The 144179-nt window shown below is 41.1% G+C and overlaps 3 protein-coding genes and 2 long non-coding RNA genes across 6 annotated transcripts; 4 read left to right on the top strand and 1 right to left on the bottom strand.

Annotated features, from left to right (window-relative positions):
• Positions 1 to 11080: 11080 nt before the first annotated feature.
• On the bottom strand, positions 11081 to 13469 carry LOC146302907 (uncharacterized). Its single transcript, XR_014758251.1, has 3 exons — positions 12221 to 13469; positions 12067 to 12128; positions 11081 to 11769 (listed from the first exon to the last, which is right to left on the bottom strand). It is a non-coding gene; the product is annotated as an uncharacterized LOC146302907 (long non-coding RNA).
• A 33951-nt stretch (positions 13470 to 47420) lies between these two features.
• Positions 47421 to 71174, top strand: nexmifb (neurite extension and migration factor b). The gene is made up of 3 exons (XM_084699200.1): positions 47421 to 47505; positions 63460 to 67633; positions 68184 to 71174. The coding sequence occupies exons 1-3, from the start codon at positions 47421 to 47423 to the stop codon at positions 68266 to 68268; spliced, it is 4344 nt and encodes a 1447-aa protein (XP_084555326.1). The 3' UTR covers positions 68269 to 71174.
• Positions 71175 to 72351: 1177 nt separating this feature from the next.
• On the top strand, positions 72352 to 78977 carry rlim (ring finger protein, LIM domain interacting). Of its 2 annotated transcripts, none has more exons than XM_084697400.1 (4): positions 72352 to 72489; positions 73460 to 73692; positions 74519 to 74626; positions 74819 to 78977. In XM_084697400.1, exons 2-4 carry the CDS (start codon positions 73524 to 73526, stop codon positions 76813 to 76815), a joined length of 2274 nt encoding a protein of 757 aa, XP_084553526.1. In that variant the 5' UTR covers positions 72352 to 72489; positions 73460 to 73523; the 3' UTR covers positions 76816 to 78977. The 2 variants fall into 2 exon arrangements, with proteins under 2 accessions (XP_084553526.1, XP_084553527.1); XM_084697401.1 differs by having other exon boundaries at positions 72359 to 72489; positions 73463 to 73692.
• A 109-nt stretch (positions 78978 to 79086) lies between these two features.
• On the top strand, positions 79087 to 129470 carry glod5 (glyoxalase domain containing 5). The gene is made up of 4 exons (XM_084697402.1): positions 79087 to 79207; positions 102246 to 102395; positions 125285 to 125440; positions 125547 to 129470. The coding sequence occupies exons 1-4, from the start codon at positions 79151 to 79153 to the stop codon at positions 125697 to 125699; spliced, it is 516 nt and encodes a 171-aa protein (XP_084553528.1). The 5' UTR covers positions 79087 to 79150; the 3' UTR covers positions 125700 to 129470.
• Positions 129471 to 134363: 4893 nt separating this feature from the next.
• On the top strand, positions 134364 to 142637 carry LOC146302903 (uncharacterized). The gene is made up of 3 exons (XR_014754885.1): positions 134364 to 134847; positions 142092 to 142190; positions 142354 to 142637. It is a non-coding gene; the product is annotated as an uncharacterized LOC146302903 (long non-coding RNA).
• Positions 142638 to 144179: the final 1542 nt, after the last annotated feature.

Raw genomic sequence — 144179 nt, 5'->3', positions numbered from 1 at the left:
GTGGTTGCTGAATATTGATCAAATATACCATTTACTTTCTCAAGTGGAGGTCCTAGATGATCAGGAAACTGTGTCTGCCTGCTCATTTTGGGGGTACACTTTTGAGTTTTATTTACCACTTGCAACACAGATGGTGAGAGTGTGTGAACGTGTGACTGTGATTGAAGTGTCTGTAATGACTTACTAATGGTGGTGGTCTCAACATAAGACACAAGTCCTTAAAGTGCTCATTTCAAATATGACTCAATTGATTAAATTTCTATGGTGTTAAACTCAGCAGGAAGAGGAACTTCTTCCTCCCCCTGAGCCTAGGGCCTCCACTTTAAGGCCAAGACAAAGACACAAGGTATAAGCAATGAACCACAGTAGTCAAATGGACACCTTCAACTTTCTCCAAGTGTGCCTTGCAAAGGGACAATGTTCTTCATTTGTTTCAGGTTGGAGCAGACAATGTGAGGGCCCTGTATAAAAGAACCCTGGAGCTCGATTATAAGAGGCTTTTAATTAAAAAAAAACAAGGCTGGAGGCAGAAGAACTGGAATATGAGAAGAGATAGTACATGACTGAATGAATGACACTAAACTTAGTTACACTGACATATCTTTTTCCAGTTCCTAGGGGAGGGAGAACACGTGAGGATGTATTTGTTAAACTTTTGTCTACATTTTGATCTTTTTATACCTTTTTGTGGCTTTTTTGTTGTGCCTTTTGAATCTTTTGTGGGGGTTTTCACCACTTCTCTCTTTCAATGTCCTATTTATTATTTTGGGAAAATGCTATAGAAGTGAATGAAACATCAAAATTCTATGAAAGTAGTGAAATTATCATTTAGGTATCACTTGTGAAGAGCTTTGTACAGATACCCATTGTTTGTTTTGGTTTGAAAGGTTTTGGTTGAAAGAAACCCCAATTTCTGATATGGAAATCATTACAAAATGGGTCAAAGCAACCCAAGGACAAAAGGGTTAAGGGGAGACACCCCAGTGAATAGGGATAACATATTATCTACATGAAACCTCCCAAGTTGATAACTAATAGCAGGTCAAATAATATTTTAATTACTAGTTTCCTGTAAATGTAGCGTTAGGCCTATGTTTAAATGAGCAAATGATTAAGTTGTAAAATATGATATTCTTTGCATACATTTCCAGACCGGAAATCAGAACATTGAGTGAAAAACCTTGTTTCATTTTGTCAACCTATTAGAGTCCAAAGGTTTTACAAAGGGCACTTTGGATATCTATTTTTCATAACTCCATTAATCAGAATATGGTGGCAACAGCCATTAAATAAAATCCGTTCAAAATTGCGCGGCAGACCGTGTTCTGGCTCAGGTTCTCCACATCACCCACGCTATAAAACTACCCATAGCGAAATAACGCATTCAGTCTGTGGGACTGAGTGCACAGCTTCAATGCGTTACATTGGCAACATACGGCTCAAGAAGCTGGCAATATACGTAATTCCCTCTGCTAAGAATCTATATCTTTCAGAAAGATACTCATCAGGGAATGCAAAAGGGTTTTGTCTGTCTCTAGTGTAGAGTAGATTTTATTTGGACATGGACATGACAATGTCATTGGACGAACCAGATGCATTGTTTACAGTGTGTTAGCATAAATGCTAGTTTACAACACCTGTCCACAGGAGGCTCTAAATGTTCTGGCTCTTAGGAACGCACCTCTCACTATCGGCGCACCAAGCTGCACAGGATCTACTATGAACAGTGACTACATTATCGTCAAGAATTAGTTAATGGGCGGGGTTTTCATACCGGTTGATCTCTGATCTCCAACTTATCCTGCTCCCGACCAGGTTAGCCGTTCAGCATATGTTACCATGGCGATCTACCCCGGTAACAAGTGTTCCACCGTCGTAGTACAGTAAACCCTGGGTTGAACCTGAAGTTACCTCGCTAACGCCAAATCTTGATTCGTAGTAAAGGCCCCTGGTAGGATCTTCCTGACAGGTAGGATGAGATCCACTGGAGTGCAGTGCCAATGATGCCCATCTCAGAAAGTCTGGCGAGCAGGATCTGGTGATTTACCGTTTCAAACTCTGCAGAAAGGTCCAGCAGAATGATGACGGATGACCTGGAAGCCGCTCTGGCAGACTGGAGGGCAGTGGTGACTGAAAGGAGGGCAGTCTCTGTGGAGTGGCCAGTCTTGAAGCCCGATTGATTGGGGTCAAGCAGGTTGTTCTGAAAGAGAAAGTTTGACAATTGGTTAGATACAGCACGTTCAATTGTTTTTGAAAAGAAGGGTAACAATGATACCGGTCTGTAGTTCAGGAGGACGGCAAGGATAAGGGAGTTTTTTTTTAAATAGAGGGCTAACTCTGGCCTGTTTGGAGGCAGAGGGGAAAGTGCCGGAAGTAAGAGAAGAGTTAAGGACATGAAGAAAAGTTATGATGGAGGGAGAGATGGTTTGAAAGAGAGGGAAGGGGACCGGATCAAGGGGACAGGAGGTGGGGCGATGAGAGAGAATAAGGTCAGAGATCTCTGCCTCGGACAGGGGAGAGAAAGAGTTTAGACATTTAGTAGAGTCAGTCATAGAGGGTGAGTGGGTAGGAAAGGTGGGTTCAGGGAACTGACTGGTAATGTCAGCAACTTTTTTCTCAAAGAAGGAGGAGAAGTCGTATGCTGTCAGGGTGGGGGGGGGGATAAGAAGGGTGGAGAAGGTGGAGAAAGGTTTGTGAGGGGTTGAGGCACAGAAGAATTATATTCCAAATTATTCCAAGTCTTTTATTTATTAAAGCTATTAGCAATAAGCCAGACTGCTGTTCGTTTTCTGGCTATTTTTTCGGAAGCTTCCCTTCTAATGCCGACTATAGCTAGTCTAGCTAGAGTCATTTGATGTGTGTAGAACGTATTTAGCATTCTACCAATGCTATATACAGGACACGTTAGCATTGCTAATAACTGTTAGCACAACATCATACTGTCCTCACAGCTTGTGGTTGCAATGAGCATACGGTCGGAACAGCACCTCTTTCCAGGTTCAGCTTCCTAGCAAATCCTGCTTGAAATTGTCCAAGGTTGTCAAAACTGTCTTTGGTGAAATGTTCAGAGCAAATGAATGATTGAGTGTCGAACATCGCCGGGATCTTCTCATAAACAACAGCAGCCATGCCTGTCGAATGTTTGGCTCCTTGGGAAGACTGTGAGTGTTAGCCTTCCCTGTACAGCCTGGAACACAGCATTTACGACCGTGGTCCATTTTCAATATCGTTATAATTCAAAACGTTCTTCTTTGTAATTCCTTATAAGTAGCCTACACAGAGCAGCGCGCAGCTAAACTAGTATCGGAGATAGACGCTACCTCAGGCTGGTCTGGATGTACATTTTGGGGTGTGACAAAGATACAGACCAGAGCCAAAAAGGGCGGTCCCCGGTCCTACGTCACACCGGTGGCTTTGTTGAGAAGCTAGCGTTTTACAGCCAATTTTTTTCTTTTTGAGATTTGCATAGGAAAGAGGTGTCAATGGACTTTGATATTCACTCTATGTTCATTTTACCCTACGAACTGTCGTTATTCAACTATGACAAGGTAAAATCGGTTTTGCAAACAATTGCCCCTTAAACAGTTCCAAAACCCTCCCCCACCCTGCTTTTGGTAAGACTGATCACACTTCCATTCTTCTCCTCCCAGCATATTAATTTGATTCACATGATGTCATTGTAGCTTTGCGCCGCCATCTTACCTACTGTGGAAGAAATTTAGATTTCCTGTGTCCTTACATTATTCACTAATCAAGAGAACTAGTCATTGGATACTAGTTAGTATGTTCTCATGTAAGCTTGCTATTAATAAGAGTAGATTATGTCTGTGTCAGGGTTAATAGATGTTCGAGATCAGGAGAAAGTACTGGCTAGATGTTCCTTGTCATGACTACAAGGAGAGCTCCAACTATGAACTCTCTAGTCTGAGTGGTCATGTGTTGGGAGCTGTGAATCTCTTTCTCTGAGACTGTTGTAACGTCATTACTGCCTGACTGTCACTATCCATGTTTGCATTCTTGTGCCCTATAAAAGATGGTCCTCCGGCCTTCAGAGCGGAGAGAGACATGATTGAGACGTAAGCCTGGCGTTGTGTTGTCATTTATTGTCTGGTTTTCTCTCCCAATCTGCAGATTGATAAATACTTATTAAAATCCAGAACTCAACTGAACTTAGTCACTCCAGTTATGAAGAGACGGACAAAACACTTTCTTCATCACTACCTACTCGGCTTTAGAAATGCCTTCAATATGTTGTGCAGTTGGCTGCAACAACAGCTGAAAGAGGAAAACCGGACTGGTATTTCATTCTATACCAAAAGACTAAAGGCCTAGGCTAATTCTCCTACTATTGTCAAATCAAATGTATTCGTATAGCCCTTTTTACACGCAAGCATGTCACAGAGGGCTTCACGTACGCCCATAGAACTGTTATCCATTGTTATAATGGATAGCATAATACTAGTTGGAGTCGAAGATCTTCTGTAAACCTTCTGTAGGGCTTGTTCCCTTCATGTTCTTCCAAACACATCTCAGGGCTCGACACATCTCATCCGCTTTTCCAAGACAAGTGGATTTTTTTTGTAGGGCAGGTGGAAGTGAAATGTATTTGCCCCACTGGACAAGTTATACCTTAAACATAATAAAATGCCATGTCACTTAACATTATGTGCAGTGCCACTCATTACGTCAATTTAACAGATTTTAAAGTTGATAGCTTTTTTCCTCTGTTTTTGGTGTAGCTCATCTCAGTGAATTCTGCTCCAAAAAGGTCGAGGAGGACAGCCTTTAACAGAGAACGTGATTCCCCATTGATCTGTCGCATCAGAATTCTGATTTCGATCACAAGTCTTTAAATTTGAGTGAGAATGCGTCGCCCACATAGTAGTAGGCGGCAGCCATGCCTTGGTCCCCCGGTTTTGACGTTAGCCTCAGACGTTAGTCAGACTCGGGCGCTCACTGGCAGCGTTCACAATGTTGTATTTTACTCCATTCTACACAACAAACGTCAGGGAGGACTGCTTTTGGTAGATATGAGCCTACCGAAGATAGCCAGAATATTGGATTTCTTTAACCGAGCCTGTTTCATTCGTCATTTGCCTGAGAAGGCGACCTCCGTAAGCCAGACTATTTTTGCCCGTTTCACTAGGTCAGGCTATTTAAAGGTGTCGGACAAGTCACTTTTGTGCATAGAACGTAAGTGCCTCAAAAAGTTAATGTCAAGCCCTGCATCTGGCCAACCTGAGAGCCCGTTCTAACGCCTTTAACTCTGGGCACCCTGATCAGTACAGAAAGGCCAGATATAACCTTCTGAAGGCCATCAAAGCAGCGAAAGGGCTTACAGGACCACAGTGGAGTCCAGGTACCATGGCTCTGACCCCAGGCGTAGTCTGCCACCATGTGGAGAGATTACAGAATACAAAGGGAGAGGCTACAGTGAGACCCAGTCCTCTGTCCTACTTCCAGATGAGCTAAATGCCTTCTACGCTCGCTTTCAGAGGGTTAGTGACCCCCCCTTCAGTGGATCTACCTGAAGGCCTAGCCAGTGGTGTGCCTACATTAACTGTAGCTGAGGTGAGGCATTGTATTGCGAAGATGTCAGGATTCTAAGAGACTGTTAGGACCCATCCTTCAGTCTTTTTACCCCATTGCCTTCTGGCAGGCAATGCCGAAGCATTTGGTCTCGCACATGCAGACTGGACCACAATTTCTTTCCAAGGGCCATCCGGCTTCTAAATGGACATTGATACACTTTCGACACTCACACTAGTCACTTTACACACTGTCACTTTCAGCTACTAGTTGCACAATCAGTAATATTGCACTAATTGTACCCTACTTGTCTCTAGGTTAGTTCAGGTTATTATGTGTATTACAGGTTTTACTATACTGTATTGTATATTATTTTGTATATTTAGGAGGTTTATTATATTATATTTTAGCTTATTATAGGTGTAACCTATGTTCTGAGTACTTGTATGTCATGTAATGCCAGATTGTTTTGTCCTAAGAATTTCAGTGCCCAGTCTGACGCAACTCAGTGTTGTTCTGTGCATCTGACAATAAAAGACTTAAACTTGAACTTAATGCCCGCGTTTTTCTTAAAAAAAAATGTATCCAACACACAAATGTGCCATTCCCTTCTATCCTACTCAAATTGATCTTGGCTAGTGTAGATGCACTAACATTTCTTCCTGATGAAAAAATTATCCAAAGACTCGAACCGCAAGACAGTTCTCGCAAGACTCTTGGCCAAAACGTTCTTCTCAAGAACGCAAGTACGTTATAGAGGGTTTTCACGCCGCATCATCGGACCGGAAGTCGCCATCTTGGAGGCACTCCGCATCACAACAAAGCACTGGCACTGAAGTATATCTCGAATGTAGTCAAGGAAAATGTTGAATTATTGCCGTGTTTCAGGTTGTACCAATAGGACAGATCGAGAAAAACATTAGGTATAGTATCGACTTCCAAAAGTAATTAAAAACCAGGGAGAGGAATGCCAGAGATTATCTGAGTAAAGGAGGCGCTTGTGGTTGGCGAAGCTCAACCAAGATCTACGAGGGAAAAATCTGGACAACATCCGTATTTGTTCGGCACATTTCTTGTCAGGTATTGTGAAATGTTTATTTCAGCGGCTCATAACAAATGTTCTATTGTAATGATAATATTTTTAATAGTAAATTGTAAAAACAATTACTGCTTTTATTGTTTTTACTGTGCTTATTTTACTTCAAAGCTGACATTGACATAATATAATTCATATCAAACTACTGCATGTGTATGGGTTTGGCGAGAAAGGTAGTTAAAGCTAACAATCGGTCTTCACGAATAGAGGGAGCTAGGTTAACTGGTAGGGATCTGCACCGCCAATAAATCCTAATTTCTCAAAATATCGACCCTTTTCTTGTGGTCCAAGTCCTTCCCTATTTGCCTTTGGAACTCTGGATTTGTTCGATGACCATTTTGGTCGTTTAGACATGGCTACAGTTGTACCAAAGAGTATAGAATATATGTTCTTTGGTTGTACTCCATTCAGTTGTTTACTCCAAGTGCCTCCAATATGGCCGCGCATCCGGGTTACCGTCCAGAACGTGACGTCGGTGAAAACCCTCTATTAGCATTCTTTGGATTTATAAACAGCCAGAGTCGGGAGAAGAACAAATCATTTCTGTTTTCTCTACTGAGCCGCAATAGTCCAGATGCACGGCCACGAGAAAATGTACAAATCGCTTTCTGAGACTACTCGTTACTCCCGAGTCATACTAAAGATTCAATTAAAATGCACGAATTGTTCACAAACGACACCTCACTAGCTGATCTGTTATCTCGAACACAGAGCCATAGAGAGAAAGAGTTGCGTCAACTCCATTGCCTTCAATTGGACTTTTTCCCAATATGGCCGCAGAAAAGTTCCAAACAAAACAGCCGTGTCATTGAGAAACAGCTGCATGACACCACTATTTGAAAGTAATACAAATTTGCACCATGTTTAATCTTTTATAAATCTTATCACAGTCGAATGGCAGTAGCAACATACAGTGAGGGAAAAAAGTTTTTGATCCCCTGCTGATTTTGTACGTTTTCCCACTGACAAAGAATTGATCAGTCTATAATTTTAATGGTAAATGTGTTTTTAAATGTATTTTTTATTTTATTTTATTCCCCTTAGTATTAGCTAGACTTTGCTCCTTTGTATAGTTAGTCCACATATTTAAGTTTCAATATTCCTATATGTTTAATGTATGCACCTCCCTGCCAAAGTAAATTCCTTGTTTGTGCAAACATTCATGGCGAATAAAATCCCTTCTGATTCTGATTTAAACAGTGAGAGACAGAATAACAACAACAAAAATCGAGAAAAAGCATACATTTATTTGCATTTTAATTAGTGAAATAAGTATTTGACCCTCTCTCAATCAGAAAGATTTCTGGCTCCCAGGTGTCTTTTATACATGTAAAACTGAGATTAGGAGCACACTCTTAAAGGGAGTGCTCCTAATCTCAGTTTGTAATCTCACCTGTCCACAGAATCAATATGGTTCCAAATTCTCTACCATGGCCAAGACGAAAGATCTGTACAGGGATGTCAGGGTCAAGATTGTAGACCTACACAAGGCACACATGGACGAGGCCATGTACCCTCAAATCTTGGATGTGAACCTCTCAGTCAGGGCATTGCAAATGGGTCGCAAATGGGTATTCCAGCATGACAATGACCCAAAACACACGGCCAAGGCAACAAAGGAGTGGCTCAAGAAGAAGCACATTAAGGTCCTTGAGTGGCCTAGCGGTCGAGTTGCCTAATGTCAGCCTCGAAACCTTAATGACTTGGAGAAGATCTGCAAAGAGGAGTGGGACAAAATCCCTCCTGAGACGTGTGCAAACCTGGTGGCCAACTACAGAAAACGTCTGACCTCTGTAGTAAGTCATGTTTTGCAGTGGGGGCAAATACTTATTTCACTCGTTAAAATGCAAATTAATATATACACATTTTGGCATGCATTTTCGTGGATTTTTTTTGTTATTCTGTCTCTCACTGTTCAAATAAACCTACCATTAAAATTATAGTCTGATCATTTCTTTGTCAGTGGGCAAACATACAAAATCAGCAGGGGATCAAAAAATGTTTTTCCCTCACTGTAGTTGTAGCATCTAAATTCATTCATTCAACTACATTCAACGTTGTTAGTACCGAGAGACGTATGCTAGCTAGTAATAACGTACTGCTACCAAAAACAATGGTTAAGAGGGAACTGTAGTCTAGTGAAACTAAATTAAACAATGTACATAGCCGGATATTTACAGAAAATAATATTTCTGCCCCTCCGTTTTCAAAAATAACGTTGTACACACAAGTACGTTTCCCAAAAAAATTCTGTTTACATGAACCAGCATAAATATGCCCCCGAGTGCCCTCATAACTATGCGAAATCTGTAGGCGGCAGTGTAATGTGAAGGATAAAGCCATGCAAACCAATCACAATTTTCAAAATCAACAATAACTACGAAATATAGCTGTGCAAGCAGCAATGCGAGTTCCTCCTCAAAATGGCAAAATATTATAAAAATGTACAATGTAGAAGCAAAACAACTTCTTGTTTGGCCAACAACAATAGGCTGAATGGGGATTTGAACTCATGAGCGTAAGGTTACAAGTCAGTCTCTATCTTCTCTGCTACACACCAACTTTTTTTTATGAATAGAGATTCATAAAACGAGATTTTATGAATAGAAAGGGCAGAGTATTACCTTTGGTCAGCTTTGGGACAAAGGTTAAGAAACTGTCAACATTTCAATGTCAAATTGCATGAAATCGCACATGGTACTACTTCAGAATGATGTCATCTCAAAGCCAATAAGGTTTGAAAAACCATCAGTCAAAATGATATTAGGTTTATTGACACAAAGATATTGAGGCAATTTAGACATTTACATAAATACAACCCTACATGCCTCCCACAATTGACACATTTTCCTCAAGATTGCTGAAAAACAGCAGATATTGTAACTCTTCTTGAGTTGATCTCTTTTCCAGAATCTCAGTCAATGCACAATTAACAATAGTCTTGTGGCCAACCGGGCTACGGCAGAGCTCATGCTCAGCTCCTTGTGAGAATAGCCTATGCCAGTACAGCAGCCGACTCTCTGTTCCTATTAAAATACACAACATGCTCAGGGTGACCAACAAGATTATATTAACTGAACAATAATATTACAAACATTTAACTGAACAAACACAACAACTGAAATCACTGGCACGGCTGTTGTAACCTCACTATTTTCCACAAGTCTTTGCCTATTTGATATACCGCACTGCATGCTGGGTACCCAAGGGGCGCTGACGCTGATTATCTAGCTGTGCTCCAACTGTGATTTGAGTATTAGCTTTGGTCATCTTTGGGACAAAGGTTAAGAAACAGTTGACATTTCAAGGTGAAATTGAACATGGTATATCAGAATGATGTCATCCTGTTTAACTAAACAGATACTCTAAATTATGACCAAAAGACTGCAGGCCTCTGCATGACCTGTGAAAGTGAAAAAAGGGTCCATGTCAGTGGTGAAAAATAAAGCTTTTCCCATCTACACTTGACAGTTTCAGTTTTGACTGAAATGCAGTGGCAATACTTGAAGTTAAATCAAAATGTATTGGAAACCCATGCAAAGTCACTCAAAACACAGGCTCTAGCAAGAGTATTTAGCACTAAACTGGTCCATATATACACATCTGACCAAAGACCTTGGGCCTGTACTACGAATCAAGATTTGGCATTAGCGAGGTAACTTCAGGTTCAACTCAGGGTTTTCTGTACTACGACGGTGGATTACTTGTTACCGGGGTAGATCGCCATGGTAACACATGCTGAACGGCTAACCTGGTCGGGAGCAGGTTAAGTTGGAGATCAGAGATCAACCGGTATAAAAACCCTGCCAATTAACTAATTCTTGACGATAATGTAGTCACCGTTTATAGTAGATCCTGTGCAGCTGGGTGCGCGGATAGTGAGAGGTGCGCTCAGAAGAAACAGAACATTTAGAGACTGACAAACCCTTTTGCATTCCCTCATGAGTTTCTCTCTGAAAGACAGGTTCTTAGCAGGGGAAATTACGTATATAGCCAGCTTCTTGAACCGTATGTTGCCAATGCGACACATTGAAGCTGTGCACTCACAGTCCCACAGACTGCATAGCGTTTTGTTATTTCGCTATGGGTACTTTTATAGTGTGGGAGATGCAGAGAACCTGAGCAATAACTCGGTCTGCTGCGCAATTTGCAACAGATTTTCTTTGGCTGGATTTTCTTTCTATGGCTGTTGCCACCATATTCTGATTAATGGAGTGATGTAAAAGAGATATCCAAAGTGCCCTTTTTTTTAAACTTTGGACTAATATGTTGACAAAATGAAACAAGGTTTTTCACTCAATGTTCTGATTTCCGTTTTGGAAATGTATGCAAATTATATCATATTTTACAACTTAATCATTTGCTCATTTATACATACATTTACAGGAAACTAGTAATTAAAACAATATTTGACCTACTATTAGTTATCAACTGGGCAGGTTTCATGTTGATATATTATCCCTATTCACTGGGGTGTCTCCCCTTAACCCATTCTGTTGTCCTTGGGTTGCTTTGAGCCATCATATAATTTCCATATCAGAAACGTGTTTTTGTTTTTCAACCAAAACCTTTCAAACTAAAAAGAACAATGGGTATCTGTACAAAGCTCTTCACAAGTGATATATAAATGATCATTTCACTACTTTCATTGAATTTTGATGTTTCATTCACTTTTATAGCATTTTTCAAAAATAATAAATAGCACATTGAAAGAGATGAGTGGTGAAACACCCCAGAAAAGTTTCAAAAGGCACAACAAAAAAAGCCACAAAAAGGTATAAAAAGACCAAAACGTTGAAAAAAGAAAAAACAAATACATCCTCATGTGTTCTCCCTTCCCAAGGAACACAGAAAAATACGTCACTGTAACTAAGTTTAGTGTCATTCATTCAGTCATGTGTTATCTCTTCTCATATTCCAGTTTTTCTGTCTCCAGCCTTGTTTTTTTTAAATTAAAAGCCTCTTATAATCAAGCTCCAGTTTTTTTTTATACAGGGCCCTCACATTGTCTGCTCCAAACTGAAACAAAAAGAACATTGTCCCTTTCCAAGGCACACTTGGACAAAGTTGAAGGTGTCCATTTGACTACTATAAGGTTCATTGCTTATATCTTGTGTCTTTGTCTTGGTCTTGAAGTGTAGGCCCTAGGCTCAGGGGGAGGAAGAAGTTCCTCTGAGTTTAACACCATAGCAATTTAATCAATTGAGTCATATTTGAAATGAGCACTTTAAGGACTTGTGTCTTATGTTGAGACCACCACCATTAGTAAGTCATTACAGACACTTCAATCACAGCCACATGTTCACCCCCAAAATGAGCAGGCAGACATAGTTTCCTGATCATTTAGGACCTCCACTTGATAAAGTAAATGGTATATTTGATCAATATTCAGCAACCACATATGGCATACATACTGGTGTATGACTATTAGTTTAACTTACCTCTGTATGGCACAGTGGGACGACAGTGGGTGGTGGCAGCAACACCGCTGTATTTCCTGTCACTGGAGAGAACAGTACTACATTTCACTCCTACAATATTCGTAAATAATTGTTGAATGAACATGGTCACATTACTTGATTACTTGAAACATACATATGCCTGGGCTTCCAACCTGCTGCCACCAGGGTCTGAAGAAATGCCCCCTTCCACTCCTTCCATCATGGGGTGACCCTGATAGCTGGAGGGCCAGCACCTCGGCAGCAGTGAAGTCCTGTGGAGGAGCCCCTCCCCCCCAGTTGCCAATTTTTTTTTTCTGTTGGCTGCAAGCAATTTCATTGTTCTATTGGCCTTTTTTGCTGTACAATATCCTACAAAATATCCAATTCAGGCAAATCAGCCTTGTACTTGATGGCCTTAAAATATGTGCAAGTATTGCCCGCTACTTACCGTTTTGAATTATGGTTTTATATTTATTTTTTAATTGCTCCCACGATCGTTTGCCACTGCAGGGTTGCAACTAAAATAATACAGCAACAAAAGTTTAACGTTGTGGATTGCACACATGTAATTATGGGCATATCTTCAATAAGTCATGTAGCTTATTTACAGCATTTACAGCGTCTGTAGTTTTCTGCCAGCTTGGCTGCAGTGACCTTTTTGAATATGACTGTATTATGTCTGTATTCCTGATATGCTTGTATTACAATATTTCACGCAGGAGGAGTAGACAAAGTTTGTAACATGGTCTACTCCTCCTGCTTGAAATATGAGGCTCTTGTTTTGTCCATGTTTGCGATTGGACATACGGTGCAAACACCGCCCCTTTATGTGAACGCGCACGTCTCCAGATTGAAAAGATCTGGGTTGAGTTAGAGAACTGATAACCGCCGTCGTAGTACAGCTGATCGTGATTGCAATTGTTAGGCTTCGGGTAGCCGGGTAACTGAAAGTAATCCAGAGCATGTTGATCTTGATTCGTAGTACAGGCCCCAGCTCGACCTTTGCCTGTAAACAGTGATTCTGACTGTCAGAGACCTTTAAATAGGCTGAACGAGTGAAACTAGCCTGGCTAACGTAGCTCGCTTTCTCAGGCAAATGAAGAATTAAATAGGCTTGTTTTGAAAGATCCTATATACTGGCTATCTTCAGCAGGCTCTTGTCTACAAAAAGCAGCCCTTCCTGATAGGGGTGGGCGATATGGCCAAAATCTCCTTTCATGGTATGAGTAATTTTATATCACGGTTACGGTATATATCACGGTATAGTAATTGATATAGTAAATTCAATTAAGAAATGGTACAAAATAACCATACTGTACTTCATCATCACACTTGATTATTTATTACAAACAAAAACAACTGCCTCACATGAGACAACACTTGAGTTAAAAACTAAAGACTCAAAAAAGTTAAGAGTACGAGCGTTCCGATTGGCTGATGCGCAGTCATGCCATCCGCGTGGTGACCTAGTACTCGCAGCGCAATACGGATCCGTAATGCCCTCAGACAAATGGGGGGGGGGGGGGGTTTAAATAATTCCTTTGTTAATAATTTGTTACATAGAACTTTATTATATTCAATATTCATCCAAAATGATTCACACCTTCACTAAATCAACCACAAACAAATAATTTCTGCATATGCAGGTAGCAAGGCTAGTGCTAAATAACTATTTAATTCGGCTCCATGACTCCGGGTAAGTAGCTAGCTCCCGAGACTTCTCACCAAAAGAACGAAGGGGAACCTTCGATTAAGACATGTTCGTAGGTACCTAGCGATAAGTAGCCTGAACTTTCCTAGATCTTTAGCTACAGCACTAATGCTGAATGCTTGCTGATATAGCTGTCTGTCTTCCTAGAACGGTGTATGTATGCATCGTTGCTAACGTGTGCTGACGTTGTGACTATTTATGTGAGAAATACGCGTAAGTGACAGAGACGGACGGAGAGCAGGGAAAGGATATGCTGCGTGTTTAACCTAAATAGTGTTAACTTTAAAAAAAGCGTAACGCAATATGTGGCGGCCGGTGTTGATTCTGTGACGCACCGCCACAAATTAGTCCATTTGTGGGAAACACTGAAAAGTATACCGCGGTTGAAACGGTATAGACAAATATCTCCCGGTAGACACATTTCTACTGTCATACCGCCCAGCCCTACTTCCTGACGTTTTAGGAGTTGAACTGAGTGAAAGACAATATTTTTTACACACTGCCAGTGAGCGAGCCGAGTCTGTCTATGAGGCTAAGTCAAAACAATGTACCGCCGGGACGCAGTCTCACTCCACTTGCAAGTTTTCAACAAATCACAAAAATAATCGGAGCATCTGGCTAAAAGCACAATTCCCACATCTCCTAAAAGCTGCCCTCCTCGACATTTTTGGTGTTGACCGAACTGTAAAATGGTTAACTTATGAACATGACGCGACAAAAACATGGATGCCTATGCGGTCTCCCTGGCGCATAGGCTTATTACAAAGACTTTCATGAGGCAAATCAAAATTCTGAGCCCACAGGTCTGTGGGGAAGCGCTTGTTCTCCTAAAAGCTGCCCTCCTCTACCTTTTTGATGAATTTGCCGAGATGCTACATGATTTACTAATTACACAGAGGGAAAAAAGCTAGACTTGCTACTTTTCGAGTTTGGTTTTCCGTCACTTCAAACTCATGATCTAAAGGTCTCAAAGTGCTCAAACCTTCACCATAATTCAAGAGTATTGTACTTTCACAATCCCAATCATTGATTCTAGCTTAAAATGTGTAAAAATAGGACTTACCGAACATGGCTGCCTACAAACCGGCTATCAGGTGATTCCAGTTGAAAACGACAATGGCCGCCGAAAAATAATTTATATTTATAACGGCGAGCTGCGATTGGAAGCGAAATGAAACAGGAGCTAAAGACCAAGGGTGGGGGCTTGGTCAGCACACCATTTCCAGAAAGGATGTGTGTGCGTCCCGACAAGCTCGCACATGTGTCAAGTAGGTTGACCACCTGTTCCTCTTTGCGCTGTATTGCACAGCATTTTCAATATGCGACGTGCGCGACAAGGGGTGAAAATGCTGTGCGACACAACGCAAAGCGGGACAGGTGGTCACCCTAGTGTCAAGGGGCAGGATGAGTCTGTGAGAATTTGGAGCATGTGCGCGCCGTGGAGCAATTCACTTGAATTCAATCATATATTGACATACCAAGGTGAAATTGTTTATGGTACTTCAGAGTGATGTCGTCTTGAACCCTATTAGGTTTTAAAAACAATCAGTAAAAATGATATTGGATTTATTAACACAAAGATATTGAGGCAATGTGGACATTTACATAAATAAACTTCTTTCAGCCATTTTGCTTAGCATTTCTTATTCAATTTGACCCTTTATGAAAACATGTATTCTACACATCTGGAACAAATTTCAAGGTGATTGGATCTATGGTTCATGAGGAGAAGGGTTTTGAAGGTTGTACCAAATTTGGACAATACAAGAACATTTATAAGTCTGACAATATGGGTCTTTTTTGTTCACCATGAGAAATAAGGCAGGTATACCAATTTTCAGGCATTTTGGAGTAATGGGGCGCTGGGGAAATCACGTAGACTTTGGGCGTGTTTTATAGCGCCACCTATGGGCACACATGGGCCACTAGCAGTCTGGGAGTAATGAGTGACCTGTTGTATCATTGGGCCAAATTGGAAAAAATCGGGTCCAGGACTTTTTGAGCTATTGGGCCATTTAGTGGAGAAATATAATAATAAATATAGCTGCAAGCAGCGATGCGGGTTCCTCCGCAAAATGGCAAAATATTATAAAAATGTACATTGCAGAAGGTCAAGAGTTGGACAACAAGAGAGCAAAACTACTACATGTTGGGCCAACTACAATAGGCTGAATGGGGATTTGAACTCATGAGCATAAGGTTACAAGGCAGCCTCTCTATCCTCTCTGCTACACACTAACTGTTAAGAATGTAAGAGTAGAAAGGGCAAAGTATTAGCTTTGGTCAGCTTTGGGACAAAGGTTAAGAAGCAGTTGACATTTCAAAGTGGAATTGCGTGAAATTGCGCATGGTATTTCATAATGATGTCATCATGTTTAACAAAACAGATATTCCAATTTAAGACAGGCTAAAAGACTGTGGCTGGATTCAAACCTAAAATCTTATACTTTGCAGGTCACTGTCCCTGTCCATTGAGTTATTCTCAGTGATGAATATTGTCATGTTCAGTTACTGTATAAAAAAGTAAGCCGTTTCTTCTGTAATAAGAGTTCTTAGATTCAGCCAAAGTTTAAACTACATTTTACATTTACATTTAGTCATTTAGCAGACGCTCTTATCCAGAGCGACTTACAGTAGGTACATTCCCCCCGAGGCAAGTAGGGTGAAGTGCCTTGCCCAAGGACACAACGTCATTTAGCACGGTGGGGAATCGATCCGGCAACCTTCCGATTACTAGCCTGACTCCCTCACCGCTCAGCCATCTGACTCCCTCACGACTACTCAAATTCAATCATATCTTGACATACCAAGGTGAAATTGTTGATGGTACTTCAGAGTGATGTCATTTTGAACCCAATAAGGTTTGAAAACCATCAGTAAAAATGATATTTGATTTATTGACACAAAAATATTGAGGCAATGTGGACATTTACATAAATACACCCATTTCAGACATTTTGTATTACATTTCTCATTCCATTTCACCCTATATAAAAATACACCTTCCCGCACACTATCTCAATCCATGTCGTTTACCTCCCTCCCAGCGCAAGTCACGCCAAAGCAGAAATGCTGTAGCAGACGCATAAGGTTTAGATGACGACCAAAAATTGCCTCTCACAGTCAAAACACATTTCTCAAAGATGGCTTGAAGACCGCTTTCCAGAACCACAGTCAACTTACGATCAAGATTAGCCTCATTGGCAAAAGGTTTAAGACACAGCCCATGATCAACTCCTTGCGAATAATGATGTACAATTGCCGACTCTCACTTCCCATTAAACCACACAACATGCACTCTCAGGGTGACCAACAAGATTATTTTAACTAACAAACAACAATATTAAGAAACATCTAACTGAACGAACGCAACAACTGAAAACCCTTGCATAGCTGTTGTAACCAAACTATTTTCCACAAGTTTTGGCGTTTTTTGACATGCCACACTGCATGCTGGGTACCCAAGAGCGCTGACGCTGATGATCTCGCTGTGCTCCGACTGCTGATATGACGAAATGCTAGTGATGCGCTAAGGTCTCGGAGTCTCCTGAAATGTAACGCGTCTTTCTGCCTTGAAGCTGCGTGCACATCATCATCAAGACCCCATGTATATGGCAAGATAACATCCAAGCTAACAATTTCTCCAAATCTGACTGCAGCTTTGTATACCATATGTACTGTGTCATGGTGGTTTGAGTTAAACAACTTGCTTAATTAATTAAATGGCTGTTAAATGTCAAATCCAACTATACATTTATAAAAGAGAGAGTTCCAATCAAATCTGAATTATTTTTAAACCTAGAGGTTTAAAAGACAACCTTTGCCTAAACTGACATGCACCAACTCAGAGAACTGAGTTTCAACATCCATTTACACATTTAGTCTCTATTTTTTACTCTACTCTTAAGGCATAACTATGTTTAACTTAATGTCTGCGCCTCTCTGTCACCAACTGTCTCTGGAGTGGGGGGTGGGGGCTTCACAGGGTTTCTACAGGTGTAAACAAGTTAAATTTAAGACTTTTTAAGACCTTTTAATACCCCTTCCAATTGAAATTAAAGACCAAGTTTACGATGGAAATACAGATAAAAAGTGGAAATATACAGTAATCTTCCCAAACACTGATGTCTGTTCAATATGAACAGTATGGTAAAATGACAACAATCGGTTGAGTTTAAACTGGTCACACGCAAAAACAAAAACTGAGTTTTCAGAAATCTCCACTTTGGCCAGAGTTTTTAGAAATGATCGTTTTCCGTGATAAAACCTCAGTTTTTGTGTAAATGAAAGGCCAAACCGCATGAAAATATATGCATTTTTCTTCCGTGTAAATGGGGCCAAAGATTTATGCAGAACAAATACTTGTTTGCAAGTTACTTTCAAGGACAATACATAAAAGGTATGAAGTTGTATATAATATAAGTTACAGTACAGCTTTCATATTGGAGATGTGAAACCATTTGATACCAAGTGTGGCTACATACATGTTTTAGGCGCAGGGATAGGTAGTATACATTAGGACCACAGCCATTTCTCTGCATAGGACATTAGCTAGCAAACTTAACTATTTACACCTTTTAGTTTATAATCCATGAATATTATAGAGATCCCACAAGTCGGCCCACATCTTCAGCTACCAATACGCATATTATTTTGTTCAGTCGTTGATGCAACTCTTTCTCTCTTTGGCTCTGCTCAAACACAACTTGCTACGGAGCAGGTTAGGTGTGCATTATGAGTTACCATGGTGATCTATCCTGGTAAGAAGTAAACCACTGTCATGACACTGAAAATCCAGAGTAAAATCTGAAGTTACGTCACTAACTCTAAATCCGTCTTCGTATTATAGCTTCGTAGAATGAGGAAAAGACAAAAAGCTTATTTCAGCGAGAGTTCTATTCCATAAAGGTGGTTTATTCAAGTCTTACCTAAGTAACCAAAGTAATTTATACCCATAGGCGATTTTACCACGGGTGCAGGGGGTGCAACCCTACTGTTGGGTTGAAAGAATAACATTTTCAAATCAATGTTAAAAAAAACAATTAAATGATTGAGTATTTTTAAGTTATGTCAAGAGTTGTATATTCTATCATGATTTGTTGTACTCTAATGAATAATTTTACATTTTAAGATGTACTATTAATTTTGAGCATGTCTTTGTAAGCAAAAAAAAAACCTACCCTTTGCGACCCCAGTTTTAAAACCTAGAATCGCCTATGTTTATACCTCTAAACTAGCCTGTTCCGCGTCAGGCTGAATTTAGCTGTGTTGCAAAGAATTTCAAACAGGTGGAAACAGAATCTCAAAAGACAGTTCCATTGAGTGAATTCCAGCGCTCAAAGCACTTTTGTTCTGTCCGTGTTCGGAAACGTGTGAGACTTTTTTCAAGACAATGTGACCCTCTATGAATAAATGTACGTGTTTATTTAATCTTTAATCTTTTTGGGGGGGCTAACTGTTCAAAATCCATTGGATAATTGACATAATTGGCGTAAACTAAGCAGTGCGTCTCAACAAGTTTCATCCAATGCCGTATCTGTTCTTCGACAACCCTGTGGATGAAGTCGCTCAGATTATACAAAGAGTGTTTATCCCACCAGCCTTGAGAAACATAAGTAATGCACTGTGCCTCCCTGACCATTATCTATGGAAGAAGTATAGGTTCAGCAGGCCCAGCATTGTTTTTCTCTATTTCTTTGTTCTTAAAAAAATATATAAATAGAAAAACACTTGTTAAGGATGTCAATAAACACAAATAGTAGCCTCGTGTCCTTAGTAGAAAGTAGTAGAAAGGAGGGTAGTAGACTATAATAGTATAAAGGAGGGTAGTAGACTATGCAGTCTATGTAGCTAGGTGTAACAGACGTGGTCACGCTCCGTCACAAGGTCTACGTGCCGATGTTCGCCACCCGAATGCCAGCGTCACTGTGTCCAATTCCGACCGCTGTAAACTACTATTGTCCAAACCCGAACGGGGTTTTTGCCACAATTTTCTTTTGCAATCACTAGCAAAGTGTAAGTAATATTATTTTAGGCATACCAAACAATTTACGTGTCAAATGTCATAAACATATATGGACGTTTACATGTCTAAATAATTTAGGAAAGTTACATTGATGAGAGAATGCCGAAAGACCACTCGGGCGATACTCGGGCGACGATCTCTACTCTGACATGAGAAGAGTTCAACAAAACATCCAGCAGGTGGTGGTAAACAGTCAAATTGAGATTTTATCGCATAGTTTGGAGATGTTGAAGCGTGATATCTTATTGTCCCCGGATATATTGACAGCATTATGGTCAGTTTGGTGACCCTGGATCAAGTTAATGTCCCCGGAAAAATAGCAGCGGCGAGTGTTTACTATGAGGATAAGTGTGGTCGGGTTTGGACAAGGGTAGCGCACGGCTAATTTACCGGCGCCAGCGTCTTTTTACCGGCTCTAGTAAAGGATAAGCTAAATCTTATTTTTTGTACAATATTTAGCTCAAAAGGTAAGAAGTTAAAGCTTAACGTGAAATCAGTAAATCAGCTGAAAACGTGATAATCATTTTTATCAATATTTGAAGTGGCATTTTACCAGAATGTTAAAAACCGGTCGGGATTGGACACAGTGACGTTAAAACAAATAAAAACGTAGTCCATTTAAGCTAAATTAAGCTAGCAAAATGTTACATGTTGACAATTAATAAAAAGAAAAACACCATTTAAAACAATGAAAGAAACTAAATTGACATACAGCATTTACTCATACAACTGAATACTGAGGTACAAAACACAGTTTTACCCATTTAAAGGCGATTAAAATAAATATATCACAGAGATAATGTTAGGGCAGCTTACCATTGAAACCCCACAGAGACTGTGAATAATTTCGGGGTTCATCGCTCAAGTCTGCAGGGCGCAGGAGAGCCCGCCCACAATACACATAACCAGGTCTCCGTGGCAACCACTTTCCCCTCTGCAACAAATCTCCGGAAATGAACTAATTTAAATAAAATAAAAGCAGTATAAAACGAGACAGTTAACATTATAAAGTTAAGTTGATGACTGATAATAATTTGTGTAAAATAAATATTGAAATCATTAAACAATGACAGCGATGGCAAGTGTGCCATCACTCTGCCAGGAACCTTGGGGTTACCATGGATCACAAGCTCTCCCTCACAGCCCACATTCAGATGCCCAATTGCTGGCATGGTTCTTTAGACTTTTTTGTTCCCCATGAGCAATAAGGTATGCATACCAATGTTCAGACATTTTGGCCAGATGGGGTCAAAATGCCATCCTTTTGAAAGTGACAACTTTGAGGCGTGGTCTGTAGGGCCACCTATGGTCTGGTCAGGCTCTCTTACAAGTTTAAGTAAAGTCTTTATTTTCATTGTGCCAAAGAAGAAGAAAAAATGACCAAGCTGTGTTTGGTTGATTAAACTTTATAGTACTGGAGAAGATCTTTCTGTTAGCAGTAGCATTAGCTGTGGCCAAAGAATGTCTTCTGAACAGTCCGCCCACCCTTCCCAGAAGCTTGCGCATTGGTTAGGGGCCTGGATGTCAGTGAGAATTTAGAGCACACGCACATAAGGGGAGTATGGTGTCAGATTTGTGTCAAAATTCATGAGCATATATATTCTTTCACACATGCAGATCTTAACTTTTCACTCGCAAGATATAAGTACTTGTGCACAAATTCAACTAATTGTTGGAGAGTTGTACAGGTAGCAGCGAGCAAGCGCCTGGCATGCTCTCATAGGTTAAATTCTGGCACGCTCTCGTAGGTTCATAGGTACACTGCTCGCCCATTTAAAATCTGCTTGCGCAGTGGAGTTTTGCACGTGAAGTTAATTTCTGCTCACACAAGTCTAAATTACTTTTGACAGTGTGTGGGTGGTTTTGACAATTTGGGGCGAAAAACTATGGAGGCACTGACCCTCTTATGATTGGCCGCTTTCAATGCAATCGCACCCACAGGGACATCCTTGTATCTTGATTGACAGCTTCCTTTACAGGAAGCCCGGAGTGATACTACCAGACCCCCACCCCTTGGCTTGAAGCAACGGCCCCGGTGGATGTACAGTAATATTCTAACTATAGGGCGCACCTGAATATAAGCCGCAGCAGTTAAATTGAATGATGTGTACATATGTAAGCCGCACTGGACTATAAGCCGCAGGTGTTTCAATGTTTAATTACCATATGTAAAGGTTTGTGCACAGAGGGGATTGTCGGGAAAGAGATGGCTGCTTGAGGAAGCTCCCATTTACAGTTTTTCACAATTGTTAACACACGTTTCTCAAAACAATAACGTCTTTCTCAAAACTGCACAAACAAAACTGAAAACCTCACACACAAAATGCTAAACCTGACACTCCCTTTGCAAGAGGACTCTTTGCCATCAAATATCTCACCTGTTCACAAAATGGAACTCGTGTCCTCATTTGGTACACACAGCCATATTTTCAAATGACACACACATACCACTCATAACAGTACACACAAAAAGCATTTGCTGCACACTACCAAGCATTCATAGCACACAGTAGTGCAAAAGTGAAAACACAATTCTCAAAATGGAACACACCATATGAATGACTCTGGAGAATGAGCCATTTCAACTTTTGTAAAATATCTCAGTGTAGGCCAAATCTTTTCATAGTCAAACATAAAACAGCACACATATGCAGAAAAACAGTTCAAAACATTTTTTGAACAGTACAGTACAGTCAGCGGGCCTGCTCAACCCATTGCAGCACACAAAGTGATGTTCCCACCACGCTCGGCAGGGACCTCAACAATGGTGCGCTGGCCAATGACATTTCTGCCTCGGCGCCTCCTCTTCACCAGGTTGAATCCAACCTCATCAATTAATATGTATTCATGTATTCATATAGATCATTAGCTGTGTCATGATCCTGGATCTGCTGGAACAGACAGCATGATCATGCAAGTTACTGTATAGTATGGACATAGATGTGTCAACACAGTGGGGTACAGTGAGACACATTACAGGTGCAATACATGCATGTGTCAGTGCTGAATGTATGGGACTTATAAACTCTTGCCGTAACTCCTTGATGTGTTCCGGTTGAATAGGACCCTGTACACTTGTTTCATCTGCATGGCATTCCTGCGGAGAACACTGTACAGTGTAGAGAGGGTAACGGTCTGGATGTTTCTGAATGTGGCATGGTCGTGGTTCTCTTTCAGTCCTGCAAAATACAAATACAGTGAGCACACTGTATTCTATTGATATGCAATATTTCAGTACACAAGGCAAATATAATTCATACCTGTTCTCCATTCTAAAGTGTCTAATGATGGCAGCAACTGTGAAGCAGCTGAGATTTGATTGGACCCTCTGGCCAGCCTCCCTCATGCTCAAACCATGGTTAAGCACATGGTCAACCACGGCGGCCCGGATCTCATTAGAGATCACCGTTCTCCTTCTTCTTTCTCCTTCTGCTTCTCCTCTTCCTCGTCCTCTTCCTCCTCTCACGGTTACCCCTCTCCTTCTCTGGTTGTTGATATGTTCTAAGTTCCCCTTTGTTCACCAAACAAAACAGAGGCTCAAGGCCCTTTTTATGCTGCAGTCCTGATCGCAAATTGCTCACCAGACCTGAGTGTTTAGAGACTTGAATAGTTGTGTGTTGTAGGTTGATGCTTTGAGACTTTACTTGAGAAGTGTGTGCAACAACTGAACATTGTGTGTAGTGTTTTGACAACAAGGTGATGTGTAATTGACATCAGTGTGTAAACAGGGAAAGTCAGAGTCTAATGCAGATAAGGGAGTGTAAAGTAGTGATAAATTGGGTCGAGCAATTGGTACATGACGTTAAGGTTGTGAAAATTGTGCCAAAGTTGAGCTTTTTGTGTGTTAACAATTGTGAAAAACTGTATTAACATTTCAACAAACAAGTTGCATATTTGCATAACGCATCACACGTTTCACGTATCACAAAGCATTTTAGACACAAACGTTTCAACTTTCAAACTTAAACGGAGCGCTCCCAGCGCACATACCGGCAGTGATCTACAGCAGTGGTTTTCAACCAGTGGTCCTTGAGGGAGTGCTAGGGATTCCCCAGCAAAATTAGACCGGCTCGTCCAGTCGTTTTTATTCTATTAACTCCAGTCAACATATCCAAAACGATCTCCCCCAATAATTTTAGTTCGATTCTCGAACCTGGCTCATACTACGAACATTTTCCTTTAATAATTTTTCCTGATTTTTGCAATTTGAAACCAATCCGAAATGGGTAAACTAGCACCCTGTTTATTTGCTTAAGTCAAGAAAATTTGCCTGCAAATGTGCTCGCAGCTACGAACAGGGCATGAGCACAAAAGGGAACATTATCAGCCGATCGCTGATTTACCTGAGCTAAAAGGGCACAAGGAGAAAGTTCTTGATAATCTACAGTTGCCTGCCTTTGCTGTAGCTTGTGATAGGGATGGGCGGATCGATCCTAAAGTATCGATATTTTTGATACTGGCATTATATCAAAAGGATCGATTCTCAATTAGAAATATCGATCCTACCTGGGATTTCTTTTCAACAAGTGATTTTAGAATATTTTTGTAATAGTAGTAGGCCGTATAGTATAGAAATGTACTTAAATAAGAACGTCAATGGGAACTATTTTTTCTTCTGCTGTGTCTGTGCTTATCATGAGTTCATCAGCGGCAGCGCGCCGCACTATCTCACTTTCACTCAGTGGGCCCTATCTTGCACCCAGCGCAATTGACTTTGTCAACGACGCAAGTATCATTGCTAGTTTGCACTCCACGCAAAGTTGACTTTTCCCTTCACAGACGCACGTTGGTAAATTAGGGAATGACTTTGCGCTCCCTGGGCGGTTCAGCAAAAAAAGGAGGCGTGTTCCGGCACAAACATTCCCTGGTGCTATTTTGCCGTTTCAGAAAAACAATTCCACCGCTGACCAGGAAAAACGTAGTCTAAAGTCCATGGCGTGTTATTCAGATGCTATTTTAAGGGCGCAAGCTTGGTCCGTGCGCACTGCTGGCGAGGCCAGGGTCTTCTTTCTGCGAAGCTACGTTACATTGTTTTGATTTATGGCGTGTTACATTTCTTCAATGATTATAATTTTTTTTTCATGAGAAATCTCTATGTATGTAAAATTGATTTGTAACAATTGTGGCAATTTCCTCCCACGCCTGTTTAACCAAAGCTAATTTGGGTGTGTTTCTTCTCCCATCTCCATCAGAATCAGAATTTGGTTTATTCGGTATTATGTAAAAATATATATAAATTCTTTTTTTTCCCTTTTTTTTTTATCAGCAACAATAAGCGACGCCGAGGGGCCCACAAATCAATTTTGCTTAAGGCCCAATGAAGGCTTAAATTAAGTTAAAAAGTACAATAGTTAAACGAATTCTAAGAACTAAACATATGAAAAATACAATAAAAAAAATACAATATATATAAAAATAAGAATTTGAATGAGCGGGCAATGAATCTGTTACGGCCCTAACTAGAACGTCGGTCTCCTCGGCTGTGAACCGCTCCTGGCGTGCGCCTGGCAAATCCGCCATTTTAATAGCAATCCGCGATGGAACAAGCGCTGCTCTTAAAGGGAATGTGAGATGACGCTTTGATTGGTTTGTGGCAAGTTATGCCCAGACCACACCCATTAGTAATCTATCTACTTCGGACCAACCCATTTTAGATTTGCGGCAGACGCAAAGTCATTTATCCCGCCGGCAAAATAGCAACCGCGGCGGAGTCCCACCCACAACATTACTTGCGCTTTGCGTTTTGATACTTGCGTTTCAGATCGTTAAAATAGGGCCCAGTGAAAGCACACTCAGCGCAGATTTTAGTGCATTGCTGCAGTCATGACTGAAAGAAAAAGAAGCATAATCTGGAGTTCTTTCACTCCAGTACGCCAAACAGTACGCCATTGTGACAAAACCACAAACATGACAAAGCATCTAAAAGTTAAACACCTTAAAGAGCATGACGAAGTACAGTTGACTCGACTAGAGGAGGCAACAGAGACAGTAATGTCTATTGCGGTTTATTTAATATTAATAACGATGGCTTTCAAAATGCATTATAAAATTATTAAAACATAAATAAATCATAGCAGTATTGGTATCAACGATACTGGTCTTGAAAGTACTTGGTATCGGATCAAAAATAAAATTATTGGTATCGCCCATCCTTAGCTTGTGATGGGGGAAACAAAGCTTTCTAAAGCAACAAGCTATTTTACCAAATTTTGTCTTAAAAGTATTGCTTTTTCAAAGCGTGCGATACAACTTCTCCATAGGGACATCTGCTGGTCAGTTTATGGTATGGCGACTGTATTGAGCGATGGAAGGAATCAAGTGACATCAAGTCTTCGAGATGTCCATCTCACAATCGTCATTGACAACTTGATAAATAAAGGTTATGTGACAAATGTGTCGATGTGTAAGTGTCAAAAATATGCTATCATATATCTTGTTGTATTATAAACAATGTAACATCTTTGCTACTTGACGTTCATAACATTTATTTTTAGGTTCTTATAGGCTAGTATTAATTACAATGCCAGCTAAGATGAGTATGGCCTTGTGGTTAGAGCGCTGCCTCTCAGTCTGAAACACTGAGATCTCAACCTCGCATTCAATTTTTGTGGAAGTATATGCTAAATGAACTCATTACTATATGCAGGCTAGCTGGGGAGTCAGATGGCTGAGTGGTGAGGGAGTCGGGCTAGTAATCAGAAGGTTGTTGGATCAATTCCCCGCCATATGACCTTGTGTAAGGGCAAGGCACTTCACCCTACTTGCTTTGGGGGGAATGTCCCTGTACTTACTGTAAGTCGCTCTGGATAAGAGCGTCTGCGAAATGTAGTGGTTAAGGTTTTGGAACATGCTTTTGCAAACGGTGATAAAACTAGAGAAAGATGTAGGCTATGTGCTTGTGTACACCTACTATCACATCTCACAATTGTATCTATCTCTGTCTATCTATCTCTAGCAATCTATCTGTATCTCTGGCTCTGTCATTGAATGTATTCTATAGCGTCCGTTAATAGGCATACGTCTCCTCTCTATAACCTACGAATATTAATGATATCTGATCATCTTTTAAGCGTTTGAATAAAACGCTGATCATGTCGTTTTTGCCCATTTGAAGCCACGCTTGACACGTTTGTGTCGGTACCAATTGTTTCAAAAGGGGTCTGGAGGGTCTCGTATTGGGAACAACTACATAAAACCAGGATCGGGACAGACCAATGAAATTGCCAGGGCGGGCTTTATACAATGATGGACAGATGATCAACAGTAACGTAATCAACAACGTCACGAAAGAGCCCTTGGGTTGAATTTGTTTTCAACAAACAACATATTACGTTGCTCTGATTGGTTGTAGGTCTATCCAATTGAGCGAAGAGGCATTCGGTTGAAACACGCCCCGTAGTCACAGCCCAACGGAGAGTTTTCAGACTCATATTCTGACTAGAATTATGAGTATGACAACGTCAGGCTAGGGATTGTTTGAAAGTGCCGAAACTTTTTGACATAAAGTTCAGGCTGTGGCATTGAATCCAGCGACGCACCACACAAGCTTGAGTTTAAACGTTACATACATTCTTTAATGGGACATAACTTACTGCAGGCTACATGCAAGTCTTGATTTGCTTAAATGTACATGTATGAAGCTGCTAGTAGTAGTACACCACGGCAAAATACGATACTCGCTGTGCAACAGCACATCAATCCTGTCGTCGTTGCTAACTTGTGGTGACGTAGCTAGCACTGAGTACCCTTCGTTGACTAAAGCAGAGCCTGTTTAAGGAGAGCCTTGCCACTCCCTATTAAGCCCCATTGTACCGAATTTGGTTGCAGTTCCACCAGAGTTCCGCTGGGGGTGATCGCGAGCGAGTGCATGTTGAATGGGAGTCTATGGAGCTAAACGGCTAAATTTGTCTCTTTTGCCTGATTGTCGTTGAGAAATCTGAGATTTGATTGTAGTTTTTGCATTTTCAACATGGATTATAGGTCGAAAGTTGAATGAACGAGTACTTATGTCCTTTTGATTTCTTACAGGGTGAGTCGTTGTTGCCTATAACACGCTAGCATTCTGCTAATGAATGCTGATTGGTTAGTGAAGGACTGATACGACCAGAGCTCTTGCTTGATGGCATCCGAAGCGGAGTCAGAATGTCAGAGCATTAGCAACATTAGCAACAATATTAGCAAGCCAAAACTCTTTCTAGCATGTGTATTGACAGGAAGAGCTTAACCTGTCAGCTGTGTTGTCGATGCCCTGAGAGAAAAAAGTAAGTGACCAAAGCTTGCCGTAAAGCAATTTAGAACAGCAAGGCGACTTTAAGAAAATCTAACAACCAGCAGTGTGTATTTTTTTTGCCTCCCCTTTCGAATTCAGAATTCAAATTACTAGACAAAAAATTATATCCTGAGAAAAGTGGATTTTGAGGGGTATAGCTCCATAGACCTCCATTCATTCTGCACTCGCTCGTTAGCACCATCACATGGAACCAGTTCAGAACCCAGAAGTTTCCCGAGAGTGGCAGTTCTCTCTATATTAGACATTCTCTGACTAAAGGCACTGGCTGTTTATCAATCCACGTTTTTTTCCGTTCTTGTGTTCTTGCGAACTCGTTTGACATCATCTTTCATTGCCCAAGTACGGTTCCAATCCAAAGAACACAAATTACCAAGAATGCCAAAAATACCCGGAAATGTTCTTGATCCGCCCCTTTTATCGAGGATGCATCGGATGGTGACTTGACCAGCGAGAACGCTTCTGATTCCCCAGAAGTCATTGCAAGATGTCAAGCGAGGCGGACAAACCTCACAACTGTAATTTTTTACTTTTCATATTTCAGCTAAACGGTACGTGTAAATCAGCATCTGAATTAAAATGTGACGCGAAATAAGCAGTGTAGTCGCTGAAAATGTTCTTATTTATTGATGTAACGCCTAATTTGTAAATTTACTCCGACTTTTCGATAACCTAGCTAGCATCTCAGTGCAGACACTAGTTAACATTAGGTACTGTAAGTTAGCAAGAAGCAACAGAAAACGTAAAATTAGAGGTAGCTTTGTCATCAAGTTTTTGTAGTTAGTCAGTGTTATCATAATACTGCGAGTCCAGGAAAACCCTACCCATCTCAATTCATTCTCCGTCCTTGCGTCCTTGCAAGACCATTCTCGCAAGGATGCTTGCAAGAACGTTCTTCAAAAGAATGTACTTACGTTCTAAGTGTTCTTCGGATTGATAAACAGTCACTTTTTGCCACAAAGACGTTGTAACCTCCTAAACCGTGCAACGGAACGTAAATAAAAATACAAGCAACGCAATCGAGACCAAGATGAACATTTTGACACAGGCGTTGTCTATGTAGTCCAAATATTGCCTGATCCTTAGGGGGGCGAAAATAAACAATATTAATAATATATATGTGAGAGAATAATGGTTGTGCTCACCGAAGGCGTGTGCACACCCAATTATAGCCGAATATAAGTGATATTGTGGCATGTTAAGGCTCCATCATAGATTGTTAACGTCTTATGGAGCAAAGACGAAGATTAATAAATCTTGTCTGATAACCACAATATTGTAATTGTTATGTAACGTTAAGCCAGTTAAAACCACAATGATGGCATTAACAATAACTGTAAGCTAGTAATAGTAAAGCAGCACTCATTATCATTATAGTAGTAACATATGTATAGGCTTATTTAATTTAGCTTGCTTTGCCGATCAAGCTAGAACAACGACGGAGCCAGAAATTCAAGTTTACAGTTTCTTTAATCCGACACAATACTAAAGCAGTCATAGGCTACTAAAACACGAAGCAAAAAGAACAATGTATATTTGGTGAGTCTGAGTCGTATGTGGAATGTATCTCCATCTAGAATGAATAGGCCAATATATCTAAAAACCAAGTGAAAGGTATATCTGCTTCTTGATCGGACTTGTACCCCATTGTGTCCACAGACTTATATATTAATCAATTGTATGAACCTGCAGAGCTGGAGACCCCGGAGGCCCCGGAGAACCGGAGAGCTGCAGTTTCAGGACCGCAGTTTCAGGACCGCAGTTCTAGGACCCTGGCAGCGCCACCTAGCGAATTGAAAGGCAGTGTCACTAGATCGCAACAATATATTTGAATGGTTTGCGAGGCAAGAAACAAGGAAAACTCTGGCATATGTGATGATGTTTGATGACACAATTATATAGAAAGGTATAATATTTGAAAGTATTTTCTAATAATATAGAAAGGTATAATATTTGAAAACATGTTCGAATAATAAATATTGGATAATTAAAGCAATCAAAATCACATAGAATTTGAAACAAATGTACATATTTCATAGATGTCAAGATCCAGTGTACTTTGTGATGATGTTTGATGACACAATTATATAGAAAGGTATAATATTTGAAAGTATTTTCTAATAATATAGAAAGGTATAATATTTGAAAACATGTTCGAATAATAAATATTGGATAATTAAAGCAATCAAAATCACATAGAATTTGAAACAAATGTACATATTTCATAGATGTCAAGATCCAGTGTACTTTGATATAATGAACTAAGCAAATTAAGGAAGATAAAATAGTTGAAAGAAAATGTGGAAAATATATAAATGTGATAAAATGAAGTAGGCCTAAGCAAATTAAGGAAGATAAAATAGCCTAAAGAAAATAAGGAAAATATATCAATGTGGACAGATGTGTGATGCCTGGAGTGGCCTTAAAGGTTTTCTGGGACTACAGAGAACCAATGTACACCCTGCAACATGAGCCTTAAGGATTGTGGCACCTTTGCAGATACTTGTTGCTTTGATGGGCTTAACTTCGTCAAAGAGCCAAAGTCAACCAAGCATTATGTCCTGATAACATCAGTAATTACAAGCTCCTGGAGACCTGTTACAAACAACTGGCCCTGTCCTCTGTGAACTGTTCAACTGGTCCTTGGAGGAACACACAGTTCCAGCTCTTTGGAAGACCTCTGCCTTGTTCCAAAAAAGAGCAGACCCAGACTTCCCAATTACTTCCAACATGTAGCTCTTACATCAGTGGGGATGAAGAGTTTTGAATGTCTGATACTTTTGTAACTACAAGAGACAATCCAGAACCTGGCAGATCAACTCCAGTTTCCCTACATGAAGTTTTGAAGTCTCAATGATGCTGCCCTTACTTTCCTGCATCATGCACTCCCATCTGGAAAAACTAAAAGCACATGCTAGGCTTGTGTTTGTGGAATATCTCTAGTGCCTTTAACAGAATGTAACCACATCTGTTGGGAATACAACTACTAAACATGAGTAAATCCTTGATTCATACTGCAGATTATTAAATTACACACACACACAGGGTTCTGTCAAAATACTTATGCAATGTACGTATTCTGTGATTTGTTTGATTATTTTATTCTATGCTCTATTATACCTAAATATCAACGTTATCTGAGGAAATACAAGTTTAACTCTAATCTGTTATACTTTAATTTATTTAATATAATAAAAAAGGATCCACCGCTTGATCCTCTACGGTGGATGCGCTGCATGAGGATGCTTCCTTTGGTGTGGATGGGCATTATGGAACGCCGAGTTAGTCAAAATTTAATCAATAAATCAATAGGTAAATAAATAGATAAATACATACATAAATAAATATGGCTATGGAATAAATTCTGAAATTAAAAAAAGATGGCAATAAATATATAAATATAGCATTATATAATTACATAGCTGAATCCATTTACCGACATCAATAAATAAATAAATTTATTTATTTCAAAATGACGTTTTTGTAAAGACAACATTTATTTATTTCATGGGACTTTTACACGCCACATTTATTTCCACACTACATTTATTTCTGTGCTGTATTTATTTCAAATCTCACATGCAAACGAGAGGGGCGTGGTTATCGTCAGACCAACGCAGCAGATAGCTATGCTACCTGTATGGGGGTGACAGTGGAATCGCACTGCCGAACGGCATGGCTTGTCAGGATATATTATTTTGGCACAGATAGTAGATTTTGTAGAGGTACTTGGGCGGATAAGTGCTCTACAGAACATAGATATTTAAGTCTTAAATAGTTTGAGACTTATCGAGCACTGTTCGTGTGCAAGATGTACAGGTAGTGGGGGGTGATAAGTGCCAGGTAATGTTAGCTAACACAGCTAGCAACAAAGAAGACAATCACTGCCACCACCGCTACATCGCTCTGCTATTATGTGGATAACTAGGTCGATAAGGCACCTGATTATAACGATCTAGCCTCACCATTATGCCATGCATTACCATTTAGTGAGACGAGACCTGAAGTGAAGCCAGACCATTCCAGACATTACCCATACCTTTGGATTTACAGTAGGCTACTGCTTCAAATTGAAGTCAAGTTTCTTAACGCTTTGTTATTATTGGCAATTTAAAGTTGCAACTAACCAAGACGTGTCAAGACCAAGACCCATTCAACACGGTACACAATAACCAAACCCAAATATTAGGTACAGGTTTATGGAATTATTCAATATTAAATCAAACCACTACCACTGGACTCGTTTTAATGACCATTCAGTGACAAAATGGGTTTGGCTGTTCACATGTGCCAATACAGCACAACACTACTAGCTCTACAGTAGCTAGTTCTAGCTGAAATGGCCACACTGATGTCGTCCTTTTATTATTTTGTCAGCTAGCTAGCCGGATAGCCAGCCACTTGGCCTACAGTTGCCAACTTCGAGACCGGTGATAGCCAACATACCACCTAGGAAGACATAGTGTTGGCAGTGATTGTTAGCTTTGCAGACGAGTTCCACGTCACACGAGCGAAAGCCATGTTTATAAAGGTAACTTCAGCGCAACCTCATAGCTATCAAAGATCAAGTCCCCACACGTAGGCTACTAAGTCACCGCCATCACTCCCATACAAAGGCAGAGACGACACAGACATTATGGGCAAAGCTTGTCTACATTGTATGCTTTTCGGTAGTGCGATGCCACTGTCACCCCCATACAGGTAGCATAGCTATCTGCTGCGTTGGTCTGACGATAACCACGCCCCTCTCGTTTGCATGTGAGATGTGAAATAAAATACAGCACTGAAATAAATGTGGAGTGGAAATAAATGTGGTGTGGAAATACATGTGGAAAAAAATGTGGTGCGTAAAAGTCTCAAAAAATAAATAAATGTGGCATTAGGAAATAAAAGTCCCATGAATTAAATACGTGTTGTCTTTACAAAAACGTCATTTTTAAATAAATAAACGTATTTATTTATTGATGTCGGTAAATGGATTCAGCTATATAATTATATAATGTTATATTTATATATTTATTATAGTGCTGTCAGTTTAACACGTTATTAACGGCGTTAACGCAAACCCAAATTAACGGCGTCAATTTTCTTATCGCGCGATTAACGCTCTTTTTGGCCATGCAGACTTTGTAGTTTATTTCACATGCTGTTGCAACAATTACCGACTTTAGAAAAACTACAACACCACACCGGATCTAGCTAGACCGGAAACAAAACAACAGGCGCGCCACAAACACAGCCGGCTAAAGAGAAACAAACACTTGTTTGGCTTGCGAGCCGGCTAAAGAGTAGTAGCAGAGCCCGTTTACGGATATTAGACATTCTCTTGTAGTAGGCTAACGTTACGTTTTGAGTGGATGGCGAGTGCGAGATGCCGAAATGGATGCCAATAAGATTCTGAATGGAGAGTTTACTTTTAAAAAGTTGCCAAATGGTTCCATTGACAAGACCAGTGATCTGTGTGTTTTGTCGTTGTAAACTGAGCTATCATTGCAGCACGTCCAGTCTGAAATACCACTTGATGGCCAAGCACACAGCTGATGCGAATTCTCCGACCCCTCGTCAAAGCCAGGCGATTGCAATGTTGTTTTCAATAAAAAAAATATTGGCACGAAGCAATCCGAACCACTTTTCCATGTTGATAAGAGCATTACAATTGAGAAAAAAAAGAATGTGACAAAAAGAAATCAAGGGACATTGAGAATAGATTAAAATGTGCGATTAATTGTGATTAATCGCGAGTTAACTATGACATTAATGCGATTAATCGCGATTAAATATTTTAATCGTTTGACAGCACTAATTTATTACCATCTTTTTTTTATTTCAGAGTTTATTTCATAGCCGTATTTATTAATGTATGTATTTATCTATTCATTTACCTATTTATTGATTGATTTAATTTTGACTAACTCGGCGTTCCATAGGGCATGCTAGATGATGTTTTGTATTGGACGGACATGACTCAAAACATTGACCACATCAGTGGATCAGGGGCCCGTTCGTCGTAAGGGTTGAAGCTAAGCTAATCCATTGTCCCTTTAGCCCATTAACATTAGCGAGCTAACTGAGAACCACAAATATCGGTTCGTCGACGGCTGATCCGCATCCAAATCATGTGGTTAATTTCAATCAGGCTAAACTTATCAGGGCAAGTGCATGAGCACGTCCTACTTCAAAAGGCAGGAAAGGTCGATCACCAAAACCGTGATTTTCTAACGGTGTGATGGCGGAAAAGACGAAAGAGAGAGCGGTGATATTCTCGCCATCTGAGCAAACTATTATAATGAGTCTCTACGAAGACAATAGGCATATTACCATGGCTAAGTCAAACACTGCCACCGCTGCCAGAGCAAGACAGGCATCTTGGCAAAAAAATTGCAGATAAACTAAATGCGTATTTTGGTAAAATGGCTCATCTTTAGTGCCTTATTACCCCGATCAATCAGATCACATTTCTTTAAATGTGCCTGCTGGCAGTAGGCTTAATGGAAATTAATCATCGAATGAGATCTTGCTAGCGAAAATTATGATATCAACTTTTTCAGAATAAGTATAAAAACAAGGCCAAAGAGTATAATTGATATGAATTCATACACTTATGAGGATATATGTAGGCCTACTGAAAGCGCATGTACTAGGGTGATATCAGGTAAAATGGGCCACTTTTTGGTAAATCGTTTGGGACAATAATATAATACCATATATGCCTTTTGCATGTATTTTTATGATTACTAATGACTGTTTTTGATCATTTTTGTTGAAATGATATAATAAAATATAATTATTTAGGCCCTACAGTTCTTGAAACATCAGCTGTGCCAACTTTTTTGGCACAAGCAGTTTCAGGTCAAATGGACCTGCTGTTCAGGTAAAATGGGCCAGTGAAACTGCAAAGGGAAATTGTAATTTATCATCAATTTTAATTTAAAAACACAGTTACTTATACAGCCACAAAAGATTTAAACTGCATTAAACAAACATATTCATATGTGCCATAATTGAAAAAAAAAGATCCTGAAGCCCAGACTCGTCACAGTTCCATATATATGTGACGGTGTGCCCTCAATACCCAGCTTGACCAAAAGGCTCTCCAGTCCAGCAGCCCGTGCTGCAGACAGGACCTCTGCCTTGCACATCCCAAGCTCTGTGTTGTGCTATAGAAAGTTCCTAAACCAATAATATCCGGCCCTCCCTGCTGTCTTGGAGAAACCAGATATGTTGTTCTTGGCTGCAAAATCAAAGGCCACTTGCCGGACATCACGTTTTGTGAAGGGAAACCCCCTCTGCGCCAATGTGTTGAGGGTGGCAGCAAACTCCCTTTCTGCCTCCTGTGGAAGGTAGGGCTTCTGCCCTGACACATGTTCACTGCCAGTCACCTTTCCACTGATGCGTCTTTGCAGTGTTGATTGCGGCACACCCCATGCTCTTGATAAGGGGTGCACACTCACTGTAATTCCTCCCTCCATGTATTCATCTAAGGCCCCCTTCATCCTCTCCTCTTTCCACAGATTGTAATTGTTTGGCCTTCCTTTCCATCCCTGTTTTATCTTTGTATCCTTTTCTCTCTGGTCCTTGCTCCTACTCTCTTTTCTCTCTCTTTCCTTCTCCCTTTCTCCTCTCCTCTCGCTTCCTTCTCCTTCGCCATACTCACTGTAGATAAAATATCTACTACCATTATTACTGTTGGGGGGGTCATGGTGTGACACACACACACACACCCTCACACACAGACACACTCCAACACATGTGTATGTGTGTTTGTGAGTGACACAGATGATGGCCCATTTTATCTGAAACCATGTTGCCCATTTTACCTCAGTGGGTTAAGGTAAATTGGACCACCAAGAAAAACATAACTTTTTCAAAAAATATGTTCATATACCAAACTAACAACATTATTTGTGATTGATGCCATCAAGACAGATATGCATAGTTTTTGTATGTGCATGTTTAAAAAAAGATTTATCATCCTTATAATAGTTTAATTAGATTTGGTATGCCAGGCTACTTACCATGCAGCTTTCTGGTGCAGTCTTGTTTGAATTATTAGCCCGCCCACCATAGCAACCATAAAGCAATAAAATCCCCTGTTACTTGTCAGGGCTGGGACCCCCAAACCTTAAATGGCCCATTTTACCTGATATCATCCTATATATGTGTATATGCATGTAGGCCTATGTGTAAATCCCTCTTTGATTTCATTGACTGGGGCATGGCCAGGAATATGAATTGATTCATCGGCTGGTTAAGTGCCAAGTACACTTTTCTTACACCAACGCATGCTGTGGCTTTGCCAATGTTTTCTGCATTGCCTATACTGTATAAAAATGTACCTGACACGAAAAACCTCAAGGCTATGCAGAGAGTCTTGCTGCGGCGTGTGATATTTGCAATGTACGGCCCGAGAAGGTCTTGCAAATAAATGAGTCCTTGTCGGCTGAATCGATATCGCTCAAACAAGAACTCATCCGTGTGAAATTAAGGATCTTGGCGATCGTGAAGAACTTTATTGGTATGGAAAGTTAATCAAACTATATCTCCTTGGTCAGCTGGGTCTCTCAAAAAGGGAGCTGCCAATTATTTTCCGGGGGTGTGGCAAGCTTATCCAGCTACACTTACGTTAGCCTGCTCTCGAGCAGGTTAGTGCTAATTGATATGTTACTATGGTGATTTATCTAAACTTGCTTCCACGAACCAAAAATAGGGGCGTGTTTTATCTCAGCCTGAAAATTACCTCGCTAAACTGCTTAGCGAGCTACGACGAATACCCCCCTGATCATCTTTCATATACCTGTAAATACTGCACATGCATGTGCATGCTACATTTTGTATGTGTCTGACACCATACAGTTCTGGAAAAGTAAAGTTATATTCTATTCTATTTGCTATGGCTTTTGCAGTCACTCAATCTTAACCACAAATGTGTAACGTTAGAGAGGCAAGACACAAGGTTGACTCTCAGGGCAGATTCAAGATATACATTGTTTATTTTGAATAATTGTCAAACAATGACAATCACCCCTCCATATCACTCCATACCCTCCATATCACTCCACCTAGACCTCCATATCGACCTCCATACAACTTCATCCTTCAATGAGAGATAGAAGCAAGAAAAACTAATATAAAAAACATTATGGATATTTGACTTTTCCTGACCTTTCAATATTCAAACCCCATATTGTGAAGTCGGTAAGAGCACTACTTACTAGTTGAATGGTCTCCTTTCAGTGCGCAATTGTTTAGATATCCCCCTATCAAACTCCTCCACTTCACTGAAATAGAACAGACAACATTACTTCTAGGTAAGTGTAGCCGGTGTGAATCGGTGAAACTCACTCCTCAGGTTGTAATGGGCCACCCGCGTCAACGAATAGCTAGCTTTTCTTTGGCGTAGCTGGTAGTGGTGGCGCTTGGGAAGTCAGAGATGGCGTGTTCGACCCTCGGTGGACAAGGTCCGGAAAAGCCTGACGGAACTCGCAAGATCACGTCCGTTGCATACCCGTCACATAAGCATAAATATCAGTTACCCTAACAAAGTAGTGTACATTAATTAGCATTACTTAAGTGGTTGATAATAAAGGTATTAATAGTTAAGCAATAAGGTACTCGAGGCAGTACTTTATCGCCAATAAAGTACGTGTTCAAGGGTGTTGTTAGGCCCGACGCGCAGCGGAGCAAAACCCTGGAACACATACTTTATTGGCGATAAAGTATTGCCTCGAGTACCTTATTGCTTTTATAATACGGTTGCCAGCGAATTATGAGTAGTAAATAAATAGTAAGCTGCCTTTCAGCACAAAATAGTTAGTGTAAAGGGCCCTATTATCGTCCACTCTAAATCTCCAACGTTCGGGGCCCCATTATCGTCCACAACCGTTTCTTCCGTTAATTTCTTAAAGAAGATATGCAGCAGCAACGAAAGAAAGTAACTCATCGATATGTACACATCTTATATTGCTGCACACCAAATTACAGCTTCTTACTTTGAGATTTGAGTATGTAAATACGCTCTCAAACCGTATGTGTAGCATCTGCCTTCCGCAGCGTCAAACTGACATTTATCCATTGAAAGTGGTTGGGTGGACGATAATGGGACCCCCTGGCTAACTGCTAAAATCAGGAAAGTAACATTTCTAGGCATATCCTGATTGGATTTCAAAACCGGAATGTTATAATATTAGGTGTGTATCTATATATTAAAGTACAAAGCTGTGACATAACGTTTTTAATTTCTAATATAACGACATTTTGGTAACATTTCTAACGAGCGTCGAGAGCTAGGTGGACGATAATGGGACCCCTTACGCTATAGCCAACAAACATTGTGTATTGCATTTCAGTAGCAGGGAGAAAATGGCTGTTGCTATGCAACGGACAAACAGCATTGTGAACTTCACGTTTGTTAACCTAGCTAGATCTTGCACCATCTCATTCATTCTTAATGCTCATTTTATAAAAGTTGCCTTTAAAATACCAACGACAATGGGACACTTTCAATAAAATAATATTTAATTTAAACATTAGGCCTAAACATTCTAAATCAATCATAAATGTTTCGTAGGCACTGGGTATATGCTAGCCTACATATGCTATAAACTAGTTACAAGTGACTTGGGACTCGATAGACTAACATTAGGCTTTTGTCAAGGTTTATGTTGATTTGGATATCTCCATTAATAGTGCATCCGTGGAAAACGTCGTTTTAAGAAGCCAAGACCAGGTCATGTAATTGCGTGGCTACGAAGCTAAAATTAAAGAAGTGGATATCTACTAGTTACTAGTAGTTACTGTAGCAACTAATGGCTAGACCTGAGCTTCCGTCCAACGTTTCAGTAGCTAGACCAGCTAGTTAACACTGATAGCACGGTACAATCCAATATTATTGCTCAAAAATTAACCGAATGTTGTTAGTTTAGCTTGTTAACCAATAAACGGCTGCACACCAGTACTAGTAGACAGTCGTTTTTCTTCGGAAACCTTTTAGTTATTTTGAGTGCGCACTAATATGGAACGCTCCCTTTTTAAGGCAAATGTAAAAAGGCGTACAGTTCTTTATGCTCAATAAAGCACACCCCGTGACTCACTCTCAACCAATCAGAATGCTTGATTTAAACCACCCGTATTATAATAGATTATAAAGTTGTATGGCATTGTGCAAAAAATGTACATTCTCTACTTAACTCTGATGATAAACTGGTCCAGAGATGAAGACCTTTTCCTGCAGGGACAGATTCCTCAGCATCAGGGCCGCGTTTGTGCAATGGGCAGGAGGGGCCACTAGGGGGCCCCGGCACGGGAGATATATATTTTTTTTTTCATGCATTTACCCACCCGTAGTGAGGTCCACGTTCTCTTAGCGTCACGTATCGTTGCTGGTATCAAAGCATGCAAGACAACAATGGCTTCGCATGAAGGTGATGTCAAACGATGTTGACCTGATTCGCCAAATTGACTTCAACGATTTGATTCGTGACTTTGCCTTCAAAAAAAGTAGACGAGTGGAGTCCCACACTGATTATCTAGCCTATGTTCTTTTCAGTAGGTGGCCACAGCCTGATAAATTATTCAATCGAGTTGTTTGTTTATATTTGTTCGTTGGGCTGTGTGTGTGCACGCTAGACTGCATGTTCCAATGTATTTTGACATTGTGGCTGGCTAGGGGTGGGTGTTACAATGTATTACAATCAGTGGCGATTTCTTTAAGACTGCAAGGGAAGCTCAGCTTCCCCTGCAATAAAAAAAATAAAATAAAGGTCAAATATTTGCTATTGTGTTAACATTTTAAATGCGTTAGAACACATTCATATTGAAGACGAGTTCTTTCTGAATCAGCTACATATATTAGCAGCTCGACTGACTGATTTCCTTCTCATACATTCCCGTAGTGTCACAGTGCATTTCCCTGTTGAAGCTCAGCTTCCATGGACTTCAATGGGGCTGCTCTATTTTTGTCTGTCATAATTTAATTACCAATCCCTCTCTCTCTCTAATATATATTGATCATAGTAATAAAAAAAATATATTTAAAAATATTTTGCGTGTTGGGGGGGGGCCTCTGGTCGGCTTCTGCCCCAGGCCCCAGATGTCCTTAACCTGGCCCTGCTCAGCATTCTCAGGCCGTAGCCTATATGATGGCCTACAACAATTAAATGGTACTTTTTTAAGACAGTAGGCTGCAGATTTCGTTTAGCTGACAGATCGAATCCACTTGCTTTTAACCTATCATTTTTTTGAAGTTTTATTAATGTGCTGGCTTTATCATAAGACACCTACACAGAGATGGGCAGTATTTCAATTACTTGTATTTGAAATACACATTTCAAGACTTTTGAGTATTTTGTCATTTGTATTTGATAGGGCCGATAAAAAATCTAATGTAATTTGTAACAAAATACTTTAGAGTGGAGTAATTTTGCCTCAGTGTGTGTGTGTGTGAGGGAGAGTCTGGGTGACTCGTCAGGTGGAGGGTCCTCCCTCCAGGTGCAGTAGTGGACCTTATCAAGGACTTATGCAACACTGCTATTGTGTTAGCATCCCTGTGGAGGGGCAGGTAGTGTGGATTACACATACACACACACACACACACACACACACACACACACACTCCCCTATGCCTATGGGAAAACACACATGGATTTGTCAAAGTGTCACAAAAGCTTGAGAGAGAATTTTGAATTTTCAACAACTCTTTATTCAACTCTTTGAAAAACCACACAAGAACATTATCAGATCATTTTGAGAAAATATTGAATGAATAAATATATCAACGTTAGTACGTTTATGGGCTGTAAAGTCCCATTAATAAAAAATAATATATACACATAAACTATGTGTATGTATTGATTATGTAACATAATCAATCAAGTTGTTGTCTTTTAATAGCTTGGCTTAGTTACACTGACATTCTGTGACTGTTCTTTCTTTTTGTGGGGATCACCAGAGCTCCTATATTTGTAATTACTATATTTTTAATACAAAATACATGTATTGTATTTTGTTAAATTTTCTGGCACCAGAATTTTTTTATTTTTTTTTATACATTTATTTGAGGGGTATTTTGTATCAAAATACATTCTGATATTATTTTTGCCCATCCCTGCACCTACAGTAGTTGGGCTTGCCAAAATCGCCAAAATGGTTTCAATAAAACAAAACAAATTGTCTAATAGTTCGTATTTCATTAAATTATCATAAGTGAACAGATAATTGTACCTGAATTGTTTTGGACGTTTAACTAGCTAACTTAAATATGTGGAACAATACTTGATTTACATAAGCTACGTCGCGCTACTGTTTCAATAAACAAATAAACAGAGTAACAATTTACAGTTTGTTTTTAAGGAAGCTATGTGTGTAGAGCTAGCTATCTAGTGCTATACTGAATGTTATCTCTAGCTAATCAAGTAGTTTGTTTGAGTTGAAAACCACTCCAGTGTCTTGAAATGATTTCGACAGCAAAGTTGAAGTTAGCTAGCTAACGTTGTACAATTCAAGACACCATAATTGTTTAATACATAACCATACGCAATTCACATTAGCTACTTACACTCTGATACTAGTCCATCTTGCTCTGAGCCGTAATCCTACAATATTCACTACTGCAGGAAAATATTATCTTGTTCCGGTCCATGTTTATCCCATTCGCTATATGGCGCTGTCAGATAAAACGAGGGTTTTAGAACTGCGGTCCTGAAACTGCGGTCCTGAAACTGCGGCTCTCCGGCTCTACAGGTACCCCCTACTCATATTAATAGACACAGCTACTTCTGTCTTCCAAGATGGCGTCCCCATTCATTTCTATAAAAAGTGCTCTCGCATGCCTTGCTTGCCTCACTGCGCCACTGAGCATTTTTCATAGAAATGAATGGGGACGCCATCTTGGAAGAGAAAATGAGCTGTGTCTACATAAGTCTATGGATACTACACAAACTACACGTACACGTCTATTAGCTAATGTTAGCTATATACATGTTCCAACCAAATTTCAGAGTAATTAATCTATCCATATCACTAAGGCCTACATGTAAATCTTCAGGCATCAGAGTAATTCCATTTCAATTTCAGAGTAAGATTCAACTATTTCTCAGATTTGTGTACTAAACATTGTCAAGAGTCTTCATATGAACTTGTGATTTAATCAGAGCATTGCTTTATGATTAGAGGATGTGTAAAGCAATATTTTAGCGTTAGCAAAAATGTATATTTGCCTTCGCACATGTACCATTTGCAGTGCCCTCCTCTTGTGTGGAACAGATAAAGTCCCTAGGTTAATGTGGCATTGATTTATGGACACATGAAATATATGCAACAGGTGTAAATTAGTAAAAATGCAAATAAATCTGCCATATTGTATTACATTCATTTTTGCTAAATATCAAACTGAAAGACTTGTATCCCACACACACATACCACGTTTTCCTACCCAGTCAATTGGAGCTATGGTTACAGAGGAGTACATATATTTTTTGTTTTGGACAGAACTTTACTGCGCCATCTATGGTCTTACGTGGGCCATGTTTGGTGTGGTAGTTACTAGTGCACTGTAGTTTTAATATGCCAAATTTCACAACTTTTAGTAGTTACTTAAGTTTTTAGGTTAGGGGCTGCCATAGTAGGGTGGGCCATACTCAGTTTTTTGTTTTTTTTTAATTAAGAGGGGTGTTCAAATAATGTATTTAGGTGTATATAACACAAATCTGAATGTTTTTTACAATTCTGAAAACCCTAACCTATATCAATTTGCAGCGAAATATTGCATTTTTCTGCTAATATTCCAGAATGACCGATTTTTCATTTGTGTACCATCTAGCTACCAGAAATAGTAATAATAGGGTAGTTTGAAGAGGTTTATTAAGTGATAAATTAACTCGTTGTATTTGATTTAGACCTTTACATTTTGAAAATCTGACCTATGGTTTAGAAAAAGTTGAATTTTCTCATGTGAAATGGGGATCCAGGAAATGTGTTGATATTTCACGTCACACGCGCATTGTTGTGTCTGGTCAATTTGTCCAGACACAACCAAGTGATCATCTTCAAAGCAATCAAAAGTTAAAACCCAATTGGGTCACAAAATAGCAACAGCAATACCAGCATCTTTTGTGCTGGAGATTTCAGTCTGTCGTTTTGTTCTGTTAGGGAAGGGAGTGAGAATTTAATTGATCAAGACTACAGTGTTGAGTTAAAAACTAGTGGAAGAAATGGCTAAAGTCAGAAAAAGGAAGACATCAAGTTCTCATTTGAGTACTCTTGTTGGCAAAGGACGGTAGCTGTTGGTGTCTGAACTGCCAACTGTAAGAGATGTCCTGAAGTATGGCATCTACTTGAGGGAGCAAAGTGAAGCTGACAGGAGGAACTATCCGATAGACCAGCTGGTGGCGGACATCTACCCTGGTCTGATTTTGCAGTGGAGCAAAGCTAATGCTCTTTTCAAACCACCTGTTATTAATGAAAAGGTGACCATCATGTCCAAGCTGAAGGAGGTCTGGAATCAGGCAGTGAAGTTCTCTCTTGGGAAGGGGAAACTTGATGCCAAAGAGAGGTTTGTGGTCAAGTTAGACAAATTATTTGATATTTTGACATGCAAGTGTCTGATTACCAGTTGTGAAGGGGAAGGCTGTGAGGGCTGTGGGATCCAAGCCCACATTAACTGTGTCTGCAGCAGAGAAAAAAAGATTCCTGTGAAAGATCTTGCATATATAAAAGGTCAGAAAGAGAAGGTTGGAAGTAAAGGACCCCACCAAATGGGGGCCCCTGATCTCTCAGAGCATAAGAGACAGGTGAGACATTGGAAAGGCAGGAGATGGAAAAGAAGGCAGAGAAAAGGAGAAGGTGCAAGGAGGAAAATGCTGCAGCAGCAGAGAAGGCAGCCAGGGAAGATGTTGAGAGATATGTGGCAAATGGTGATCAGGATATGGGATTGAAGATGGCTAATGCTGAAGATGAGTTTGTCCCTGACATTGAGCTCTTCCCTGAAACTGAGCCTGTAGCAAAGGTACAAAAAAACTATGATGGGATTCCAATCACTGCCCTTGCTAGTGTAAGGTATGGCATAGGGCTGAGGCCAACTGCAGCTATAGCAACCGCTGCCCTGATTGATTGAATCATCACAGAAGACAACACAAGTAAAGTGATTGATAAGAACAAGGTCAAAAGAGCACAGGAGAAGAAGATGCGAGAGCTGGGTGAAAGGTTTGAGGAGAAATGCAGGGAGGAGGGAGGGATCTCCTGACTAATGTAATGATGGAAGCTGAGGGCAGTGACCAATCCTTTCCTGCAAAAATCAAGGAAGAACATTATAGTGTTGCTAGTGAGCCTGGCAGTACCTACCTGTTCCACTTTACACCGGAAAAAGCAACTAAACAGGAGTCACATGCTGAGCAGATTGCTAAGGTCCTGTTTGGGTGGCTAAAAGAAAGGGGGTTTGACAAGACCTTGTTGGCCATTGGAGGAGACTCAACAAATGTCAACACTGGTGTACATGCTGGAGTAATGAGGAAGCTGGAGCTGCACCTTGGAAGAAAACTGGTCTGGTTAGTGTGCAACCTCCACACTGGTGAACTACCCCTGCGCCGTCTCATTATTGATCTTGATGGCCCTACAATGTCTGACAACAAATTTTCCGGAAAGCTCCTTGATTCTGCTACAGACTTGGAAATGAATCCAAACTTCACCCACATCTCTGTTGGCCCTCCACTGATCAAGTTGCCAGACAAGGTCATTCAAGATCTCTCAACTGATCAACACTATGGCTATAAGATTGTCTGTGCAGTCAGAGATGGAGTGCTACCTGCCAAGTTGGCTCTGTTGGAGATTGGACCAGTGAACCACAGCCGATGGCTCACCACACTGCCCTACAAAGCCAAAAGACCGTAACTCGCCGACGTGTAAAACTGAGAAAAACGACTTCAAAGTTTTTGCACTTTCAAAGTAGTTGTCCTGCCAAATGCATTTTAGGTAGGACACTGGAAATCTATCAGTTTGATGTTTTAGTGATTACACATTATCTAAACTAGACATTTTTGAAATTGTTGATCTTAAACTGCACTTTTTACCCATATTTTGAAGTTACAGTAGTATACCATAGTCTATCGTAAGTGGTCATGCCAAGGCAAAATACAGTAACTTCCGTTTCTTCGCTCACTTAGTTGCTTATCACGATATTAACTCTGTATTTTACAAGCCAATGTAACATACACGTGGATACCTGTCACAAGACTCACAAGACAAGAGTGTTTTTGATTTAACTGCCAGGGTAAGATACTTACAAACGAGTAGGCTAAGCTAATGCTAGACGTGTTTATTGTTGCTAGGTTACGTATTAGTTCAATTGAAACCGTAACTCTATTTGAGCGTTTTTGAGTGCCGCAAAACAAAGGCAAAGAACCGTAACTGATGTTACGGCATTCTGCATTGGATTTCTAAAGCCAAAGCAGGCTTTTGGAAGGTACGGTGAAGACAACAACCTTATTTTCTCTGAAAAACAGACAAGTTCATTTAAGATATTTGGCCACATGATAAAGCAGACCTTGAAGTTACGGTCTTTTGCCTTTGCACGGCAGCACAGCAAACAGACTTCTTAGGCTCTGGGTGTCAAAGCACAGGCTGAAAGGAAATAACTTAAAGAATCTGCAATTTATTGTTGAATTCATCATTGGAGTGTACTATCCATGTTGGTTCAATGTGAAGGTCAAGAACTCCTGGACTGCCTCAAGTCTCAGAGGAAGGAGGTGCTGGATCTCGTTATGCCAACAGTGAGAAGATCTGCTTGGTATGCCCACAGTGAAGCCATACTCCAAACAATGCTGTGCTCAGAGGATCAGAGGGAGAGGATTGAGACGGTGGAGAGAAGAGGGGAGAGGGGGACCCAGACACTCAGCTGGGGGACTCCTCTGTCAGAACCAGAAGGACACCTGACATCCATTGTGATGCTTCAAATATTGGTGACTTAATCACCTGGTCAGAAGGTGTGTCAGAGCCACCGCTTACCTGCTCCCCAAGCACCTCGCTGGTGAAGAACTTCATCAACACCCCAATAGAGGTGCTCAAATGGCCTTGCCACACGCAAAGTCTTGAAAGGGTTGTTAAAATGGTGACTGAGGCTTCTGCTAAGTACTTTTCACAAGAAAAGAGGGATGGAGCGATCAGGGCTCAGGAGACCAGCAGGAGGCTGATGTCCAAGAATGAATCAAAGAAGGACTTGTGTAACTTGGCAAAGTTCAGGAAGTCAGTTGTTCCTTGTAATGATATCCAGTAATATTCATGCAGTTCACTAACTAATAAATATGTACATTTGTTTTGGCTCTGTAAATCTGAATGGTTTCCCTTATATCTTTCAATATCTTATAAAAGTGATTCGGAAGGGTAATTTTGGCAATAAAAAAAATAAAGAATGATGTAGCTTAAAGTCATCCTATCAAAAAATTTTTTTTGAATATATATATATATATATTCAAATGAATTCCCCATCGAAAAATACATACTTTAGACACCCCTCATAGTAGAATTTCCTTAAGATTCATGTTAGCACCTGAGTATGGCCCGCCCTTCTGCCATAGACTCCCATGGAACAGGCCAAATAACAATGAGGCCTACCATTACAATAGGGCTCCTCCTACCAGAGGAATCCTAATATTACCTACAGTTAGGAATACCAACAAACACAATATGCTTCCTCCTGACGGAAGAATTCATTTTTGGTTGCATTTAAACTTTTGAACACACACTTTGGATGGCTGTGATCAAAACATTCAAATTCCATTTTGGTACTCAACTGTCATCTGAAGTAGGTTAGTTCTCTAAAAGCTTCAGGAAAGGAGCCTTTGGAGATTCTGTATTTTGTGTCTGTCTCTCTTTCTGCATCTCCCACTGTCTCTCTCTAATTACAATAAACAAATATGTAAGATTTCCATAGGTTACCAAGTCTAATATACATGTTAATTGAAGCTTTAAATAGAAGAATGTGGCAAAAGTTGCCATAGTGCCTATGTGTACTTAGTTGGCTGGCAGAGTTCAAATTTACCTTGGGTTTTCTACTGTTCTACAATTTGTTTTACAATTAGAAATATTTTCACACAGACTCTGGGGAGATCTTTGATATCTCTATCAGTTTTCTAAACTGACTTGTTTACCTGTGTGTGATGTTTGTGTGGCAGTGTGCTTTTGGGTGGGTGTGGGGTACAAGTGTATGTGTGTGTGTGTTTAAAACCTAAACCAACCTAAATACTTCCCTCTACTTCTCCCCCCCCCCTCTCTTTTCTTCCTTGTACCCTCCAGGTGGGGCAGTAGGAAGGAGTGATGTGTAGGAGCTGTGTTGAGTCTCATTCATGGATGTGTTAGCAGACCCTAGTTGCCTGGTGGCTGTAAGAACTCCACACCCAACAGCAGCATATACAGATGCAGTGTCCACAGGTGAGAACGAAATACTAATTATTTTAGTTTGGAATTGATCCATTTCAGAGATGCACTTAATTCAGTAAACCTGGTGCCCGAGATTGATTGTACAGATTTGAATCTTAAAATGAAGTTCACCAACATACTCTCCTTTAGAATGTGTATGAATGTAACCAAAGTGAAGTATAGAAAGTCGGTATCCAAGTAGCTTGCCAGTCGGCAAGTCCGTATCCAAGTAGATTGCCACTTCTAAATGGCTGGCCCAACATACCATCCAAGTGAAGATCACTCGCCACCGTTTCATGCGAGCACAACCTTGTTTTACCTGAATTGGTCCGAAGTAATCGACACCCACATGTGTAAAGGGTGGGAGATCTAGAGAGACGCGGTCTGCTGGAGAACAGACATTTTCTGTCTCCAACCTTTGTTTTCATGCAACTGCCGAAAACTGCAGAGTAGTCACTCACAAGCAGTGTTTGGGGTAACACGTTATGTAATATAACGCGTTACATACTATTGGATATAACGCATTACTTTTTGACATTGAGTAGTATTATTACAGTTACTTACTTAAGTAACTTACTTGTCCAAGTTACAGCATTAATTCAACAAATGACTTAAATAGCCTTATAAATACAGATTGTTGCCTAAAGGACAATCCCTGGGCGTAGTAGCCTGACAGTTTGCCTTTGATTCACGCTGCAGGCAAACACATCAGCAATCTTTGCCGCAGAACGTGTTACGTTTTCGGCGTGGAAATATTCCCACTATTTCGCTTTCATTGAAGATATTGGAAGAAAAATTCAAGTTAAATGCAAACTGTGCCCCAACAAAAGTAATATTTACGATTACAGGTAAGCACAATATATAAATGGATCGACCCAACCCAACCTGTTGTGTTTACCTCTTTTGGGGGGGTCCAAGTCTTAATTACGGGGGTCAAACCCCCCCATAATTCGCACATTGAGTAAAAGTAATATAATAAGTCATATAATAAGTAATAATATTACTTTGTACAGAAAGTAATAATGTCACCTAATCACACTACTTTTACTGAACAGTAATAAGTAATAACTAATAACTTTTTTGAGTAACTTCCCCCAACACTGCTCACAAGGTAGCTAAAAACCTCTGTTGTAACCTGGAGGGCATATGACTTCTCCCTGAGTGTCCAATCTGCTGATGGATATGTCTAAAGCCTAATTTATACTTATGTCGCTGACACTTTTGAAATGGTCGCCGACGAAAAAAAAAGTGTAGCTCAGGCTGCTGCATTTATACTTTGGCAAATAGTCGCCTGTGCTCAAGGTTCGCGTTTTACCATTACATTGTTAACGCTTTGTAGCCTAGGTGATCGATTGGAGAAAATGGCTGTAGCTAATTTCTCCTGGTAGGCGACACTTTCCAGCGACGGTTAAAAGTGTCGACCATGACGCCATTTCTGTCGGCGACCTTTTCAAAAGTGTCTGCGACCTAAGTATAAATTGGGCATAAGAATCAGTTCGGCGATGTCAGAGTCTTTGCGCAGGATTCTTTTGGGTACTGTTCCATTGGAATAGCAATCTTACGTAACTGTCCTCCCACCATCAAGAAGCCTTGGTCCACAATAGGATCCAGTGTACAGATAGAACTGTTCTTTTTGAGTGCTCTCCCATTCTCCGAGAGCAATATCCTGTTTAAAGTGCTGTTTAAGTTTGAATCAAATGATGGACTTTTCTGCATCATTTATATCCTCCACAGACAGGCCTTTTGCTCCATATGTCATTTTAAAATGATCAGTGTTCTCTTTTGTGGATACTGAAGGTGGCGGATCTGATCCTGTCTTTGTAAGAGTTTTCCTCTGGTTTTGTAGTAGGAGTCGTCTTCTCAGTTTCAATATCCAGGCAACAGCTTTCTTCAGTCTGCACCATGATGAGTAGTGTTCAGTTAGTTGGCAAAGTGGAGTCTTTACTTCCATGATTCTGCAATTCACAAATAAGTGTTTTCTTATCTCCTGATCAACCGAATGGATTTTTTCAGAGGTTTAAGGATCTCTGTCCACTCAGTTTCCTTTTTCTAGGAAATCAGGACACTTTGATTCCAGGAACGGATTAATGTGCAACACATGTGAAGTTTGTCAGCTGGGTTTTCTTTCGAGCTCACGTGCCACCACTGTTTCTATTAAGAAAGATCATGGATCACTGCAACCCTGTTGGCCACATAGGTTTGGATTTTTTGGGTTTAGTTCTGGATGTACTTCAGCACACGTGCTGTCTGTCCAGAAAGTGTAGTCTCCAAGTTGAATGGCCAGGAATTGAACCTGCAACCTTCTGATTACCAGCCCGATTCCCTAACCGCTCGACCACCTGACTCAATCATCAACAATGAAGTTGTGTTTGATTATCTAAGTTTCATCTTCATCATACCTTGCGTTGTTGTTGTCAGTGTATTGCTTGTTTTTGTGTTTTGTAGGGCTGTCCCCGACTAAGATTTTCTTTGGTCGACCAAGACTCGACTAAAACGTCTGAAAATCGACTAATCGAAATTTGAAACGCTTTTTCTTCGCAATCTGAATCAATGGCTGCTGGACATTGCAGATTCAGCTGCTAATAGCCTACTAATAATAAGACTCGTATCACCAGTCCTGTTTTAACTGAATGCCAATTATATTTAGAATCTCTTACAATGTACTACAAATTAAAAATATTGTTTGTTTAAAACCTGTTTTCGGTCCTGTATCACCCACGATACAGAAATGCTGCTCCCCCCTCCCTCAGTTACGACGCACTTAATTCTAACAAATATTTTGTTAGACTGCCACACAAGTTATACATCATTGGAAAGCTACGATTCGTGTGCTTCCATTGAAATAAACCAATTCAAGATCAGCTAGCAACAGCAAGTACCGTCAACGTCTTTGTCCGGTGACCATTCCTTCAATACAGCCAGAGAAAAAAGATACTAGTCACCTACCATTACTTCGGAATGTTCCAGGTATGCACCAGACCCCCACCCCTCGCCCCTCGGCTTGAAGCAACGGCCCCGGTGGATGTAGGTGATATTGCATTTACGGTTAGGTTCCTGTGTCTTCCGGTCGTTTTTATTCTATTAACTCCAGTTAACATTTACTAAACTATCTCCCCCAATCATTTTAGTTTGATTCTCAAACCTGGCTCATATTACTAGCTTTTTTTTTCAGATTTTTGCTAAGTTTGTAACCAATCTGAAATGGGTGAACTAGCACCCCATTTATTTGCCTACGTCAATAAAAGTTGCCTGCAAATGTGCTCGCGGATACTAACAAAGCACGAGAACAAAAGTTCACATTGGCCGATAGCCGATTTACATTGAGCTGAATGAGCCATAGACATATATTGAATGAGCACAGGGAAAAATGGCTTGAGTTGCCTGCCTTGTTGTAGCAACTTTAGCAAATCGTTGTCACACATACATGAAATGTTGTTAATATAGTTTATTCACATTATTTTAAAACATTTGATTTTTAATAAAAACGTTCATGACATGATGGCAAATATATTGTGTTAAGCGTGAGCATAGATTGTTGACATGTCTATCTGGAGCAAAGACAAAGATTAATACTTAAACTGTTAGACACAATAGGAAATGATATATATTTAAATAATATTAGTCTTGCCTTCAGAAGCTTTTGTTAAACACACCCATTATTCTTTTTTTGATTGTGTCATCAATCCAGACTGCTTTTGTGGGACAATGAAGGTCCTCAGTGACTATGTTTCACCTCCACTTACATCTGATGGAAACGTCTTGTAGCCTATATGGTTCAATGAATATGCCCCTTTCAAAGGCAAATGTTCAATAAAGTATATTTTAGACACACTTCTCGAGCTTTCATTTATTACATTATTAACACGTCTTGTTAGATCACGTTATATCCATTAATAGACGTTTGGTTTTGTAGGATGAACATATAAAACACAGGCCCCATTTCTACACTGATGTTAAATTGAAGGCAGTGTGAATTTCGTGGCATTTCGTTTGAATATAAAGTTGACAGTAAGTTATGGTAAGTCTGCATTAAGGAAGATTTCGGTTACCAAAATAACTTTTAGGTTTTCTTTGCCTGGCGAGAACAACGACGGAGCTGTTTGTGTTAACAGTTTATTTCATCCGATACAATGCGTTGGAAATCATACTCATATCACAAAGAAAAAAAGTAACATATGTGATGAGTTCCATCTAGAATAGCCCTATAGCCTATTTCTAAAAAACAAGTGAAAGGAATACAATAGTGACAGAATACATTTCCGTTAAGTTTGCATCATGTGTCTGATTCTTATTGGACTTGTACCCCATCCTACCCATAGATTCTGCAACTGCAATGCCTAAGCTCACACGCTCGTAACCATATAAATCTATGCTTGCGACTGGTTGTCGCAAAGTATGACATGTACAGCTAGTTGCAAGCGTGCACAAGGTCTCGGAGCTAGGGAAAAAAAGAGCCACTGTTTAAAGCTAGACCGGAAGACACGGAAGTGGAAAGATGGCCGCGTACAGTCTCACGCTCTCGCTTGCCTCACTGCGCCACTGAGCACTTTTCATGGAAATGAATGGGGACGCCATCTTGGAAGACAAAAGTAGCTTACTCTAGTTATATTAATACATCAAAACCTCATCTGCTTACATTCCCAAAGGTCCAAAGTATCTAACCATGTCGAGTAGTTGTCCAAACAATGAATTATATCCACACATAGCCACGATCTTGTTGCTTCATTCTTCCTTCGCCAATTGTTTGTATTTCTGTCTGTCACGCAGTCGCTCATAGGAGGAGACGTGGGTCAAGTACAAACGCGGGGGTAGTCTTAAAATGGCCACTACACTCTGCCCTTTTGTTTGACCCAATAGGAGCTTCCCTGCCCTGTTGACAGCCCTCTAAAGCCAACTAGGTCTGTGCGTCCTGACCCCCCACCCCCACACACACACACTCCTTCTAAACAAATATCTGAAACTGGCTTCAACTGGCTCTGATATGAGCTTGTTAGCCTTGTAGCTTAGCGCTAGCTGTAAATGGCGATACACCATTTGCCAGGTCCCTGTGGAGCCTTCAAAATAAAAGTATATTGCGCAATAATAGTCTATTACGCAATAATCTTTGTGCGCCAATCCTGGGAATCAGATAAAGCACTTCAATGTGTTCATGCTTCAGTTTTTGTGTTTCAGTAATACTAATGAAGGATTTAGCTATTATATATGATAGTTCTAAGTACCACCTTTCATTAGAGATAACAATTATACCTTTTTATCCTAAGAATTTGACCTTGGTTACAAAGGGTCATTCTGGAGTCTCCAAAAGGCCCTTTTAGAAAACGCCTGGATGTACATTTATAAAAACATGTATATGCATATATTGTGGTATTATGTTTGACTTTTGATTTTAATTGGGTAAGGATTCAACCTGTGGTCCAATTCTGTTTTCCAGTTAATACCTACCACCTCTAGACCTCTTCAGGGGTCTCATTTATAAAGCTTGCGTACGCACAAAACGGGGCTGAAAATGTGCGTACGCCACTTTCCACGCAATGGTTGTGATTTATAAAAAACAAACTTGACGGGAGAATGTGCGGTCCTCCACGCAAACACTCCCGTAGGCCTACGCACATTTTGGAAACAGTTGGAATTGGCGACGCAGATGACCATACTGTAGTCAGACTGCAGAAAGTAAATGCGGGAAGAACGATTACTCGCAATATTTATATATTTTGTTTTCCTCACACAAGTTTTTTTTCCATTAAATGTCATCATTATAATGACAATGTAATCCAGCAGTATTATTTGAGCTTGTACTGAGTGTTATAATTGTTCCATAAACACCTTGTACAATCCATGCATTCATTAGGTGCTTTGCATTGACCAATTTTGATAAAAAATGGGCGTGTTCAGGGCAGGGTACAATGCTGATTCATGTCTACACACTTGTGGGTAATCTGTGATTTATAAAGGGAACATTGCGTACAGGTGTGCGTACGCACGGTTTTATAAATCAGAATTTTTGTGTGCGTACGACATTTTAGGCTTTTGGGCGTACGTAGACTTTTAGTAAGAATCCTATGCACAGTTTTTTAAATGAGACCCCAGGCCTCTGTTTTCAAAACAAAATCTAGGCGGAAATAGAAACTTTCACTTTCCTTGTGTTCAAGCTTCTATTACTCAAAACCAGTAGGACTGACAGGGGTCCTGACAACAGGGGAAATAACTTCGGAGTGTCAGCTTTCAAAAGACACCATTTACATGCATGTACTCCAAATGGTTCAAGATTATACTGTTTAGGCGTTTTTAGGCACATTTAACAGGATGCAAATCATCAGAGCACGCTTATCACTGCCTGAACTTGCAGCATGCAAACTTACGTAGAAGCTGAGTGGGGAACGGTGCAACAGAGAAAGATTTTGTTATCTTGGCCGGAGAAAATAATGTCATTCGATTTGGATGTGTTTCTTATAATAGGCATATTCCTTTTTCAACCCAGCGCGTTAGCATGAGTGAAGTAGGCCTGAGCCAATTTATGTTTTTCAGGTGGTAGGCTACATCATATTCGACGTTGAACTATGAAAAATAAGCCGTTGTTGGCAGAGTTTGCATTCAATGTTTTTCGAGTCACCTGGTACATTGTAAATGTAAATGTACTTTAATGAAATGCTGCCATTCCACAGATTTCTTTGCCATTTTGACTAATAACACCGACAAAGTAAGCTATGGCAGAGTTTGTAGTTCTGCATCCAATTATGCTCGTGCCGTATACCAAAACAAAATAAAAATACCAAAACAAAGCGGAGATTAACGGAAGGGAAAACAGTAACACCTTTTCTTTTAAATTATATATTTTTGAGTTGGTTTATTTGTGTTAAATAATATAATCTAAAATTTCTGTAGAACATTTCGTTAATTCAGCAATGATGACACAAGGGGGAATCAGTTCTCATACTGCCATACGGCAGCTTGACAAAAAAAAAATCTTAGTTGACCAAGAGCATATCGACCAGAAAATCGACGAGTCGACTAATCGACTGGGGACAGCCATTATGTTTTGGCCTGTAGAGGTCCTCGCTCAGCTGCAAGTATTTTATTAAGTTCACCTGGGCCTCGTTCTGCTTGGTCAGGGGTAGGCAACCCTGGTCCTAGAGAGCCGCTGTCCTGCATGTGTAATAGAAAATTACTATTCTTTAAGATGTCTATAATATTCTTTGGCCTAGAACAATTATTGCTGAGGTTTTAACTTCTGTAAAAATGGTATAACCTTTTGGCCTAAGACAGTATTGCTTAAGTTTCCGTTTGCTGACAAACGTCTAACAATTTGACTGTTTGACCCTGGTTGTTTTGCCCATACTCCAGGGGTGTTTTTGCTGACAAGTTCTGCTTCTGTCGTCTCAAGCTCTGTTTTTTAATATTGAGCATCTGTATTCAGTTCTGCAACCTATTTCCCTTTTTAACTTTCTGTTATTGAAGAATTCCTCTTTTGATAGACATGAACTATTGAACTAATGATGTAACTGTCTGGAATTACTGTATAAAAGAGTGTTCAGATCATGACACCTTTAGAGAGCCCTTCTACTCCAGACATCATTTATGATACTGTTTTGGAATTGCTCCTCCTTGATTTCAAGAATAAACAGATAAAGAAAAATTCTTCTGACTTCAGACATTCAATCATAGAAAATTCCACCACACATGTTTTAGATGTTTCCCTGCTCCAGCACAGCTGATTCAAATGAATGGGTCGTTATCAAGCTCTGTGGAAGCCGGGTAATGACCATTCATTTGAATCAGGTGTGCTGGTGCAGGGAAACATCGAAAACATGCAGGACAGCGGCTCTCTAGGACCAGGGTTGCCTACCCCTGTGCTAGGTGTATTTAAGGGACTCTGTCTCATGCCTTGCTTGATGTTCAGGTGTTCTGAAGCAGGTTGACTACGTAAGTCTTCTAAAGTCATTCTGTTTTTTTGTTGCCTGTGGAATATTTTTGTTGAACGTCCTTTTGAGACTGGTTTTGTTTGGAGTGTTACTTTTTGCTATTCTTTGCCAACCTATGGACTATTGCTCGAACCGATTAAAAGATATTCAGCATCTCCAGTTCTGTGTGCATCTTACTGTTGGTTTCACCATCCTCCAGTGGCTCAAGGAGTGTGAGTCGGACCTTCACACGGGAGACCCAAGTTTGAGTCCCGGCTCTGACAGTTGTCATCTACGGTTTGTCATAGAGCGAAGTTGGCAATACTGGGAGATGACACAGCGCTGAAGAGATGAACCTTCATTCGATACACGTCCAAGAGTTTGCTGGTGCCACCACAGGAATCTCAACAGGTCCCTGTGCTTGTCATGGCCTTGTACTTAGTAGAACATTGCTTGAATATCACCCATAATAGCAATTTGTTCTGGGCGGAACCTGAGCAGGACATTGATGAGGGTGTTTGCCTGGTCAGGGCATTAGAGGAGTTATCCATTAAGATAAGTTCTTTTGGCACTTTCTCTGCATACCCTTTGTTTATTATGTCAACCATGAAGTCTGTACTCCAAAGCGTAGATCTTTCCTCAACTTCTTAAGCAGGTTCATGGCCCGCTGCTCTGCCAATATCGTGGTTGTCTGGTCACATCTTTGTTACGAAGAGGTAGGGGTGACTGGTAGTGACCGTCTTGAAAGATTGCAGAGCTTGATTACAATTTCCTTGTAACTTTTATCCTCACCTGACATTTCACTCATTTCTTGTCATACTTCTTTTCAGAGAAGTTGTATTGCCCGATGAGGAGTTCCCCCAGATTGGCAATTGTTATTTGGTGGGCCATTAGTGCTGGATGTTTGGACCCTTCAGTAGTGATGTAGAAATTGAGAGGACCATTGACCACCCATCCTAATAATGTCTTGACCGCATATGGTCCATTCCCCATGCAAAGATTTCATTTCCTGAGGAACATTTATTCCCATTAGTTCGATGTCTGCAATCAATTTCACTTAACTGAATCATGTTGAGGTGCGGCCACCTTTCAGATCATTTTGTGTAGATGTAGGGGGTTTAATACTGGCCAAACAACCAAAACTATTCCTCTATGGTTTAAAGGAAGAGAGGACACTGAACAATGTATTAACATGAACCAAATTATGCCAAGACCAATGGAACTTGCAGTTATTTGTCTATAATTTAATGGTAGGTTTATTTATTTTAAGTGAGCGACAGAATAACAACAAAAACTCATGTCAAAACTTATGAATTTATTAGCATTTTAATAAGTGAAATAAGTATTTGACCCCTCTGAAAAACATGACTTAGTACTTGGTGGGCAAAACCCTGGTTGGCAATCACAGAGGTCAGACGTTTCTTGTCGTTGGCCACCACGTTTGCACACATCTCAGGAGGGATTTTGTCCTACTCCTCTTTACAGATCTTCAAGTCAGTAAGGTTGAGGCTGACATTTGGCAACTCAACCTTATGCTGGGGACACACTACAGGATAATCGGGCCGATTTCGCCCCTTCTGACAATCCTAGGTAACGTCCCTATTATCTTGATGGTTCTACAGATTATTTTATCAAATGTTCCCTTGGTGTGAGGTGTGTCAAGAGTGACTGAATCTGCTCTGAAGGACGTCGGTGACGCCCCGATTGCGAATCCTAAATATTCAACATGTCGAATACTTGCGAACAGAAATCCTGATGTGTGGGGGGAACCCCGAGGACAAACGCAGAGTTTATCACGTGAAACGAAACAATATCCAATCAGAAAGCAAACTGAGAGAAGACGGAAGCATAACAAACGGAGTCACGGCGCAGCACAAAGTTAAATGTTAAAAAAAAGTTAATTTTTTTTCCGTGATTTCTGTGAAAATCATTCCAAACACTATCATTGCAATTTCTTCCTGCATATCGTCCGCCATGCTTATTCTTAAATCTCGACAGTTTTTGCAAGATTTCTTGTGTTAAGAGTTGGAACACTGGTTGGAAATCTGTTTGTGTGTGGTGCGCTGTCTTTGTCAAATCATGGCACACCACACACTGTAGGAGCAAAACGGCTAAATCTAGGATTTCTTGTCTTCATGTTTGTGGTCTCTCACAGTTTGAAGATCTTATAAGATCAAAAAAATATTTTAGTGTGTCCCCAGCATTAGGCTCCCTCCACAGATTTTTTATGGGATTAAGGTCTGGAGACTGGCTAGGCCACTTGAAGACCTTAATGTGCAGGAGGGAAGATCTTTCTGAGAGAAGGAGGTTGTCATCCAAGATTTGAAGGTACATGGCCCCGTCTATCGTCTCTTTGATGCCGTGAAGTTGACTGTCACCCAAACACCCCTAAAGCATAATGTTTCCACCTCCGTGTTTGATGGTGGGGATGGTGTTCTTCAGGTCATAGGCAGCATTCTTCCTCCTCCAAACACGAGTTGAGTTGTTGCCAAAGAGCTTGATTTTGGTCTCATCTGACCACAACACTTTCCCTTCCTGTAGACCACATGTGTCAAACTCCGGTCCTCGAGGGCCGCTGTCCTGCATGTTTTAGATGTTTCCCTGCTCAAACACACCTGATTCAATTAAATGGGTTGTTATAACAACCATTCATAAGAATCAGGTGAGCTGGATAAGGGAAACATCTAAAACATACAGGACAGCGGCCCTCGAGGACCGGAGTTTGACACCCCTGCTGTAGACCTTTAGTAGGCTGAGGTACGTGGTGCCCTCTAGACCAGTGGTTCCCAACCCTGGTCCTCAGGGCACCCTGTCCTGCCTGTTTTTAGATGTTTCCCTGCTCCAACACACCTGATTCAAATGAATGGGTTGTTATCCAGCAGGACAGGGTGCCCTGAGGACCAGGATTGGGAACCACTGCTCAAGACCTCCAACCCAGTGTTTTTTCTGCCCCATTGTTCACAGGAGAATCTCAGTTCTAAGTACCAGGATCTAGGAATGCATAGGTTAAGATTAACTTATTTAACTTTTCCACCTTGATTCGGATTGGCACATCGCCAGCGTGCAATCCTTACTGGCGCCAGTTCTGTCACCGGCCGATACTGTTTGATAGTCCAAGTTTGAGGTCTCCATACTTTCGATGTATAATACCTCAATTGTTTTACTTGAGGTACTTGCAGCTAATCGATTCTTTAACATAACACAAAACACCACCAACTTTAGCATGTTTTCGATCATTTCTATAAATACTGAAACCAGGCACAGTTATGGCTGCATAGGATGAATTTTCATGTAACCATGATTCTGACATCGCTAAATAATCGATATTTGACTTGTGTAAAAGATGCTAAACTTGTTCACATTTAGAGATAATACTTCTAATGTTTATATGACCACCTAAGAGTCCTTTGGGTTTGCTCCTAGCATCCCAAATAAGTTTAGAGTCATTGACAGTTTTAAAGATATTCCATTTACGTTGCTTGATTATAGCTCTATTTATGCGCCTGTTAACTAATGTTGGGCTAGAACAGTGAACTGCGGGTTTATCAGTTTCATCGCATGACCCCACCGCTCCGGGAATGGCGTTGAGTAGCGAAAGTGGAGCTGCTTCAGTTATCTGACCAGCGAAAGTGGAGCTGCTTCAGTTATCTGACCATTGTCGCTCCCTGGATCACTTGCTGCGTTGACAGCCGTCTTATCTCCGGGACCACTCAACCAGCTTGGGCCTCCAGCGATGACAGTCACTGCCTACCCAGGATCAGGATTCCTCTCTTGACTCCATGGCTCGATCAGTAAGCAGACTGTAGCCACCCGACCACTGTCCTCGTTCCCCATGGCTCTTTGAGAAATGGTGTGGCCTTCGTTCCCCATGACAGTCCAGGGGTCAGGTCCGAAGCTCATGCGAACAAAACGCCGATCCGTCTGTTGGGAGGCCCGGTTAACCGGGCGGAGACTCTGCAGCGCGCTGCCCTATTTACGGATCCTCACGGGTCGGCGGCAGGGAGGTGGGTACCCGGCCTACAGTATAGCAGCAGCCATCGATAGGAGTAATCCACGGAGCCTCGAATGTCGTATCCGGCGTAATCACTGGAGAGACCAAACAGCGGATGGCGAGTGTTGTACATGGAGGGGGAGGCCAGGTGAGCTTTCAGCCGGCATAATACTCTACCTCTCTTTCCTCGTCTTCTGCAACGGCTATTGCGTGGCAACCGACCAGGAAGATGCCATAGGTGAGAGGGTACAAACACCAGAACAGGTGGCGGTGGCTTTGTCTGTTTGAGACCTTCCATTTTCTAAATTAATAAAAATAGCAAATTAAATCAAACATTAATCTAAGTACATGGCCTCCTATGTAGCTTCCTAAAATAAATTGACATTTCGGGCATAAAAAGAAAATATTCAGTTGAGCTGCCACAAAAATAGTCTTGTGTCTTAGGGTCAAAATGACTTGAAAATACTGTTAGGGGCTGTAGCTGTCACGGGTGGGTGCAAGAGGAGGACCCAAATGCAGGGAGGGTCCTCCCCAACTCAGGGAGAGAGACAGGCAGGTTTCCAAAAACCAAAATGTACTTATTGTCTCAAAAACATGAGGAACAAGGAGGGGTATACTCACACTCCAGGCAAAAGCAAGGAACCGACAAAGGCTAATCAAGGAGAGGGACCATATATACACACTTAAGGACCAAACTACGCACAGGTGAAACAAACTACAACAAACTGAAAACCTGACAGGCACTCAACAAGACACAGGTGCAGGAAATCAGACACAGGGAAACACTACTAGGGCAAGGAAAAACAAGAACTTAGGTTGGGGTACAGCCAATGGCGTGACAGTGATGTCCATCCATATTAGGAAGGTCAAAGGAAAGAGATCAGATTAAGATTAACTCTTTTTTGTCTATTATTCATTTGAATCAGTGTATATTTTGAATATGAATGTTGGAAAGAGCAGTAATGGACAGTAATCAGTCTTTCAATGGCCTTGTCTTGCTTGAGGCCTCCAATGCAAATGTATCCATTGGGCACTTTAGTTACAGAAACACTATTTGTATATTGGCTGTATATTGTCTTATTTGTATTCATAGGTCTATAGCTTTACCTGTGAGGGACACTAGAGAGTTAACAAAACAGCTAATGTTATGTATGACTATTTAGTTGTCATTAGTGTTGCTTTTGTCAATGAAAATTATGACTAAATATAGTCGTCAACTAACCTTTTTCAAGTGACAAAAACGGGACAAGACGCAAAGTAAATGCTGGTGATGTGATGATGACTATAATTAAATGTATAATGCAATATCGTTGACGAATAAAAACAAGACGAAATGTTGTTTACAAAATAAAAACGAGACAAAATGTTACAACGTTATTTTGTCTCGTTTAGTCGCGTTATTATTGTTACCTAACGCTAACTCTTGAGGCTGTGCTTAATGTGTCTCATTTTAACGTTAGCTTTAGACGTTAGCTTTAAACATTAGCCACTGGAGCTGAAACCGACTGAGAGTCTGAGACAAACGTGTGTGACTAAGGTGTGTGTGTTTGTTTGTGAGAGTGTAAAGTGGGTTACCATGTGTGACTAGTGTGTTCAGCTACTGTTTGTGTGCGTGTGTATTTGTTTGTATGAGAGAGTGTAAAGTGGTTTCTTAGTTCCTACCTGACTGACTGGATGTGTACTAAGCATCCCTTGTTGGCCAAATACTGTAGCTAGTTTTGTCATTCACCTCACACTGAAATTAATTTGGCATCAACAACATGACTTTGAATACCTCATTCGAAAGTCTAGACCAATAGGCCTTCCTTAAACAAATGGTTTTGGCATTAACATGCCTCTCGAGACTACTGCTTAGACTACCTTTGTTTTGATTAAAAAGAGACTAAAATACAATTTTCATTGACTTAAACTAGACTAAATTTAATCAGTTGTCGTCAACTAAAACTAGACAAAAATAGTCATCGACAAGTCAACTAAAATAAGACTAAAATGCTCAGACTTTTAGTCGACTGAAACTTGACTAGACTAAAAAGAGTATGAACGTGACTAAAACTAATTAAAAATAAAATGACAGCTTTACACAAAGACTACACTAAAACTAAAATTGAAACAGACCGTCAAAAACAACACTAGTTTGCATCTACACTTAGCTTGCCACATGGATGTGACATTGTGGAAAATGTCCTGTTGTGTTCAAAGGAGGAACCCTAAATATCTTAACGATGTACAGAGTCAGAGCCCATACCCTGGCAATGGAGAAAGGTTGCTGTAGAAAGACATGGTTGGCTAAAGAACAAAGGAAATGTAAACACTGTGGGTCAGATGAAATTGAAAAGGAACAGAATGTTCTCCTACAATGCCCAAAGTGCGAAAATACTAGAAAATGTTACTTCCCACAATTTGCTTCTAAAATTACAGGGTTTCATAAATAGTTTTGGGCGAAAATGTAGCAACAGTGGAGCTGGCATTGGATTTTGTTTTTGCCTTGCATAGCTTGAGAGAGACAAAGCCTCATGTTGTACCTGGTTGTTAAGGTCCCTTGTAGTAATGATAACTCGTGTTGTATACCATTTCTAATATGCTTGTTATATCTGTGTATATCTTAATAATTTTCTTCATATTCATATTTTTTTTTTCTTGTTGTAATTAATGGTTGTTATTACTATTATTTCTCTGTATTATAACAAATGTAAATTATACATATGTGTTCAATCATATATGGCTTTGGCGACAATGCTCACTCATTCATGCCAATAAAGAGAGAGAGAGAGAGAGAGAGAGAGAGAGAGAGAGAGAGAGAGAGAGAGAGAGAGAGAGAGAGAGAGAGAGAGAGAGAGAGAGAGAGAGAGAGAGAGAGAGAGAGAGAGAGAGAGAGAGAGAGAGAGAGAGAGAGAGAGAGAGAGAGAGAGAGAGAAAAGAGGAAGAGAACATTTTAAAAACAGACAAAGATGAAGAAGGAGAATGAGAGACAGAAGCCAGGCTTTTATTTCTCCTGAGGGTTTCTTCATTAAATATGGCAGTCGTGATGCTTTGTGCTATGTGCTGTTTGTGGGCGTTCTGCCTCCCAGCTTGCCGTGTCTTCAGGCCGGCATCTCACTCTGGGACCTGCTCTATGAAACTTAATTACCTCTTTAAATCACTCTCTAATTTCATCTTCATATTCAAAGATTTACTCACTCAAACACTGGAGCTTCAGCAATATTAAGTGTAACTGGAGTAACTACATTTTACTGTCTTGTTTGCTCAAGTGTATCGCTCTTTCCTCAGAGTCAGCAGTCCAGCACGTCCATGCTACTGCAAAAACAATGAATGGTCAATCACACCCATTTTTTTGTTCAATATACAGTATATTGCTTATATATTCATATATTATCAGTTATTTTACTTTCCCTTGTAGTGGTATTAGAAATAGTATATTTACATTGTGCCCGTGGCAGCCTGTATGTGGAGGTATGTGGAGATGTTATTGCTTAGATTGTTTCCAGCATATGGAGCTGTCGTGTCCCATGTGTATGTACCTGCTTGTGTGCCTGTCATCTTATTATACAATGTAAACATAGCCCCCTGCCTGATGTCACACTGCTACCAGATTCTGTTGGGGGTTTTTTTTTCTCATCAGACGAATCTCTTGAACTGATTAAGCTGTTCTTGTGATCTATCTTAACCCTTGTGCTGCCTTCGGGTCACATGACCAAAAGGTTCATAACGAACCATCGTTGTGTTTACCCAATTTTACCCAATACAAAAGCAAGTAAAAATTATTTTCTTTTAACCTTCGCAATGTGGGGGGTCTGAGACAGCCTAACGGTTAAAAGAAAATGCTTTTTGTATGCAGTACAGTTGTCGCAAACGAAGGTGGGTCACAATGACTGATGGGTCAGAATGACCCGAGGAGAACACAAGGGTTAAGAAAATCACACAAATTGCCAAATTAGATTTTGTCATCAATTAAATGTTTTGCAAATGGCGTGGGACCCAGTCAGAAGGTTAGTTTAGTGTATCAGGATAAATGTAACAAGAACAAATAAGTCAAAATAGGACTATAATCATGGTCTTCTCTCTTTCCTATCTCCTCAGGAGAATGTGAGAATAGCAGTATTCTGAGGCTGTGTGGATCCATCGATGCTGCCCTCCCTCCTTCCATCCCTCCAGCCTCTCCTCCTCTGCCTGCTGCAAACAGTTTACAGAGGACCATACAGACCTTACCCAGCTTGACCCCATCCCACTACCCCCATGTCAATGAAGATCCAAACCCTTTTGGCCACGACACTCCTATATCCCACCCTCTTACATCTGTGAATCCTTGGGCAGCACCTGGAGATCCCCACCGGACAACTCAGCCACTGGTCCTCCCTCGCTCTCTGCCCTTGGCCCTCCCTCTACCTTTGCCCCCAGCCACCATGATGACACCGGAGGATTGTCTTCTCCAACCCAGCCGCACTTGTCTTGGCTGTTTCATAGAGACCCGGGATGCTGCTAGTTCAGACCCATCCAACCTTCCTATCCATGACGTGGCCCATGACACCGGCTCCGATCCGGAGACCTCTGAACTCAACGTGCGGCTAAGCGAGGTGGTTCAAGAAGACTTTGGAGACACCTGCCCCATCTCCGACATCAGTATCCAATGCTTGAGCCATGACGGGGAGACAGTGAGTCACTATGGTGACCAGCTCCTCTCTGACCACCTGCTCAGCTACCGCCTGCCAAAAGATCCCACAAGGGGAGTGAAGAGGGGGGAGGAGAGGGAGGAGAAGAGCCCTGAGGACAGCGATGACCCAGAGGATGAGGCCTCTGCTAAGAATTTGTATGAAGGACTGCTGCTGGACAAGGTGAGCGGGGAGGAGGTCCTTCTGGCTAACGCGGGGCAAGACTGGGGCTATTTTGAGTCCTTCATTAGCGAGAGCAAGATGGAACTGCTGGACCTGTGCTCTAAAAACGAGCTGTCAGTTAACCTTTTTTCAGAGGAAGATGTGGACAACCTTTTTGATGATGAGGACGATGACTCAACATTGAGCAGTGATGTATGCTCTCTGAAAATACGCTATGAGTCCTTTCAGGACAACATGAGAGAAAAGACCAATGTGCTGCAAGAAGAGACACAGTTCAACTTTTTCCCCAGTGTCTTGGCTAACTGTGCCAAAAAGGAGGAGGGGGGAGGGGGCATGCTGAGAAGAAGGGGATCAGCAGAGGATCTTCAGTTCAAAGCCGAAGAACTCTGTCTGGGACAGGAGGAGGAGGGCAAATCCAGAAGGGAAGGGAGTGGTGAAAGCCCTCTGAATGGGTCCCAGGGTTCCCCCATGTCTAGTCCTAAGATCAACTACCTAATAGACTTCAGCAACACAGAGGACTCAGGGGATTACAGTGATGACAGCTCATGCACTGGCTCCTCCTCCGAAACCCCACAGGATGCCAGGCAGAAGAAGGACCGCCCCCCAAAAAAACTAAACTATGGCTTGCGTTCTAAGAGGAAGGTGCGCTACAGTGACGACTATCTGTACGACATGGACTCAATCGAGAGCGAGAGGAACTCTGAGAAGAAGGAGAAGACCCTTATAGGCCAGAAGGAGGAGGAGGATGTTGACTGGTGCCCTAAGAAACGAAGGAAATCCTCTCGGAAGGAGCCTCCTGTGGTCATCAAGTACATTATTATCAACCGCTTTAAAGGGGAGAGATACATGTCAGTAAAGCTTGGAAAGCTGGATCCGGCAGACACTACTGTCAGCCTAAGCACAGAGGCCGTGGTCAAATACCAGACACTGTCACCACTCAAGGATTTCTGGCAGGAGAGGTGGAGGGAGAGAGAAGAGCAGTTGAGGCTGGTAGCCAGGGATAAACAACAACGTGGCATTCATCTGAACAGCCGTCGTCACCGCCCCTTTGGTTGTAGTCACCCCAAGAGGAAATACAAGATTGCTAACCGGCTTAGGGTGCAGAGGATCCATGTTTTGGAACAATCAGATTCAGCCTTGGATCTTTCTGTCTCAGATGTTGGAGTCACTGTCAAAGAGGATTTACGGCAGTCAGCGTTGGGAGCAGGTACTATAGCAGTTACTGGAATATTACATCCCAGCACCATCATGTCTCCTGCCATGACCAAGAGCCGCTCGCAGGAACGAGAGGAAAGGGAGAGCAAGAGGCTGGGGGGAGGACACAAAACAATAAAGATCAGGAAATTCAAAAGTGAAGCCAGGCTAAGGAGCAAGATAATCAAGGAGGGAATGGAGAGCGAGGGGGAGGGTTTGGGGAGTGTGACAAATGAAGTGGATACATGCTTGGCGACAGTTCTGATTGAGATGCCGGCTGCCAGAGCTGGAGTGTTAGGAGAGACAGACCTCAGCTCTGCTACACTCCACCCACACTTTTCTGACAATCACACTGACACAGCCCAAGAGAAAGTCCCCTTCATCCCTACCAGCTGCTCCCCTGAAAAAAAACCCTCCTCCACCTCTGATGGTGTGGAAACTGCTGTCCCTGTCATCCCTGGGGGTTATCTTCAGACTCTTCTAGATGCCACTGACTCCTCGGTAGGAGCAGGCATCTCCTACTTCTCCCAACAGCAGCCGACCAGGCAGCCCTTTCCTCTGGGCCTTTCGATAGAGGAGAAGCAGTTTGCCTCTTCTCTCCAGCTGGCCCAGAGCTGTGTCCTCTCCCCTCCCTCAGAGTCTGAGCTCCAGCAATCCCCCCAGAACTGCCCCAGATTCCCCCCTATTTGGCACCCCCAGCTCTGCCCCAGCCAGGGTTTCACCTCAGACACCCAAGACACCCCCCTCCTTCCTGGCGGCTTCCCTACTGGCCTGCCGCTTAACAACAGCCTGCCTGTGTCTGGCTACAGCCAATTGGGCACGGACCCCAACAGGCTGCTGTATGAGAAGAAATACTTGTCTGAGCCTAGTGGCCTGCAGGTGTGCCAGCAAGCCAGTGAGGGCCAGCAGGGTCTCCAGTACCAGAGAGCCACTCTCTGCACAGACAATGGCCGGCTCATCAGCTATGACTCAGTAGGCTCTCTCTCTGCAGCTTCCTCCAGCAACTATAGCTCTCTCAGCATCAAGTCATGCGAACGAGAAGGGGGTGAGGAGGATGTCCGTGATGGCTTCCTGTCACACTGCAGCCCTAAGGTGCTGATCCAGCAAAGTGTGGATGCCCTCACCCCTCTCAGGGAGTCCTCGGACCTGCTAGATATCTCCAACTTTACTCCTGACAAGTTTCGACATTCATCCCTGTCAGAGCTCTCGCCTCCCGAGACCCCCAACCTCTCTCCTCAGGTGGTGGGGCGAGAGATTAAGATAATGGATAAAGCAGCAGAGTACCAGGATGTGGGTGAGCTGGGCATGGAAAATAGCAGGGAGAGAAAATGGAACTGTGAAGCAATGCAGCAGCAGCTGGAGCAACACTCTGTAAGGGGGTACTCTATGGAGGGAGGCCAGTACCAGGATTCATTTAGAGGTGAGGAAGGGTTAGGCTTGGATAAAAAGGATGTGAACAATGATGACTTTGATAAGCAAACGGAGGAGAAGATGTGTGGTGTGAAAAGCACAAGGTTGAAGAGGAAAGGCAGCTATAAACAAACAACTGACGGCCCCAAGAAAAGCAGAGGCCCGAGAACCATGAAAGCAGAGAAGGTGAAGGCCCCAAGACAGAACTCACGCTCAACAAAAAAAATTAAGGCAATGTTGGAGGGGAAGGCGACCAAGAGCCAGGCCCCCCTGGCAGACAGCAGCAGCACCAGGGACTGGTCTGGCACCGGCTGGTCTGAGAGCAACAGCCTAGTAGGGGATGACCAGAGGGAGTTTGAGGAGCCCTCCAACATCCTGTCCAACATTGTCTCTGGCATGGCGGAGGTCCAGAGGTTTATGATGGCCTCTATTGAGCCACTGTGGGACCCTGTGTCTGAGGCCTGCATTTCTCCTGAGGCCAACAGCCTCAACCTAAAGACTCTAAAGATTCTGTCAGGAACTGAGCCTGAGTTAAAGAAGAAAGGCAGCACTGGGGCAGGGAGGGGAAAAAAGGCAGGTTGCAAGGGGGGTAAGAACCAAACCAAATTCAATCTGTCTCATCCCCTCTTTCCCCAACTGGCCCTTGGTTGCCATATGTTTGACAAACCCAATTTTATCAATCCAGGGCCGGCACACAAAAAGTTGTACCGCCACAAGACCAGCGCCAAGTTTCCACGGATTGACACTATGAAGGGAAAGCGAGTGGAGAGAGACCCTAATAAGGACATAGCACTGATGGCCTCTTTTGAGAAACTGAGGTAATATTTTGTTAAAGGCTGCTGTTGTACCCCTGCCCTCCTTTTATTTCACTTTACCCCTCACCTTGTCTCCCCCCTTCCCCCCCACCCCTCAAAGCATACCGACCCATGCTGACACTATGCCAGAGCTGCATGACAAACATGCCACCCCCTACCTTACTACTCCCACTTTCTCCAACTCCTCTCTCTTAAGAGGACAATACTATTTGCATGAGTTACTTCTTGTAATTTGCAAACTACCTATTGAGTGATTGTGTCAAGCTTGACTGAGATTTTAAAAACTACCATGGCTGCATTTTTCTTGCTTTTGTTGTTTCTGCTCAGTTTTTTCTCTCTTTCTAGTTGTTTCTATTTTGTTTTTAGTCTGAAAAAAGCCTTGAAAACAGTTAAGTCGCATTTTTGGGGGGTGTACTATGTTTTTGTATTTTCTCAGTGAAACTTGCTGCCCTGAATTCTGTGTTTATTCACTTCCTCCCTGAAGATGTAGCTTTACACAAATGCATTGAGTGACATACAAGCACCCCACCTCCTATCTGTTTTTTGTATGCAGAATATGGATGTCCTGCTGTCCATCATGCACTGCCTGGCTCATTTCAAGAGGGAAAACTACAGATCCCATAAGTACCCTCTTCTGAGCCCATATAAGCCCAAGACATCTTAGAAATAAGATGGGACATTTTTGTATTGATGATGACATATCAAACTTAAACATGTTGTCTTAATTTTCTTATCAATGTTGGAATGACTTAATTTTTTGTTACTTTTGATTATTTTATTTTTTTTGGAATTTCAGAGGAACTGGTGTCCTAGAATTACATTTCTACGCCTTGCAAATTCACAAATGCTCCACTCTCTCAGAGTATTTTTCTCAATGTTGTTGTACAGGGACATGCACTATTTGCAAAAAGATAATTTAAAATCTTAAAAATCAATGTGCCAAAAGCAAATATGCTATGTAAATTACCTCTTAAATGTGTGAATATTATTAGCTGTTCCTCTTCTTTTTTTTACCATTTGATGATTTGCTGCTTGGTTTGGCAGCATTGTAAAAGAGAACTGCCTTTCCAGGAAATCCTTATTTGGGACTCGTCTTTTTCTTCATCATTTACTTCTTCCTCTTCTCTGATGGAAGGTACCTACAGCTGGCAGTGAAACACCACCTATCTCTAAACCAAAACAGAAAGATACTTCCAATCCTCTTCTTATCCCCCTTCTTTGTTTACTGAATTCAAGTTACTTCAACATCACCTGACTTTGAGAAGCAAAAGAAGAAGATATCTTTGAAGGCGACTGTAGAGGAGGATTAAAAGAGAGATGTTTAAAAGTTTTTTTTTTTTTTAACAGAGGGTATCCTATCTGAGGGTAAGCAAGGTCATGATTTGTCATTGGCGGTTATATGCATAGTGGAAGTAAGATGTAATTTTTTGTTCGAAATTCCTAACAATTTAATAGTTGCAGAGGTATTGTAGCATTACAATACTTTAATATTTATTTTATATTTATTTTATATTTATCGTCAAAGACCCAAAACACCTAAACAATCCCAATGATATAGATTATTGTACTTCAAAAAGGTGTCACAAATAAGTAATCATCACACATTTTGCTGAGTGTCCACTGGATTATCCAGTAATAGTGTAAAGACATTATATGAAGACAATGACAGTGACCTGTCTACAGGTACGTATTCCTGGTTATGTTACTTATACACTTTCTATGCAAGACCTCCTATAAAGGGCCTCTTTTACTCTCTGTAGTTTAATTACAGCCAATAGACTTGTTTCCTCACTGCCTTTATGCTTCCTTGAAAATCAAAAGAACATGCAGAAAAAAGTGTAGGTTCACATCTAATCAGTGGGATACTATTATACTTGTATTATAACTACAGTAACATGCTCATGTAGCAAGTTCCTACAAGGAAGGTGTTTAAACTGAACCTAATAAAGAAATATTTACTAAACATATTTATTATTTATTGGATTTGATTCAGCTGAAAGGGAAATACCTACATAGAGTTTGGTTTTAATTGAATAACCAATCAGATTAGGACCCAGGAAGTATTGTCAGCCTAAAAACCACCATTCGATCCCTCTAACTATTCCATTCCAGTGTATGATGGATTCAGTAGTGTGTGTTGACGAAAGTTGTAATTATTATTGATTACTAGAACTAATTTGAAAAATACATAACTAATTCAGTACACATCTTTGAGTCAACCATCTCTATACATGTGTCTGTTCATGAGGGTGTATTTAATGGTAATGACAACAACAGATAATTATGAGGTATGAAATAATCAGTTTTCATTCCAATGCATCAGTGTTGAACAAATGAACACACAAATGCATGTAAATTCATCTTGTCTGTTAGTTGTGAGGGCTAATCTAGTCTGTCATACAGTACAGAACCATTTAACAGAGCTTGTCTTTGAGCAATGCCAGCATTCTGAAGCTTCATTTTAAAATGCCTTGTATAAAGGTGGTAAGTAAAAGTATGATTCACAATGTATTTTTCTGTTCTCTCCCTCTCTCACTACTTCCGCTATATTCTTTCTCACACTTCATCTCTAAATCTCCTCCTGTCCCACTACCTCTCTCCTCATCATCACTTACTGTATGCCCTTCTCTTCGGTTCGGCGATGTAGGGATAAGATCTGGACAGACTGCTAAAAGGAACTCCACATGGACCGTTTGTCAGCCTTCTTTCATTTCTGCCAAGTGTCAAATGGAATGTAGTATCTTGAGTTCCGAAGATGTGTTCCTTCTATCTTTCTTTCTATCTTTCCATCTATCTATTCATCTATATCTAACAACAACAAAAAAATTCTCTCTCTCATTCTTTCTTTTAAGATGTGCCACTGTTGAGCTGCCTCATCTTAATGGTGCTAAAAAAGCTGACAATTATAATTTTTTCCCAGAGATGACAAAAAACAAATGCAAACTAGGTTATAGGAACCATGACCCTCTTTATGAATGTATATTATAGAATTATGTTTGATGTGTTCACTTCACGATTATTTGACATTGAATGGGATTACGTTTGGCTCTTTTCATTAAAAGAATAATGAGCTTTATATATACTGTCTAGAGTTGTAGCCAGAGGGAATATTAATGAAACTCTTGACACTACAAAATCTTGTATATTTTTTGTGTGCCAATTTGTAACATATTTTGTAAGTGTATATTTTTCTTAGAAAGTGCTGTGCAGTATTTGTGTGTGTGAGTAACCTTTTATGCGCCTCTCTAGGCCAATGGAAAGGATGTTCATTGACAAGCTTCTGGTTTTAAAAACCGAAATATGAAAGTAAATATAGAAATACATAATTTTTGTTGGGAGTTTTGTAATAAGACCATGATCTTGTTGTGAGAGTGTTGTGTTACTGTGCAAAACACAAATAAGCAAAGAAAAATTTAAAATCTGGAGAAGAAAAAAAACATAACAATTTGTGAACAATTTGCTGTTTTATAGATTTTCTTGTAAATTATTTGAGTATTATTTTGTTTTTTGTTGTAACTGTTGCAAAGGTTTTCAATATTTGTGATCAAGCCTGTACGGTGATAATGTAATATTGGTACTTGCTGAGTTTTGTAATAATGTTTATGGAGTAAATATACACATTAAAATAAGATTTTGAATGCTGCTTTCTGAAGAGAGTTGTTTTTCACCCTCAGTGTCTTGAAACAGTTTTTTTCTTGCTCTGTTCTCAAATTAATCAGTTTAAACCAGTATGTTACAGTTCTCGTCTAGTGAGACAAGTAATGCATTGTACCAGTAGAAGTAGCTTTTTTTGAGGATAGACAGAAATGTTGAAATAAAATGGATCTGGCCGCTTTCCGTTTTCTTTTTCAGCACCATGGACAGCCCCTGCACTAAATTGGCCTGATTTATTTGAAGTAGGCAAGGTGGGGATTGTGTCAATAAAGACATGTCCATTCTTTTACCTACGTTACCACAGCACGGCACTGTCTGTGCGGCACGTTATCGTCCGCACTATGAGCGCAGGCATAGCATACAAATAACTCCTCATGCTCAAACAATTTCCGGAAAATAACCTTACAAAAGTAGCGTAAAAAAGGTATTTATAGTCGTCAATAGCATTTCCGGTTTTGTAGATTCGCCTTCAAATTACGAACAAGGTCTAACATGGGTCAGAACAGCGGAACCTTTTTTTTTTAATGTTTTACCTTTTACACAATATAGCCAATTTCACCTGTTTTTTAACACGGAAGTTCGGAGCAAGTTGTGTATAAATTAAATGACCAATCTTCCTGGTTATTGGTAGTCTATAGGCTAGTAGGAACAAGCTGTACTTGTAGAATAAACTCAAAGCACATCTAATATGGATGGTGGATATTGGAACATGTATCAAATATGCAATGTATAAAAATTAAAGCTACAGTGGGGTTAGAAGAACTGATGTCCACTAACCCTTAATTAGAGAGGCTCTTGTACGGGGTTTAAATGGTTTCAGAAAGTGAAAGGAATCAGAGAGTGGAATAAAGTGCTAACCTCATTATTTTAATTTAAACATGAGCTTATCTTTATTTAGGCTGTTATTTTAATACATGTGGAACATTAAAAGAGTTTAATTAACTCATTTTGTAGTTGTGACTTTATACATGTGATGTTCCGCCGGTATGGGGAAGATAATCTAGTTTAATCTCTTGACCTTTATTGTGAAATGTTTTTAAATAACTCAACCGGAAATGAGAGTCCTTATTGATACTTGCTCCTCCCTGCTCCGTACAGAGATGGAGAAAATGGAATCCTAAGATCGTAGCAAACTATTCATGCGAATTTGTAATAATTAAATGCGAATCATTTAAAACGAATAAAACGGTATCTACACCAGAGAGGTAATTTGAAGCTATGTGCTTCTTTCGGTTTGTTGAACTGTATCTTGAGTAAAACATATATTTTTGGCTAACCTGTTACTAGCTAGCTAGCCTAGAGTAGCGGTCATTAAGTGCAAGCTAGCTAGCGAGATAAATGCAGGACCTAGCTGTCAACCAGCTAGCAAACTGCTAGCTTGCGATGACGTAGATGCTTCGTATTTTGCTAGCCTGGCTAGCTTGCTAGATAACTTCCTGTCTAAATCTCCGTTATAGGTTAAACTATACATATTTTGTCCAACACTTTCGTCATCGTGACTAATGGCATATTGTAGCTGCAGTAGTTAACGCCGCAAAACAGAAATAATTCCAGCATTTAACAATCTAGCTAAACCACAGGGTGACGGTTTTCGCTTGAAGCTTGCTATTTTAGCTACCATGGCTAGTTAGCCTTCTAGCTAGCTAGGTTGTTTGTCTACCTCCATCTTTTCCGAGTTTTGCATCAAGCTAAGGTTAGTAGCTAGCTTGTGATTTAGCTAGCTTGAAATAATAACTAGACACATGTAGCCATTTTGTTTTTGTTTTATTCCAGTTTAACTCTGATGGATTTTTAAACCATGGATTCATGTTATTACATTAACATACTCTCACACACTCTGTGATTTAGCTAAACGTAACGGCACAATTAACTAGGAGTAAGCTTTTTTTCTGGGTGCTACACAAGTTAGCTAGCTAACTAGCAAGCCAACTACCGTTAGTTGGGTAGCCTCGTTGCTGTATTTTGAAACCCTCATCCAGACAGGGAACGTAGACCACCTTTAATGAAAGAATTAGTAGCAGATTTTAGGATTTCCATTCATGTTGTGGTATATTCATTTGGTCCAATGCTGAAAGTAACGTGGACGTGTATATGGTTTTGCTGACCTTTCATCTAATTGTCTGTACCATTAGATGGCTAAAGATGCAGGTGGGCACTTCTATTCTTCCCTTTCAGCAGTTACATCTGGATCCTGGTGGAGTGTGTAAGGCCTATTTGTCACCCTCCCTTCTCTACGCCAATGGAAGGTTCAGACAGCTCTGAGCAAGGAGGCAGCGACCAGTCAGAGTCGCAGCGCCGGAGGCAGTTGGATAGGCTGGACAGAGAAGAAGCCTTCTACCAGTTTGTGAACAACCTGAGTGAGGAAGATTATAGACTCATGAGAGACAACAACCTACTGGGGACCCCAGGTATACACACATAATTAATCCCCTTGTCAACAAGCCTTGTTTTATTTCAACGCATAGACCAAACAAACTCCTTTTAACCCATCCTTTTGTTCTCAGCCGAACAATATAATCTTGACCCTGATACATTAGATGAAGGTCTGTTAGATAAGACAGTTATCATCTGGATAATAGGCAACAATATCATAAGCTTAATCATGTTAAAAGTCAGTTTATTGTAATTTGTCGATCCGTCCTTGGATGCTAGCCTACATTTAGTTGCCTTCCTCATAATTTTGAAGTTTTATTCTTATAAACAAAAACCCTGGCAGATTGCTGAATAGGACCCATTTGTTTGTGTCCCTGGCTTGTGGGAAGGGGAGTGTAAGTTTGGAGTATCTTTAGTGGAACACGAGTGTTCTGGTCCTGTCTGGCGAGAGGGACTGAGTGTTTTTTGGTACTGTTTAGCTGTCGCAGTGTTCGAAGGAAACCTGCAGCCACTGTACTTAGGCCCTTACTGGACAGGCAGCAGTTTGTCATATTTTGGTGGATTCTTCAAATGCACTTTTCTTGGACCAAGTGGAAAATAAGTGTTTGAGATGCTTTCATGTTTCATCCCCAGGGTTTGGAATGTTGGTCTGCCATAATATTTTATAAAGCCTAATCTACCTCACACACATTGAGTTGTAATTTGTTTGTTTGGACCTCTTTCCCTCCCTAACTCCTCCCCTACCAGCTTCATTTTTGTGGTCATGCTGTATGAATCTTTTGAGTTTTTGTCCTCAGGAAGAGAAGGCCTGGAGCTGCATCCGCCTTGGTTCTGTGTACTTAGTTGTGTTGTACTTCCCAGGTGAAATCACAGAGGAGGAGCTGCTGAGTAGGCTTCAGCAGATCAAGGATGGTCCAGAGCAGCTTGACAGCAACAGTACTAGTCTTGAGAGTGGAGAAAGCACAGGAGGTAAGTCAATCTGTTATCTCCTTCAATAATCCATTCATATTTATATTGTATTCTGTCAATTATATGCTGAAAATGACTACATCATGACACAAGTCTTATGTTATGAACATGATTATACATAATACATGAAGGTAGGAATACATTTTAGAATTGTAGAACTATGGAATATTTTTCACCTATTCTCTTTACTAGATCCGCCCGAAGCTTCTGAGGATTCATCCAATGGCGACACCCTCCTAGACTGGCTAAACACAGTCCGAAGGACGGGAAACACCACGCGAAGTGGTCACCGTGGCAACCAGTCATGGCGGGCAGTCAGCCGAACCAACCCGAACAGCGGGGACTTCCGTTTCAGTCTAGAGATCAACGTGAACCGCAACCTTGCAGAACAGCAAGCCAGAGCCGAAGCTGGTGAGGCCCAGGAGACTGTAGAGATGCCTGGAGTTGTAGTTGAGACCGAGCCCACCGAGACGCCAATGGAAACTGAGGAACCTGTGTTGGAGCCTGTGTTGGAGCCTGTGTTGGAGCCTGTGTTGGAGCCTGTGTTGGAGCCTGTGTTGGAGCCTGTGTTGGAGCCTGTGTTGGAGCCTGTGTTGGAGCCTGTGTTGGAGCCTGTGTTGGAGCCTGTGTTGGAGCCTGTGTTGGAGCCTGTGTTGGAGCCTGTGTTGGAACCTGTGTTGGAGCATGTGGTGGAGGAGCTGACAGTGACAGTGGAGCCTGAGCCAGAGCTGGGGGCTATACCAGTGCCTGAGACGGAGGCAGATGCTGGTTTTGTACCTGTCCCGCTGGTGGAAGAAGCCCCTTATGTAGTACCAGAGGTTGTAATAGCTGCATCAGTGCCCTCCAGCCCACCTGCAAGCCCGCTGGTTGTAACCCCACTTTCCCTCCCACCATCACCTCCTGTCCAGGCCCCAGCCCCTTCCAACCTTAACACAGAGGAGCCCCTTCGCCGGGGCCAGAGGAGAGCCCGCAGCCGCAGCCCTGAGCAGCGTAGGACCAGGGCTCGCACGGCCAGGAGTCGCTCCCCCCTCACCCTGGAGCTGGACTCCCACCCCCGGCAAGCCCCTAACACTCACAGCCCCGAAACCTTTCCTGTATCCCCTCCGGAGGGGAGCTCCAGGACTCGACAGCATGTGCTGTCCAGGCAGAGCACAGCCGAATACGACGCTCAGCCAGCTCGGGCCGGACTTGGAGCTGGAACAGGAGCCCCAGAGATAACCAGTCCCCCACCACCAGAGGGAGAGGCCACAGGCGGGGAAGCAGGGGCAACTAACAGGCGGCCCCCCACCATCATGCTGGATCTTCAGGTGCGCCGGGTGCGTCCAGGAGAGTACCGTCAGAGGGACAGTATTGCCAACCGCACTCGGTCTCGCTCCCAGAACTCCAACAATACATTTCTGTACGAGAGCGAGCGTGGAGGGTTCCGGAGAACCTTCTCACGGTCCGAACGTGCCGGTGTACGGACATATGTCAGCACCATCCGCATCCCCATACGGCGGATCTCAGATGCAGGTCTGGGCGAAGCCACCTCTATGGCGCTCCAGTCAATGATCCGTCAGATCATGACGGGTTTCGGAGAGCTCAGTTACTTCATGGACTCTGACTCGGATTCCTCAGATTCAAACCGTGGTGCCAACCCACCGGCGGACCTTGCAGAGGCCCTTGGTAACCCGGACGCTGCTGTAGCTGCTGCTGCTGCAGCTGCAGCTGCTGTGGTGGCAGAGCCTGCTGTGGTGGCAAGCATACCTGTTGGCCTCGGGACCCCTGAGGCAAGGACAGAAGAGAGGGATGGAGAAGAGGGGCTGGGGTCTGGGTCCTCAGCCAGAGGTGTGGGCGGAGGCAGCCGGGCCCGGCCCCGGGCTCCCATTAGTCTGGAGGAGCCCAGCTCCCTCCCTTTCCTCCGCCTTGCCCACTTCTTTCTTCTGAATGACGACGATGAGGACCAGCCGCGGGGGCTGACCAAAGAGCAGATTGACAACCTGTCCACTCGCAACTTTGGTGAGAGTGACGCGCTCAAGACCTGCAGTGTGTGTATCACAGAATACACTGAAGGAAACAAGCTGAGGAAGCTGCCCTGCTCACACGAATACCATGTCCATTGCATTGACCGGTGGCTATCAGAGAACTCCACCTGTCCAATTTGTCGCAGGGCAGTCCTGGTATCCACCAATCGGGAAAGTGTGGTGTAGCAGCAGGGAAGCCAGGAGGGGTCATTCACAGTCAGGGTCAGTGCTCCTCCCAACCCAGCCTCTTACACGCCAACAAAGATCTGAGGGTATATCTTAGGAGTAAGCAGTGGGGCGACAGTACATTTCCTCTGATTGGCTAGTTGGTATTGTTTCCATTTTGTTTTGGTCATGGTCCAATCCCCTCAGAAGTCCACCAGTGCCTGGGGGAAGGCTAGGTCTGGGGAGGTTGCTTTGGAGCCTAACCAGTCTCACAGGAGACTAGATCATTCATAGCAACAGCAGCAGTCCTCTTTTAGTTAAACCACAGTGTCTGATACCTCAGGCTCTAAGATGTTTTAGATTTTCTCAAAATTTCTAATGTTGATGTTTTATTATCCCAACCCCACCTCCTCCCAAGCCATCAGTGATAAATATCCTTTATACCAGGATGTGGGTGGACAGGTAAGGCTTTGGTGTATAAATCAACTCTCCTATCGACTGGCAACTCCTGATTGTGACAGCATAATCATGTTGAAAGGCTGGTGCTGAATAGAATATAAGACAAGAGAAGGGGAGAAATGGGAATGCTACGGATCCTCTGGCCTTTTCTCTATTTACTTGAGACAAAAGAAACTGCTATTAATATTTGAGTGGCACAGATTGTCAAGTGTTGAAGATTACAGAATGATTTTTAAGTTAAAGGTATGTACAATGTTGTACAGTCTTTAGAGAAAACATTTGAGTAGGCTAATAGAATTATGTTTGGAATGCTGACATTTATTTTTTGAATCCCACCACATCCTCATGGCCGTTAATTCATCAAGAGTGATTGTTTTACACCTGAGATCTCAAACCGTTTCAGACACAGTGGTGTTTGTGTAGTCACCATCAAATGTTGCTTTGATCCCAACAGAGCAGTCAAGTTTTTCTCTTGTGACCCCTGAACAATAAATACAAACATTTTAGAATTTTCACTGAGCAGATCAAAACTCAGATTTTAAAAGATTTAACATCTGACTGATAAAAAAGAAAAGAAAACAGGCAGTCATCTGGTGTTAAATGTTTACAGGACCTGACCTAAACCCCTAGATGTGGACAGTTCATCTGCCCTTTCCTAGCAGATGAATTGGATGTCAGTGCAATATACACAAATGGGGAAACATTTGAAAAGTCATTCAAAAAACATTATGAACATGTAATATTATTTCTAAAATATTGTGTACTGTTAAAAAGTTTCACTTATATGAAAGGTTACCTATTTAAAATGTTATACTTTGCTCTAGCTTCATTTTTATTTGTCTGTACATTTGAGGCACAGCTCCATGGTTCTGAATTATGAGCTCTGGGCAATAAGGGGGATATCTTATTTCATTGTGCCACCTCTTTATAAGGTTTCTCATGTTGGCACAAGTGAACTTCTTCCCCCTGTAAGATTTTTTGTGTGGAAAGTTCAAGTCTCTTATTGTTAAATAGCAATTATAAATGATTTTTTTTCTTCTTTTTTTGGGGGGGGGGGGCCATGCCCTTGTTCTATGGCATAATGTAGTATGTGGACTGGATATCATTCCCATTCATAACAGCTTTTTTTCTGAATTAAACAGTTTATTCCTCTGCAAATTGCATTGTAGGCATGCATCATATAGCCTCAATGTGTGTTCTTTTAGTAAGTCTTTATGTTGGGGATGTCAAAACCGACCCTGTATTTTAACAGGGCTGGTTGTCAAATGTTCCGTAGGAGCTCTTTCCGATAATGAATGAATATACTCATTTGTACTTCATATGCCTTGGGGAAATGGGTCTTTGATCAATTATTTATAATGATGTCAACGTCTGTGTCCAAAGTAGGTAGCCCAAGTAGGTAGCATTAGTTTTAGAATTGTATACCTCGAGCTCAATATCTTTAAGTCTACTGGACGAGTTAATGTGCCCTGCCTACCAGAGAGGGAAATAGGTAGTTGCTGCAGATGTGGGGTTTGAGTGTTTAATCAGTGTTATTGGTTACTGATTCATGATGGGATTTAATATCTACGATATCGACGAGCTACATTATCTATATTACTAGCGCCTTGTTAAGTCAGTGATAACTCAACCTGCTCTCTGCCTAACATGGGCGAATATGTCAGACTTGGCCTCGAAGAGCCCATTTTATTTGTACGTTATAATAAAGTTATGTTAAATATCAACTGAGATATTTTATTTAGAATCAAAAGTCCGACAGTAAAGCACACGAGTCAACGGAGGTAAAAGACAAGACTGAAGAAGGAAAAACGCGCACACCAGTAGAATAAATCGTCTAAGCATTACGGTAATGGGTGCGTAGAGGAGGTAGGTTAAAGAAGGAAGTTAACATTTGCAAATGGCTTTTAGGATACTTGTCTGTCATTTGTCACGGTTTCCAGCAGTTAACTGCAAGGTAATTGTCATAATTCCGAATCTTATTTCAGTTTTTAATTGTTTGCCCGTTAACATCTTGAAAGTCCACAAAGCCAGCAAAACGAACCGGACATAGCCAACCGAGATACCACAATACCATTACATAGTGTTGCCAAAATTGTTTACATTGCTTCGTTACTAGCTACAGTAGGCCTACCGAATAAAGGCTCTTGCACATTGTGCGAAAGTTTCTTATGCTTTTTTTCGCAATCGTCAGCCTCAACATTCGGTGCCTCTGAATTGTCAAAAAAAAAAAACTGAAAATGCTGGCTATGGATACAAGGCAATCGAACCCGATCCGAACTTTTTTTTGACGGACGAAAGTTTCGGAGGCACTGTTTAATCACGTGAGGTCGTATTTACTTTTTAACGTGCGAACATTTCGCAGTCTGCAAAGGCCTTAAGGGTGAAAGCGGTCCGTGTAGGCCTACTTGGCAGCCAATGGATTTTTGTTTTGAAATGAGAAAACCAAGACTACCATTTAGAAATAGGAAAACGGAAAACGACCCGTTTTTTGTTTTGATAATAGAAAACGAAAAACGACCCCTTATCTGATTTTCTTTGATGTTCTCATAAATGGAAAGCGGGAATTCAGTGTGTGGAAATCTTTTTCAATTTTGCGTAGATTATTTTATTGTGACCCGGAAGTTGCTCCCAGGAGCTTTACAGTCACATTAGAGAATAGGTACCCGACTTCATGCGGCGCTGCCGCTTGCTGACTTGAAACAGTGAATTCTGGTTAGACTTTTTGTCCGACCTGAGACGGCGCCGAGGATACGTCACTGTGACGTCGCCATCAAAGTACCGTGAGATCTATACGAGAACTGCCGGCTGTGTAGCCAAGCGCATTTTCTCAAGAGCAACTGCACGGGTTCAAGTGACGACACAGCTATTTCATGATTGGCCAGACTCACACATGACAGCTTTGACGTGTGTTTTGTAATATTCGGAAACCTTCAGTTTCGCCAACGCTCAAAAAAGTTTATTTAATTAATGTGTGAAGAAAGGGTTATAGTCAGCCTCTTCACTAACGGAAAGACTAAGTTTAATTATATTAACAGTAAAGTAAGCAAAACAGCACTTGATCGGCCATGACTGACATCAACGCAGCAAACCACGAGAAGCTGGAATGTCCGACTTTGCAGAGCCGTTTTCAACTCCTCCCCGACTGCAAGTGGCTACTCTCGCCGGTCGTTTTATGCAGCCGCAGTCCATGTCGAACTCACCTAATGTTTAATATAGAGGCTGTGTCTACTACCTCGCACTTGTGCACTTCGAGCACTGACTTTCAGTGCTTAGGGCGCTTCACTCACAAAACCAGCAGAATTCAGTGCACTGAAAGTACCCGGATGGCGCACTGCAAACGGTCCAAAAAAACAGTGTACAACGATGGACACTACTCGCCCTAAACGGGCGCCATCTTGGCTATGTAGCGGAAGAGGAGGAGTCCTTTCGGCAACTTTTTCCACTTGGGGTGGAGAAGCGCGTTCATTTTGACAGGTTTCGCGGGTGTCGCGAGCAGATTTGCGTCCGTCACTTCCGTCAAGTATTTAACTTAAGTGTTCCATTTCAGACAGCACTTATCAGTGACGAAGTGCACTGAATATGTAAGTGCACTGTATTGCAATGTACTTCGTAAAGTGTGCGGTAGTAGACACAGCTAGTGAGAACTGCCACTCTTGGGAAACTTCCGGGTTCTGAACTGGTTGAAGTTCCATGTGAGGGCGCTAACGAGCGAGTGCAGAATGAATGGAGGTCTATGGAGCAGTACCCCTCAAAATCCACTTTTCTGAGGATATAATTTTTTGTCTAGTAATTTGAATTCTGAATTCGAAAGGGGAAAAAATACACACTGCTGGCTGTTAGATGGCCATAACCAATCGCAAGCGTTCGCCTTAGCCAACTCCTTCACCACTACTGTAACGGAGCTAGCTGCCATAGCTGGAAAATCAAAATGTTCTCGAACCCCGTGGAGAGGAGGGCCACAACATCATGGCCACCAACAAAACTCAGCAAGGAATGTTCTTGCACCGGCTTTAACCTATGGATATTCGGCAGCGTTGCCACAACCGCAGAATAGTTTCGCTTGCATCTTTCTCCGCCGCCATTACTGAACTACTCAAACTAGTGCACAACATTAACGTCATTGTTCTCTGCCACTCCCTCTGTTCTTTGATTGGACTTCCGAAATCCAAATTGAGCGGAAGTACGTAGGAGGGCAGAGCCAGGCTATACAGAACGGAAAAAAACGTGGATTGATAAACAGCCGGTGACTTGACCAGCGAGAACGCTTCTGATTTCCCAGAAGTCCTTGCGGACTTGTAAGACCATTCTCGCAAGGACGCTTGCAAGAACGTTCTTCAAAAGAATGTACTTGCGTTCTCAGCGTTTTTCGGATTGATAAACAGCCATCGACTAATGCTGGGGGAACACCACAGGATAATCGGGTCGATTTCGGCCCTTCCGACAATCCTAGGTAACATATGTCCCGATTATCTTGATGGTTCCGCAGATTATATCAGATGTTCCCTTGGTGTGAGGTGTGTTAAGAGTGACCACACAATATAGGAGCAAAACGGCTAAATCTAGGATTTTTTGTCCTCATGTTTGTAGTCTCTCACAGTTTGAAAATCTTGTAAGATTAAAAAAAACGTATAGTGTGTCCCCAGCATTATATTGAATGAGCACGGGGAGAAATGGCTTGAGTTGCCTGCCCTGTTGTAGCAAGTTTAGCAAATGGTTGTCACACATACATGAAATATTGTTAATATAGTTTATTCACGTTATTTTAAAACAGATTTGATTTTTTGTAAAAACGTTAATGACATGATGGCAAATATATTATGTTTAGTGTGAGCATAGATTGTTGACATGTCTATCTGGAGCAAAGACGAAGATTAATACTTTAACTGATAACCACAATAGGAAATGATATATATTTAAATAATATTAGTCTTGCCTTCAGAAGCTTTTGTTAAACACCCATTATTCTTTTTTTGATCGTGTCATCAAGCCAGACTGCTTTTGTGGGACAATGAAGGTCCTCAGTGACTCTGTTTCACCCCCAATTATATCTGATGGAAACGTCTTGTAGCCTATATAGTTCTGTTAATATGCCCCTTTCAAAGGCAAATCTTCAATAAAGTATATTTTAGACACAATTCTCAAGCTTTTATTTATTACATTATTACCAAGTCTTGTTCGATCACGATATATTCATTAATAGGCGTTTGGTTTTGTAGGATGAACATCTAAAACACAGTCCGCATTTCTACACTGATGTTAAATTGAAGGCAGTGTGGCATTTCGTTTGAATATAAAGTTGACAGTAAGCTATGGTCAGTTTGCATCATGGAAGATTTCTGTTACCAAAATAACTATTAAGCTTTCTTAGCCTGGCAAGAACAACGACGGAACTGTTCATGTAAACAATTTATTGCATCCGATACAATGCGTTGGAAATCATACTCATATCACAAAGAAAAAAAGCAACATATGTGATGAGTTCCATCTAGAATAGCCCTATATTTAGCCCTATAGCCTATTTCTAAAAACCAAGTGAAAGGAATACTATACAGTGACAGCATACATTTCCATAAAGTTTGCATCATGTGTCTGATTCTTATCGGACTTGTACCTCATTCTGCCACTGCAATGCCTTAGCTCACGCTGGCGACCATGTAAGCAGAGCCTGTTTAAGGAGAGCCTTGCCACTCCATATTAAGCCCCATTGTACCGAATTTGGCTGCAGTTCCACCAGAATTCCACTGGGGGTGGTCGCGAGCGAGTGCATATTGAATGGGAGTCTATGGAGCTAAACGGCTACATTTGTCTCTTTCGCCTGATTGTCGTTGAGAAATCTCCGATTTGATTGTAGTTTTTGCATGTTTAACATGGATTATAGCTCGAAAGTTGAATGAACGAGTACTTATGTCCTTTTGATTTCTTACAGGGTGAGTCGTTGTTGCCCGTAACACGCTAGCATTCTGCTAATGAATGCTGATTGGTTAGTGAAGGACTGATATGACCAGAGCTCCCACTTGATGGCATCCGAAGCGGAATCAGAATGTCAGAGCATTAGCAACATTAGCAACAACATTAGCAAGCCAAAACTTGTTCTAGCATGTGTATTGACAGGGAGAGCCTAACCTGTCAGCTGTGTTGTCGATGCCCTGAGAGAAAAAAGTAAGTGACCAGAGCTTGCCGTAAAGCAGTAGCTCTGGTCGTACGATGTGTATGACGTCAATGACATTTTCAAAAGCTTTTTAGAACAGAAAGGTGACTTTAAAACAATCTAACAGCCAGCAGTGTGTATTTTTTTGCCTCCCCTTTCAAATTCAGAATTCAAATTACTAGACAAAAAATTATATACTGAGTAAAGTGGATTTTGAGGGGCACCGCTCCATAGACCTCCATTCATTCTGCACTCGCTCGTTAGCGCCCTCACATGGAACTTCAACCAGTTCAGAATCCGGAAGTTTCCAGAGAGTGGCAGTTCTCTCTATATTAGACATTCTCTGATGTAAGTCTATGCTCGCGACTGGTTGTCGCAAAGTATGACTTGTACAGCTAGTTGCAAGCGTGCACAAGTAGGAAAAAAGCGAGCCACTGTTTAACGCTAAACCGGAAGAGTCGGAAGTGGAAAGATGGCGCAGTCCAGTTTCGCGCTCTCGCTTGCCTCACTGCGCCACTGAGCACTTTTCATAGAAATGAATGGGGACGCCCTCTTGGAAGACAGAAGTAGCTGTGTCTATTAATATATAAGTCTATGGAGATAACGCATGATGACTACCGGGGAAAACAACCATGCTTCGGTGACAGCTCGTGAAATAGTATGATATATATCAAGACTTTGAATGAATGTTTGGGACCTTTTAAGATGAACTGGTTGAAAACATATCTATCACAACTAGATCACGTAGTTTGACATACCTACTATTTTAAAAAGTAGGAGGGCTTGATTTTTTTTTGTAATGTGATTTTGAGATGACCAAAATTCCTGTTAAATTATAAAACTTTCATAAACAAATTCTCTAATATTGGAAAATGATATTCACCCATAACTTTTCTCCCCATCATGGATCCACCTTATGGAACAATAGGGTCATTGTAATCAATAGGAATGCATTGTTAAAATATGATTGGTATGAAAAGGGCATTGTGTTTGTAAATGATGTTATAGATGATAATGGTAACCTTTTGGAATATAAAGCTTTCTTAGACAAATATAATTTAAACTGTACTTATAGAGAATACAACAAGATCTGTAAAGCAATACACCATTATTAGAGATCAAAGCACATTGTTATATGCAAAAATAAGACCCTTACCAATTTTAGTTGTTAATGATTGTACTCTATTTGACAGTAAATTTAATAATAAATATTAATGGTGGGCCGTTATCGGCGTTAACGTGAGACTCTTATCGGGCGATCAAAAAAATATTGCTGTTAATCCATTCTCAAAGTTGGGTTGGGAGCTGGGTCTATACTACGCAAGCTATGATGACTTTCACCTTGATATTTTAGCGCGGATGTATACCTAGCCAAATTGCACTGTAAAAAAATTCTCTAAGTTTGAAACAGCACAGGAAATCCGAGTTTGATGCAAAGAGTTTTATTAGAATCCAAAAAGGCAGGGTGATTCCAAAAAAACGTGAGTGTGATTCTGTGGAACCAGACTGAAGAAATCCTCTCCAAACACTGTCTTTTATATCAAAACCTTATCAGTTCTGTAAGTTTACTATTGGTACAATATTTGTTTTGCCACAATTCATTTTACTTCTGATTGGATCTCTCTCTCTGAGAGATTCAGATTGCAGGTGCATAGAGAATTCATCTATTTTTTGTAGACCTACCCTGACCTTGACGGCCAGTTACACTGAGCTCCGGCCTCATTTACTGCTGGGTCTTGTAGTTTTTCTTATGATAGGAACTTGCTCACATAGATTTATCTCACACCCATCCACAGTCATCCAGATTAACACTTTGGGCTTAATTTTCCTTCTATATCTTGGGGGAAATACTTAACAGTCAACAACTTTGCATCAGGCTTTTTCAATAGTGTTACATGTAAAGGTATAAGATATAACATATAAAGATATAAAGTGTATAAGTATAAAAGTGATTAAATGGCATTCTTCATTATATAATCCATACTCATTCTTCATCTTCATAATTACAACAGTGTGATATTATTCCACTTCAAAAGGGAATATGATGCTATGGAATTTAATATTGTAGGCTACATTATGATTTATTTCTTTGACAGACTGCAAATCATCAATTAACTAAACAAGTGAAAGTTTTATTTCACATATTAAACTAAGTCTCTGACAATAGATAAAATAACATCAGGCCTGGACCTTGCCTTAAACCTGTCGTTCTTTCCTGCTGTGTGTTCTCTGAATGTAAAAATGGGTAAACTATTACTGGCAGTCACAAGCTGCTGTAAACACTGTCATAACGCCACACTAAATTGAACTCATACTTCCTACTTTAAGGACCTACTTTTTTCAATGACTATCTCTCTTCTTTGTCGTACACAACAGGGATTTGTTTCTCGGAGAATAGCTTCCTATTCTTGCTAGGGGTACCGGTAAGGCTAGCCACTGACTGTAGCCATAGCTGAATCCGAGGGGGAGATAGACGTCTCCACACAAATACTATGTAGCCTTTTCAGGTGACTACCTAAATTAGCCGTGCTGCCTGTGTACTTTATAGCGTAACTCTTCCTCTGCCATGATAACAGTCGCCCAAACACGCCTTCAACTCGCACTAAACTTGGCCAAGAGAAGCGGCCATTGACAACAGTGGAGAATGAGAGCGCGCTTAAGAAACTTTCTAAATATAAATTAATGGTCACAAATCATTTGTCAAATGTCTAAATACTAAAGGTGTTCACATACACATAATTCTATATAAATACATTGATTATACAGATGCAAAGATGTTGGAAACGATGCATCGCGATTTCATCCAACATTGTATCCGGTGCACACTTCTTTGATCCGGGCCATCGCATCGTGAGCTTTTATGCCGATGCACCGATGCGAATCGGTGAATCTTCCCATCCCTAGTGTGTATGCCTTGTGTATGAAATTACCACATCAAACGTGACGTGCTAAAGGCTCCGTCACACCATAACGTTCTGGTTAACGTTCTCTGAAAGTTCTAATTGTTCAATTTCGAGCGTTCTAGGGTGAGGTGGACACATCTGGCGTGTGACTAACGTGTGACTGGGTGGCAACGACGTGTGACGAAAGCAAACAATGAAAACAACGTTTGCTTTCGCAAACGATGAATAACAACCAAGTAACGCTAGGGTAACGATTGACTAACGATAGCCAAGCGTGTGTTACGTTAGTCAAACGTTCCACAAACATTCTTCAGCGTTATCCAGCATTTTAAATTAAACGTTGAAGAATGCTGGTCTCCATGAGAACTTTTGTGCATGTTAAAAACTTTTTTTTTGGACCAGCGTTCTCCGACGATCACCAACGGTTACCAAAGATTACCAGCGTCACCAGCGTCCACACAACACTCTTCTGGCGCTATACCAGCACTATAACAGCGACCATGGACAATTGTTATGGTGTGACGGGGCCTTATCATGGAAGCCGCCGGGTTTACTTCAGGGAAAATGTAATTTTAATAAGCTTCCCAATGGAAACCTCGACAAAACTAAGGTTGTTTGCACCTTGTGCGATGCAGAATTAGTTTACGAGTTCTTCCAGTCTCAAATACCACCTAAACGCAAAGCATCCCTTAGCTAATGCGGAAGATGCTGGGCCAAGCACTGTAGCGCAGGGGAACAGAGTCGTCGTCAAACTACTATGTTTGAGTGCAACCGAGGCAAGCCCGTCAGCGCAGGTCTATCAGCCAAGCTAACTAATCTCCTCACTCTCCTGTTTGAGAAACCTGTTCTCAAAGACTTACTTTTAGTCATTATTTGGGTAGCACACATATTCTGAATGCCTTCGGCGGAATTCAAATGAGCCATTTTAATCTGGATTAATCTAGATTACATCCAAGATTACAGTGAGATTAATCTAGATTAAAAAAATGTATCTATGCCCACCACTAATAAATATATCAGTGACGCTTTGAAATCTTAATTATTTTTTGATTATAACAGAGGATGAATTGTGTGGACAGGTTCCGAATATGGTTGCATTGTTCATAGAAAAAAAATAATTTTAAATGAATTAAATGTCCCATTTCCCCAAAAGTCGAAGGGAAATTTGATGTAGACCCTTGTGTATTTTGTGAGGTCACAGGGGCGCCGCCAGGAATTTTGGGCCCCATGACAAAAAAATCTAATTGGGCCCCCTCTGCGCAGCTGTTGTCACCACATCTCTAGGACCTAACTGTCCCATTAAAAGCTTTACGTAACTCTAATTAAAGGCTTGTAACTGTCTTGCTTCTTGTAGTTCAATACTAGTACTAGCACAATATTTACTGCTGATGATTTGTGCATGCAAGTCTTCATGTGTACATCATCATCTCTGGTGGCCAGTGCCCTCACAAAAGCCTCACCCTTTTTCCAACAACGCGTTTTGGGTGCTGGTTTGGAGCCGGTGCTTAATCTCGAACCAGTTCTTTCTATTTCGACATCCTGAGAACTGGCTCCGTTTGCAAGTAGCACCCTTTCAAAGCTGGGCTAGAGTGGGAACCAAGTATGAACTGCTTGCATCAGGGGCAGGGTTACAGTGACCAACAAGACAAACAGAATCCTTTGACCGCCATTGCTGTACGTTTTTACAATTCATATTTCAGCTAAACGGTACATTTAAATCAGCATCTGAATTCAAATGTGACGAGAAGTGGGCAGTGTAGTTGCTGAAAATGTTGCTTATTTTATTGATGAAACGATTAATTTGTAAATTTGCTCCAACTTTTCGATAACCTAGCTAGCATCGCAGTGCAGTGCAGACACTAGTTTCTGTATTTTATCATGATCCTATCAAAATGAGTGAAATGACAAACACAAATGTTATGAGCTATTGAGCCTATATTTAACATACATGTAATATACAAGCACTATACAGCAAAAGTTTATAAGATGTTAAGCTGATAAGGCCGGTGTTGTCATTGTTGCTGCTGCGAGTCCAGGGTATCGCGCAATAGCCAAGAAAACACGCATCTCAACCTCGCGTTCTTAGGGTTCCCCAGTTCACTTTGGTGGAAAGGGGGTCCCTGTCCCTGTCAGTCAAATCTGCTGGCCACAAACCTGGGTCAACATCCTTTTTATGACAAATTTCTTCTTCCACCATGCATCTCTCTGTCTCTCATCTGTCATGACATAAGCACCACTCAGCTGTATTAGTAGCTTTTCGTTTTTCTGCTGTTTTCTTTGAGAGCCGTCTGTGGTGGAGATAAGGATGTGGGGCAGGCTCTTGGCCATCATGGGCAATGTCAATCATCCCCTCCGCCATGTACTGGCAGGACAGTCCAGCAGCCGCCGTAGCGTGTGGCTCAACACGTTCTCGGACTGATCAGCCTATTGGGAGGTCCTGTGCATAGCCTTATCATGTTGTCTGTAATTGTAATTATTGTTAATATGGGAGCTGTGAGAGACACCTGAATTTCCCCACAGGGTTAATAAAGTATATATCTATCTCTATCTATCTCTCATCCTCACTGTAACTTTATGTCCCTTTTTCCTGTGCTTCCACACTTCTTCCTCCTTCTAGCTCTACCTGAGAAGGCCCTGTCTCTGTAAGATGTACACAATGCATGTAATATAGACATATATACTGTGATATATACAGTATATATAAAAATATGCCATGCTAACACTACAGAACATTGACCCAAATTACACACAGTTCTGTGTCACCACCACCTGATTACATACATTAGATCCGATAGATTTTTTGGTGTGTTTGTGTGTGTGCGAGCTTCTCAAATAAATTGCCCTTCATGATGGGAATAATGTATGTATCTATAGATGTCATTTAACAGCCATAATTCAATCGAAATGAACGTATCAAACTGGATTATTTTAATATTGTCTGTCACTTACATGCAGGCTGAGGTTAACTACTCACCGTTTCCAACTGTCCAGTACAGACAGTAGGTCGTTTTTTTCCACATAATGATCATTATGTGAGATAATAAGTAGCTGAATTTGTAATTCTGAATTTTGTCAAATAAATATTTGTTTTTTGTTATGGTAAAAAGAGCAAGAGAGACAGAGAAATCCCCATAGACTTCCTGGAATGATGCTAACTGGCATGTCATTAACACAATGTTACTCACCTTCTTCACTGGGACAGGGAGGGGTACAGTTAACGGGAGACTGGGGTGCTGCTGACTTATCTGTTGTTAAGTCTGCTAAAAGGGGCAGGGAGTTGGGACAGTGATTTACTATGAATATCTTGCTAAACGTTTCCCTGCACTGATTAATGTTGATGAAATTTGGCTAACACTAGTCTGTAGCTAGCTAGCGCTTATTTCACTATGGAAATTAAGCCAACAGGTTAATACCACTCACAGACTATTGGCTACCCACCTTTCTTGGTGAAAAACTGGGTTGCTATGGAAGCAAATCGTGACCAAAATTCAAATGAAAATGCATTTCCAGAAATAAAAATAAATACAATTAGTAATCAATCATCCTATTTGCATTTTAATTTTCTTCTTTAAGACTGCTACTTCTTTCACTTAATTACAATGAAAACGAAAAAGACATTTGAAATGTAATTTTCAAAATATGCCCCAGCAAACAGATACCAAAATTCAATTTGAAATGTAAAATTCGAAAATGAAAATGCATTTCTGGAAATGCATTTGAATTTGGTGCAGCAGAGTGACGTCAGTAGCCTCTCTTTTTCAGCTCCCTGCTGACCGAGCTACCCATCTTGTTCGGAAGGGGGCGGTGTGCACATGCGCATTGCATTACAAGACAAAGGCTACTGACGTCACTCTGCTGCGCCGCTCAGAATGCATTTTCGTTTTCGAATTATGGGCAGTTCTTTGCGGGCAGAACACAAAAACGAAAATGCATTTCTGGAAATGCATTTGAATTTGAATTGTGGTCACAATTTTGCAGCCATGTTCTTGATCATGAAAATGCATTTCTGGAAATGCATTTGAATTGTGGTCACGATTTTGCAGCCACATTCTTGATTTCGAATTTTACATTTCAAATTGAATTTTGGTATCTATTTGCTGGGGCATATTTTGAAAATTAAATTTCAAATGTCTTTTTCGTTTTCATTTTAATTAAGTGAAAGAATGAGCAGTCTTAAAGAAGAAGATTAAAATACAAATAGGATGATTGATTACTAATTTTATTTATGAGTCAAATAATGCTAGCCTGACGTTGTCATACTCATAATTCTAGTCAGAATATGAGTCTGAGAACTCTCCGTTGGGCTTTGACTACGGGCGTGTTTCAAACGAGCCTGGTAAACAAATGCCTCTTCGCTCAATTGGATAGACCTACAACCAATCAGAGCAACGTAGTATGTTGTTTGTTCAAAACGAATTCAACTTAAGCGCTCTTTTGTGACGTGGGTGATTACGTTACTGTTGATCATCTGTCCATCATCGTATAAAGCCCGCCCTGGCAATTTCATTGGTACGCCCAGATTCTGGTTTTCTGTAGTTGTTTCCCAATACGAGACCCTCCAGACCCAACTTCCTGACCAAATTTTTTTGTGGGCGGGGAGAAGTTGGGCTGGCAGCCAGGCTAAAATAATGCATCCTCATTCTTAAAATGAAAAAGTATTTCTGGAAATGGATTTTCATTTTAATTTTGCTCACGATTTGCTTCCATAGGTTACAGGTTGAAAACCTCTCCTTTGTCTTTCCTCTCTTTTTTTTTCTTTTTGTCCCATAATTTTTTCTAATTTTAATGCTCTTATCAACATGGAAAAGTGGATCGGATTGCTTGGTGCAAATGTTTTTTTATTGTATTTATTGAAAACAACTTTGCAACCGCCTGGCTTTGACGAGGTGGCGGAGAATTCGCATCAGCTGTGTGCTTGGCCATCAATTGGTATGTCAGACTGGACGTGCTGCGACGGTTGCTCAGTTCACAACGACAAAACACACCGATCACTTTGGTAAGGTCAATGGAACCATTTGGCAACTTTCCATTCAGAATCTTATTGGCATCCATTTCAGTGTCTTGCGCTAGCCATCCACTCAAAACGTAACGTTAGCCTACTACTCTTTAGTCGGCTCATAGAGTTAATATTACTAGAGGAAGCAACTTTTGTCTTCCAAGATGGCGTCCCCATTAATTTTTATGAAAAGTGCTCAGTGGCGCAGTGAGGCAATCGAGAGCGCAAAACCGGACCGCTCCGTTGCAACGTTCCCCACTCAGCTTCTACGTAAGTTCGCATGCTGCAAGTTTTCAGGCAGTGATAAGCGTGCTCTGATGATTTGCATGTTAAACAAACAATATTTTTAATTTGTAGTAGCCTACATTGTAAGAGATACTAAATACCATCAGCATTCGGTTACAACAGGACTGGTGATACGAGTCTTATTATTAGTAGGCTATTAGCGGCTGAATCTGTATATTTGGAACATTCCGTAAGTAATGGTAGGTAAGTAGTAACTTTTTTCTCTGGCTGTATTGAAGAAATGGTCACCGGACAAAGACGTTGACGGTACTTGCTGTTGCTAGTTGATCTTGAATTGGTTTATTTCAATGGAAGCACATGAATCGTAGCTTTCCAATGATGTATAACATGTGTAGCAGTCAAAACTAATATTTGTTAGAATTAAGTGCGTCGTAACTGAGGGAGGGGGGAGCAGCATTTCTGTATCGCGGGCGATACAGGACCGAAAACAGGTTTTAAACAAACAATATTTTTAATTTGTAGTAGTAGTACATTGTAAGAGATACTAAATACCATTGGCATTCGGTTACAACAGGACTGGTGATAGGAGTCTTATTATTAGTAGGCTATTAGCGGCTGAATCTGCAATGTCCTGCAGCCATTGAGTCAGATTGCAAAAATGTTTTTTTAATTTTTTTTAAGCGTTTCAAAGTTCGATTAGTCGATTTTCAGACGTTTTAGTCGAGTCTTGGTCGACCAAAGAAAATCTTAGTCGGGGACAGCCCTACACGTTATACATTGCGGCAACCTATCGTGAGCATAGATTTATATACTCTCCAGCGTGTGCGCTAAGGCATTGCAGTGGCAGAATGGGGTAAGAAGTCCGATAAGAATCAGAGACATGATGCAAACTTCACGGAAATGTATGCTGTTACTGTATAGTATTCCTTTCACCTGGTTTTTTGAAATAGGCTATAGGGCTAAATATAGGGCTATTATAGATGGAACTCATCACATATGTTCAGGGCTCTCAAGTTTTGAAGACAGGTAAGAGGTACATTCCCCCCCCTTTTTACCTGACATCTTTGAAAGGCAGCAATGATTAATGCGTCCATGGCCATGATATAATTATAAAATATGACATTATTTTACAGGTGACCTATAACATTGACTATGCAAAACACTTAAATGTATTTAGTGCTAATACAATTATTACGCCTATTTGGAAAGAGATGTTTATAATGTGACAAGTTGTCAGTCATCGTGTGATAACAAAAATATGACTAGGCCAATTTCATGTTACAGAAGTGGTATTGCAAGCTCTGTCAGAGGTATCGGGTCAGAGGTATCGGGCCTATGTTGGTCCCGCACTTGGTACGAACCTGCCACCTTTAACATCCCAAGTACCACCACTACCAACTACGCCAACAAAAAGCTAGTAATCCATCGATGTGGGTGGCCTGTTACATACCTGAGGAGTGAGTTTCACCAATACACACCAGCTACATCTATGAACTACTTGGTCTGAGCAGGTGTTGTCAGTAAACAGGCTGTAAAACTGTTGGTTAAGTTACAGACAATGATGCTAATTATCTGGGAAACATTTTCTAACAGCAGTCAAGTTGTCATTGTTGTCAAACAAGTTGTGAATTTGTTGTACCATTAAAACAGGAGATCATGACTTAGCCCACTCTGTGCTCAAAGTGGTGCTCAAGCTCCAGTGGTTTGCTGTAGGTGAACAAAACTTTCAGAAGACACTCGGTGCGTTCGACATTGACTGCGGCTGCATGAAATGACCGGCGAGAGTAGCATCTTGCAGTCGGGGAGGAGTTGAAAACGGCTCTGTGAAGTCGGACGTTTCAGCTTCTCGTGGTTTGCTGCGTTGACGTTAGTCACGGCCGATTTAGCGCTGTTTACTCACTTTACTTTATTTATAATTAAAACGTAGTATTTCCGTTAGTGAAGAGCCGTAGTCAGCTCTCAAGCCCCAAAAAGTGTGTGCGGCGTGCATGTTGTTTTGTTTCCGGTCTAGCTAGATCCAGTGTGGTGTTGTGGTTTTTGTAACGTCATTAGTTGTTGCAACAGCATATGAAAAAAATTACAAAGTTTGCTAGGCCAAAAAGAATGTTAATCTTGCGATAAAAAAATTGACTGTAAAGATGGGTTTGCATTAACGCCGTTAATAACGCGTTTAACTGACGGCACTAGTTTTAACCTATTTAATCGTCCTAACTTTTCCCCCCTGTTCGGTGAGTCCGAAATTTTGCATTGAGGCTCGATTACTCTGCGATTTATTTTATCGTGACTGTCAAGCTTGTGGGAGCTTGTGACCCGGAAGCTTCAAGAATTCATGCAAAATTGAGAAAGAAGATGTCCACACATACTTTTTATTCCCGATTTCCATATAGGAGCACATCAAAGATTTGTTTGTTCCGTTTTTGTTTTCCTATTTCTAAATGGTAGTAGGGAAACAGCTTATGTACCGATTTCTCATTTCAAAACGAAAATCTGTTGGCCGCCAAGTAGCCTATACCAGTGTTTTTCAAAGTCTGGGTTGGGGGGATGAAAATTGGGTCGGCAAATATGTTTTCATAATTATTTTGTCATAGGCAGTGCTCGAAGTGGGCCGATACTCACTGGTACGCAGTACCGGCACTTCTACATTTGACTCTTAAGCGTACCTGGCACTTTTGCTTAGGTACCACTACCTCTCGCATTAAGCCGGCCCGGTACTCTACCACTAACAGAGAAAGCGTCAGAGAGATGACAATGACCCTATCACTACGTGACTTACCTCAGATCTTGACAAATCAGGTAAACACAAGCAGTCGGCCCACCCTATCAGAAGTTCGCTTCTCCACGGACGCTAGTTCTAGTGGGGCAGATAACTGTAACAATCGTTCAAAAGTGGATACAAGCACCAAATGCATCCCTCTGGGGTCATTAATTAAATAAAGAACGTTAGCCACTTACATTTCCAAGATGGACGCCAATGTTGCTGCTTGACAGACATATTCTGCCACAGAATTGTACCCATGGGACATATTTTTTTATTTTTACCATTAAATCCTCTATTATTTGCCCTGGGAAGATCAATAATGTACAAAATTGTAAGGATTGAGGGTCTTTTTGTGCCATCTAGTAAATAACATGGAAAAAGACAGAACAATTATTTAATATAAAGAATGTTTAATTGACAGAATGTATCATGTTATTGAGGTTAGATCTTTTTCGTTTTTCTAGGACATCTAAAATGTTTGAAAGTTCATTGCAGTTCCTTCTAGTCCAGACACCTACAGCTGCACAGAGCTGTACAGGTAAGACCAAACTGGTAACATTTGCATCTTCCTTTGCATTCTACCTTGCATCCACATTCAGTCAGCTGCTGGCAACACTCTGCTATTGGTGATAGCTCTGTCCAGAGGACCTGCCATTCATCATCTTTCTTGGTCCATCCCCACTCACAAGGACTCACTGGTTCTGGTTGACATTTTGTTGCCTGACTCCAAATGCAGGCTGCCTGGTAGGCGGCACGCTTTACATGCCGGAGCAATGCTGCTTTAGTCGGAGGAATGGCTTCGTATGACCGTTGTTTTCTAGCAAACAAGTCTGGCATCATCCACACCTGCTGCTTCACTGGATTTGTCATACATCATGACCACAAACCTTTCCAAAGTCTTCAGCTCACTGTCATCTATTCTTGGCAGATATTGGCTTAGTTTGGTGAAGACTGCAGAGGCTTCATCAAATGCAGCCCACGTTTGCCAAGCAGTCTTTTTCCCTTTGCCACGGAAGGCTGAAACAACATCACAGCCTGTAAAGGCATGGAAGAAAAGGATTCCTCTGCTCCTCTCTCTTCCTATACACTGACCGAGGTTATGTACAGGGATCCACCTCATGTTAATTCCTTGACCAGAAATCAATCCATAATTGTTTTAGACCTGCTGCTTGAAGAACTGGCAAAGCACTGACTGCTATAACAAGGATGTCTGTATCGCTGGCTTTGACCATGATGTTTTTGCTGCCATTTTTGACTGCATGCTTGGCATGGACAAAGATCCTGGTGTCCGCTTCCTCATGTGGGCATGAACTGACTTCATCTAGGTTGATGGACTGATTGCTGACAGCCTACTCCTCTTTGGTCACTATAAGCACATTTGGTGTCAATGTTTGTGCAACCTTGTCAGCAAAGAAGTGGAACAACTCGTTTTTATTGTCGTCGTTTCTAAGAAAGTTCCGCCAATTAGTTGGTATTTTGCCATTGCTGGTCACTTTCCTTCTGGCTCCGTGTCCTCTCTTAGACCTGGTCTCTGCTTTCAGACTTGATTACTAGTACACGTCAAAGACTATGTCTGTTCTCTCATATTTCACAGCGTATGCCTGTACCTTTGGGAGAAACTCAAATGATGCATAGTCGTCAAATGTCTTTGAGCTCCGTGGGGGCAAACTGTTGATGAGTGCAGAGCCATCAATGATAATGGTTTCTACTTCTGGTTTGGTATCATATATTTTGATAAGAGACTCAAGTATGGATGCCAACTGAGCTTTTTGAACAGTGTGCAGCCTCCCACCATCACTCAAGGCAGCAGGGAATTGCTGATTATCATGTTTAAAATACTCTTTGAGATCACATTCTCTGCTCTTAAAATGAGATAAAAAGCTTGGAGAAAAGCTGGCAGTCCTCCTTCAGCACTTTCTCTTTTGAGCAATTGACTGAGGGTTAGCCATGATGGAAGAAGTTTGTAGTTATTCTTGATAGGCTCATAAAGCCTGGGATCTTTTTCCTATAACCCTTTCATGAACTCTTTGAAACAGGCTCTACCTCTCTCAAAGTGGGTATGAATTAACACAGCGACACTTGGGTTGGCAATATCCTTTGTGTCAAGTGAAAACAGATCATGGCTCTCCTCAGCAAAAGGATTCCCCAGATCCTCGAGAACACTGGTTAGCTTATTCACTCTATCAAGGAACGATATCTGAGCATGTTCTGTCTGTTCATGGCGACTGGTGTGCTTTGCACCCTCCCTGGCACTGGATGACGCTTCATATTGAAGAACCAAGCGGCTGACCTCAGGTCCAGCTACCATCCACCTCCTGAGTGCTGATGGATCTTCAGTGATACCTATGGCTCCCCCACTTGCCTTGATGACAGCATTGGGCTGTTCATGGGCTTGGTCAATAGCAATTGAGAAGTCTCGGGCTGATTTGTGCACAACTAATTTTCCACTCTGAAACTCCTGTGCTTTCTCAGGGTGCCTATGTTTTAGAGTCTCCATGTCTCTGAGGTGGATAGGAAGCCATTGTGCATAATTTACATTGTTGTTGGCAAAGAAATATGGTATTAGCTCTGCCAGAGACTGACAATACAGACTGATGATCGGATTAGCAGGAGAATCACAAGTTGCATTGACAACACCAAATGCCAGAATTGAAATTGGGGGCTTTGTCGTTTTCGATTCTCACACCAAGCTTCAAAGTCAAGCATGTCTTCATTTTGAGTGATCTCATTGGAGTGGTTATGGTAAGCTGCCTTCATGAGCTTGTATAGGCTGCATGCTGTAATTTGGTGCATTTGCCGTGTTCTAGTGATGCTTGAGGCTGTCAGAAAGGATTCAGCTGTACCAGAAGATGCGATCCCAGCCTCCACCAGAGCTCCTGTCCAACCACTGTCCTGAAGTAGAGTTCCAATTGATTTCAGTGCTGCCATCTCTATGTGCAGACCCCCAAACATGATGACAAACTTGTCTTCACCATACTTCTCAGGCCAGTGCCACTGTACCTGCTTGGCTACTGCATATATTGGTTGGTCAGCAGCAAGAACAGGTACCTGGCCTGGGTTCAGGAATGCTACAATGTCCTTGATTTTGTCCATCACATGTTTGACTGTAGCAACAGAGTGAGCCTGATCACAAAGAAGAGGTAACAGTGATGTGATGCTGACCTCAAATGCAGAGCTCCTCTTCTTTGAAGCATGGTGTGCAGACCAAGTCACTTCTATAGGCCCCTCAGTCACAGTGATCTTCTCCAGCCACTCATACTCCAGAGCGATCTGTGATGTTATTACACTGGCACCTGGCAAATCTTGTTCTGGGACTCTCTTCACTTTGTATTTCCCAAAACTCAGTTGTTCGCGTTTTTCACCTTGGTCATCTGATGTTGGATGCTGAAAAACCGATATGCTGGTGCCATGGAAAGACGTGGTGGCTGTTGTTGCGGTGGGATTGTGATCTATGTTATCCATGGCAGCTGTAGTGAACAATCCATTTCTCAAAACAGATGGACAGACTACACCATCTTCAACATATCTACTTACTGCTGCCTCTCCGAGCTGTGCCGATATTTCCAGCACTCTGTTGTATGAGATGCTGACACCATGCTCATGTAACAGTGCCACCAATGCCTTTTTCCTGGTCTTTGCATAGACGGACATCCCCATGTAAATAGGAAACGGAGTCTCGTGGGCTTTCAGGTGCCTATGTTTTGATGCCCCTTCCCTATACCTTGCATAGCAGTTGTATTGCAGGAGTTGGGAAATAGCAAGGTCGGTCTTTGATGGACCAAATGACAGCTGTGATTTGATGTCAGCACCATGTTCAATCATGCCTACAAACTGAAGGAGACTGGATGGAACTGCCTCTTCAATGCAACCCTCATGGAATTTCCCATCAAAACTTGCCTTATGATTGAGCATCTGTGTTCTTAAGATCTTAGCTGCTTTACCAAGGATCATGGCATCATCGTACTCACAGGCTTGGGATATAGCTGATCAGACATCACTTTTGAAGGCGAGGAGTACATTTTTTCCTCTTATGAGCCTCCAGCTCCGGTACTTCGGCCAGCAATTGGTCTTTAAGTCTGGTGGCATTTACAGGTTTTTCCACACCCAGCTGTTCTAGCCGTTGCTGATACAGGTTAACTAGATCTGCAAGCCGGAAGACAGACAGATCCTCGGAGCAAGATTTGGTCTCCACTATATAAATGACCAGCTCAGAAAATGCCTGTGGGTACGCATTCTGTTCACGTGTCTGTTCACGTGCTTGTCTCTTGATGGTTCTGAGGGATGCTCTTTCTCTATTGTAGAGATTAGTCAAACATGTGATGTGGTATTTCAGCTCTTGGGCAATGGCATCTCCATCACTCAGTGCTGCCAGAAGTTTTCCATCATTAAGTGCTTTGGCACATTCATTTAGTCTCTGGTTAAGTTGCATTGTCATTACTTGTCTAAGCTCGGATGCTGGAGCTTCTGTATTACAGAGAAAGCAAGCTAGGGTAGACTTCTGACCTTCATGAGCTCTGCGCATCTTTGTTTGGCAATCACCTTGATTACTATTCTGTGCTCTCCTTTTTTTGGCCCTTTCAAGCTTTGTGTTGTTGAAAAGGAGGCGGCAGCTCTGATGATACATGGCCTTATTCCGTCTTAATGTTCCATCTATCCCACCACCCTCATCCAGCCGCGCAGGATCGAGAATGATTGGCAGGTCATTGATCTCATAAAAGAGGGGGATATTCATTGAAATCATGCTGTAGCCGTCCTGATCAGATGAATATCGTGTTGGCGGGGCTTTGAGAACTTCTTGTGTCTCCTTTTGACATAAACAACATTTGCTCCAGTCGGTTTGCCACTTAGCTGGTGTTGGTGAAGATTTTGCCATCTTGCTTGGCAGGCTAGCCTATTTCTGCTATACATGCCTATAACATAAAACAACTAGTGCTGTCAAACGATTAAAATATTTAATCGCGATTAATCACAATTAATTGCACATTATCTATTCTAAATGTCCCTTGATTTATTTTTGTCCTTTGATTTATTTTTTTATTTTTGTTCGTTCTGGAAAAGTGGTTCGGATTGCTTTGTGCAAATATTTTTTTTTATTGAAAACAACATTACAATCGCCTGGCTTTGTAGCCTGGCTGCCAGCCCAACTTCTCCCCGCCCACAAAAAACTTTTTAAAAGTAACATTTCCATTCAGAATCTTATTGGCATCCATTTCGGCGTCTCGCGCTCGCCATCCACTCAAAACGTAACGTTAGCCTACTACCAGAGAATGTCTAATATCCGTAAACGGGCTCTGCTACTACTCTTTAGCTGGCTCGCAAGCCAACAAGTGTGTGTGGCGTGCCTGTTGTTTTGTTTCCGGTCTAGCAAGATCCGGTCTGGTGTTTTAGTTTTTCTAACGTCGGTAGTTGTTGCAACAGCATGTGAAAAAAACTACAAAGTTTGCTAGGCCAAAAAGAGCGTTAATCTTGCGATAAAAAAATTGACGCCGTTAATTTGGGTTTGCGTTAACGCTGTTAATAACGTGTTACACATTGCGTAGGCCTGTATACTCAAGATAAAACTGGCACAAGTGATGTTGATATAGAGATTGGCAAACCCTAAATCTATTATTTCTATCTATTAATTATGATTATTATCATCTATTAATCAAACAGCGTATTACACATGTATAAAGTAGTACAAGTAACTACTAAGTGCAAACAAATGAGTCACATAGTCATTTTACAGCCAATACACTGGCTACAGTGACCTTTTTCAATCTTCATGTCATGTTAAAACATTAGCATGTTCAGCTAATGCTAGTAATCAATCAGCTGTCTAATTAACTCCAAAATTGATAAACAAATGTTATCTGTCAATAAGATTACACACTTAAATGACATATTTTCATATATAGAGGGTATGCTTTCAAAGTCTTGGGAATTTACATAAATTAACATAAATAATATATCTTACCACAAATATGCTCTGTTCAGCAACAGTTGCCACCAGCAAAATCTGATCTTAAAGAGACAGTCCCACTTTAAGAGACAGTACATCAATTTGTGTTATTCCAATTTGGAGTAACAAGACACAGGTAGAAAACTGGTAGATTCTGTTTTCAATTATTCTTTCTTCAAAATAAAATGTCACCTAAAATCCCTTAAAAAAATTGGTCTATCAATATTATGATTTCCATTCCACAGTATTATACCTCACAATTAGACTTATCTTTAGATGTATAAAGTTTATGGTGTTGTATAAAGTTTTTTGGTGTTGTGTATGGTATCATTGTAATCCTTGACCATCAAAACATAGAGGTAGACATTACCACTTTCCATTTATTGTGTTTGGCTGAAGAGATATGACGCAAAATACAGAATTCGGTTATGGAGGAAGGCAAAATGGCGGCCATGAATGCCACAAAGCATTCAATTATGTTGTCTATGGTATCAGTGCATTCCTTGACCATCAAAACATATGGGTTGACATCATCGTATATGTGCTCTGATGTTTTTTTCAGGAGATATCATGGAAAACGCATACTTTGGTAATGGCGGTAAATAAAATGGCCGCCACGGCCGACATGAGTTTTTTTGCGTTGGCTAACGTTCTTTATTGGAAGAGCAGTACCCATAAAGTAATTGTGCGAATTTTGGCGCTTGTATCCACATTTCAACGATTCTTCATCAAAAAATGTTGTTATTTGCCCCACGATTTGAAAAAGCTGTCTGATGCCTGCGTAAGTGCGTAACAGATTTCTCTGCTGAAAACCTAGAAACTAAAAAAGTGTGTTGAGTTTTGGAGTTTGTAAGTCATTCTTAGCCTGGCTTCAGAAAGGTACTAAAAGAATGCGTGTGCCAGAGCCCCACACGTCAACAGAGACCAGAAACATCGGGTACGAATCATGAGCTTCAAACTTGTTTAAATAAATACATACATATGCATGGCCACGGGAACTAGGGGTGCTGAGGGTGCTGCGGCACCCCCTGACAGCACGAGAATTTAAAATGATATGACTTGAAAATCCATCACCGCAGCACAGCCCCGCAGTAGCGGACTGGCCACCGGGAGCACCGGGAGAATAATAATAATGATGGAAAACCAGGCTAAGAAACGTAAGGGTGGGGCTCAAAAATTGAGACAAAAAGACATCACCTTCACTAGACAAGGTTTTACCAATGAAAAAACGGCTATGTTTATTTTACATAGAGCTCAAAAACTATTTTGCGCTCAAATAAAGGCCCAAAAATGTTGCTTGCATGCTGCGCACGCTCGCATTAAGTGTGGAAGAAAGTAAGACTTTATTTATATAGCACATTTCATACAAGAATTGTATCTCAAAGTGCTTTACATAAAATCAATAAAAACAAAAATACAAGTGATAAGTCATAATTAAAATAGCAACAATAATATAACTAATGAAAGTAGTAAAACCCTTCTGAGATAACATTACTTAAATTCTTCGGTAAAAAGGTAGGTTTTAAGCTGTCTTTTAAAAATGTCTAGCGTGTTTGCTTCCCTAATATTTATGGGTAATTTGTTCCATAGTTTTGGGGCGTAATTAGCAAAGGCCGAATGACCAATCTTCTCATGACTGCTTCTGGTGACCTCTAATAGGCCTGCATTTGATGATCGCAGTGTTCGAGCTGGTGTGTAGTTTATATAAGTACCTATCATTCTTTCCAAACTACCATCACATCGAACACAGACTGTGCATGCATTAGCAGGGCAGCTGTGGTGGCGTATATTATTACTGATCACAATTTGAACTAATTATTCTGTTAAACTTGAACAAATAAAACATAACGGTAGGGAGATTGTAAATTTGCAAACACCCCTTTTTATATAATTTGGGTTGTGATGGTTTGTCATTTTGAAAATGTGGGTTGGTGAAAAAAAAAGTTTGAAAACCACTGGCCTTCACCATTTGAGTTTGAATATTTGTACACCAATTACAGACCCTCATCTTAGGAAAGTGGGTCCGTTCCAAAAACTCCAGTCCGGTGAAAGTGAGCCACCTGGACCACCTGGTTTTAACTGTGAAGAGCGTCTCCAAAACCATAAACTTTTATTCTTCTGTTCTTGGTATGGAGGTCATCACTTTCAAGGTAGGTTGAACTCACTCACGAAAATATTTACTAGCCTACGTGAAATAGTGTGCCCTCCGGAGTTGAACTTTAGAAACTATTACAGATTGCACAGTTTTTTATTGATTTTTTGGTACCGTTAAATATTCGAAAAAGAAGTGCATTATGACAACGTAAAAGAATCCTGCTTTCTCACAGTTTAAAAACCTACAGCAACTAAAAAGAAAGACACTGGAACCGAAAGTAAAGAAGGTATGAATGGAAGCAATAAAGCAGCTATCTGAAAAGGTGGAGAGTAGTAAGCTACTCTCTGCAGAACAGTTGAGGTTAACGCACCCAGAGATCAAAGACTGCAATACTCAGAAAACTCTGATATTAAAGAGGCGGTGAAATAAAGGAAATAAAGAAGCAGAATAAAGAGATTTGAAGCCAGAAATATTTGGTATAAGGATAAAAATAAAGGAAATAAAGAAGCAGAATAAAGAGATTTGAAGCCAGAAATATTTGGTATAAGGATAAAAATAGAACAGGTGTGAAAAGTTTCTTCCTCTTCTTGGCATAAAGAGCAAAGTGTGCAGACTTTTTGGTTAAATTTACTTAAATATTTATTACAAGGGTAGTAACGATGAATAATTAATGTGAACTTCTATGATTTTATTATTAAATAAAAATTAGTTTGGTACTGTGTATACATTTCGATAGTCAATATTCAGGTAAAATGCTAACCATCTTCCAAGAGCTTTAATATTTGAGTAGTTACTAGCAGAGACAGCAATTCTCAAAAATATATTTGTCCAAAAATATGAACGCCTTTTATAGACAGTTGAGGCAGGGTCAGCCCAAGGCATAAGCGAACTAAGCGGCTGCTTAAGGTCCCTGTGGCCACCAGAGGGCCCCCCAAGAGCACATTAAATTACAGTTTAATGTAATTTATTTTTAAAGCGACTCAGAGGGGCCCCCAAATCAATTCTGCTTGGGGCCCCATAAAGGCTTGGGCCGACCCTGAGTTGAGAAACTGTAAAATTTGAATTGCAGTTGATTTTGTAAGATTTCACCAAAACAACAAGTTAGAAGGGATATTATTTGTAAGATTTATGTATTTTTTGCTCTATCTATTCCATAGGAATACAGATCTCTACTATTGTTATTGAAATCTGAAATAAAAACAATGCCCTTATAAAACCAATCAGGGAAGAAAACGGATTTGCGAGCTGATTAAATATATTGATTGTTCCAAATTATATGAGAAATTATGTTTAATCATCAGTTTCCATGACTCAAGAGCTTGCTTTTGAAAGTTTGAGAGCTAAAGTGGGAGTCTAAAATGGGAGGTTGATAGCTAAAGTGGGAGTCTTTAAAATAGCTGGAAAGCAGAAACTGTAAATTACCACATCTTCTAAAGATTAGATTTGGAATTCAAAACCAAACCGAACTGTCCTTTAGACATTTTTTTTGACAATTTATTTTAAAGATCTGGTCCAAGAAGTCCAAAACATTCAAACCGCACTTTGAATATGGCTTTATTTAGGATTTTCTGCTGATATTTTCCACCTATTTTTCCATATAAATAAAAAATTGAGAATCAATAACTTTGCAGGTGATATAATCAACATAAATCTGTGGGACAAATCCCGATCTGTCATTCGATCTTGCAACCTTCAGATTACTACTCCGATTCCATAACCACTCAGCCATCTGACTCCCAATTTACCACAAACAAATGTAAAAATTCTGCAGCTTATAGAAATAAGTAGGGAGAAATGGGACATCCTTGTCAAATACCCCTCTTAACATAAATCTACTAGAAGTACCGTTGGCAAGAGAGCTATTTATGTCGTCATATAAAGTTTTAACGATACCAATAAAATTGTGACCAAACCCAAAAGACTATTTTCTACATTTTCACCTGTGGTGGTTTGTTGTTGTACTAAGTGCGTCATCAGGTTCTGCATTCCTTTTTGATTTGACAATTGTCAAATAAAATCTTCTGACACCGCCAAAATGTAATTGCTTAAGTGTTTCTACGTATTCTTATTATTGGGGCTTGCCTTCGGCGAGCACAAACCATTGTTCTTTCACATATATATTTATTATTATGATTTCTTTTTCCACCCCTTAAACTCAGTAAATATATGGACTACATACACAACCTAGGTGTCAAAAGTTTCGTCTTGGTAGCAATTGATTTGCTTATATTTGTATTTACGGTTCGTTGCACGGTTTAAGTAAAAAATACGTTTTTGTGGTGAAAAGTGAAGCTAACGGTGGCTAACTTGATAGCCACAGTCACTGACGTCACTAACGTCAGGAAAACTCACGTGACTATCTCTAGCAGAACATCAATTAAACAGCTAGTTAACTTCTTGGAGATGGCTAGGCTAACTGCTTTACTGCAAGGCAGCTGCAGAAACGCCACAAGCAAAGAGGCCTGGGTGATAACTATTTGCTTATTTTACTTTGTGATGTGACACACAATTGTAATGTGTAATGAACAATATAAGCTAATATTATTAAGGAAGTACATCTACTTTCGGAAACAGTAGTCTACTATTTCACTGACGCATTAGCATCATGACATTAGCCTCTGTTGCCAGGGCAACACATACTCCAGCGGTCTATAATGCATCTGTTTTCAATCGTTAAAATGAACATTCCTCACAAATACATTTTCGTTGTAGGATTTAATAAGACATTAGATTACAAGTAAACGATTTGTGGGTGAAATTATCATTGCCTGTGGTTTCAAACCAGTGTAGCTCACTGCAACGCTGTAGCCTAGTCTAGTAGCTAAAAAAAAATCTCTACAGGCACAGCTGTTTACAGGAAGTCAAATGGCGGCACATGTTCGGCACTACCCTTACTTACTTTACTTTACTTACTTAAATCAAAAGTCTTTCAATGGGTGAAACTATCTGACTAGTGACTACTAACCTGAACTCCATTGCCACAGCCTAAACTTTGTCAATCTGTTCATGAAAATAATTTATTTCAGCCTAGACCGTACAACAGAAGTAACATTAAATCGAATTTACGATTCATGATTCAATGCAATCGCTACCAAGACAGTCGAGTAGTAGTAGTAGTAGTAGTAGCCTACAATTTACCGGGGCACCTTCTCCACACAGCAGGGCTATATCGCATTTTGCCTTGTTACTGACAATGATCGCTACCACTGACATGTTTATAAATTAGTGATTTGTTTGCTACGTGAGAGCCCCGTCAGCCTCCATTGACGATTGCGGCAGCAACAACAGTGTTGTCCACGAGTGTTGACACTCGTCGACAAGTGTTGTCGATCTGCGTCCGGTGAGTATTTTCTTAATTTTGTACCAGGGTCAATTCTACATCCAAATGGACAGCAGTGTTTTAAAGATATGGCGATTGCGAAGACAGCCAGCGGGTCAGCATATTTTTGTAAAACTTGGAAAATGAGTGAGATTGCGTCTTGTTTTGACGTTAGCCTCAGAGTCACAGACTCTGCTCGCCGCAGTACTGTCTTCAATGCCACAGCTATGGCTAAACTTTATTAACTACTAACTAACCGAGAGCGAGGTCATGCCGGGAAATATCAAACTGAGGCTTGGCTTTGCCATATCAACCTCGCTATCGCTCGGTCGATACGGCAAAGCCAAGGTTTGATATTTCCCGGCAAAGCAACAGCAACCTACATTAAAATCTCACCACCTGGCTGTCTTCACAAAAGTCATATCGTCATAACACTCCCCTTTCTGTTTTTTTGTGTAAAATCGAACAATAAAATTAGCTACAAAAATACTACTATGACGCTTTCTAGCATGGCTGCCGCCAAAAAGTCGTCTCACGGGCGACCCGCACTCGCTCAAATTACAAAGACTTTCACAACCTAAATCAAAAATCAGAGTTTGCAGTTCCACTTGAAATTGCTTTCTCTACAAAGCCAAATGGTTGTGATTTTTTGGGGGTGGTATTTTTCACTCGTAATCCAAGCTCCAATTTGCGAGCTAGAAAGTCTCTATCACGTTGTATCCATGTGTCGTTGCTAACGTGTGTTGACGTGGTGACGTAGCTGGCACAGATTACTCTTCGTTGACAAAAGGCACTTTGTCGCCACAAAAACGTTGTAACCTCCTAAACTGTGCAACGGAACGTAAATCCCAATACAACGCAATCGAGACCAAGACGAACATTTTGACACAGGCGTTGTCTATGTAGTCCAAATATTGACTCATCCTTAGGGGGGCAAAAATAATAAATAAATATATATGTGAGATAACAATGGTTTGTGCGACCGAACGGTCGAGGTTAGTAAGTAGTTAATTACATGGCATTTTTAGCTTCTTTCTGTTCCGGGGGAAACAACTCTAAAATAGGTTATATTTATACGAATAAGGATGAAAACAACCAGTCCCCCGTTGTCTCCAACGAGTAAACTATAATAATAACAATATACAACAACAGAACTATTACAGTAATAATATACAATAACAGGTTTACTTTATTTGTAACATCTAAATGGGCAGTAAGAACATAAGATAAAATTACAATTAAAAAGTTACATGTGATACACACATAGGCAAACAGTGGTGCCAATCCATGTAGATTTGTAAGTTAGTAGTAAAACTTTGAAATCAGCTCTGGCTTGTAAAGAGATAAGAGTAGAGGTTATATGATCAAACTTTCTTGTTTTTGTCAATAGTCTGGCAGGAGCATTTTGTACCCGCTGTAAATTTTTCAAGTAGGTAATTGGGAGGCCAGAGAACAACACATTGCAGTAGTCCAATTGGGACGTAACAAAAGCATGTATTAGTTTTTCAGCATCATCCTTTGAGAGGAATTTTCGTATTTTGGCAATATTACGTAGATGGAAAAATGCAGTTCTGGTGATTTGTTTAATATGGTACTCAAACAAAAGGTCTGGGTCCAATGTGACTCCTAAATTTTTTACCAGCTGGCTTTGAGATACTTTGACGCCATCTAAGCTTAAGGTCAGATTAGATAAGTTATTTCTGTATTTTTTAGGGACGAAAATTTGAACCTCGGTTTTATCTGAATTAAGAAGGAAATTTGCTGCCATCCAAGTTCTCAACCCGGAAACACATTTTTCCATAGCATGTGGAAATTCTCCAGGCTTTATGGACATGTATAGCTGAGTATCATCTGCATAACAGTGAAAATTTACCCCAGAGCTTCTAATTATGTTTCCTAAAGGGAACATATAGAGTGAAAATAACAGAGGGCCTAGAACCGAACCCTGTTGTACTCCGTATTTTACAGTGGAGCTCCCGGATGAGCAACCATCATAGTGGACATATTGTGATCTATCAGATAGATACGATCTAAACCACTGAAGTGAAGTACCAGAAATCCCAACATAGTTCTCCATATGTTCTAGGAGAATTTCATGATCCACAGTGTCAAATGCTGCACTTAGGTCTAGAAGAACCAGAACAGAGATAGAGCCCGCGTCAGAGGCTAATAATAGATCATTGACTACCTTAGCTAATGCAGTTTCAGTGCTGTGGTGAAAACGAAATCCAGACTGGAGAGGTTCATAAAGCTGTTTTGAGGAGAGATGCTAAGTGAGCTGTTTTGCCACAGCTTTTTCAAAAATTTTGGAGAGAAATTACACATTTGAAATTGGCCTGTAGTTGCTAAGACAACCTGGATCAAGGTTTGTTTTTTTAAGAAGGGGCTTAATAATAGCTTGTTTGAAATCGTCAGGGACTTGTCCAGTTACAATAGATTCATTAATAATACTAAGCATGGGTGGTCCAATAATAGGGAGAAGTTCCCTACAAAGTTTGGCAGGGAGAGGATCGAGAAGGCAGCTGATGGATTTCGAGGAATCTACCAGCTCGATGAACGCTTCCATAGAAATAGCGTTAAAGTGAGTGAGAGCCTCAACATGCAGCATGCTGGGTATAGAGTCAAATTCAGTGTTGATGGCCACTCCTCCAGGACTAGTCTCTAGTTTGTCCCTTATTGCATAGTTTTGGTCAAAAAAATCATTGGGAGAGAGATCTGAACTAACACAGAGTGTACTTTTCTTAGTGAGTTTTGCAACAGTATCAAATAGGAACTTTGTGTTGTGTTTGTTCTTACTAATCAATTTAGAGAAATATTCTGATCTGGACCTGATGAGGACTTGCTTGTACTCCATTTGGCTGTCCTTCCAGGCCAGGCGGAAAACCTCCAATTTAGTGGTACGCCACTTATGCTCTAATTTTCGAGTGGACCTCTTGAGAGTGCGGCTTTCCTCTGAATACCATGGAGCCATTTTCTTGTCTTTTCTTTTCCTTGGTTTGAGTGGGGCAACAGAATCTAGGGATAGCTGAAGAACCAAATTCAGATCCCTTGTTTTAGCATTTAATTATTTATTTGGGACGTCCAGTGCTTCTAGTGCAGCGGGTAGAATATTAGCCAGTTCCATAGCTGTGTTTGGGGTTATGCAGCGGCTAGTAGAAATATTCTGGGTGCCTCCAAGGCTCTGGCAGAGATCCATTTTAAAGGTAACCAGGCAGTGGTCTGATAACATAGGATTGTGGGGGTGGACAATGATGTCACTAATCTTGATTCCCCGTGTGAGAACTAAATCCAATGTATGCGAGTGAAGATGGGTAGGTTTAGAAACCACCTGAGAATCCATTAGAGCAGTAAAGGCCTTACTTAGAGGATCTTTTGGGTCATCCACATGAATGTTAAAATCACCCATAATTAAGACATTATCAGTATATGTCACAAGATCAGCACTAAAATCTGCAAATTCCTCTAGGAAGAGGGAATACGGGCCGGGGGGCCGGTATAGAGTAATTAAACAAAATGAGGGAGGGGGGGCAATATTAGAAGAATTAGTCCTTTTTAAAGTAGTTGGTGGTTTCATGCAAATGATCTCAAATGACTTAAAGGTATTTACAGATTTTAGGCTAAGGTTGAAGCTAGCTTTATACATCATAGCAACACCGCCACCTTTCTTTGAGACACGAGGGATGTGTGAGTACGCAAAATCCGGAGGCGATGCTTCATTCAGGGAGGAATATTCTTCAGGTTTTAACCATTTATACGATGATGGACAGATGATCAACAGTAACGTAATCAACAACGTCACGAAAGAGCGCTTGGGTTTCATTCGTCTTCAACAAACAACATATTACGTTGCTCTGATTGGTTGTAGGTCTATCCAATTGAGCATTGAGCATTTGTTTTACGAGTTCTGTTGAAACGCGTCCCATAGTCACAGCCCAATGGAGAGTTATCAGACTCATATTATGACTAGAATTATGAGTATGACAACAACAGGCTAGGTAAATGCAGTGTTCCAGGGGAATGCTGACACTTTTCAGAGTCTTCCTAAGGGACCAAACACTCGACGGGCTGTGATGTTTGTCTATGAAGATCCCTGTGCAGTTCGACCCTCAATTACACATTTGCTCGAACCATTTTACTGAGGACAGTTTTGAATGAAAACCTTGTACAAATTAAAGAAGGATTTGTTAAGCCGCTGTTTCTGAAAAGAGGTGCTGTTCCAAGGTATGCTCCCCAGCCAACACAGTTACGTTGCCCTTACGTTGCCGCAACGTCTTTGGCGACGTTGCCGGACCGTGCATCTGTGGGGGCCAGTAGTTTGCCATAACGTCATCTTGTGACGTTGCCAGTCCATAACCGCAACGTCGTGGCAACGTTATTTTCCGACGTTGCCAGTCCGTAACCGCAACCTCCTAGCAACGTAACTTTCTGACGTTGCCAGTGCGTAACAGCGACGTCGTCGCAACTTTGTTTTCCGACGTTGCTAGTCGGTAACCGCGACCTCCTAGCAACGTTGTTTTGTGACGTTGCCAGTCCGTAACCGCGACCTCCTAGCAACGTAATTTTGTGACGTTGCTAGTACGTAACTGCAACGTTAATAATTTACTGAATTATTAAGTAACCTATATTTCATATGCAGACCTAATTTGCCCAGACTGCTACTTGTTTTGGTATAATAGATAGCCAACGTTCGGAGGAATATGTTTGTGTGATGTGTAGCCTGACTCAAGCTAAATCATAAACGAGGCAGCATTTCAGAATCAGAAAGTGTTTCAATCGCCATGAAAGTTTGCACAGACAAGGAATTTACTGTGGCAGGAAGGTATATACATTCAACATATAGGAATCTTAAATATGTGGTCTACCTATACTAAAGGGGAGTCAGATGGCTGAGCGGTTAGGGAATCAGGCTATTGAATCAGAAGGTTTCCAAATGATGTGTCCTTGGGCAAGGCACTTCACCTTACTTTCCTCCAGGGAATGTCCCTGTACTTACTGTAAGTTGCTCTGGATAAGAGCATCTGCTAAAATGAAAATGCACAAAGTATGCATATAACATTTTAAATAAAAACTAATATGGCCAAAATATATACATACGTGATAAAAAGTGCCACTGCAAAACAAACACTGCAAAGAAAAAACACTGCAAAGAAAAAACACTGCAAAGAACAAACACTGCAAAACAAACACTGCAAAGAAAAAACACTGCAAAACAAACACTGCAAAACAAACACTGCAGTGTTTCCCCTATGTTGATTTTTCCGTGGCGGCCCGCCACGGTTACATTTCTGCCGCCACGGTATCAGAAGTAGTGCTGTACACAATTTTAGGTCGTCTTATCAGCTGTGATTGTTAAAGCGCATGTCGGAGAATAACACAGATGCGCTTCACAGCGCAGTTGAGATTGCGCGTGTGCGTCCTTGAGAACTGTAAGTCGTATAAATTATGTTGTCAGTTCATTTAAGCCTGTTATTGTATTAGTTTATAGTTCTTGCAAATTTAAATGAAGTTAAATGGTGATTTTCGTTGTTTGTATTCTTCCCCTGCTAGCGAAATTGCACGTCTTTTGATTCGATAGCAATTGCTGCCCTTGCTCACGTTTGTATCTTAGGTGTATTAATATGCTTAAGTAGTTTTAATGAATAAATAGTGGGTATGTTGTTATTATTTGCTACAGAATTCTTAGCCTATCAAGATCAAATGAAGCAGACAGTGTACATGCTTCCGAGTGGCCTACCTTAATCAATAGGCTAGGCCACCGACCATTAACAATAAGTTGTTACGTTGATTATTAATTGGAAGCATTTATGCCATTTAGAACATACTGTAAGGTGTCTTTAAGTATGCTAACTTTATTTCTTTAGGGGAAACAGGACGAAAATATGTGCAATATTACATTAGCTATTAGACTATTACATTAATCTGCTCCGAAATATAGGGTTAGGGTTAGCACTTTGTTTTGGCCGGGGGAGGGGGGAGGGGGGGCTAGACCTGACCTGCCCCCACTGCAAAAAAAATTCTAGGGGAAACACTGCACTGCAAAACAAACACTGCAAAACAAAAGTGCCAAACAAAGTGCAAAAACTGAATTAAAATCTTCTTCCAGTCCCCGCTACACGTCCTGTCTGTTGGCCCTGACAATGAAGCACAAAATAAGTTAGTGTCCTATCAACGTGCACATGTGAAAGGGGCTACACAAGTCATAAAAAAAAAACACATCTAAAATAACACATCTTCAGAAAGATATGTGATTCTTGTTTGTCACATAGCCATGTGACAGGTTGGATATGGAAGCTGCAATTATGAGTCATTCACCTGGCTTGTTTTGAATGGGCTGCCGGGGCGTGTTTGAGTGTCTACGTTGTGAGGAGCTCCACAGCCTTCTCTCCTAGTCCCGTCTTCCACTTCATCACAGCATCTGCAATTAGAAGTCATGAACTTATTGTTAGTACCAATTTGAACGTTGAACGCTGCGTGTAAGCCATAGTTCACAGCATCTCAAAACACCTACCACTCTTTCGGAACTCCAGCACCTTAAGGCGCTCCTGAAGGTCTTGGAGTTCAGTCTGTGTTTGGGCCACTTGTAGGTCCATCACTGGCACCTCTTCAGCGTGTCTGCCCTGTCGTCGCCTGAATAGGAGAGCATTTCGCAGGTTCTCCTCCAATGTCTCCATATTCTGGAACATAAACTGTAATGTGTCTGTCAGTAAAGACAAGTAAAACAAGTTTACAAGAGTTAACATGATTGGCATACACTGTGGTTCTTCTAGATTAGCTGTAACATTGATGTAAATAACACATGTTACCTTGAATGGTTGTATACAAAGCATTAGTAAGCAGTGTTGGGAATAACGCCGTTCAAAATAACGGCGTTAGGTAACGCCGTTATTTTTTCAGTAACGGGGTAATCTAACTAATTACTTTTTCCGTCGTTACAACGCCGTTATCGTTACTGAACGTTAAATGCGGTGCGTTACTGTGAATTGATTGAATAAACTGTGTAATCTGAACGCACTCCTCCTAGCTCTACACAAACTGCTAGTGAGGAGACTGCATGGTTTTTAGCGATTATGATTGGCTACAAGCAGAGTCACGTCATCATGGTAGCCAATCGGAGCCAGTGTTTTCACACACAAGCCAGGCCACGCGACGCGCTGCTTGCACCACACACACCAAACAGCAGCCGAGATGGCGAGTTCGGAGCAATCCGATGACAAATTGACATTTACAAGGTGGAAATATAGGCACTATTTCCAATTAATCGAGGAAAAAGGCAAGAACGTGCATGTAAAGTGTACACTATGTCCGGGAGGGAAGATTTTGTCGACATCCGTTGTTAGCAACTCAAATTTAAATTTAAATTTCAAATGCTTACTTTTGTATTGAAAAAAATACTTAAGTACATGTTGTTTACTTGACCAGTTGTCTCAGGTTGTGAGAGTTTGATTTATTTAATATGCACATAGTTAAACACACTTTATATTGTTTAACTGTTTACTTTTGTATGTGCAATAAATATCGAAGGTTATGTTCAAGTACTTGTCTGTTCTACTCATTTCAGCTGACTTGTGAAAACCGCTCAGAAAATCCAAATTCTTTGACATACAGCAACTTTTTTTTTACACGCAAATAGTTACTTTCCCTGGTAATTAGTTACTTTTATAATAAAGTAATTCAGTTACTAACTCAGTTACTTTTTGGAACAAGTAGTGAGTAACTATAACTAATTACTTTTTTAAAGTAACGTTCCCAACACTGTTAGTAAGACAACATTTGTTGTTTTGGCAAATATGTATCCCCCTGCCACGATCAGAACAACTTAAGTATGCCTTACAATGAGTTGGCAATGCTATTGAGAAGCTTTGAGTGTCTTATATTTGAACTTGCCTGGCTGCCAGCTGACTTCCTGGACCCCATATGGGTTCTCCTCCACCAGACCAGAGTTGACACCTAGGGGTCTGGTGATGCAAAAGTTAAGTCATGCTGTTGCTTCAAAACATAGCCTTTAGGGTTGCCATGGTTCATACAATTATTGTCACTGTTAAAAACGGTCATTCATTACTCTGTACAGAAATGAAAGTGGAATGTAGTATTACAGCAAATCCTGCTTTACATTGTCCCAGGTTTTCAAAACCGTCCTTGGTCGTGAAATAGGTTCGCGCAAATGTGTCAAGGGTTGAACTGCACAGGGATCTTCGACGCTACAGTATAGACCATCAGCCATCCCCGTCTAGTCAATGTTAGCTAGACTTTAGCTCGTCTGCTTTTTATTAAGGGCTCCAGACTGCGACAAAATGGTCGCATTTTGCGACCAGTTTTTGAGACAGTGCGAGCATTTTTTACAAGCACTCGCGCATGTGCGACCTACAAATTTTGAATTCATCGGGTGTGCCAGACAGGGTTGCCAGGTCTGTTTGACAAAACCAGCCCAATGGCCAATCATAACCAGCCCAAAACCAGCCCAATGGCCAATAAAACCAGCCCAAAAACCAGCCCAATATCAGAACTCAAAATATGCCCCTGCCAAACCATATACACTGCTTTTAAAGTCCAACAGCATTGCTTTCATTGCCAAATCTATTGTAATATCTACAAAGTAACACCAAATGTTTAGTATGCCAGCATTAAAACCAGTTTTCAGGAGATTTTCTCAGGAGACTGAGAGCATTAGACACGTGTGCACACGCACAGTGTATGTGTGCGTGCCCCATGTCCATGTGTATATGTGCTGATCTGGAGTCAGTTTGGTAGGATTTGGGCATAAATTATTCCATTTAAAATAAAAATTTGTATTTAAAGATATTAATGTAATTTGGATGCAAAATAGGTTTACCCGAACCAGCGGACAAAAGTAAGAGTTTAGTTTAATATAGGATTCTTACTAAAAGTGTACGTACGCCCAAAAGCCTAAAATGGCGTACGCCCACAAAAATTCAGATTTATAAAACCGTGCGTACGCACACCTGTACGCAATGTTCCCTTTATAAATCTCAGATTACCCACAAGTGTGTGTACGTGAATCAGCATTGTACCCCGCCCTGAACACGCCAATTTTTAACCATAAATAGTCAATGCAAAGCACCTCATGAATGCTAATCTAGTATCTCATCATGACCCTGGCATACGATTGTTCTTTACGGTAAATCATAGCGCATGACAGCTTCTCAGACACTGTTAGCCTATTGGTGGAGCCCGATAACTCTGAAAATGTGGTGGCCGGTAGATCACCAATTTAAAAAAAACTGTGGCAGTCAACTGTGACAGTGATACTGCAGGTCGAGATACAATTTGAAAACAAAAGCGTTTTGTTATGAACAGTAATCTATTAAATTCTGGACTGATAACGAGTACGTAGAGTGTAGCGATTGCACGGGAGCTTGACGACTGTAATTCCAGTTTTTTGACATATGAGGATATTTGCACAGTATTAAATAAATATATTTAGTTATACACTGTGTTCTGCAGTTATCTAAAGGTAGGATATGTGATGTTATCCTGTATTCCATGCAGTCGGGGAATCTCCCCTCCTGAACTCCCGTAGTGGACAATCTGATGGTGAGGAAGCGCTGAATTTTTATTAAAAATTTGAGTTGGATTGTACAAGGTGTTTATGGAACAAGAATCACTCAGTAATCAAATCAAAATCAAATCAAATTTATTTGTATAGCCCTTTTTACACGCAAGCATGTCACAGAGGGCTTCACATACGCCCATAGAACTGCCCCTCAACCAACCTAAACCCTCAAGGAAGACAAGGAAAAACTCCCAGAAAAACTCCCAACGGGAGAAAAAATGGAAGAAACCTTGGGAGGAGCAATTCAGAGAGGGATCCCCTCCTCCAGAGACGGTTGGCAAGAGAGAGGAGCAGAACACAAGCTAAACATAGTCATACAGTGTCAATGGGTTTTGAAACACCAAAAATCCATTGTTCGGCTTTATAGACGTTGGATGGGACCTGGAAACTCGCTGTTGGCCGTCATGGAGGCTGGTTTCCGGTTGACGACCTGGTCCAGCGTTGGTAGACCGACGACCAGGCAGGTCCTGACAGCTCAGACCCCCCACACCACAAGGGATGTGTGGGGGGGACAGAGAGGAGAACAGGGATTAGAGAATGCCAGGAGCAGCTAACAGTTTCAGTCGTAATAGAATGAGATCCCCACCGGTCAAGTGTGGACTAGTGCAGCAATTTAACAAAGCTAAGAGGGTATTTGATGCATCCCCACACACCAAGACAGCGACAGCCCCCCTTGGTTGGAACATGAAATCTGTTCCAGGGGAAACAACTCTAAAATAGGTTATATTTATACGAATAAGGATGAAAACAACCAGCCCCCCGTTGTCTCCAACTAGTAAACTATAACAATTAAAATATACAGCAACGGAACTATTACAGTAACAATATACAATAACAGGTTTACTTTATTTGTAACATTTAAATGGGCAGTGTGAACATAAGCTAAAATTACAATTTAAAAGTTACATGTGATACACACATAGGCAAACGCACACCCCAGGTTTACATAGAAAGTACACACATTTAACAATCATAGGATTGACTAAACAGGAACGTTTTTAATCTAGTTTTAAATGTCGAAACAGTATCAGCCTCCCTAATTGAGACAGGTAATTTGTTCCAGAGAAGAGGTGCTCTATATGAGAACGCCCTACCTCCAGCAGTTTTTTTCTTAATTTTGGGTATTACCAGATAGCCGGCATCTTGAGATCTTAGAGTCCTTGCGGGGCAATAGGGTGCAAGGAGACCGGAGAGGTACAGTGGTGCCAATCCATGTAAAGATTTGTAAGTTAGTAGTAAAACTTTGAAATCAGCTCTGGCTTGGATAGGGAGCCAGTGTAAAGAGATAAGAGTAGAGGTTATATGATCAAACTTTCTTGTTTTTGTCAATAGTCTAGCAGCAGCATTTTGTACCCGCTGTAAATTTTTCAAGTAGGTAATTGGGAGGCCAGAGAACAACACATTGCAGTAGTCCAATCGGGACGTAACAAAAGCATGTATTAGTTTTTCAGCATCATCCTTTGAGAGGAATTTTCGTATTTTGGCAATATTACGTAGATGGAAAAATGCAGTTCTGGTAATTTGTCCAATGTGACTCCTAAATTTTTTACCAACTGGCTTTGAGATACTTTGACACCATCTAAGTTTAAGGTCAGATTGGATACATTATTTCTGTATTTTTTAGGGCCGAAAATTTGAACCTCGGTTTTATCCGAATTAAGAAGAAGGAAATTTGCTGTCATCCAAGTTCTCAACCCGGAAACACATTTTTCCATAGCATGTGGAAATTCTCCAGGCTTTATGGACATGTATAGCTGAGTATCATCTGCATAACAGTGAAAATGTACCCCAGAGCTTCTAATTATGTTTCCTAAAGGCAACATATAGAGTGAAAATAACAGAGGGCCTAGAACTGAACCCTGTGGTACTCCGTATTTTACAGTAGTGCTCCTGGATGAGCAACCATCATAGTGGACATATTGTGATCTATCAGATAGATACGATCTAAACCACTGAAGTGAAGTACCAGAGATCCCAACATAGTTCTCCATACGCTCCAGGAGAATCTCATGATCCACAGTGTCAAATGCTGCACTAAGGTCTAGAAGAACCAGAACAGAGATAGAGCCCGCGTCAGAGGCTAATAATAGATCATTGACTACCTTAGCTAATGCAGTTTCAGTGCTGTGGTGAAGACGAAATCCAGACTGGAGAGGTTCATAAAGCTGATTTGAGGAGAGGTGCTCAGTTAGCTGTTGTGCCACAGCTTTTTCTAAAATTTTGGAGAGAAATGGCAAATTTGAAATTGGCCTATAGTTGCTAATACAACCTGGATCCAGGTTTGGTTTTTCAAGAAGGGGCTTAATAATAGCTTGTTTGAAATTGTCAGGGATTTGTCCAGTTACAATAGATTCATTAATAATACTAAGCATGGAAGGTCCAATAATAGGGAGAAGTTCCCTACAAAGTTTGGCAGGGAGGGGATCAAGAAGGCAGCTGATGGGTTTCGAGGAATCTACCAGCTCGATGAACGCTTCCATAGAAATAGGGTTAAAGTGGGTAAGAGCCTCAACATGCAGCATGCTGGGTATAGAGTCAAATTCTGTGTTGATGGCCACTCCTCCAGGCCTAGTCTGTAGTTTGTCCCTTATTGCATAGATTTTTTGGTCAAAGAAATCTAAGAAATCATTGGGAGAGAGATCTGAACTAACACAGAGTGTACTTTTCTTAGTGAGTTTTGCAACAGTATCAAATAGGAACTTTGTGTTGTGTTTGTTCTTACTAATCAATTTCGAGAAATATTCTGATCTGGACCTGATGAGGACTTGCTTGTACTCAATTTGGCTGTCCTTCCAGGCCAGGCGGAAAACCTCCAATTTAGTGGTACGCCACTTATGCTCTAATTTTTGAGTGGACCTCTTGAGAGTGCGGCTTTCCTCTGAATACCATGGAGCCATTTTCTTGTCTTTTCTTTTCCTTGGTTTGAGTGGGGCAACAGAATCTAGGGATAACTGAAGAACCAAATTCAGATCCCTTGTTTTAGCATTTAATGATTTATTTGGGACGTCCAGTGCTTCTAGTGCAGCAGGTAGAATATTAGCCAGTTCCATAGCTGTGTTTGGGGTTATGCAGCGGCTAGTAGAAATATTCTGGGTGCCTCCAAGGCTCTGGCAGAGATCCATTTTAAAGGTAACCAGGCAGTGGTCTGATAATATAGGATTGTGGGGGTGGACAATGATGTCACTAATCTTGATTCCCCGTGTGAGAACTAAATCCAATGTATGCGAGTGAAGATGGGTAGGTTTAGAAACCACCTGAGTGAGACCTGTGGAATCCAATAGAGCAGTAAAGGCCTTACTTAGAGGATCTTTTGGGTCATCCACATGGATGTTAAAATCACCCATAATTAAGACATTATCAGTATATGTCACAAGATCAGCACTAAAATCTGCAAATTCCTCTAGGAAGAGGGAATACGGGCCGGGGGGCCGGTATAGAGTAACTAAACTAAATGAGGGAGGGGGGGCAATAGTAGAAGAATTAGTCCTTTTTAGAGTACTCAGTACAAGCGCAAATAACACTGCTGGATGTAATTTTCATGACAATCATGAAATTGAATGAAAAAAATGAGGAAAACAAAATATATAAATATTACGAGTAATGTTCTTCCCACATTCAATTTCTGCAGTCTGACTACAGTACGGTCATCTGCGTCGCCAATTCCAACTGTTTTCAAAATGTGCGCAGGCCTACGGGAGGGTCAGAGTTTGCGTGGAGGACCACACATTCTCCCGTCAAGTTTGTTTTTTATAAATCACAACCTTTGCGTGGAAAGTGGCTTGGGCACATTTTCAGCCCCGTTTTGTGCGTACGCAAGCTTTATAAATGAGACCCCTGGTCGTATCAGTCCTTCACTAACCAATCAGCATTTATTAGCAGAATGCTAGCGTGTTATGGGCAACAACGACTCACCCTGTAAGAAATCAAAAGGACATAAGTACTCGTTTATTCAACTTTCGACCTATAATCCATGTTGAACATGCAAAAACTACAATCAAATCGGAGATTTCTCAACGACAATCAGGCAAAAGAGACAAATTTAGCCGTTAAGCTCCATAGACTCCAATTCAACATGCACTCGCTTGCGATCACCCCCAGTGGAACTCTGGTGGAACTGCAACCAAATTTGGTACAATGGGGCTTAATAGGGAGTGGCAAGGCTCTCCTTAGTCAGGCTCTGGGTGTGCACAATGTCAGCACACGTTAGCAACGATGCATAGATACGACGTTCTAGTAAGACAGCGATATCAGCTTTCCTTCTGCATTCGTACCGTAGCTTAAAGTCTAGGAAAGTTGAGGCTATTTTTCGCTAGGTACCTATAAACCTAGCAAAAAGTATTGGAAAGTTTACTGTAGGATATTTTTCCTACGAACATGTCTTAATCTGCCAGACAAGTGGGTGCCCCTTCGTTCTTTTGGTAAGCAGTTTCATGAGTCCTTCTTACCCGGCGTCATGGAGCTAGCAGCTAAATACTTATTTAGCACTAGCGTTGCTACTGTATCCCTGCCTGTGTTTGAGCAGTTGCGCTGTTATACTCGTTAAGTATTGTGTTGTCGGAGGACTGATCAAAAAGTGCATCATACATTTAAGTCATTTAGCTAAGACTTGCATGTACAGTACGTAATGTCATATTAAATAATGTATTTAAACTCAAGCTTATATGGTGAGTCGCAGGGGCGATTCTAGGATCAGACCTTTAGGGGTGCTCAGCCCCCAAGGAGAATGTGACATGAATACAGTGCCTTACCAAAGTGCTAAACGTAAACACCCTTGCTAATATAAATCCCTAATTTCGCTGGATAACAATTAATACATTTTTGTATTATTATGCAAAATATTGAATTTAAAAACTAAGGATGTCCCTTTCTTCATGAACTAACAGCATCAATGACAATAAACAATATATTTTAAAAATATTAGGAGTGCTTGAGGACTCCATAACAGGGTCTAAAATTGCCACTGAATTGTACCCTCTCCAGTTACATTAATAAATGCATTGCAGGTCGGTATCAGGTGTGCCCCTAAATCTTCTGCTCGCGCTCCTAAAATATTCAGGCAGGGGCTACTGTGCTCCTAGTAAAAAAAGTTAGTCTGGAGCCCTGTTAACCCTGATTTGCAAGGAATGCAAGAACAGCTAGATAGCGAAAACACCTAGACTGTAGGCATGTAAACTAGTTTAGCTTGCTAACGCAAGAGCATAGGTAGAATGTGTGATGATTTAGCCTAGTTTGTTGGCAATGGGGCTAATGTTATTTCATGTTCCTGAATGTGTTTCACTCAAATAAACAACCAGTGTTGTCATGTACAGTGGCGGTTCTAGACTGATTTTACTGGGGGGGGCAGGGGGGGGGGCATTGTTTAATCAGAGGGGCACATTAAAAATGGAAACAAAGTATATTTAAACATTAAATACTTTAATCTTGCTTTACATTAAAATCATACAAAATGCTCTGGCTCTCCCTCTTCCAGCTCCTCAACTCTCTCAATACCTTGATATGTTTTTCTAACTTTTTTATTTACTTCGGCAAAAAAGGCTACAATGTCCCTTCCTTGGTTCATGATGACTACTACAAGAAGAAAAACGTGTAAAAAAAAGCTGAGCTGACTTTTTTCAGTCAGTTCAGGGGGGCCACGGGGGGGGGGGGGACATTTTTACAGGGGCACTGGCCCCCGTAGGCCCCCATGTAGAAACGCCCCTGAACATATATGTCTATGGCGCATCTCATCTATTTATTCATGAGCATACCATAAAAGGAGAAAACCTAACGTTTTTTCTCGGAAACATTTCACTGGATGTATCACGGCACCCGGGCCATTTTCAGCCCAACCAATGTTACATACCCTATTCAGAGGCCTTAAGAAACAGTGTGAAGTACCCAAAAAATCCAGTCAATCACCCCTTTAAACTTCGTCTGAAGTTTTTCCCTTCTAGTGATATTTTTAAGCATATTGCATTCATTCATTAATAAAGATCCCACTTTGAAACAAGCAAGTTCTAACAACATTGTCACTGTCAGTATCTCAGCTGGAATCCCTATTCCAACATTACCATCTGCAAACTGAAAATATGCCTCCAAAAACTTAAAGGGGCAATTGACTGTTTTTTTGGGGTATTTTACACCGTTCCTTAAGGTGGCCCGGGTGCTCTTCCATGCCCCCTGATAGATCCTCTGAAATGTTCCCGGGGTAAAAACACTAGCTTTTCTCCTTTTATGGTATGCTCATTAATATTTAGATAAGCTGCGCGCTGATTGGTTGGTTTTCAACGAGTGAAGCTGGGGAGCAAAAACGCAACACGGCCAACAGCAGCACTCACTGAAACACCGAAGGTGGAGACTTGAAATAAAAATGCGCAAATAAATCTATTATATCTACACAACACTGTTTTCAACAGATTGACTACATATCATTTGAAATGATAACGTTACTTGTTTCCACTTCTGTTGTTGAAGCAAACTGGATTGACTTGGGTGGGTAGAACGTTAGGCTTAGCAACCAAACCATATTGTGATTCAACTCGGCTTCAGTTAGCTAGCTCAAGATATCTTGCTGAAAAATAACCTGACAAAGATCTGGACAAACATGCATCTTTAATTGTAGATTTACATGACACAGGTTATTTATTTGAATGAAACACAGTCAGGAATATGAATCAACGTTAGCCCCATTGCCAATAAACTAGGCTAAATTATCACACATTCTACCTATGCTCTTGCGTTAGCAAGCTTAACTAGTTTACATGCCTACTACAGTCTAGGTGTTACTAGTAACAGTTAACTACTAGCAATGCAAATGTATCCTGTATCTTGCACCTGCCTTTCTCCAGTTCTTGCAAATAGATTATCTAGACAGGCGTTAGCAATAAGCCAGACTGCTGTTTGTTTTCTGGCTATTTTTTCGGAAGCTTCCCTTCTAATGCCGACTACAGCTAGTCTAGCTAGAGTCATTTTATGTGTGTAGAAACGTATTTAGCATTCTACCTATGCTATATACAGGACACGTTAGCATTGCTAATAACTGTTAGCACAACATCATACTGTCCTTACAGCTTGCGGTTGCAATGAGCATACGGTCGGAACAGCACCTCTTTCCAGGTTCAGCTTCCTAGCAAATCCTGCTTGAAATTGTCCAAGGTTGTCAAAACTGTCTTTGGTGAAATGTTCAGAGCAAATGAATGATTGAGTGTGGAACTTTGCCGGGATCTTCTCATAAACAACAGCAGCCATGCCTGTCGAATGTTTGGCTCCTTGGGAAGACTGTGAGTGTTAGCCTTCCCTGTACAGCCTGGAACACAGCATTTACGACCGTAGTCCATTTTCAATATCCTTGTTATAATTCAAAACCTTCTTCTTTGTAATTCCTTATAAGTAGCCTACACAGAGCAGCGCGCAGCTAAACTAGTATCGGAGATAGACGCTACCTCGGGCTGGTCTGGATGTACATTTTGGGGCGTGACAAAGATACAGACCAGAGCCAAAAAGAGCGGTCCCTGGTCCTACGTCACACCAGTGGCTTTGTTGAAAAGCTAGCGTTTTACAGCCAAATTTTTCCTTTTTGAGATTTGCATAGGAAAGAGGTGTTAATGGACTTTGATATTCACTCTTCATTTTACCCACCAAACTGTCGTTATTCAACTATGACACGGTAAAATCGGTTTTGCAATCAATTGCCCCTTTAAATAAGCTTGACATTTATTTAGGGAAAACTGGCTAATATAACACGTTTACTGGAAGCAATCCAAGTAGGGAAAAGCGCATTGAACTTTGTCAGCTTCTCTAATACTCGCTCTATATCAGCCTCTCTCAATCCTGTCATTGATCCTGGTCCTTGGGCCTACTGTAGCCCTGCATGTTTTTAGATGTTTATCTGCTCCAAATACTGGGTTGTCAAAACAAAAGTTGGAAGCAAGATTACACTGATGCGTGTGTGTCCTTTGTGCACCTGCCCCCACCTGTCACTGAAGGTCAGTCACTGCTGCTGTTGCTAGTCAACCTTCACTGAGGGGATTGTTTGAATACGCCGGAATGGAAAAATGTTTCTATCTGAGTATTTGAGACTACACATTCGTCGATATAGGCCTACGTTTCAACTATATGGAAACAGATTATTAGGTTGATTGGATTAAATAAGCGAAAGAGGCACAATTTTAACTCCTGTCCATATTTGTTTTGTGCAGATGATAGAGAAAGTAGCTAGATAGAGCGAAGGGCAGTTTGTAATCCTCAAAATTTAGCTGTAAAACAGGGGCACTCGTTTCACAGCCCTGTAGAGGAGACCTTCATGAAGAGATTGGCATATAGGTTAGGCTGTGGCAGTTCAGGTTGATAGTCTGATTGTTTCACCAATTGAAAATCTAATCTTGGACTTTTGATGGTGCCAAAAATGTACTGTCGCTGTTTGGCCTCCTAAACAGCGGTGGAATGTAAAATGTTTCTTACCAGTGTTGCGTACAGCATTACAGTGAGCTACACTGGTTTAAAAGTGTAGGTATATAATTATGATTTCTCCAACGAATCGTTTACTTGTTATCTAATGTCATTGGGCACTTATTTTGGGTACAAAATAGCATCAAAAGTACATCCCAAGATCCCAGGATCAAGAATCTATCAGTGGAAGCTTCATTACACCACCTAACACCTAACGGTGCGTTCACACTGCAGACTTTTTTACCGCTTAGCACCGCCGGCCTTCCCACGGTGCACCACGCTCGGGGTGTGCCAGACAGATTCATTCAGAGCTGTTGTTCTCTTAAATCACTGTTGTAGTTCTATAATGTCATGGCAAATGTGCAGACAAAATACAACTTTTACACACATTAAGCAATAATCCGACACGCTTTCTAGATCTGACATGATCTTATCTTCAGCACACAATAGGTTATCTTTTTCCACACTTTTTTTAGGCCGAGTGAAAGATTAAATGCCACCAGCACTCTATGTAACGGGTCTTTTTCCGGCTGGAAAAAAAGATGCATCAGACATTAACGTTGACATGTTTAACCTTTTATTATATTACTCGAAATCTGTGCAAATCATTCGCTAGATTATGACTTGCCTCTACACATTCACTGTATGGATAGCGAGTGGCTGCCAGCCAGCATTTCAGCGTTGAATGTCAGTCGTGTGCCGGGTGAGCTAGCTAGACTACGCAGCTAGCACAGAAGAAAGTTACGTAATGTGAAGAAACTGAATTAAAGTACAAAATACAACACACGTTTACGTGTGTTGTATTTTGTGTTTACGTCTCTGTAATCTAACATAGACGTATCATACAATACTGGGTATGAAGACACATATGATGAGTTGCTCTTCCATCTTGAAAATTGTCAAACCTAGAAATGTTTACCATTACCAACAGTTGCTACGTTACAAGAAACAAGAAACCAACCCGATTGGCCATCGCTGGCGTTTTCACGCTCCTCATTTACATAAAGTTCAGAAAATCCAACTTTCGCTGCCCCGCTCGCCTTCCCACAATGCCCTATGCGAGCTTCGCCGCCCCGCTCACCTTCCCACAATGCCCTACGCGGGCGTCAACGCCTGGTTTCATTGAAAATGAATGGGAAGCCGACGCCCCGCTCTGCCCGCCCCGCTGCAGTGTGAACGCACCGTAAGGCCAACTCTCAACCTCAACTTTGTGGTCGAGAAGCTTATTATGCTTCTTTTACTTATTATAAGAGAAGCATAGAGAGGCCATCAATCGCTTTGAGACCACAGAGTTCACACAATACTCAACAAAGGGTTTTTGACTTGTTAAAGCATTGTGTGTAGATTGATGAGTATTTTTTTAAGATAAGTCTGAGACATGAATCTTGAATCTAAAGAATAGTGAAAACAACCTATAATGTCCACAAGATGGCAATATTAGATTGGTATTTGTTAGAGAACAGCCTCAGTGAGCCTTTGAATTATTGGCAATCTGCCCTTATTTCTCACAGTCTAGGTGGTAGGATTCGATTCATATTTGTAGAATAGCCACCTTGAGCCTTTTAAATTAATGACATTCTGACTTTCTCACACTGACTAGATGGCAATATTTGTGTACTTCTTCCAGGGGAATCGTAAGGCTTTAGGTTTTGGGCACCAGAAGTTCAACCTACATGAGATGGGCAAGGAATTTGAACCCAAGGCCAAGTGTCCCACTTCTGGGTCAGCTGACCTGTGTCTCATCACCAAAACACCCCTGACCATTGTGGCTAAACACCTTCAGGTTGCTGATTTGTGACTATAACATCATGTATTCCTGCATTGTGTGTAAAAGTTGTTCACCCAGGAGGGAAGCATTGGCTCTATTTTTGTGTCTATTCCCTCTGCAGGCCTGTGGTGTGTCAGTAGAGGAAGGACCGGTGGAGAGGAGTGGGGCTGTAGGGGCCATTATCTCCCTCTATTTCAGAGACCCAGATCACAACCTCATTGAAGTCTCCAACTATGTACAAGTTCCAAAGGAGCCGGATTACTACTGTCACTGATGTCGTTTTCTGACAGTAAATGTTTTTTGTAGTTTCCAGTTCCCCCAGTTCAGCATTGTGAAGGTGCCTCTCAGACTGTATAGTGTGTAGCTATATAATTTCTGTCTTGTTCCTTAACCCTTGTGCTGCCTTCGGGTCACATGACCAAAAGGTTCATAACGAACCATCGTTGTGTTTACCCAATTTTACCCAATACAAAAGCAAATACAATTTTTTTTCTTTTAACCTTCGCAATGTGTTTTTGTATGCGGTAAAGTTGTCGCAAACGAAGGTGGGTCACAATGACTAATGGGTCAGAATGACCCGAGGAGAACACAAGGGTTAAAGGATTTGCAACAACTGCACAACATCAATGGTTTTCAGCTTGTTTGCCCAACTTTAGACACTACTAAGTGTCATCACTATGTCCCAAAAGCATTTTTGGAATATAACATGTCACTTTAGCTTCTACCAACATTGTTACTCAAAGAACAGTAAAGCTTAAATATGTTAGTTGTGTCTAATATATGATTATCAACTGACATACACACATTACATTAAAGGTAAATATTCCACATTCATGTCAGCCTTAAAAAACTTTGTCATTTGCGTTTACCTTTTCAATTACAGTTTTTGTTGAACCTATTGTGACAAATGATGTTTCAATGTGTGTTCTCTCTAGTGCAAATGACAATGTAGCATACAAATATATGCACTTCAACACTTGAAGAGCTTGGTGAGAAGAGATAGAAGCCTTTGAGATTTTGAAAAGACGCATGGAATGCAACGTGTGTGTGTAACTTTGGGTAGAATGTGAGCTTCCAGGTTGAACAAACACAGTGTTTGTATGTCATTCATTGCTCCTTGTCTGTAAATGTGTTCTGTGTTGCCACTGTTTCAAGGATTCATCGTTCACAAAACCATGAATATAGCCATCAAGCCAAAAAATACGGCAACTGGTCAAACATTGTGATGAGACAACAGTTACAGTCAAGCAGTCATCCAGCTAGGCAGTGTTCCTTGTTCCCCACAATTATCCACACTTTCATTAATGTTTTCTTGTGAAGTGGGAACGAAGTTGTTCCATGAACAATATAAACTTTGTTCCTAATACCAATGATGTCAGACAAAATCATAAGTTATGATTTCCAAAAAAGGAAAATTGACTCATGTTGACCCAGAAAATAAAACATAGGTGCAGCTTCAAACACAGAAAGACAAAGCACACGCATACAATCACAAACTTTGTTTTGTGCTTTGTCATTGTATACTGTAAAATACTTGAGTTTAAACTACCAGGGGCCTATTCCATGAAGACCGCTCAAAAAAGCTAGACTTAAAGTCCTAAACCAGACTTGAATAAGGTGAATTAGTCAAGCGGGGCTTAAGCGGTTCCATAAAGGCCAATTTCAGCTCACGCAGTCCTACTAAGTCAAGTCAGATTTAAGTAGTCAAGCTAATTGCGCGTGCACCCTATTCTTAAGCAGCTCGAGAGGTAAAACATGGATCATATAATCCACCACGGCAAAAGCAATGCACACGGCCACGTGACTTCTTCCAGAAAGAACGTTCGCTTTAAATTGTGTACTATGACAGGTCCCTCATCCACCGCTTCAATCAAAATAAAATGACACGCCATGATTGACGTCGTGAACGACAGGCTACGTAGGTCGAGGACCTTTTTAGACCTTTACTTTGTTGATTAAAAGAAACCCTCTAAACTCATCTAGTTTAAAATAAAAGCCTACTATTAATCAATACATCCAGTAGCCTAACATTTTTACATGTTTTTTGTGTCGGGGAAATTGAGGGCGGATTTAGGTTCGTTTTGCAATTGTAGGCTACTGTTAACAATTATATTGCTATGATAATTATACTCTGATAATTTACATTGAGATATAGGCCTATGCCTGATGCCTAAACATTTGAAATCACAAACTAACATCCATACATTGACGGCTATGGTGTGTAGCCTATCAAAGCATTGTTCATCATTGTTTAATGCATTAGGATAATGTTGTAGGCTATTTAAGTTGATTTTCTATCAATGTTGAACAGATTGAATGGATGAGAATAAGAAAATGAGAATATACGTGGTAAATTATCGTTTTCCCGTTGGGTCAGTGTTACAGGAACATCTGGTTATCACCAAGTCACGCTAAGCCTGACAGTTAAGGCCGATTTCGCAGAGCTCTGCGTGCACCTCCTGATTTTCCTGACTATCCGTCTGTCCGTGCGTCTTTTTACGGATACCCCTTGGCTATGATTGGTCCGTATTGCGTCAGGGGTGGGGGGCGGGGTTGCCGTGACCAACAAGAGAACAGAATCCTTTGACCGCCATTGTTGTACGTTTTTACAACTCTTATTTCAGCTAAACAGTACATGTAAATCAGCATCTGAATTAAAATGTGACGAGAAAAGGAGAGTGTAGTTGCTGAAAATGTGCTTATTTTATTGATGAAATGGTTCATTTGTAAATTTGCTCCGACTTTTCGATAACCTAGCTAGCATCGCAGTGCAGCGTCATCTACTGTTCTGGCTGTGAATTGCTGTCAGCACGCAGAGCCGTCGGAGTAGTATAAATTCAACCAGTCCGTCCGACTCCGTGCGTGCGTCTGTCCGTTAACGGAGACGCAGAAGTATAAATCGGCCTTTAGTCTGACCCTGACCAGACTAGTTTCGCAGCTTAAGTTGCCATAGTAACCAAGTTCGAACTACGTTGAGCTAGCTTTATGGAACCAAATGAACTAAAAATGAGTCAGACTAACTGACATAAATTTGGCTTATTCGGTAAACTCGCTTTATGGAACAGGCCTCAGGAAACTCCCAGGCTATTAAAACGGAGATCTGGATGCAGCAGTGTGATTGTGAGAAACAAGATGAGGGAGGGGCTTAGCACAGCAGCCTTCAGCTTGTGTTGCTACCTACCTCTGAAGGGATGGTGATTATCAGTATTGTTTTACAGTTGAAATCTTCAGGGAACTGATGGAAATCAGGAAATTTGACTAACAGGCCAGGCCATCCAAGCCTAGTCATGAAGAGATGGATGGATGTGAAGGCTGGGTATATGGCTAAATGTATAAAGAGATGTAAGGAGGTATGAGGATTCCAACCCCAGCAAAGCACTGTTTGTTCTCCAAACATTCATAAAAGGCTCTTTAACTGGTTCCAACATGGTGTGGTCTAGTAGTGCTGGCCTGTTACAGTGTTAGTTTTCCCCCAACAAGGGGTAGGGCTTGTGACCAAACTCATTCAGTTTTGGAAAGTGCCTCCATTTCCTCCTGTCTAGATTTATAGCCACACATTGACTTTCGAAATATTTCCACTCTGACAAAAGGACAGCAAAGAAGGAGGAAATTTCACCATCTCTTCCCATCACCCCACCCCCTCCAACAACAGTTCAATATTGTACACTTTGCAACATTGACCATGATCCCTCCCCTTCTTATGTCTCTGGCCATTTTCCCCTGAACTTGGCTGTTGTGTAACTTGGCTCTATGGTTCTGGTCCTAGCAAAAGTGCTACAGTCAAGTCCATCGAAGGTTAAAGACAATTCTACCAAAGCAATTTTATATGTAATCTTGTTTTAGTTTTTATAGCAGTAGTCCTCTGGGTTACCTATTAGATTGGCTGTACAAGTGTTGTCTCCAATCATCCAACCCTCCAGCTCCACTTTGACACTTGTTGAATGCAAAAAGGGGGAGAGACGTTGATACATCCACAGTATGTATATTTTGGATTACTGTTTTGTTTGAGTTTTGTTCACAGTCTTAATAAACCAATTATGTTGTATGTTACTGTGTGATGTTGATTAAGAAAAACAGACAGTATGTGGTAACACATGATGTGTTAATGGATCAGTGTGATAAATTTGCTTACTGTAGAATTATTTGGAAAAATCAATTCCATCCAATTGTGTAAAATAAAAAAGAAGGCTAATAATAACATTCAGAACCTTTGAACTAAGTAATGCCCCTGAAATTACATACAGTTAATCTATTGGATGTTATAGCAATACAAGTTACATACTGTAGTGTGGAAAAACAAGTGGTAAAATACAGCTGCAAGCACCAAGGAGGGGGCAAGCAGTTCAGCAAAGCAGATTCGCCATGGCAACTTTATTATTTACTATTTATTTATTATTGCTTAACATTGGCTTAGCAACTTTTAAAACAGTTTACTGTTAATTTTAACTATTGTAAGAATCATATTTTGTCGCTTAGGACAAAAGTGTCTGCTAAATACAATATACACACACAACCACCCTCCCTTTCTGAGAGTCCCTAATTTGCCTACTCCTTACCACATAGTCAACTGCTCTCTCTTCCATCTTTTCCTTACTCACTCCCAGTGGCGGTTCTAGACTAATTTTACTGGGGGGGCCAAGGGGGGGCCAGTGTTTAATCAGAAGGGCACATTAAAAAACGGAAACAAATGATATTTAAACATTAAATACTTACATTTGCTTTACATTAAAATCATACTAAATGCTCTGGCTCTCCCTCTTCCAGCTCCTCAGCTCTCTCAATACCTTGATTAGTTTCTGTAACTTCTTTATTTACTGGGCCAAAAAAGGCTGCAATGTCCCTTCCTCGGTTCATGATGACTACTAGAAGAAGAAAAACGTGTTAAAAAGTCAGTTCAGGGGGGCCACAGGGGGGCCAGGGACATTTTTACAGGGGCACTGGCCCCTGTAGGCCCCTGTGTAGAAACGCCCCTGTTCCCATGGCCCTGTCATGGTCACTCTCCTCCTCCTCGGCTTGTTTCCTGACCCTGTCAGTATGTTGTTCCTGCTTCTCTGAGCCAGCCACCTCTCCTCCTTCCTCTACAGGTAATGCTGATGTTGAAGCTGCTACAGCCCCAAACATGTCCGAAATGTTGGCACATTTTGAGGCATTCGCCTATAGATTTTTTATATTTTTCTCCCGTAATTTTTCTGCACCTCCCTTGCGCTTTGGTGGTCATTTGTCCATTTTAACGATGCTAAACTTCCAGCATAAGCATAAGCATTAGCCTACTACAGCTCGTGTCTCAGGGCCGGCAGGAGGTGATATTATGAATCCCACTATTGCCACGCCAAGACCCGCCCTTCAATAGCATTTATTGGCCAGGCGTCCATACTTATGCAATGTTATGTAACCCCATTTGTACAGGTCCCCTGACCAATCGGCTTTGTAAATTTGCGGCCGGGAGTGGGGTTCCTGGATTTGATTGGGTCAGGTCATTGCCAATAAAGAAAATTTACCAATGGGCCACTGTCAGTTCTTTATGGGCCGGTGTGGCAAAAAGAAAGAAAAGGCCTATAAATTATATTGGCGATTTGGCCCAAAGGTGCTTTGGCCCACCGGGAAAATGCCCGGTATGCCAGATGGGCAGTCCAGCCCTGCTGATCATGTTAAAAGCATGGCCATAAGCAATGATAGGAAGTTCGTCTTTTGACCAAAGACCAAAGAACAGACATGAGCTCATATCCTGTTTGGGTTAGTTTGTCTTGATTTGATATTAATGGATGAATGAGATGAATTTGAGAACTTTTGTGATGGCTTATTCTGAAGATGATCTGTGCCGGGTTTGGTGAACATTGGATAAAATATGTTGGTATCTAAATGTATTTTGATTAAGGCAAATATGGTAGACATCTCAATGAAGTCTGTCTCAGCTTTGAGATTTACCAAGGTATTCGCATGCTAAAGAATATATATTTTTATGCAAAATACTTGAACAGTTCACATAGCCAGATCACATTTTTGCTTGTTGCAACACCCCCCAGGGGACATTTCATAAAATCCAGCGTGGGAACCAATCCAATAAAGCCAAGCTGGTTCATGCAGGGGGATGCGGGACATTAGCAGCGCGTCACTAGCAGAGCGTCATATCATGCAGTAGGGGCACACATTCTTAGCAGGGCAGGCTATTTAATCAGGATATGCTGCAATCTGCTTTGCTAGTGCGACACAGGTTGTTTTCTGTTTAATCTGCTGCCTCCGCCTCCCCGGCCTCCTTGGTTCTGTGTTTCCTGTCGTAGGGGGAATGCGTCGCTGCTCTCTGCTCGGAGGTCGAGACGGTGTCTCCGTTGGGTGTGGCAGGGAGCTGATGCAAGCAGAACCATGATGCCAAATCAAGTGGTACAATGATGTGTTGTACCATGTGAATAAAGCATCAAGTAAATACTATACTGAGTCCTCCTGCCTGAACCAATGATTGAGTGAACACTGCAAGCATTTTATGTTTATGTTGTGCAGTTGTTGCAAATATATAGCTACACACTATACAATCTGAGAGGCACCTTCACATTGCTGTCAGTCATTCATCTTTGTGAATACAGATGCCCACTATACAGAGCTAACATCATGCTCTGCTCTAAAGGCACTGTGCATAAATGCACAAGGAAGATTATTTTAGGGTCATGGAAAGGAAATAATAGATTTTCACAGTGGTTTATTTTTCCAAATAAATGGACAGATGGTGATGATGGTCAATTGCCTGTGTGTAAACACTGTGAAATGTCTGGAGGCTAATCTAATGGGATGATGCATACAGCCTCTCCCAGTGCAGGCAAATAAGTTTAGTTAGGTGTCTTATATAGTTAGTTTCTGGGTGTAGGGATATCACACAAACACTTAAGAGTCTTTACCTCAGACGTTAGTGATCGGTGACTCCATCAGTCGTAACATTAGATTAGAGCAACCAGCGACAGTTTACTGTGTACCTGGGGCCAGAGCTACCGACATAGAAGCTAATCTTAGGGTGCTGGCTAGCACTAGGGCTAAGGCAAAGGCCAAAGCTAAGGCACATGGCGCACACACTAATGATAGGTACGAGAATATAGTCATTCATGTCGGCACCAATGATGTTAGGCAGAGGCAGTCAGAGGTCACAAAGGTTTGTATAGCACAGGCATGTGACCTTGCACAAAAGATGAGTCGGCATCGAGTAATAGTCTCTGGTCCACTACCTGTTAGGGGGACTGACGAGATCTACAGCAGACTGAACCGCTAGTTGACTCACTTCTGCTCAGAACAGGGTTTAGGATTTGTAAATAATTGGTCTAGTTTCTGGGCCAAACCTGGCTTGTTGAAAAGTGACGGGCTCCATCCGAGCTTGAGAGGTGCTTTTCTATTGTCTAGGAATATTGAAGCTACTTTAGATTAGGCCTGACACTCACTAGAACAAGCCCAGCCACAGTCTCTTAGAGAGTCTGATAGGTATGTTGATAGGCATGTTATGAGCTGTTTGGGGCCTGATAGCTTAGCTTATAGTGTAGCCAGTGTGGTTGTTGATGTATACTTTCCCATTGAGACAGTGTCGGCCCCCCGCCCCTTTTCCAAATCTTGGCCTTCAATTATTAGGAATTATACCAATTTAACATGTATTCAGCCTTGCTCCCCCGTTACTCTTCCTACAAAATGTTTATTTTTAGAAGAATTATCTACATCTAAAGCTGCCAAAAACCCATACTGGAATGTTGGGCTCCTAAACATCAGATCCCTATCCACAAAGGCCATTTTGATTAATGATCTTATGTCTGAATGCAGCCTAGACCTGATTGGACTCACCGAAACCTGGTTAAAACCTGACGAATATTCCCCCCTGAACATGGGTGTCGCCAGGGGCGTTGTTAGACCCTTTTCACTGGGGCACGTGCCCCAGTACAAATCTGCTGTGCCCCAGTAAAATCAAGTTTGAGTTTTAACAACTTAATTTATTAGTCAGTGCATTCATTTAGATTGATAATCCCAGAAAAAATGTACACAGTACTGCTCAACGCTTGTAAAATCAAAGCAGTTTAACCAAAAACACAAACCGATGCCTGCAGAATTCCAAGTCACAGCGCTCTTCTGAGCTTGCCCAATAGCCACTACAGCACGCACACAGAAGTCCAGGTGTTGGACTTGGACACAAGAATTGAGGTAGGCTAAGAAAACATTACAAAACTATGGAAAGTTTTAAAATACCATTTTGACTTTTATAAAATTTTATGAATATAAAACCTCAAACGAACAGCAGAGTATTCCAACTATGTCTATACCAGTCCCTGCCACCAAAGCTGATATCAAACCTGCGTTCCTGAACTTTGCTTACGCTTGCCTTCCCACAGTTCACCACGCTCGGGGGCGTTTCAAACAGATTAATGTAGAATGTAGTTCTCTAAAGTCACTGTTGTAGTTGTCATGGCCAAGTGTGCAGACTTGGGTTTACGTAGTTGCAACATCGATCAAAATACAACTTGTTTACAAAATATAAAACTGTTTAATACTGTAGACATACACGTTGACATGTGTAAAAAAAAACGTTTTACTATATTCTTCAATCTCTGCTAATCTGCCGAAACGATAGGGAGTTCCAGCCCGGCTAGCTAACTAGTTAGGACAGAACGAAGTTACGTAATGTGACTAAACTGAATTTGAAAGGACAAGCACCCACAACTTCGGCAAACCTTGCGCCATGCATCGGTTTTTTGTATTAACATCTCTGTACGAATACAGATATGTATCGTACAGGACTGGGTAAGCAGCCACACAAACGATTAGTTTCTCCTCCAGCTTGAAACCTAGAAAGCTAGAAATGTTTACCATGGTTTCTACGTTACGAGAAACAAGAAAACACTCCGATTGGCCATCGCTAGCGAAAATCGCTCCTCATTAGCATAAAGTTGAGAAAATCTCAACTCGAATCGCGTCGCGTCGCTACCCACAATGCACCACGCAAGCGATTCACCTGGCTCCATAGAAAATGAATGGAAAACATGTTGTCGCTGGCATCGCGTCGCTGCAGTGGACACGCACTGTAAGGGTTACGACCACTTTATGTTGCGGCAGCTTTACGACTGCTGTTTTACGGTGTGTGTTATTGTTACCTTTGATACGAAGTTTTCGCGGGTAGCTCTCTTCTTCAATGCCTGCAAGTAACGTGTGGTCAAGCTGTGATTCTCCTGCTGTTTAATTTTGGAGTTTAACTTGTTAAAAGTATTTTTAAGTGAAATATTTACAGTAAAAAGTACTCGGTTTTCTTTGGATAATATCCGGAAGTCCGTCGGCAACGTTTATCTACAAGAAGACCGTTTGCAAGGAACTTCGCATTGTTCTATAAGAAGACCGTTTGGTATCTATTTTTTTCATGGACTGAGAAAGAGACATTTAATTAAAGAGGACGAGTAACATTCCTTCAGGTATTTTTTGTACTGTGTTGTTCAGACATTTAAGTATTTGGTTAACTGCCTAAAAAAGGGGAAATATATATATTATTTTTTTTATTCTAATTGATATAATCACATTTCCATGTGATTTAAGGTTTATTATTTTATGTTGTTCCTGACTTACATGGTGATCAAGTGAGACGCATTTCATTCCAACAAATGTTAAATAAAAACTGGATCGATAGTAAACTGCTATCACAACCCGAGTAAATTCTGTTTATTGGTTACAATAGCAGGTGTAGCCTACCATTGAGTGCATTTACTCGGCTTTCTTAGTAGGATTCAAACATACAGCAGTAGGGCCGACAAGAAGACATGGCGACACTTTGTTGCAGAAGGATGATGGTGCAAGTTTCGTCCGTGAAGCATACAACGATTAATAAAAAAGAATCATGTAGACGTGTTTATTGAGTAATCGCATAACTAATTACACATGTAAACGGAGTAATTGTATTATTGGCATGAACCGACAATTGCTAGTAATCGGGTTTGATGAATGATGAACTTTATTGGTTCGTCGAGAATAACAGAAATTTGCCTAACATCCATACCTCAAACAAGTTAAACTAGACGCAAAACTACACGTCCAATCCCCCAAAAAACGGATATTTTCCGAGACCCAAGACTCTGCCGAAACCATTGATATCCTTTATGTGTCTGTGCGGTCAGAAATACAACTCTTTTTGCAGTTTCCAAAACGTTACCCAATTCTGCTTTCATGGTGCGGATAAGAGGACAAGTTTTCCTACATTAAGGTATAACTTGTTTCTGTAAGTTTAACTATATGAACGTCAGAGGAATTTGTTTGACAATTAAGTTGAATATCAGAAAAAGAGCAGCCAGCAGAGTGTGCTCAATCATAACAATCTAGAAGGAGCTAAATGTTTAATTTGCACAAAAACCTTAATTCTTTAAAAAGTATAAAAGTGAGAATTACCAGAAGTCATAGCCATCATCTCCTGAAGGAGCTGAACGTTTTGATACCAAAATTGTAGGAATCGGTGAAAGTATTCAGGACTAGTTAAAGGCCAAAAAACGGCGGAAGAACTGAGAAGTTGAAAAGCAATAGTGAGAATGCTTAACAGCATTCTCACAATAAAGAGAAACAGAAAAACAATAGTGAGAATGCTTAACAGCATTCTCACAATTTCTTGCTTGTGTGAGGTTTACATGGTTTGAACTCAGGAAAGGGTTTCACTACTGGGTAGGGATTTGGGGTTGGAATTAATTCTAACTGTGGCCTGACAGACCCCGGTGCCTGGCCTGCGGCCCATCCTGCGCGGAGAGCGTGAAGTGTGGACATTGGTGTTAACGTGTGCGCATGACAGCGGTGCCGTGATATATTCTAGTCTTCAATTGAGTGCAGTGAGCTCCTTAGTCTAGTCCTTGGGTGGGTGTGGCAGTTTGCAGTGCGATTTGAGAGTTTAAATGTGGACGCGCACTTTGTGGGCAGCAGGTGGCTAAGGGGTGCTCGGCGCCTTTGGGCTGGTTCCATCTCAAACCCCGGTCCTTATGCCACATTTGTGTCTACCCCAGTGTTGTATGCCGCCTGAAGTTTACTGTGTCAATGCCTTTTATTATGAACTTGTTGTACCCAATAAAATGTAGTGATTTTTGCTACTCCTGTGTGTTCATCTGAATTGTTGGGGATTACACCGAGAGCCCAGTGTTGTGTCAGAGAAGGTTGTTGAAATTACATCTCGAAACCTTACCTCTCTGCGCGACATAGCCAGGTAGTGTGTTGTGCAGAGCACGCTTGGAAGAAAACAATAAATAGGGGCCTGTGCCCCAGTAGAGTTTTATGTCTAACAACGCTTCTGGGTGTCGCCACAATATAACTTGGGGGGGTCACGTCCCCCTCACTTAAAAAAAAAAGTTGTTTGGACCCCCACACATTTGCAATCTTTCCATTGCTTCACAATCAAATCCATTCCACTTTCAGTAGGGGGAATACCCATAGCAATCCAGTCCACGTTTTCCTGGTTTCCTACACAAACAGCCTCATCTTGCACGCAGATTCAACTCCCATACTGTTTGATCGAAGCGTTGCGCTTGCAGCTAGCACTTCAGACATCTACTGTTCCATGGACGAGATGGATAAAGGAGGGTTTTTTTGAGGAAGAGGAAAGTAGGTTAGAGTTGCCCAAGTTTTCCCTTCAGTGGCCAAAGCACCCTTATGAGACATTCTCTGACTATAATGGCATTAAGTCACAAAGATCCTTCTGCAAACATTATGATAAACTGGAAGGAGTGACGTGCCTGGTGCTCTGATTTTGGAAAGGGCCTTTTTATATGTTTGGAGCGTGGGACCTTGAGTAAGATGTCTTGAACCATGCCAGGGGCCATAGGGCCCGATCCCATGGCCATTAGTATTTTGTGGACGAGGCCGCAGCATCGGCATCCCACTGCATCCCAAGGTGGGCAGGGAAATGTTTGAACACAATATCCTGTTCCTCCAGCAAGAAGCTGGGATCTTCTTCCTCCTCTGGGAAGATTTAAGGTTGGGTGATTATAGCTAGATAAGCAAGCCATTTACCTACAAAAAGCACTAGGCAATACCATACTTTATTTACCCATTACAAGTGGAACAGCATTTTTTTATTTCTTAATCTGGGTCTGAAATATATTTTGCTTTTGCTTCAGACCTAGCCGTCTGTTTTGGGCAGAAAGTGATGACAAGGATGTTTTTTCCAAGTAATTAGAGCTACTGTTATGGCTTTTTATTGCCATAACAACTGTGAGCTAATCTGGAGTTAACATTAGCTTTCTAATTTTTTCCTTTATTTCAGAAATGTCTTCCACATTAAACAAGGTTGCTCAAGTTTGTAATTTTGGTAATTTGCTGAATTTCATTGCTACATGTTAGTCTGTAACATGAAGGCAAAACAGATACAACCATTAAAACCATATATCATCTGAAAGCTTATACCCTCAGGATGTTATCTAAGAGACACGTCCTTCTCTCCATATTAGTATGCTGCCCATGCATAATAAATTGGGTATTGGTAAATAGAGTATATGGCTGATACTTTTTTGGGCTGTGCCATTTAGGGAAACTGATTCAACTACCATATATTTTATGAAAGCTTGCATCCTAAGGATGTGATCTGTGCAGTGGCAAAAATCTGCTATCAACTTTGGGGGGGGGACAATTCTATGACATTTTCTCAAGAGCAATTTCTGAGGGGGACACCAAAATGATTGCTGTTATACAGCCTACATGGTAATATGTTAAATGTATATTGAGGAACCATAATTAATACTCCTGGATAATTTATAGTTAGTAACTGAAGGGTTGTCTCAACTTGTTCAAATATAGTTTTAGTAGTGTTTCTTATCAGTCAAGTATGAATGCAGGTGTACAGTATTTACAACCAGCAATACCAAGAAAGGCCAGTATGTACTGTACACTGTATGGGTGCAGTTTATGTAATAACAATGGGCATGGTGCAGTCTCATCTAAAATATTTTCAATTTAACCATCATAAAGTCGGGGAAAATCACAACACCGTTTATCTTGAAGTGTCAACACTTTTTTGGCGAGAGTTTGCGGTTCTATAAATTGTGGGTGTGGCTGATATGGTTCTGTCCCACCACTGAGGTGACGAGACAGTACTGTGCCACTGTTTCCTCCTGGCAAAAAGGTTGACCCCTGGTCCTGCCATGGCTGTGACACTGTCATCTGAAGTCTCTCCCTGGCTCTTTCCCTTTCACCACCCTCACTGACTCACAGTCTGTCTCCTAGAAAAGACATAAGGTGTTTGCCATCCTTCTAACTACCTGTACCCAATACTACACAATTCATCACATCAACAAAACCATTGCCTCAAACTAATGTTGCTTCAGTCACCAATTTAAGCAGAGACTGGGGGTATCCATGGCATTGTCCAATTATGTCCCTATTTTACAAGTCTAAAGAAGAGAACCCATCGTGTTGACAAACAAGAGACTCAACAAACTTACCCAAGACCCCCTGTCTCTGCCAGTCTGTTCCTGCCTACCTGCAGCTCTATTGTCTGTTTGTCATCTGGTGCCTCCTCTACCTAATAGCATCATTATGAAACATTCAATTAGCACATTTCACATAATTTTTTTGAACTTTTTATCAACTAGTCTTTGAGATTAGGCCACTAGGGTTCTTTTTTTGCGTTCTGGTGTCCCGAAATGCTCTGATCTCTGTCTTCCGTCTTTCCATGCTTACCATGCTGGCCGCACCCACAATGCGCAGGTTATTTACAGTAGGAGATGGGCTTCTATCATTTATTACCATTCTTCTAGAATAGGCTTCGATCTACCAGTTAGCTAGACAGTTAGGAAAGGTGAAACGGATTGCATTAACAAGGATTGACAGCTGTATGAGTTCACCCTTTACACAACGCAAACTGCAATCTTTTTCATATTAATATAATTCATGTTTTGGTTTTATATTGGCTGGCTTCCCAGAATAGCAGAATTTGCAGAGCTAGTGAGCGAGCCCCAATTCCGTTTGTGTGGTATTTGCCATCATCTTTCCTATCGCCAGTTTACTCCAGATTGGCACACAGGTGCTTCAAAGTCCCTAGAGACGATTTAGCTTTTGCAACGAGACCATTTAAGATAATTATGACAATTGTAGAATATAGTATAGTTCTGTTCAGTATCGCTAACCATGGTAAATGGATTTTGAAGAACTACAATCATGGCCGTAACTACCATTGAGGACACCGAGGTCGTGTCCTCTGTATTTTTTTCTTATTTCTGTTTTTTTTTGTGCTTAAATTGTGGTATATAAACTCAAAATAAAGTACACATGAAACTGACTGCAGAACGATGATCTTGGTCTCCCACAAACCGTAACGTGATTTTATACTTGAAGAGCCAAGAGTAGCTTGAGAGTTTGGACATACGTGCATCAACAAAACGCACTGTCGCTATGATAACCACCATACACAAGTCGGACGCTGATGTTGTTACCGCTATAGACCTAATCAGAATGTTTGTAAACAAAGGTTGCCAAGACACTTCCGGGTGGATAACTGTCATCCTGTCAACAGCAGTTAGTATGGTAGCATAGCATAGTAGTTCATAGTGGTTCATTTAAAAGATTAGATCGAAAAGATTAAAATGTACACAGGCATGTAAAGGATAAGGCTTTTTCCGTTTTGCCAAGGTTAAATCGAAAATCGACGCAACGGAACGTGATAACGTTAACATGTTTAGCACAGATCCAGCACAGATCCAGCTATAGTAGACTAGTCTACCTAATTGCCTTAAGTTACATTTTTTAATACTTCAATGATACATATCTGTTCAAAATGTCAAGTCAATTAGACCTTTGGTTCAAGAGAAGAGGAATTTTGAATGTTTTCCAAAATTATCACTGTACAGGAACATCCATCCAGGACCTTATGGATCCTTGTGGATTTTTTGTTCCTCATGAAAAATGAGGCATGCCCACCAAGTTTCAGAATAATTGGAGCAATGGGGTGGAAATGCCATCACTTTGAAAATTTGACTTTTGGGCGTGGCCTGTGGCGCCCCCTATGGTCCGATGTGGCCCATATTTGGTGTGGGCGTACCCACTTGGATATAGTATCAATATGCCAAATTAGAAAATTTATGACCGGGGACTACCAAACAGATGTAACTACTTCTGGCCGGCCGCTATTGAGGTAAACACAGCGTAGTAATGGCCACTTAAATAACCGGTGTTTAAAAGAGCTACCCTTAATTCCAATTTCTGATGTAGACAGTATTGCCAAACGGACGTCCCGAGTACTCTGTTAGACAAAGTATTTAAGTTTTATGCCTCCTCATTTATTCATAATTATGAAGGTATTATGTAGCTTTTGCTACTGGCACCGGATATAGCGATTGTGTTAGCTAACATGACAGTAGGCTAGTTAGTTTAGTATGGGGCTATTATTGTAGCAAAAGTATTCACAAATGCACAGCACAATCCACGAATGCACAGCAAGATTCACGAATGCACAGCACGATCCACGAATGCACAGCACGATCCACGAATGCACAGCACGATTCACGAATGCACAGCACGATTCACAAATGCACAGCACGATTCACGAATGCACAGCAAGATTCACGAATGCACAGCAAGATCCACAAATGTGTACGATCCACAAATGTGTACGATCCACAAATGTGTACTGTCCACAAATGCGTACCGCGATCCACAAATGCGTACAAGGATCCACAAATGCGCTCTCAGATTTGTTTATGTGTAAAACCTTGTCCAAATATGTAGTCACAAAGGCTGGCCTCTCAATTGGCTGTGTTTTTTACACGTGACTTTTGCTACACTTCTGCCGTGGTACAAATCCACAACTCATGTGCGTGTGCATGTGCGACGATATGTGCCTCGGTAGCTGTAAAGCCTCCATACCACCAGTTGGTGGTATAGCGGTCCAGTAATTTTTAAGGCAACATGACATTACTGGGTGGTTCAAGTGGTTCCTTAGACTCGTCGTGGCTGCACTTGTGATGCAAGGCAGACACCTCGAGAGCTTTCGGTAAATATATTTTTATGTTTAGTAGTAGGCCTAGGTGTCATAAGTAGCCTTATATTGCCCAGTAAAATACAATATTATCAGTAACAAATAACTTTAGCTCCGCTTATGCGTCACCGAGCAAACGTCATTGAAGTGGCACTAGCAAGCTAACTAACGCTAGACCAATTAACCTACCTGAAAATGTCTGGGCCGTATATGGTGTGTAGGTAGCTAGGATGGAGTCACGATCAGGAGTCTATCTAGCTTTAAAACTAGTTTGGTGGAAGTTTGTATTTAAAAAAGGCTAATAATTAAGAGTTGTCTTGAGTGTCATCAGCTAGCAAGCTAGGCACATTCAATCATCAGAAAATGTTTTCCTAATGTACATTTAGATTTTTTCTTTGTTTTCTTTTTAATGCTCTGCACATGTCTGGACTTAAGTTAGTAAGTATATGTATTTAAGTGGCCGATCAGGAAACAAATGAAACAGTTGAGAAAGGGATTAAATGTGACTGGCATTTGGCCACTTCTGACGGATAAGATGTGGTCAACCTGCTTACGAGAAAGATGCTGAAATCACACCCAAGGTACATGATTTGGTTTAGTACTTAAATAATTGAGATAATTATCCAATCTTATTTTAAAGACCCGTTCTTGAATACCTACTCTCCAATTTGTATTCCCATGTATGATTGGCTACATCTTCATTACCATTCTCTGTCTTTCCAGATGATTCTTGCACATATCACCCGGACGTTGATGACGAAGATGTCTCTGTCGAGGTTGTCACTCGGGTCATGGCTTAATTCCGGACTTTTATTGAACATGGTGTGCCTTTTTTATTTTATTAAATGCACATTTTTCCATTGAAAAAGTCATTACTTCCATCCTTCCTGCCTCTAACCTTCCTTCAATGGCTTTTTGTTTATAAAGTGTGTAAATATAAAGAAGAGTATAGAACAAGTGTCTCACAGGTCTGTCTTTTCAACAGCCTCTTCAGAGCATCTGAGGTATCTGCTGCGGTTCTGGTTCTTTGGTCCATCCACAATCATGATACAGACATGCAACTGCCCCATGTTTCTTCTGTCAATGGCTAACTCCCCTGCATAACAGCAGGATCTCGCATGTGTATGTGTGTGCTTTGGAGTTTTACTCTGTTAGGCTTACCAAATGGCATGTTGTAAAGATAAGCTTGGTGTTGGCTTGAGTTAATTTGGTAAGGTTCCCCCTTTCTGTAGGCAAGGAATGCTGAACACAGTATCACTTTATACAAAATAAAAGGTTATATCTAATTTTTATCTTAACAGTTTCAAGCTCACTAAGTTTTGCTATTAATAGTTTATTAGGTACACACACAAATTGTACATAAGCCATCCTCGCTGTTACGGTCCCCTTCGTCTCAAGGCTGGAGAGCCTAACATTAAGCGGATATGACACTAATCACTAAACGGGAGGAGACAGAGCTTAAAGATGTACTTCAATGCAAACATAAAAGCTTATATAAATTATAACAATTGCCACACATATCTTCAGCATCCAAAACTAAGCTTCAGCAGAGGTGGCAACTGGGTCTATTGATCTTTTTAGATGATCCATCTCCAGTTCATCCAGACAATTCTCAAGGACTGGTACATGGACACCAGGCCTCTGGTCAGCATTATTGTCATTGGACTCCCAGTCGATCTCTGGTATGTGCAACTCCTATAGAAACATAACTTAAGATGTTAACATTTGGATTTGCATCCGACTGTAAAGTCATGCATAATCATTAACGGATGGCCCACTCTATTAACTGACATTAAGAGCCTTAAGTGGAGGATCAATTTGTTCATCTTATTAGGTTATTGTATAATGTCAAACAGACTCATTCAATACCATACTGTCGTAAGAAGCGCGTGAACAGTGGTTACTGTACTTTCAAGACAAATGGATGCAAGCTACTGTAGAGAGCCTTGAATTAACAGTACAGCTAGCCTAGCGGGATTTTAAGAGGCACTTTTAGTTGTTCGGCTACTTAATTATACTTACTAACTTAAGTCCAGACATGTGCAGAGCATTAAAAAGAGAACAAAGAAAAAATCTAAATGTCGTCGTCGTTGTCATCTGCCGCTTGTCCGGGTATCGGGTCGCGGGGGCAACGACCTAAGCAGGGAGGCCCAGGCTTCCCTCTCCCCGGCCACTTCCACCACCTCTTCCTGGGGGACCCCGAGGCGTTCCCAGGCCAGCCGAGTGACATAGTCCCTCCAGCGAGTCCTGGGTCTTCCCCGGGGCCTCTTCCCAGTGGGATGTGCCCGGAACACCTCACCAGGGAGGCGTCCAGGAGGCATCCTAATCAGATGCCCGAGCCACCTCAGCTGGCTCCTCTCGACGCGGAGGAGCAGCGGTTCTACTCTGAGCCCCTCCCGGATGACCGAGCTTCTCACCCTATCTCTAAGGGAGAGCCCGGACACCCTGCGGAGAAAGCTCATTTCGGCCGCTTGTATTCGCGATCTCGTTCTTTCGGTCACTACCATAGTTCGTGACCATAGGTGAGGGTAGGAACGTAGATCGACTGGTAAATAGAGAGCTTCGCCTTTCGACTCAGCTCCTTCTTCACCACGACGGACCGATGCAGAGCCCGCATCACTGCGGACGCCGCACCGATCCGCCTGTCGACCTCGCACTCCATTCTTCCCTCACTCGTGAACAAGACCCCGAGATACTTGAACTCCTCCACTTAGTTCAGGATCTCCTCCCCGACCCGGAGATGGCACTCCACCCTTTTCCGGTCGATAACCATGGCCTCAGATTTGGAGGTGCTGATTCGCATCCCAGCCG

Source organism: Hypomesus nipponensis, chromosome 1 (genome assembly GCF_054491055.1).
Source record: "Hypomesus nipponensis isolate SF chromosome 1, ASM5449105v1, whole genome shotgun sequence".
Lineage (NCBI taxonomy): Eukaryota > Metazoa > Chordata > Actinopteri > Osmeriformes > Osmeridae > Hypomesus > Hypomesus nipponensis.
The sequence above is the reverse complement of the archived record's forward strand: the minus strand, read 5'-3'. Positions and strand labels throughout refer to the sequence as shown.

Coding starts and splice junctions, on each gene's coding strand:
- nexmifb (XM_084699200.1), top strand. CDS start 47,421: ATGGATGTGTTAGCAGACCCTAGTTGCCTGGTGGCTGTAAGAACTCCA. Junction 47,506..63,459: donor TACAGATGCAGTGTCCACAG/GTGAGAACGAAA, acceptor CTATCTCCTCAG/GAGAATGTGAGAATAGCAGT. Junction 67,634..68,183: donor GCCTCTTTTGAGAAACTGAG/GTAATATTTTGT, acceptor TTTTGTATGCAG/AATATGGATGTCCTGCTGTC.
- glod5 (XM_084697402.1), top strand. CDS start 79,151: ATGGCTTTTAGGATACTTGTCTGTCATTTGTCACGGTTTCCAGCAGTT. Junction 79,208..102,245: donor TTCCAGCAGTTAACTGCAAG/GTAATTGTCATA, acceptor CACCAATTACAG/ACCCTCATCTTAGGAAAGTG. Junction 102,396..125,284: donor TGGAGGTCATCACTTTCAAG/GTAGGTTGAACT, acceptor TACTTCTTCCAG/GGGAATCGTAAGGCTTTAGG.
- rlim (XM_084697400.1), top strand. CDS start 73,524: ATGGAAGGTTCAGACAGCTCTGAGCAAGGAGGCAGCGACCAGTCAGAG. Junction 73,693..74,518: donor CAACCTACTGGGGACCCCAG/GTATACACACAT, acceptor TGTACTTCCCAG/GTGAAATCACAGAGGAGGAG. Junction 74,627..74,818: donor GAGTGGAGAAAGCACAGGAG/GTAAGTCAATCT, acceptor TCTCTTTACTAG/ATCCGCCCGAAGCTTCTGAG.